We start from the raw sequence: 143,584 nt of genomic DNA, 5'->3' as shown, positions 1-143,584 counted from the left end.
TGTAACCCTTAATTCCCCTATTGGTTAAAAATCTATCTATCTTTGACTTGAAAACATTCAATGAGCTAGCCTCAACTGCTTCCTTGGGCAGAGAATTCCACAGATTCACAACCCTCTGGGAGAAGAAATTCTTTCTCAACTAGGTTTTAAATTGGCTCCTCCGTATTTTGAGGCTGTGCCCCCTAGTTCTAGTCTCCCCGACCAGTGGAAACAACCTCTCTGCCTCTATCTTGTCTATCCCTTTCATGATTTTAAATGTTTCTATAAGATCACCCCTCATCCTTCTGAACTCCAAGGAGTAAAGACCCAGTCTACTCAATCTATCATCATAAGGTAACCCCCTCATTTCTGGAATCAGCCTAGTGAAACGTCTCTGTATCCCCTCCAAGGCTAGTATATCCTTCCTTAAGTAAGGTGACCAAAACTGCACGCAGTACTCCAGGTGCGACCTTACCAATACCTTATACAGTTGCAACAAGACCTCCCTGCTTTTGTACTCCATCCCTCTCGCAATGAAGGCCAACATTTCATTTGCCTTCCTGATTACCTGCTGCACCTGCAAACTAACCTTTTGGGATTCATGCACAAGGACCCCCAGGTCCCTCTGCACCGCAGCATGTTGTAATTTCTCTCCATTCAAATAATATTCCCTTTTACTGTTTTTTTCCCCAAGGTGGATGACCTCACACTTTCCGACATTGTATTCCATCTGCCAAACCTTAGCCCATTCGCTTAACCTATCCAAATCTCCTTGCAGCCTCTCTGAGTCCTCTACACAACCCGCTTTCCCACTAATCTTTGTATCATCTGCAAATTTTGTTGCACTACACTCTGTCCCCTCTTCCAGGTCATCTATGTATATTGTAAACAGTTGTGGTCCCAGCACTGATCCCTGTGGCACACCACTAACCACCATCGTTTACATTTTGTTGCTGCCGCCTGCTCTCTACCTGATCATGCAGGTTGGGGTGAACCAACGAGAGTCTGGTTTTAAGTGTCCTTTTCATGAGTAGCTCAGCCGGGGCCCTGGAAAAAGCATCCACCACCACCAGGAACACTTTACCGAGAAACGGGCCCGCATAGTCGACATGGATCCTCGACCATGGTCTGGAGGGCCAGGACCACAAACTTAGTGGTGCCTCTCTGGGCACGTTGCTCAACTGAGCACATACACTGCATTGCCGTGCACAGGACTCTAAGTCAGAGTCGATTCCGGGCCATCACATGTGGGATCTGGCTATCGCTTTCATCATTACTATACCTGGGTGTGTGCTGTGGAGATCCGAGATGAACGTCTCCATGCCCTTTTTTGGTAGCAGTACGCGTTTACCCCACAACAGGCAGTCTGCCTGAATGGACAGCTCGTCCTTTCGCCACTGGAACGGCTTGATTGGCTCTTGCATTTCAATGGGGATGCTGGCCCAGCTCCCATAGAAACATAGAAAATAGGAGCAGTAGTAGGCCATTCGACCCTTCGAGCCTGCACCGCCATTCAATATGAACATGGCTGATCCTCTATCTCAACACCATATTCCCGCTTTCTCCCCATACCCCTTGATGCCTTTTGTGTCTAGAAATCTATCTCTCTCCCTCTTAAATATATTCAGTGACTTGGCCTCCACAGCCTTCTGTGGTAGAGAATTCCACAGGTTCACCACCCTCTGAGTGAAAACATTTCTCCTCATCTCGGTCCTAAATTTCCTACCCCGTATCCTGGGACTGTGACCCCTTGTTCTAGACTTCCCAGCCAGGGGAAACATCCTCCCCGCATCCAGTCTGTCCAACCCCGTCAGAATTTTATACATTTCAATGAGATCCTCTCTCATTCTTCTAAACTCTAGTGAATACAAGCCTAGTCGACCCAATCTCTCCTCAGTCCTGCCATCCCAGGAATCAGTCTGGTGATCCTTCGCTGCACTCTCTCTGTGGCAAGTATATCCTTCCTGAGGTAAGGAGACCCAAACTGCACACAACACTCCAGGTGCGGTCTCACCAGGGCCCTGTATAACTGTAATAAGACATCCTTACTCCTGTACTCAAATCCTCTTGCAATGAAGGCCAACATACCATTTACCTTCCTAACTGCTTGCTGCACCTGCATGTTTGCTTTCAATGACAGGTGTACAAGGACACCCAGATCCCTCTGTACATCGACATTTTGCAAGCTATCTTAATTTAAATAATACTTTGTCCTTATGTTTTTCCTACCAAAGTAGATAACTTCACATTTATCCACATTATACTGCATCTGCAATGTGTTTGCCCACTCACTCAACCTATCTCAACGTCCCAGGGCGCTTCAGACAAATTTGACACCGAGCCAGATAAGGGGATATTAGGGAAGATTTGGTCTAAGAGGTCGGTTTTAAGGAGTGTCTTAAAGGAGGAGAGGGAGAGAGGTTTAGGCAGGGAGTTCCAGAGCTTGGGGCCCAGGCAACTGAAGGCACGGCCACCAATGGTTGAGCGATTATAATCAGGAATGCTAAAGAGGGCAGAATTAGAGGAGCGCAGATATCTCGGGGGGTTGGTTGTGGGGCTGGAGGAGATTACAGAGATAGGGAGGGGGCGAGGCCATGGAGGGATTTGTAAACAAGGATGAGAATTTTGAAATCGAGGCATTACTTAACCGGGAGCCAATGTAGGTCAGTGAGCACAGGGGGTGATGGGTGAGCGGGACTGGGTGCGAGTTAGGACACGGGTCAGCGAGCACACGGGATGATGGGTGAGTGGGACTTGGTGCGAGTTAGGACACGGAGCAGCGAACACAGTGGGTGATGGGTGAGTGGGGCTTGGTGCAAGTTAGGACACGGGACAGCGAGCACAGGGGGTGATGGGTGAGCACGACTCGGTGCGAGTTAGGACACGGGGCAGCGAGCACAGGGGGGATGGGTGAGCGGGACTCGGTGCGAGTTAGGACACGGGGCAGCGAGCACAGGGGGCGATGGATGAGTGGGACTCGGTGCGAGTTAGGACACGGGGCAGCGAGCACAGGGGTGATTGGTGAGCACGACTCGGTGCGAGTTAGGACACGGGGCAGCGAGCACAGGGGGTGATGGGTGAGTGGGGCTTGGTGCAAGTTAGGACACGGGGCAGCGAGCACAGGGGGTGATGGGTGAGCACGACTCGGTGCGAGTTAGGACACGGGGCAGCGAGCACAGGGGGGATGGGTGAGCGGGACTCGGTGCGAGTTAGGACACGGGGCAGCGAGCACAGGGGGCGATGGATGAGTGGGACTCGGTGCGAGTTAGGACACGGGGCAGCGAGCACAGGGGTGATTGGTGAGCACGACTCGGTGCGAGTTAGGACACGGGGCAGCGAGCACAGAGGGTGATGGGTGAGCGGGACTCGGTGCGAGTTAGGACACGGGGCAGCCGTGTTTTGGATCACCTCTAGTTTACGTTGGGTAGAATGTGGGAGGCCGGCCAGGAGTGCGTTGGAATAGACATGTTTAACAACGGCATGGATGAGGGCTTCAGCAGCGGATGAGCTGAGGCAGGGGTGGAGACAGGCGATGTTACGGAGGTGGGAAATAGGCGGTCTTAGTTCTGCTGCGGATATGTGGCCGGAAGCTAATTTCAGGGTTAAATACGACACCAAGGTTGCGAACAGTCTGGTTCAGCCTCAGTCAGCAGTTTGGGAGAGGGATGGAGTCAGCGTCTAGGGAACGGAGTTTGTGGCGGGGACCGAAAACAATGGCTTCAGTCTTCCCAATATTCAATTGGAGAAAATTTCTGCTCATCCAGAACTGGATGTCGGATTAAATTGTCTGACAATTTAGAGATTGTGGAGGGGTCGAGAGAAGTGGTGAGAAGGTACAGCTGGGTATCGTCAGCGTACATAACATGTAGACTCTGTTCGTTGTTTGATGAGTAAATAGACCATGCAGTACACAGTTTTTTTTACTAGGGACAGCAGAGGATCTTGGCTGGTCCAAGTCCTAATCTGGCAGGCCATGACAGGTGATTTATCATTTTCAAACGCTTCCATAACCATCAACAAGTCTGAGGCCTGTGCCACCATCAACAAGTTTGCAGGCTGCGCCATTTCCATCCCCATGGTGGGCAATGGTAACCGACTGAGAGCATCCGCACAGTTCTCGGTGCCTGGCCTGTGGCGGATGGTATAGTTATATGCTAATAGCGCGAGTGCCCACCTTTGAATGTGGGCTGAGGCATTAGTATTTATCCCCTTGTTTTCAGCGAACAGGGATGTGAGGTGCATGTGATTGGTTTCCAGCTCAAATTTGAGGCCAAACAGGTACTGATGCATTTTCTTTACCCCGAATACACAAGCTAATGCCTCTTTCTCAATCATGCTGTAGGCCCTCTCGGCCTTAGACAAGCTCCTGGAAGCATAGGCGACAGGTTACAACTTCCCCGCAACGTTAGCTTGTTGTAATACACATTCGACTCCGTATGACGACGCATCACATGCTAGCACAAGTCTTTTACACGGGTTATACAATACAAGCAGCTTGTTGGAGCTTAAATTGTTTCTGGCTTTCTCAAAAGCAATTACTTGTTTTTTTCCCAATTCTCACCTTTGCGCAGTAACACATGTAGGGGCTCTAAAAGGGTGCTTAACCCCGGTAGGAAGTTACCAAATTGGTTGAGGAGTCCCAGGAACGACCGCAGTTCTGTGACGTTCTGTGGCCAGGGCGCGTTCCTGATAGCCTCTGTCTTGGCGTCTGTGGGCCGAATGCCGTCCGCCGCGATCTTTCTCCCCAAAAACTGCACTTCTGTTGCCATGAAGACGCATTTCGACCTCTTCGGCCGCAGCCCTACGCGATCCAGTCGCTGGAGGACCTCCTCCAGGTTTTGTAGGTGCTCGGCAGTGTCCCGACCCGTGACCAATATGTCGTCCTGAAAGACCACCGTGTGTGGTGCCGACTTGAGTAGGCTCTCCATGTTTCTCTGGAAGATCGCTGCAGCCGACCGAATTCCAAACGGGCATCTGTTGTAGATGAACAGTCCCTTGTGCGTGTTGATGCAGGTGAGGCCCTTCAGCTCCTGCGTCATGTAGGCCGAAGTCAGGTCGAGCTTGGTGAACGTCTTGCCTCCTGCCAGCATCGCAAATAGGTCGTCTGCCTTAGGTAGCGGGTATTGGTCCTGTAGCGAGAAACGATTAATAGTTACTTTATAATCGCCGCAAATCCTGACCGTGCCATCACTTTTGAGTACTGGAACAATCGGGCTGGCCCACTCGCTGAATTCCACTGGGGAGATGATGCCCTCGCGTTGCAGCTTGTCCAGCTTGATTTCCACTCTCTCCCTCATCATGTGAGGTACCGCTCGCGCCTTGTGGTGAATGGGTCGTGCCTCTGGGACCAAGTGGATCCACACCTTTGCCCTGGAAAAGTTTCCAATGCCTGGCTCAAAAAGGGAAGGAAATTTGTTAAGAACCTGGGTACATGAGGCCTCATCGACATGTGATAGCACTCGGATGTCATCCCAGGTCCAGCGGATTTTGCCCAGCCAGCTCCTTCCAAGCAATGTGGGGCCATTGCCCAGGACAGTCCAGAGTAGCAGTTCGTGCACCGTGCCCTCATAGGTGACCTTGACCATGGCGCTGCCCAGGACAGTGATAAGCTCTTTAGTGTACATTCTCAGTTTCGTGTGGATGGGGCTCAGGGCTGTCTGAATGCCTTGTTGCACCACAGCCTCTCAAACATCTTTTTACTCATGATGGATTGGCTAGCGCCAGTGTCCCGTTCCATGGCTACAGGTAAGCCATTCAATTTTACGTTTAGCATTATAGGTGGACATTTCGTCGAAAATGTGTGCACCCCGTGTACTTCAGCATCTGCCTCCTCTCTCTGAGGCTCGAAATTGCTTTGATCCACCATGGTCCGATCTTCTTCTGCCACGTGGTGGTTAGCAGGTTTTGCAGAGCTTGCAGCTCGTTGGAGGTGCCCCATTGTTCCACAGCTCTTGCAAACATACCCTTTGAAGCGGCATGAATAGGCTGAATGGAAGCCTCCACAATGCCAACAAGGTGTGAATTGCCTTGCATTCATCCTTTGTTGGGGACTCTGAGTCATCTGGGTCACCTGAGGCCTGCTGGCAGTTGCAGACTCGTGGGTTCTGCCCTGTACATTTCTGCTTGCAAACACAGTTCCAGTAAATTTATGAACATTGTGTGCTGAGAGATTTGTTTGGTGTTATCACTGGTGGACATAAACGCCTGTGCTATCGCAATGGCCTTACTGAGGGTCTGTGTCTCTACAGTCAAAAGTTTTTGTAGGATGGTCTCATGACCAATACCCAGTACAAAAAAGTCTCTGAGCATCTGCTCCAGGTAGCCATCAAACTCACATTGTCCTGCAAGTCGCCTTAGCTCGGCGACGTAGCTCGCCACTTCCTGACCTTCAGATCGCTGGCACGTGTAGAACCGATACCTCACCATCAGCACGCTCTCCCTCGGGTTAAAATGGTCCCGAACCAGTGTACATAGCTCCACATACGACTTATCTGTGGGTTTCACTGGAGCCACAAGATTCATCATGAGACTGTAAGTCGGTGCCCCGCAGACCGTGAGGAGGACCGCTCTCCTTTTTGCAGCGCTTCCTTCTCCGTCCAGCTCATTGGCTACAAAGTACTGGTCTAGCCGTTCGACATAGGCTTCCCAGGATGCCCACAGTTTGCTGCATTTTTGCGTTGGATTCGTATTCTCGTCACCAGAGTGAGGAACAGGCCTTCGGGGCGGCTTATATACAGTGCTCCCAAGGGATGCTGGGATCCCTTGGGACTTCAGGGGATGAGCTCCCTGGTGGCGGAACATGGGAGTGCATGCTTTACAGATACACAACAGCACGCATCCCTAATTTCTTGTTTGATGCTGTCCCCAACCTCACTACGACTATTTGGTGGTCTGTACACAACTCCCACTTGCGTTTTCTGCCCTTTGGTATTCCGCAGCTCTACCCATACAGATTCCACATCCAAGCTAATGTCCTTCCTTACTTTTGCATTAATTTCTTCTTTAACCAGCAACGCTACCCCACCTACTTTTCCTTTCTGTCTATCCTTCCTGAATGTTGAATACCCCTGGATGGTGAGTTCTCAGACTTGGTCACCCTGGAGCCATGTCTCCATAATCCCAATTATATCATATTCGTTAATAGCTGCCTGCACAGTTAATTCGTCCACCTTATTACGAATACTCCTTGCATTGAGGCATAGAGTCTTCAGGCTTGTCTTTTTAACACACTTTGTCCCTTTAGAATTTGGTGTAATGTGGCCCTTTTTGATTGTTGCCTTGGGTTTCTCTGCCCTCCACTTTTACTTTTTTTCTTTCTATCTTTTGCTTCTGCCCCCATTTTACTTCCCTCTGTCACCCTGCATAGGTTCCCATCCCCCTGCGATATGAGTTTAACCCCTCCCCAACGGCACTAGCAAACACTCCCCCGAGTACATTGGTTCCGGTCCTGCCCAGGTGCAGACCGTCTGGTTTGTACTGGTCCCACCTCCCCCAGAACTGGTTCCAAAGTCCCAGGAATTTGAATCCCTCCCTCCTGCACCACTCCTCAAGCCACGTATTCATCTTAGCCATCCTGCCATTCCTACTCTGACTAGCATGTGGCACTGGTAGCAATCCTGAAATTACTACCTTTGAGGTCCTACTTTTTAGTTTAACTCCTAGCTCCCTAAACTCAGCTTATAGGACCTCATCCCATTTTTTACCTATATCGTTGGTACCTATATGTACCACGACAGCCGGCTGTTCACCCTCCCCCTCCAGAATGCGCTGTAGCCGCTCTGAGACATCCTTGACCCTTGCACCAGGGAGGCAACATACGATCCTAGAGTCTCGTTTGCGGCCGCAGAAACGCCTATCTATTCCCCTTACAATAGAATCCCCTATCACTATAGCTCTCCCACTCTTTTTCCTGCCCTCCTGTGAAGCAGAGCCACCCCTGGTGCCATGGACTTGGCTGCTGCTGCCTTCCCCTGAGGAATCATCTCCCCCAACGATACCCAAGGTGTATTTCTATAGCGCTTTTCGTGACCAATGGACGTCCCAAAGCGCTTTACAGCCAATTAAGTACTTTTTTGGAAGTGTGGTCACTGTTGTAATGTAGGAAACCCGGCAGCCAATTTGCGCACAGCAAGCTCCCACAGAAATTTGATAATGACCAGATGATTTTTTGGTTGAAGGGATAAATATATGGAAATATAGAACTGTGCACTATCTTCTAAATATTATCTAACCAAGGTATATGGAGACCAGAACTGTGCACAGTACTCCAAGCTTGGTGTAACTTGGGTCTATGGAGACTGGAACTGTGCACAGTGCTCCAAGTGTGGTCAAACTTGGGTCTATGGAGACCAGAACTGTGCTCAAAGTATGGTCTAACCAAGGGATATGAAGACCAGAACTGTGCAGTGCTCCAGATTTGGTCTAACCAAGGACATGGAGACCAGAACTGTGCACGGTGCTTGAAATGTGGTTAACCAAGGTATATGGAGACCAAAACTGTGCACAGTACTCCAAGTGTGGTCTAACTCGGGTCTATGGAGACCAGAACTGTGCACAGTGCTCCAAGCATAGTCTAACCAAGGGATATGGAGACCAGAACTGTGCGCAGTGCTCCGAGTGTGGTCTAACCAGGGTTTATGGAGACCAGAACTGTGCACAGTGCTCCAAGTGTGGTTTAACCACAGTCTATGGAGACCAGAACTGTGCACAGTGCTCCAAGTGTGGTCTAACCAGGGTCTATGGAGACCAGAACTGTGCACAGTAGAAGGAGCACTGCCCAATCCTGCCCTAACGCTCCAGCTAGGATACACTTTGGGCTGGCTTACAATCCCCGGCCTCCTTTGTTTCAGCATAGATCGGATATTGATACCATTAATTATTCAGTTCAATGTCACTGTTACTAATGTTATTACAATCATTCACGTAACTATGTTGAGTCTCCACTCTATCTGTACGCCAGCCCTTTTCTGTCAAAGCAAGTGAGCGTGGGTTTATGTACGACAGTGGGTGCATGGTTTGTGCTTAGATTTTTAAAATTCATTCCTGGGATGTGGGCGTCGCTGGCCAGGCCGGCATTTATTTCCCACGCCCTAATTGCCCTGGAGGTGGTGGCGGTGAACCACCTTCTTGAACCGTTGCAGTCCGTGAGGCGAAGGTCTTTGTAGCGGTTTGGTACAACGGAGTGTCTCGCTGGGCCATTCCAGAGGGCAGTTAAGAGTTACCACATTGCTCTGGGTCTGGAGTCACATATTGGCCGGACCGGGTAAGGACGGCAGATTTTCTTCCTTAAAGGGCATTAGTGAACCAGATGGGTTTTTATAACTGACACTAGCTTTTTATTTGAACTCATGTCTCACAGATCATTAGTCCAGGCTTCTGGATTACTAGTCCAGTGTCAGCATCATAGGCAGTCCCTCGAAATCAAAGAAGACTTGCTTCCACTCTAAAAGTGAGTTCTTAGGTGACTGAACAGTCCAATTCAGGAATTACAGTCGTCTCTGTCACACGTGGTTGAAGGAAAGGGTGGGTGGGGAGTCTCCTTCCCCTGCCTGCGCTTGCTTTCTGCATGCTCTTGGCGACCAGCAACATAACCACTATGCTAACCCCACATGTGTCTAAATGTGTATGAGCATGTATGTATATGTGTGTATGTGATTGTGAGTGTATGTCTGTGTGATTGTGAGTGTGTATGTGTGAGCGAGCATGAATATGTGTGTTCAACCTTCGCCGCCTCCAGGCTAGGTCCAAGGTCGTCCCGTCCTCTGTCATCGAATTACAGTACGCAGACGACGCTTGCGTCTGCATACACTCAGAGGCCGAACTCCAAGCCAAGGTCAACACCTTCACTGAGGCGTACGAAAGCATGGGCGTTATGCTAAACATCCGTAAGACAATGGTCCTCTACCAACCTGACCCCGCCACACAGCACTGCCTCCCAGTCATCAAAATCCACGGGGTGGCCTCGGACAATGTGGACTTTCCTTACCTTGGGAACCTACTATCAGCAAGGGCAGACATCGCTGACGAGGTTCAACACCGCCTCCAGTGTGCCAGCGCAGCCTTCGGTCGCCTGAGGAAGAGAGTGTTTGAAGACCAGGACCTCAAATCTGGCACCAAGCTTATGGTCTACAGTCGTGATACCCACCCTCCTATATGGCTCAGAGATGTGTACCATATACAGCAGACATCTCAAAGCGCTGAAGAAGTACCATCAACGATGTATCCGCAAGATCCTGCAAATCCACTGGGAGAATAGACGCACCAATGTCAGTGTTCTCGCTTAACCAACTCCGTTGGGCGGCCCACATCGTCTGCATGCCTGACACTAGATTCCCTAAGCACGTGCTCTACTCGGAACTCCTACACACGGCAAGTGAGCCCCAGGTGGGCAGAGGAAACGTTTCAAGGACACCCTCAAAGCCTCTTTGATAAAGTGCAACATCCCCACCAGCACCTGCGAATCCCTGGACCAAAACCGCCCAAAATGGAGGAAGAGCATCTCGGAGGCCGCTGAGCACCTCGAGGCTTGTCGCTGAGAGCATGCAGAAGTCAACCGCAGGCAGCGGAAGGAGCGTGCGGCAAACCAAGCTCCCCACCCACCCTTTCCTCCAACCACTGTCTGTCCCACCTGTGACAGAGCCTGTAATTCCCGCATTGGACTGCTTATGATGTATGTGTGTGTGCACGCGTGTGTGGAGCGTGGATGTGTGTGTGTGTGATACGGAAGGGGAGGTGTGCTTTGGTTGATCACAGGCCGGAGACTTTGCGAAATGAGAGATGAACGATGGGGAGGAAAAATCAATCATAAGCAGTGGATTCCAGTACACGCAGAATTTCATGGTGCAGGTGGTGTGGGTTGGCCGATTTGGAGGACATAGGACATCGCAACAGATCACGTGATTGCATCAAGGATTAGATCTATTCTTATTCAGTATTTCGACTAAGAGATGTAGGAATTAAAAATAGATTCGCAATCTGATTCACGTGCGGTCCGGATCAGGAGGATAACTGAAATTTGGCCGTTTTAAAGCAAGACCTTGAATTTCTATAGCGCCTTTCATGACCTCAGGACGTCCCAAAGCGCTTTACAGCCAATGAAGTACTTTTTTTTAAAGTGTGGTCACTGTTGTAATGTGGGAAACGCGGCAGCCAATTTGCGCACAGCAAGCTCCCACAAACAGCAATGTGATAATGACCATCTGTTTTTAGTGATGTTGATTGAGGGATAAATATTGGCCCCAGGACACCGGAGAGAACTCCCCTGCTCTTCTCTTTGGACATTAAGGGAATCAAGGCGATCGGGCGGGAAAGTGGAGTTGAGGTAGAAGATCAGCCATGATCTTATTCAATGGCAGAGCAGGCTCAAGGGGCCGAATGGCTAACTCCTGCTCCTAATTCTTACGTTCTTATGTTATGTCCTCCGAAATAGTGGCTGTGGGATCTTTAATAATAAGTACACCCGAGAGAGCATATGGGGCCTCAGTTTAATGTCTCATCCGAAAGACGTTCTCCGCATTCTCTGGATAAGAGTTGTGTCCCATCATTAAATGAAGAGCGGGGCCCAATATGCAGCTGGAGCGAGCTGAGGGGCGTGGGTTTAAATCCGAGGTCACAGGAGATTTAGAAGACTTAAGCTCCATGTCCTTGTGCTGATGACATCTAAAGAGAGGGTGTCACGGGAACCAAGGGGCTTGTATCAGCCGCTTTCATCCCAGGAATTAAACTCAGAACTTTACAAATATATATTACCAGATAAGAATCAGAAAGCTGCTCGTGATGTGGCCCGTGGAACAGCTCAGTCTGAGAGTTAGCGCAAGAACATACATCACCATATGCGCTGTCCCTCACTGCTGCCAGTAACCTTAGCAACAGCAGGTGCCACACTGCCACTGTCATTTCTGATTGCTTCCATTTCTTTCTTTCATTTTCCGCCTCATATGTGGCGTTCTTCCAATTGAGGGAGGTTGGCACTGAGAATCCAACACTTGCCCATTTCAAGCCCCCAGTGTTACCACCAAACGCTCTCGGGGCACGTACAGCACGGGGTTAGATACAGAGTAAAGCTCCCTCTATACTGTCGCATCAAACACTCCCAGGGCAGGTACAGCACGGGGTTAGATACAGAGTAAAGCTCCCTCTACACTGTCCCATCAAACACTCCCAGGGCAGGTACAGCACGGGGTTAGATACAGAGTAAAGCTCCCTCTACACTGTTGCATCAAACACTCCCAGGGCAGGTACAGGGGGTCAGATACAGAGTAAAGCTCCCTCTACAATGTCCCTTCAAACACTCTCAAGACAGGTACAGCACGAGTCAGATACAAAGTAAAGCTCCCTCTACACTGTCCCATCAAACACTCCCAGGGCAGGTACAGGGGCTTAGATACAGAATAAAGCTCCCTCTACACTGTCCCATCAAATACTCCCAGGGCAGGTACAGCACGAGTCAGATACAGAGTAAAGGGTTGTGGGAATCTGAAACTCGCTGCCTGGAAGAGTGGTAGTTGCAGAAACGCTCACCACTTTTAAGAGATGGCTGGATGGGCACTTAATGTGCCGTAACCTGCAGGGTTACAGACCTAGAGCTGGTAATTGGAATTAGACTGGATGACCTTTTGTTAGACGGCGCGGATATAATGGTAAGTACTGCAGGGAATGGAATATGGCCAGGGTGATCTCCCGGACTAATTTCGATCACCTGGATGGGTCGGAGAGGAATTTCCCCAGATGTTTACTCCCTAAATTGGCCTGGGTTTTTATCTGGTTTTTGCCTCTCCCAGGAGATCACCTGGCTCCGGTTGGGGTGGAGTGTAGAATGTTTCAGTATAAGGGGTGTCGCAGTTGTGTGAGGCGGACTGGTTGGGCTGGGTGCTCATTCCTTTTCCGTCATTGTTCATGGGTTTATATGTAACCTTTAGAGCTGCTGACTCTTATGTATTAATGCTTGAGGGTCACCAGACACCAGAGGGCGCTGCGGTCGGAGGTCATCGGGCTGTACGCATGTGACGTGTGCTTGGTCACCTGTATAAGCTGGGTGTCTTTGTCACGCAGGCACTCTCAAGCTGGAATAAAGATGGATGAGTTTACCGTAACCAGAATCTTATAAGAACATAAGAATTAGGAACAGGAGTAGGCCATCTAGCACCTCGAGCCTGCTCCGGCATTCAAAAAGATCATGGCTGATCTGGCCGTGGACTCAGCTCCACTTACCCGCCCGTTCTCCATAACCCTTAATTCCCTTATTGGTTAAAAATCTATCTAGCTGTGATTTGAATACATTCAATAAGCTAGCCTCAACTTCTTCCTTGGGCAGAGAATTCCACAGATTCACAACCTTCTGGGAGAAGAAATTCCTTCTCAACTCGGTTTTAAATTGGCTCCCCCCTATTTTGAGGCTGTGCCCCCTAGTTCTAGTCTCCCCGACCAGTGGAAACAACCTCTCTGCCTCTATCTCGTCTATCCCTTTCATTATTTTAAGTGTTTCTATAAGATCACCCCTCATCCTTCTGAACTCCAATGAGTAAAGACCCAGTCTACTCAATTTATCATCATAAGGTAACCCCCTCATCTCCGGAATCAGCCTAGTGAATCGTCTCTGTACCCCCTCCAAGGCTAGTATATCCTTCCTTAAGTAAGGTGACCAAAACTGCACGCAGTACTCCAGGTGCAGCTTCACCAATACCCTATACAGTTGCAGCAGGACCTCCCTGCTTTTGTACTCCATCCCTCTCACAATGAAGGACAACGTTCCATTCGCCTTCCTGATTACCTGCTGCACCTGCAAACTAACTTTTGGGGATTCTTGGGGGAAAGTCTGGCGACCGGGGAGATGCCCCTCTCTTGGCGCAGGGCAGTCATCGTCCTGCTGCCTAAGAAGGGCGATCTCCGCCTCCTTAAGAACTGGCGCCCGGTCTCCCTCCTCAGCACGGACTACAAAATTTTCGCCAGGGCGATGTCTGCTCGCCTTGGTGCCGTGCTGGACCACATGATCCACCCCGACCAGTCCTACACGGTCCCGGGCCGGACAATCCACGATAACATCCATCTGGTCCGGGACCTCATCCATTGTTCCCAGGAGGCTGGTTTGTCGGTCGCATTCCTATCCCTCGACCAAGAGAAGGCGTTCGACAGGGTGGATCATGACTATCTGCTCGGAACTCTGCGCGCTTTCGGGTTCGGGACGCATTTCGTCGCCCGGATCCGACTTTTGTATGCCGCCGCGAAGTGTCTGATTAAGGTTAACGGGTCCTTGACGGCGCCCCTTCGCTTTAGGAGAGGGGTGCGCCAGGGATGCCCCATGTCCGGCCAGTTATACGCCGTTTGCGTGGAGCCTTTCCTGCGCCTCTTGCGGACGAGGTTGACGGGACTGCAAAGGCCGGGCGTGGAGGTCGTCCTCTCGGCTTATGACGATGACGTGCTCCTCGCGGTAGAGGATCCCGCTGACCTGCGGAGGATGCGTGAGTGCCAGGAGATTTACTCGGCCGCGTCCTCCGCCAGGATCAACTGGGAGAAATGTTCCGGACTCCTGGTGGGTCAGTGGCGGGTGGACTCCCTGCCGGAGGAGCTCAGGCCTTTTGCCTGGAGCACGACCCATCTCCTCTATCTGGGAGTCTACCTTAGCCCCGACGAGGAAGCCTGGCTGGCGAACTGGCAGGAGCTGGAGGCCAAGGTCGCTGCTCGCCTAGGGCGCTGGACAGGACTGCTCCGAGTGCTGTCCTACAGGGGTCGAGCGCTAGTCATAAACCAGCTGGTGGCCGCAATGTTGTGGTACCGGCTGGTCACTTTGACCCCTCCCCCTGCGTTTGTCGCCAAGATACAGAAGAAGCTGGTGGACTTCTTCTGGAACAACAGGAAGCACTGGGTCTCTGCTGCGGTCTTGAGTCTCCCGCTTGAGGAGGGCGGTCAGTCGTTGGTGTGCGTCAGCACCCAGCTCGCGACTTTCCGTCTTCATACCCTGCAGAGATACCTTTACGTCGAGCCCCCTCCTAGGTGGTGCGCTCTGGCGACGTATTTCTTCCGCCAGCAGCGCGACCTCAACTACGACACGCAGCTCCTGTTTGTGAACTTGGGGGGTGTCAGGACCGCCCTCCGGGAGCTGCCTGTCTTTTACAGGGACCTCATCAGGGTCTGGAACAAAGTCTCCACCAAGCGCAGCTCTCCGCCGGCTGGAGTGGCAGCTGTCCTGCAGGAGCCGCTGCTCGGGAATCCGTACCTCCACGACCGAGGTTTTATGTGGCGGTCGGAAGAGAGGGCTGTGGCTGGTGAGGTGACCAGGGTCAGGGACCTGCTCGATGGCGGAGGAGCGGGCTGGATGGCGCCAGAAACGCTGGCGCGGCGCCTAAATTCTGCCAACGTCCGCCACGCGGCCGATGCCATCGAGTCGCTAAAAACAGCTCTGGGCCCTGACTCCGTTAGGTGCATCGAGGAGGCTCAAGCACGTGGGGAGATCCCGTCCGAACTGACCCCCGTCCGGACGGAATTCCTCATCGGCGCCAAACCCCGGAACCTCCCTCGGGGGCCGGCGCCTCACAACTTGAGCCGCCTCGGGGAAATCCCCTCCGTGCCTTTCAGTTCCGCGCGGAGGGGTTTCTTGCACGGGCTGCTCCTGCACACTCTCAACTTTGCCATCCTCGCCTGCCGTCCGGACACGCCATGGCGTACCATCTTGCCGTCTGGAGGAGGCGGGGGTCCCCGATGGAGGGCACTCTACACAGGGGTCCTCCCACTATTCGTCGGGGACTTGGCCTGGAGGGTGGTGCACGGAGCAGTGCCTTGCAACAAATTTTTAAGCCGGTTCACGGACTCCCAGGCCGCCTGCAATTTCTGCGGTCTGGAGGAGTCCGTGTTCCATGTTTTTATTGAGTGCACGAGGTTGCAGCCCCTGTTCCATTATTTGAAGGGGCTGCTCCTGAAATTCTGGCTGCACTTCAGTCCCACTCTCCTGATCTTTGGGCACCCTGTGCGGAGGGGAGCGAGTAGGTCCGAAGGCCTCCTCGTAGGACTGCTCCTGGGCACGGCCAAGGGTGCCATCAGCCGGTCCAGGCAGCGGGCGGTCGAGGGGGTCGTTCAACCTGACTGCCTGCCTCTCTTCCGCTCTTACATCCGGTCCAGGGTGTCCTTGGAGATGGAGCACGCGGTGTCCACCGGTACGCTCGCGGCCTTCCGCGAGAGGTGGGCACCGGAGGGACTGGAGTGCATCATCACGCCCGGCAACCAAATTTTAATTTGATTTTACGTTTTAAAGTTTAATTTGTTTTAATTGCCGGTGCTTTTAGTGTCCCCTTCCCTTTTATAGGGGGCACTGGGGAAAAATTGTGATTTTAGTGCCCCAAAAAAAAAAAAAGAAAAACACAAAAAAAAAGAAAAAAAGAGCCTTGTAAATGTCTGGTGTGTCACCCAGGTCGGGTGGCACGGTTTAATGTTTTATGTTTTGCAGGTAGACTCTAAAAGAGTTTCTTGCACAAGGACCCCCAGGTCCCTCTGCACTGCAGCATATTGTAATTTCTCCCCATTCAAATAATATTCCCTTTTACTGTTTTTTTTTCCCAAGGTGGATGACCTCACATTTTCCGACATTGTATTCCATCTGCCAAATCTCTTTGCAACCTCTCTGTGGCCTCTACACAACCCGCTTTCCCACTAATCTTTGTGTCATCTGCAAATTTTGTTCCACTACACTCTGTCCCCTCTTCCAGGTCATCTATGTATATTGTAAACAGTTGTGGTCCCAGCACCGATCCCTGTGGCACACCACTAACCACCGATTTCCAACCCGAAAAGGACCCATTTATCCCGACTCTCTGCTTTCTGTTAGCCAGCCAATTCTCGATCCATGCTAATACATTTCCTCTGACTCCGCGTACCTTTATCTTCTGCAATAACCTTTTGTGTGGCACCTTATCGAATGTCTTTTGGAAATCTAAATACACCACATCCATCGGTATACCTCTATCCACCATGCTCGTTATATCCTCAAAGAATTCCAGTAAATTAGTTAAACATGATTTCCCCTTCATGAATCCATGTTGCGTCTGCTTGATTGCACTATTCCTATGTAGATGTCCCGCTATTTCTTCCTTAATGATAGCTTCAATCATTTTCCCCACTACAGATGTTAAACTAACCAGCCTATAGTTACCTGCCTTTTGTCTGCCCTCTTTTTTAAATAGAGGTATTACATTAGCTGCTTTCCAATCCGCTGGTACCTCCCCAGAGTCCAGAGAATTTTGGTAGATTATAACGAATGCATCTGCTATAACTTCCGCCATCTCTTTTAATACCCTGGGATGCATTTCATCAGGACCAGGGGACTTGTCTACCTTGAGTCCCATTAGCCTGTCCAGCACTTACCCCACTAGTGATAGTGATTGTCTCAAGGTCCTCCCTTCCCACATTCCCGTGACCAGCAATTTTTGGCATGGTTTTTGTGTCTTCCACTGTGAAGACCGAAGCAAAATAATTGTTTAAGGTCTCAGCCATTTCCACATTTCGCATTATTAAATCTCCCTTCTCATCTTCTAAGGGACCAACATTTACTTTAGTCACTCTTTTCCGTTTTATATATCGGTAAAAGCTTTTACTATCTGTTTTTATGTTTTGCGCAAGTTTACTTTCGTAATCTATCTTACCTTTCTTTATTGCTTTCTTAGTCATTCTTTGCTGTCGTTTAGAATTTTCCCAATCTTCTAGTTTCCCACTAACCTTGGCCACCTTATACGCATTGGTTTTTAATTTGATACTCTCCTTTATTTCCTTGGTTATCCACGGCTGGTTATCCCTTCTCTTACCGCCCTTCTTTTTCACTGAAATATATTTTTGTTGCGCACTATGAAAGAGCCCCTTAAAAGTCCTCCACTGTTCCTCAATTGTGCCACCGTTTAGCCTGTGTTCCCAGTCTTTAGCTAACTCCTGCCCTCATCCCACTTTAGTCCTCTTTGTTTAAGCAGTACAATTGGCGACGAGGCAATTTAAGAACCTCCGCATGCATAATGGGCATGGTTGGAATCCTGGAGAGATTTGTGGAGGGCGAGGATTGGGCGGATTTTGTCGACCGCCTGGATCAGTACTTTATGGCCAACGGCATGAAGGCAGAGGCCTCCTCACCGTTTGTGGTCCGAATATTTACGGCCTCATGAAGAAGCTTCTCCTGCCTGTACGTCCGACAGAAAAAGGGTACAAGAAATTGTGTACGTTGGTGGGTAACCATCTGAAGCCACAAGAGGGGATCATCATATCGTGTTACTGTTTCTACACGCATGTTCATGCTGAGGGCCAGGTCATGTCGGGATTTGTCGCCGACCTGCGACGTCTTGCTGAGCCCTGTAAGTTCGGGAACATGCTGAAAGACATGCTACGTGATGTCTTCGTGATAGGCATCAGCCATGATGAGATCCTAAGGAAGCTGTTGGCTGCAGAGACGCCGGATTTGAAAAAGGTTATCGCGACTGCCCAGGCATGCATGACGACAGATAATAATTGAGGCAGATATCATTGACGAGTCGGAGTTCCATGGCAGGTACTGTAAACAAGGTGGTGTCATTTTCGGGCAGAGCTGCTTACATGAAACCTGCCGCTGCTCAGAGCCCGCCAACTGGTTCGAACCAGATTTCACCCTGTTGGCGTTGTGGGGGCAATCATCAGCTTCATCAATGTCGATTTAGACAATACTCATGCAATGGATGTTCGAAAGTGGGGCATCTTCACAGAATGTGTCCACAACGGAGCCAGCGTGGTACGACTCACCACGTGGTTGATGAGGACCAGTTCAGTGATGGCCCGGATACGCAACCCGAGGAGGAAGTGAATGGGCTGTATTCATAGAAAATAGGTGCAGGAGCAGGCCATTCGGCCCTTCGAACCTGCACCACTATTCAATATGATCATGGCTGATCATGCAACTTCAGTACTCGGCTCCTGCCTTCTTTCCATACCTCCTGATCCCTTTAGCCTAAGGGCCACATCTAACTCCCTTTTGAATATATCTAACGAACTGGACTCAACAACTTTCTGTGGTGGAGAGTTCACAATTCCCTCATCTTGGTCGTATATGGCTTACCCCTTATCCTTAGACTGTGACCCTGGTTCTGGACTTCCCCAACATCGTTAACATTCTTCCTGCATCTAACCTGTCCAATCCCGTCAGAATTTTATATGCTTCTATGAGAACCCCTCTCATTCTTCTAAATTCCAGTGAATATAAGCCTAGTCGATCCAGTCTTTCTTCATATGTCAGACCTGCCATCCCGGAATCAGTCTGGTGAACCTTCGCTGCACTCCCTCAATAGCAAGAATGTCCTTCCTCAGATTAGGAGACCAAAACTGCACAAAATATTCAAGGTGTGGTCTTACCAAGGCCCTCTATAACTGCAGCAAGACCTCCCTGCTCCTACACTTAAATCCTCTCGCTATGAAGGCCAACATGCCATTTGCTTTCTTAACTGCCTGCTGTACCTGCATGCCTACCATGACTGATGTACCATAACACCCAGGTCTTGTTGCACCTCCCCTTTTACTAATCTGTCACCATTCAGATAATCATCTGCCTTCCTGTTTTTGCCACCAAAGTGGATAACCTCACACTTAGCCACATTATACTGCATCTGCCATGCATTTGCCCTAACCTGTCCAAGTCACCCTGCAGCCTCTTAGCACCCTCCTCACAGCTCACACTACCACCCAGCTTAGTATCATCTGCAAATTTAGAGATATTACATTTAATTCCTTTGTCTAAATCATTTATATTGTAAATATCTGGGGTCCTAGCACTGAGCCCTGCGGCACTCCACTAGTCACTGCCTGCCATTCTGAAAAGGACTCGTTTATTCCCACTCTTTGCTTCCTGTCTGCCAGCCAGTTCTCTATCCACGTCAAGACATTACCCCCAATCCCATGTGCCTTAATTTTGCACACTAATCTCTTGTATGGGATTTTGTCAAAAGCCTTTTGAAAGTCCAAATACACCACATCCACTGGTTCTCCCTTATCCACTCTACTAGTTACATCCTCAAAAATTTTTAGAAGATTTGTCAAGCATGATTTCCCTTTCATAAATCCATGCTGACTTGGACCAATCCTGTCACTGCTTTCCAAATGCGCTGCTATTACATCTTTAATAATTGATTCCAGCATTTACCCCACTACCGATGTCAGGCTAACCGGTCTATAATTCCCTGTTTTCTCTCTCCCTCCTTTTTTAAAAAGTGGGGTTACATTCGCTACCCTCCAATCCATAGGAACTGATCCAGAGTCCATGGAATGTTGGAAAATGACCACCAATGCATCTACTATTTCTAGGGACACTTCCTTAAGTACTCTGGGATGCAGACTATCAGGCCCTGGGGATCTATCGGCTTTCAATCAAGTCAATTTCCCTAACACCATTTCCTGACTAATAAGGATTTCCCTCAGTTCCTCCTTCTCTCTAGACCCTCGGTCCCCTAGTATTTTCGGGAGGTTATTTGTGTCTTCCTTAGTGAAGACAGAACCAAAGTATGTGTACAACTGGTCTGCCATTTTTTGTTCCCCATTATGAATTCACCTGATTCTGACTGCAAGGGACCTACATTCACTAATCTTTTTTTCTTCACATATCTATAGAAGCTTTTGCAGTCAGTTTTTCTGTTCCCTGCAAGCTTAGTCTCATACTCTATTTTCCCTCTCTTAATTAAATCCGTAGTCCTCCTCTGCTGAATTCTAAATTTCTTCCAATCCTCAGGTTTGCTGCCTTTTCTGGCCAATTTATATGCCTCTTCCTTGGAGTTAATACTATCCCTAATTTCCCTTGTTAGCCACCTTCCTCGTTTTATATTTACGCCAGACAGGGATGTACAATTGTTGTAGTTCATCCATGTGATCTTTAAATATCTGTCATTGCCTATCTACCGTCAACCCTTTAAGTATCATTCGCCAGTCTATCCTAGCCAATTCACGTCTCATACCATCGTTCCTGAACAAGAGCCAGCCGATAGTCGTTAATGTGAAGCTGAATGGCATGCCTGTATCAATGGACAGGGGTGCGAGCCAGTCGATAATGAGCCAAAGGACATTCAACAAGCTGTGGGACACTAAGGCTGCGAAACCGAAGCTGAGTCCAGTCAATGCAAGGTTGCGTACTTACACTAAGGAACTCATACCGGTGCTCGGCAGTGCAGCAATCAAGGTGTCATATGACAGTGTGGTTCACGAGCTACCATTTTGGATCGTCCCAGGTAATGGTCCAACGCTGTTCGGCAGGAACTGGCTCGAGAAAGTCAAACTGAACTGGAATGATGTCAAGATGTTGTCCTTGGTGTATGATACTTCGTGTGCTCAAGTATTGAAAAAATTTCCTTCTTTGTTTGAACCGGGCATTGGTAATTTTACGGGAGCCAAGGTGCAGATTCACGTGGACTCCAATGCAAGGCCTATCTATCACAAGCTCGGTCTGTTCTGTACATGATGAGGGAGAAGGTTAAAATTGAGCTGGACAGACTCCAGCGTGAAGGGATCATGTAACCAGTCGAGTTTAACGAGTGGGCTAGTCCCATTGTTCCTGTGTTGAAGAGTAATGGCACTGTCAGGATTTTTGGAGACTACAAGGTTACGATTAACCGATTTTCAAAATAGGATCAGTATCCGTTACCGAGGACTGATGACCTGTTCACTATGCTAGCTAGTGGAAAGTCGTTCACAAAACTGGATCTGACGTCAGCATATATGACCCAGGAGCTTGTCGACACTTCGAAGAAACTCACCTGCATCAACACCCATAAATGACTGTTCGTCTACAACAGGTGTCCTTTTGGGATTCGTTCGGCTATAGCCATATTTCAGAAGAATATGGAGAGTTTACTGAAGTCTGTTCCTAGAACTGTGGTGTTTCAAGATGACATTCTGGTCACAGGTCATGACACTGCTGAACATCTGAACAATCTTGAAGAAGTCTTCGAGCGTCTGGACAAAGTGGGACTCAGGCTGAAACGCTCGAAGTGTGTATTCATGGCACCTGAAGTCGAATTCCTCAGGAGGAAGATTGCTGCTGATGGCATGGCCCACTGATTCGAAAACCGAGGCCATCAAAAATGCACCCAGGCCTCAGAATGTGACGGAGCTGTGTTTGTTCCTTGGGCTACTCAACTACTTGGTAATTTCTTACCCAGATTGAGCACTTTACTGGAGCCACTGCATGTGTTACTAAGAAAAGGCGACAACTGGATCTGGGGTGCGTCTCAAAATTGAGCCTTTGAGAAAGCCAAGAATCTGCTATGTTCAAACAAGTTGCTTGTTCATTATGATCTGTGTAAGCATCTTGTATTGGCCTGTGATGCTTCATCATATGGGGTTGGCTGCGTATTCCAGCAAGCAAATGAATCAGGCAAGCTACAGCCTGTTGCGTATGTTTTGAGAAGTCTGTCCAAAGTGGAAAGAGCTTACAGTAGGGTAAAGAAAGAAGCTTTGGCCTGTGTGTATGGGGTTAAAAAGAAATGCACCAGTACCTGTTTGGTCTTTGTTTTAAACTAGGAACGTATCACAAGCCACTCATTTCATTGTTTGCGGAAAACAAAGGTATTAATACCAATGCATCGTCCTGCATTCAAAGGTGGGCGCTGACATTGTCTGCCTATGATTGCATCTTTCGTCATAGACCTGGTACTGAGAATTGTGCTGATGCACTAAGTCGTCTGCCCTTACCCACAACTGAGATGGAAACACCTCAACCTGCAGATCTACTGTTAGTAATGGATGCTTTTAAGAGTGAAGGAACCCCTGTCACTGCTCAACAAGTTAGGATCTGGACCAGCCATGACCGTATTTTATCAGTTGTAAAACGGTGTGTACTCAGTGGTGATTAGTCTGCCATACCTATGGAGATGCGTGAGGAGACCAAACCTTACAAACGGCGCAAGGATGAGCTTTCCATTCAATCAGACTGTTTACTATGGGGTAATCGTGTAATCATGCCTAAGAAAGGTCGAGAAAAATTTGTACGTGAACTTCATAGCACTCATAGTATTGTCATGATGAAATCCATTGCTAGGTCTCATGTTTGGTGGCCTGGAATTGATTCTGATCTGGAATCATGCGTGCATCAGTGCAATACTTGTATGCAGCTAAGGAAAGTACCAGTGGAATCTCCGCTGAGTCTTTGGTTTTGGCCATCCAAACCATGGTCGAGGATCCACATTGATTTTTGCGGGCTTGTTCCTAGGAAAGATGTTTTTTTGTCATAGTAGATGCATATTCTAAGTGGAGAGAGTGTGTTATTATGTCATCCAGCACGTCTAGTTACCATTGAGAGCCTTCGTATCATGTTTGCTACTCATGGTTTGCCTGACATTGATGTGAGGTACAACGGATCTTGCATCACAAGTCTTGAGTTCCAGGAATTCATGGAACTCAATGGCATCAGACATGTGAGATCAGCTCCATTCAAGCCTACTTCTAATGCTCAAGCAGAGCATGCCGTTCAAACGATCAAGCAAAGTATGAAACGTGTAACTCAGGGCTCACTGTAGAGATGATTGTCATGTGTATTGCTCAGTTACAGGTCAAGACCTCATACGCTTACTGGGGCTCCTCCTGCTGAACTATTGATGAAGAGAAATTTCAAGACCAGGCTTTCTCTTGTTCATCCTGATTTGAACGATCGTGTTGAAAATAGACATCAAAGTCAGCAATGGTGTCATGATCGTGTTGCCGTGTCATATGACATCTCGGTCAACAATCCGGTTTATGTACTGAACTATGGTCAAGGTCCAAAGTGGATCGCCAGCACTGTTACAGCCAAGGAGGGTAACAGAGTGTTTATTGTCATGCTTAAGAATGGGCAAACATGCCGGAAACACATTGACCAGGTTAAACTGCGGCCCATGGATGAACTGGAACCGAGCGAGGAAGATGCAGTCAGTGACCAACCAACCATTGTTCACTCATCAGAGGACTCTGCTGACATTACTAACTCTGAACCTTCAGTCTCTGATGTGCTACTCAGCCCTCAGTCTCAATGGACTCAGAACTCTTGCCCAGAGCCAAAGTTGAACTGAGACGATCAACTCGTGAGAGGAAAGCCCCAGACCGAATTAATTTGTAAAAAGACTGTTATTAAGATTTTAAAAGGGGGACGTTGTTATGTATTAATGCTTGGGGGGTCACCAGACACCAGAGGGCGCCACGGTCGGAGGTCATCGGGCTGTATGCATGTGGCATGTGTGCTTGGTCACCTGTATATAAGCTGGGTGTCTTGGTCACGCAGGCACTCTCGGGCTGGAATAAAGATGGATCAGGTTGCACCTGAGTGAGTTTACAGTAACCAGACTCTTGAGTCATTACACTGACCAAGGGCTATGCGGTTCTTTGTTGGCCGGCGTGGACACAATGGGCCAAAATGGCCTCCTTCTGCGCTGTAAATTTCTATGTTTCTTAAAGCTCCCTCTACATTGTCCCATCAAACAAGAGTTAGAGATTTTAGTTTCTATGGGCTCTGCTGTTTTCTGTAGCCGATTTGCTGAATTTCAAACAGACTCTATTTGTCGTGTAAGTTGAGTGAATCAGCATCTCTTAGCAATGAATGGGTTAGTTAGGAAGCCGTGTCCAAATTATTAATCCCAACTGATAAGAAAGAAAGCAATTCAAGGCTGGAGCAGAGGGGATTTAGACTGGTGGGGGAGAGAGAGAGATAGATAAAGGGAGGGAGAGAGAGAGACAGAGACAGCGAGAGAGATCGAGAGAGACACAGAGAGAGAGAGACAGAGAGAGGGATCGAGACGAAGAGGGATCGGGAGGAAGAGAGATCGAGAGAGTCAGAGAGAGAGAGCGAGAGAGACAGAGACAGAAAGAGAGAGACAGAAAGGGAGAAAAGGAGGGAGGTGCCTGTTCAAGAACGTGTCATGCCCTACGATGTCAAGTAACGGCTGGTGTTTATGATTAGAATCGGCGTTGCACAGATGGACAGTATGTCATTGTCTGAAAAGAGAATTAGGAATTGGAGCAGGAATCGGCCATTCGGCCCCTCGAGCCCGCTCCGCCATTCAATAAGATCATGGCTGATCTGATCTTGGTCTCAACTCCACTTCCCTGCCCGCTCCCCATAATCCATGACTCCCCTATAGTTCGATAAAAATCTATCTCCACCTTAAATATATTCAATGACCCAGCCTTCACAGCTCTCCAATGAGTACAGACCCAATCTGCTCAACCTTTCCTTATAGGACAACCCCTTCATCCCAGGAATCAATCAAGTGAACCTTCTCTGAACTACCTCCAATGCACGTATTTCCTTAGTGATATAAGGTGGCCAGGGTTAATTCTCTCGGTGTGGTAACCACCTGTTCAGCAACTCTGTGCAGTCCCACAAAACACTGCTGGGCTTCCCCTCCCCCAGTCCACGTCTCCATCAGCCCGTGAAGATCGCACTCAATAATTCATCCCACCAGACAATGGGAGAGAAAAATATGATAACAGAATGCCCAGATCCATTGGACTGCCTCACTGGTAACCAAGTACTCTCTGATGGATTATTCTCCCAAGTCTCTAATTACACATGAAAGATTGTTGTCAGAAATACTGAAACCAAATGGTGCCATTCATTGTTGGGTTTTGAAGAAGCATTCTGGGGGGGGGGGGGGAGGGGAGGGTGGGGGCATTACTGAGGGAGTGCCGCACTGTCGGAGGGGCAGTACTGAGGGAGCGTTGCACTGTTGGAGGGGCAGTACTGAGGGAGTACTGCACTGTCGGAGGGGCAGTATTGAGGGAGCGCCGCACTGTCGGAGAGGCAGTACTGAGGAAGCTCTACACTGTCGGAAGGGCAGTACTGAGGGAGTACTGCGGTGTCAGAGGTGCCGGCTTTCAGAAGAGATGGTCAACCGAGACCCCATCTGCCCTTTCAGATAAAAGATCCCGCGGTCACTATTTCGAAGAACAGCAGGGGAGTTATCGCGAGTGTCCTGGGCCAATATTCATCCCTCAACCAACATCACTAAAACATATGATCTGATCATAATCACATTACTGCTTGCTGTGCGCCAATTGGCTGCCGCGTTTCCGACATTACAACTGTGACCACACCTCAAAAAAAGTACTTCATTGGCATGTAAAGCGCTTTGGGACGTCCTGAGGTGGCGAAAGGTGCTGTAGAACATGCAAGTCTTGCTTTATTTCAGAATTGTGGCTGAAATGCTTTTGAGGAGTCTGAGCGAGAGAAGAAAATATTAAAATAAGGACATTTATATAAGAGCTCTCAGGAGACAAGAGAGTCATTCTGAAATCCACCAAAAAAGCCTTTTCACGAGACCTCGGCGGGCAAGAACTGGCAAGTTGGGACTTAATGGAACGTGTGAGGCCACCTATCCATGCACATCAACCCTTCCAACAACAGCTTTCATTCACAAGCTCCAATACCATGGCAGCAGATTATAAACCGGGACTTGTTTAATTAAATTGCTTACTCTTCAGGGCTTGTGTGCCAGCTTTCTATTGAAGCAGATTTGATGTTCTCTCCCCCTTATTGGTTGCATATTCCCATCCGATGAATACCACTTTCCGTTCAGATACAGCATGGTTCACCGACACACTCTGTCAGCAGTGGCTCATAAGAAATAGGAGCAGGAGTCGGCCATTCGACCCCTCGAGCCTGCTCCGCCATTCAATAAGGTCATGGCTGATCTGATCTTGGCCTCAACTCTACTTCCCTGCCCGCTCCCCATAACCTTCGACTCCCTTATCGCTGAAAAATCTGACTATCTCCACCTTAAATATATTCAATGACCCAGCCTCCACAGCTCTCTGGGGCAGAAAATTCCACAGATTCACGACCCTCTGAGAGCAGAAATTCCTCCTCATCTCCATTTTAAATGGACCATTCCTTACTCTGAGACTATTCCTCCGGTTCTAGATTCCCCCACGAGGGGAAACATCCTCTCTGCATCTACCCTGTCAAGCCCCCTCAGAATCTTATGTCTCAGTAAGATCACCTCTCATTCTTCTAAATTCCAATGAGTATAGGCCCAACCTGCTCAACCTTTCTTCAGAGAAGGATGTCACTAATGGGGGCGAAAATATTGGGTGGGCCGGCGGTGCGGTGGGGGGGAATAAATGATCAAAACAATGATTAGATCCATCCAGCGATAGCTTAAATCTTTGGCTTCACTATTCGAGAGGCAGAAGGAGGCACCCAGGCAGCTGTCAATCAACCGCACGCCACAGAAAATCATTTGAGGATTACATTAAGTCGGATCATAGAAATAAGCTATGATTCTGAATCTTTCCAAGAATACAGAGAGGGGGAACCTGATTTAAACTGTTGGCTTTCTGGATATTGAATACTGTCCCTCCCTCCCCTTGCACGATATAGGCCATCAGCTCAATAAATCAAGAGGCTTGTGTTTCTACAGTGCCTTTCACCCCCTCCGGACATCCCAAGGCATTTCACAGCCAATGAAGTACTTTATTTTGAAGTGTAGTCACTGTTGTATTATAGAAAAAGCGGTAGGCGATATGCGCATGGCGAAATCCCATAAACAGCGATATGACAATAATCAGATATAAACTGTTTTTTTTTAAATGATGTTGGTTGAGGTATAGACATTGGCCCCAGCACACCGGGGTGAACGAACTCCACTGCTCACCTTCGAAATAGTGGCCGCGTGATCTTTTACATCCACCTGAGGACAGAGGGAGCCTCAGTTTAAAGTCTCATCTGACAGTGCAGCGCTCCCTCAGTACCGCCCCTCCGACAGTGCGGCGCTCCCTCAGCACTGCCCCTCCGACAGTGCAGCGCTCCCTCAGTACTGCCCCTCCGACAGTGCGGCGCTCCCTCAGTACTGACTCTGCGGCAGTGCGGCGCTCCCTCAGTACTGCCCTTCATACAGTGCGGGGCTCCCTCAGTACTGCCCCTGCGACAGTGCGGCGCTTCCTCAGCACTGCCCCTCCGACAGTGCAGCGCTCCCTCAGTACTGCCCCTCCGACAGTGCGGTGCTCCCTCAGTACTGCCCCTCCGACAGTGCAGCGCTCCCTCAGTACTGCCCCTCCGACAGTGCGGTGCTCCCTCAGTACTGCCCCTCCGACAGTGGGGCGCTCCCTCAGCACTGCCCCTCCGACAGTGTGGTGCTCTCTCAGTACTGCCCCTCCAATAGTGCGGCTTTCCTTCAGTACTGCCCTTCCGACAGTGCGGCGCTCCCTCAGTACTGCCACTCCGACAGTGCGGCACTCCCTCAGTACTGCCCCTGCAGCAGTGCGGCGCTCCCTCAGTACTGCCTCTGCGACTGTGCGGCGCTTTCTCAGCACTGCCCCTCCAACAGTGCAGCGCTCCCTCAGTACTGTCCCTCCAACAGTGCGGGGCTCCCTCAGTACTGCCCCTCCGACAGTGCTGCGCTCCCTCAGTACTGCCCCGCCTCAGTACTACCCCTCCGACAGTGCAGTGCTCCCTCAGTACTGCCCCTCCGACAGTGCGGCGCTCCCTCAGTACTGCCCCTCCGCCAGTGCAGCTCTCCCTCAGTACTGCCCCTCCGACAGTGCGGGGCTCCCTCAGTACTGCCCCTCCGACAGTGCTGCGCTCCCTCAGTACTGCCCCGCCTCAGTACTACCCCTCCGACAGTGCGGTGCTCCCTCAGTACTGCCCCTCCGACAGTGCGGTGCTCCCTCAGTACTGCCCCTCCGACAGTGCGGCACTCCCTCAGTACTGCCCCTCCGACAGTGCGGCTCTCCCTCAGTACTGCCCTTCCGAGAGTGCAGGGCTCCCTCAGTACTGCCCCTCCGACAGTGCGGCGCTGCCTCAGTACCGCCCCTTCGACAGTGCGGCACTCCCTCAGTACTGCCCCTCCAGTGCTCTAATTATCATGCAAGAAGAGCATGGGAGTTATCCCCAGTGTCCGTGGGCCAATATTGATCCCTCAATCAACATAACAAAAAAAGATGATCTGGGTCATTATTACGTTGCTGTTTGTGGGAGCTTGCTGTGCGCAAATTGGCTGCCGTGTTTCCCACATTACAACAGTGACCACACTTCCAAAAGTACTTTATTGGCTGTATAAAGCGCTTTGAGGTGTCCGACAGACGTGAAAGGTGCTATATAAATGCAATTCCTTCTTTCTTTCGTACCGTACGGTGTCAGCAAGATTGCCACATTGAAAGGAATTTTAAGTTGGTGAACCTGGTCACAGCGTTGCTGTGGGTGAGAGTGAGAGAGTTAAAGACTTGTGACTGAATCTCTCCCTCCTGTCCTTCACATGTCCTTCAGGCTCTCCGTTGGCTGGGTGCAGTCGCGTTGCCCAGAGACTCCAGCTCTGAGCCCTCCTGTAATCCGCTCAGCCTAAAGCCAGCCTCTGATTAATTCCTCTACCCTCCGGGCTTAGGGTCGAATGCTCCAGCTGCCGCAGGCGCTATTCAATCGGCCGCAATGTTAAACAGCCTCAATCCGCCTAGCAGGGCTGCTGTTCACCCTCAGACTTGGTCCCTTTTAAAAAAAAAATCCCTGTCCCTGCGACAGACCCGCGACCTTCCGCAGGCTCATGTGTCCACTGATTCCTACCTCTGCCCCCCCTAATTCACCACGTGAGGCTCAACACAAGAGCTGACACATTAATTCAAGTGAAATCACGGCTTAAGCACCCGTCCCTCTTTCTGAGTCAGAGGACAAACATATTGTCCTTGGCAAAGGGTCGTTCCCGACCTCTGCAGTGACCTCACCAACACAGGAAAGATCTCATGTGCGTGAGTGAGGTGCGGACATAAGAATTAGGAGCAGGAGTGGTCCGTTCGGCCCCTCGAGCCTGCTCCGCCATTCAATAAGATCAGGGCTGATCTACCTCAATTCCACTTGCCGGCCTGATCCCTTGATTCCCCTTAGTATCCAAAAATCTAGCAATTTCAGCTTTAGTGTCAGCTGTGGCTCAGGGTAGCACTCGCCTGAGTCAGAACGTTGTGGGTTCAAGTCCCACTCCAGGGCCTTCAGCACATAAATCCAGGCTGACATTCCCTGTGCAGTACTGAGGGAGTTCTGCACTGTCGGAGGAGCAGTACTGACGGAGCACCGCACTGTCGGAGGTGCCGTCTTTCGGCTGAGACGTTAAACCGAGACTCCGTCTGCTCTCTAAGGTGGATATATAAGATCCTATGGCATTATTCGAAGGAGTTATCCCCAGTATCCTGGGACCAATATTTATCCCTCAATCAACATAACAAAAAAAAACATTATCTGGTCATTATCAAATTGCTGTTTGTGGGAGTTTGCTGTGCACAAGTTGGTTCCTACATTACACTCCATAAGTATTTCATTGGCTGTAAAGCGCTTTGAGATGTCCAGTGGTCGTGAAAGGCGCTATAAAATGCAAGTTTTTCTTTTTTCTTTTACAAAAACGACTTTTACACAGCCCTCTGAGGCAGAGAATTCCAAAGATTCACCACCCTCTGAGTGAAGAAATTCCTCCTCATCTCAGTCCTAAATGGCCGACCCCTTATCCTGAGACTGTGACCCCTGGTTCTAGACTCCCCAGCCAGGAGGAAACAATCTCTCAGCATCTATCCTGTCAGTCCCCCTCAGAATCTAGTATGTTTCAATGAGATCACTTCTGTCAAGCCCCTTAAGACAGGACAGGATTGGACTCAGCTTATAGTCTTCCTTCCTCTCCTCCACGCACCCGCCCCCCCCCCCCCCGCCCCCCAGCACGCGAATACCCTCCGACAGTCTGTGTTAGGGTCCAGGTACACAAATCATTTAAACCTAGTAGACAGGTGCAAAAAGCAGTATAAAGGCTAATGTTGGCCGTTATCTTTTGGATGAGATGTTAACCCGAGGCCCCCTGGTAGGACTGCTCCTGTGCTGGCAGCGGGCGGTCGAGCAGATCGTTCAGCCCAACTGCCTGCCTCTCTTCCGCGGCTACGTTCGCACCAAGGTGGACGCAAAAGATCTCACAGCCACTGTTTCAGAGAAGAGCAGGGGAGTTAGTCCTCAGTGTCCTGGGGCCAATATTTATTCTTCAATCAACATCACTGAAAAACAGATTATCTGGGACGTTATCACATTGCTGTTTGTGGCTATATTGTATTTGCTTCATGGGTCCTTTGCTTAAGAATTCATAGCAACACATTGCTATTAAGAACTAGTTGATTTATTAACAAAGGTTTAACAATCACACGACACATTACCGGTTCATCCACCAGGCTCACAGCTGCATACCTCACCGCAGATCTAACTGGCTGGTGTTTTATTAAGTCTTGTGAACATCACGTGACTGGCTAAGCCACTCACAATGCAACAGCTCTACAACTATTTTAATTGTAACTTTAAATCAAGTGGCCCCTTTAGCAAGGGCAGTAGAACCCATCAAATTAGAAATTAACTGATAACTTTGCCAATCAAATTAAAATTCTGTTCCCGGGGGTGATGATGCACATCAGTCCCACCTCTCGCGGAAGGCCACGAGCGTACCGGTGGACACTGCGAGCTCCATCTCCAGGGATACCCTGGTGCGAACGTAGCCGCGGAAGAGAGGCAGGCAGTCGGACTGAACGACCCCCTCAACCGCCCGCTGCCTGCACTGGTTAATGACCCCCTTGGCCAGGCCCAGGAGCAGTCCTACCAGGAGGCCCTCCGACCTGCCCACTCCCCTCCGCACCGGGTGCCCAAAGATCAGGAGCGTGGGACTTTGAAGTACAGCCAGAAGTCGAGGAGCAGCCCCTTCAAGTAGTGGAAGAGGGGCTGCAACCTTGCACATTGGACGGATACATGGAACATGGACTCCTCCAGACTGCAACAGTTCTACAACTATTTTAATTGTAACCGCCCCCTCGTTAAAGGGGGGGCGTCACACTCCAAAAACTTTCAATCAAGTACCCCCTTGTTTTTTTCTTGAGGGCACCAAAAACACAAATTAAACAAGTGCCCCCTGGCTAAAGGGGGGGACGGGGACACTGAAACCCGGCACAATAAACCAAATAAACGTTAGACAAAAAAACATCAAATTAAAATTTGGTTGCCGGGGTTGACGATGCACTCCAGTCCCTCCGGTGTCCACCTCTCGCGGAAGGCCACGAGCGTACCGGTGGACACCACGTGCTCCATCTCCAGGGACACCCTGGCTCGGATGTAACTGCGGAAGAGAGGCAGGCAGTCGGGCTGAACGAACCCCTCGACCGCCCGCTGCCTGGACCGGCCGATGGCACCCTTGGCCGTGCCCAGGAGCAGTCCTATGAGGAGGCCCTGGACCTACCTGCTCCCCTCTGCACTAGGTGCCGAAAGATCACCCAGAATTTGAGGAGCAGCCCCTTCAAATAGTGGAATAGGGGCTGCAGCCTCGCACATTCGATAAAAACATGGAACACGGACTTCTCCAGACCACAGAAATTGCAGGCGGTCTGGGAGCCTGTGAACCGACTTTAAAATTTATTGCACGGGACTGCTCCGTACACCACCCCCAATAAATAGTGGGAGGACTCCCGCGTAGTGTGTATTCCATCGAGGACACCCGCCTCCTCCGGATGGCAAGATGGTGTGCCATGGCGTGTCTGGATAAAACAGCTCTACAACTCTTTTGTTGTGAAAAAAATTAAACAGTTAGTTCAAGTGCCCCCTGATTAAAGGAAGGGGACACTCCAAACACTTTTCAAGTGCCCTTTTATGTTGTCGGTTTTTTTTGGGGCACTAAAACCACAAATTATACAAGTGCCCCCTGGCTAAAAGGGAGGGGACACTAAAACCTGGCAATAAAACAAATTAAACTTTAAAACATATAAAATCAAATTAAAATTTGGTTGCCGGGGGTGATGATGCACTCCAGTCCCTCTGGCGCTCACCTCTCGCAGAAGGCCGCGAGCGTACTGGTGGATACTGCGTGCTTCATCTCCAGGGACACCCTGGCTCGGATGTGACCGCGGAAGAGAGGCAGGCAGTCGGGCTGAACGACCCCCTCAACCGCCCGCTGCCAGGACCGGCTGGTGGCACCCTTGGCCGTGCCCAGTAGCAGTCCTACGAGTAGGCCCTCGGACCTGCCCGCTCCCCTCAGCACAGGGTGCCCAAAGATCAGGCGTGTGGGACTGAAGTGCAACAAGAAATTGAGGAGCAGCCCCTTCAAATAGTGGAATAGGGGCTGCAACCTCGCACATTCCATAGCAACATGGAACACGGACTCCTCCAGAACGCAGAAATTGCAGGCGGCCTGGGAGCCCGTGAACTGGTTTAAAAATTTATTGCACGGGACTGCTACGTGCACCACCCTCCAGGCCAAGTCCCCAATAAGTAGTGGGAGGACTCCTGCGTAGACTGCACTCCATCGGGGATCCCCGCCTCCTCTGGACGGCAAGATGGTGTGCCATGGCATATCCAGATAAAACAGCTCTGCAACTCTTTTGTTGCAAAACAAAATAAACATTAACTCAATTGCTCCCTTATTAAAAGGGGGGAGACACTCCAAACAGTTTTCAAGTGCCCTTTTTTTGTTTTTTTTTAAGGGCACTGAGAGGCAAATTATACAAGTGCCCCCTGACTGGGGGGACACTAAAACCCGGCATTAAAACAAATTAAACTTTAAAACATATAAAATCAAATTAAAATTTGGTTGCCGGGGGTGATGATGCACTCCAGTCCCTCTGGCGCCCTCCTCTCGTGGAAGGCCGCGAGCGTACTGGTGGACACTGCGTGCTCCATCTTCAGGGACACCCTGGCTTGGATGTAAGCGCGGAAGAAACATAGAAACATAGAAAATAGGTGCAGGAGTAGGCCATTCGGCCCTTCTAGCCTGCACCGCCATTCAATGAGTTCATGGCTGAACATTCAACTTCAGTACCCCATTCCTGCTTTCTCGCCATACCCCTTGATCCCCCTAGCAGTAAGGACCTCATCTAACTCCTTTTTGAATATATTTAGTGAATTGGCCTCAACAACTTTCTGTGGTAGAGAATTCCACAGGTTCACCACTCTCTGGGTGAAGAAGTTCCTCCGCATCTCGGTCCTAAATGGCTTACCCCTTATCCTTAGACTGTGACCCCTGGTTCTGGACTTCCCCAACATTGGGAACATTCTTCCTGCATCTAACCTGTCTAACCCCGTCAGAATTTTATATGTTTCTATGAGGTCCCCTCTCATTCTTCTGAACTCCAGTGAATACAAGCCCAGTTGATCCAGTCTTTCTTGATAGGTCAGTCCCGCCATCCCGGGAATCAGTCTGGTGAACCTTCGCTGCACTCCCTCAATAGCAAGAATGTCCTTCCTCAGGTTAGGAGACCAAAACTGTACACAATACTCCAGGTGTGGCCTCACCAATGCCCTGTACAACTGTAGCAACACCTCCCTGCCCCTGTACTCAAATCCCCTTGCTATGAAGGCCAACATGCCATTTGCTTTCTTAACCGCCTGCTGCACCTGCATGCCAACCTTCAATGACTGATGTACCATGACACCCAGGTCTCTTTGCACCTCCCCTTTTCCTAATCTGTCACCATTCAGATAATAGTCTGTCTCTCTGTTTTTACCACCAAAGTGGATAACCTCACATTTATCCACATTATACTTCATCTGCCATGCATTTGCCCACTCACCTAACCTATCCAAGTCGCTCTGCAGCCTCACAGCATCCTCCTCGCAGCTCACACTGCCACCCAACTTAGTGTCATCCGCAAATTTGGAGATACTACATTTAATCCCCTCATCTAAATCATTAATGTACAGTGTAAACAGCTGGGGCCCCAGCACAGAACCTTGCGGTACCCCACTAGTCACTGCCTGCCATTCTGAAAAGTACCCATTTACTCCTACTCTTTGCTTCCTGTCTGACAACCAGTTCTCAATCCATGTCAGTACACTACCCCCAATCCCATGTGCTCTAACTTTGCACATCAATCTCTTGTGTGGGACCTTGTCGAACGCCTTCTGAAAGTCCAAATATACCACATCAACTGGTTCTCCCTTATCCACTCTACTGGAAACATCCTCAAAAAATTCCAGAAGATTTGTCAAGCATGATTTCCCTTTCACAAATCCATGCTGACTTGGACCTATCATGTCACCTCTTTCCAAATGCACTGCTATGACATCCTTAATAATTGATTCCATCATTTTACCCACTATCGATGTCAGGCTGACCGGTCTATAATTCCCTGTTTTCTCTCTCCCTCCTTTTTTAAAAAGTGGGGTTACATTGGCTACCCTCCACTCCATAGGAACTGATCCAGAGTCAATGGAATGTTGGAAAATGACTGTCAACGCATCCACTATTTCCAAGGCCACCTCCTTAAGTACTCTGGGATGCAGTCCATCAGGCCCTGGGGATTTATCGGCCTTCAATCCCATCAATTTCCCCAACACAATTTCCCGGCTAATAAGGATTTCCCTCAGTTCCTCCTCCTTACTAGACCCCCCGACCCCTTTTATAACCGGAAGGTTGTTCGTGTCCTCCTTCGTGAATACCGAACCAAAGTACTTGTTCAATTGGTCCGCCATTTCTTTGTTCCCCGTTATGACTTCCCCTGATTCTGACTGCAGGGGACCTACATTTGTCTTTACTAACCTTTTTCTCTTTACATATCTATAGAAACTTTTGCAATCCGTCTTAATGTTCCCTGCAAGCTTCTTCTCATACTCCATTTTCCCTGCCCTAATCAAACCCTTTGTCCTCCTCTGCTGAGTTCTAAATTTCTCCCAGTCCCCAGGTTCGCTGCTATTTCTGGCCAATTTGTATGCCACTTCCTTGGCTTTAATACTATCCCTGATTTCCCTTGATAGCCACGGTTGAGCCACCTTCCCTTTTTTATTTCTATGCCAGACAGGAATGTACAATTGTTGTAGTTCATCCATGCGGTCTCTAAATGTCTGCCATTGCCCATCCACAGTCAACCCCTTAAGTATCATTCGCCAATCCATCTCAGCCAATTCACGCCTCATACCTTCAAAGTTAGCCTTCTTTAAGTTCTGGACCATGGTCTCTGAATTAACTGTTTCATTCTCCATCCTAATGCAGAATTCCACCATATTATGGTCACTCTTCCCCAAGGGGCCTCGCACAACGAGATTGCTAATTAATCCTTTCTCATTACATAACACCCAGTCTAAGATGGCCTCCCCCCTAGTTGGTTCCTCGACATATTGGTCTAAAAAACCATCCCTTATGCACTCCAGAAAATCCTCCTCCACCGTATTGCTTCCAGTTTGGTTAGCCCAATCTATGTGCATATTAAAGTCACCCATTATAACTGCTGCACCTTTATTGCACGCACCCCTAATTTCCTGTTTGATGCCCTCCCCAACATCACTACTACTGTTTGGAGGTCTGTACACAACTCCCACTAACGTTTTTTGCCCTTTGGTGTTCTGCAGCTCTACCCATATAGATTCCACATCATCCAAGCTAATGTCCTTCCTAACTATTGCCTTAATCTCCTCCTTAACCAGCAATGCTACCCCACCTCCTTTTCCTTTTATTCTATCCTTCCTGAATGTTGAATACCCCTGGATGTTGAGTTCCCAGCCCTGCTCATCCTGGAGCCACGTCTCCGTAATCCCAATCACATCATATTTGTTAACATCTATTTGCACAGTTAATTCATCCACCTTATTGCGGATACTCCTTGCATTAAGACACAAAGCCTTTAGGCTTGTTTTTTTAACACCCTCTGTCCTTTTAGAATTTTGCTGTACAATGGCCCTTTTTGTTCTTTGCCTTGGGTTTCTCTGCCCTCCACTTTTCCTCATCTCCTTTCTGTCTTTTGTTTTTGCCTCCTTTTTGTTTCCCTCTATCTCCCTGCATTGGTTCCCATCCCCCTGCCATATTAGTTTAACTCCTCCCCAACAGCACTAGCAAACACTCCCCCGAGGACATTGGTTCCGATTCTGCCCAGGTGCAGACCGTCCGGATTGTACTGGTCCCACCTCCCCCAGAACCGGTTCCAATGCCCCAGGAATTTGAATCCCTCCCTGCTGCACCATTGCTCAAGCCACGTATTCATCTGAGCTATCCTGCGATTCCTACTCTGACTAGCACGTGGCACTGGTAGCAATCCCGAGATTACTACTTTTGAGGTCCTACTTTTTAATTTAGCTCCTAGCTCCTTAAAGAGAGGCAGGCAGTCAGGCTGAACGGCCCCCTTGACCGCCCGCTGCCTGGACCGGCTGGTGGCACCCTTGGCCGTGCCCAGGAGCAGTCCTGCGAGGAGGCCCTCGGACCTACCCGCTCCCCTCCGCACAGGATGCCCAAAGATCAGGAGTGTGGGACTGAAGTGCAAACAAAATTTTAGGAGCAGCCCTTTTAAACAGTGGAATAGGGGCTGCAACCTCGTACATTCCATAAAAACATGGTATACGGACTCCTCCAGACTGCAGAAATTGCAGGCGGCCTGAGAGCCCGTGAACTGGCTTAAAAATTTAATGCACGTGACTGCTCCGTGCACCACCCTCCAGGCCAAGTCCCCAATAAATAGTGGGAGGACTCCCGTGTAGAGTGCACTCCATCGGGGACCCCCGCCTCCTCAGGACGGCAAGTTAGTGTGCCGTGGCGTGTCCGGATAAAACAGCTCTACAACTCTTTTGTTGCAAATAAATAAACAGTTAATCCATGTGCCCCCTCATTAAAGGGGGGGGACACTCCAAAAACTTTTCAGGTGCCCTTTTTTTTTGTTTGTTTTTTTAGGGCACTGAGATGCAAATTATACAAGTGCCCCCTGACTCGGGGAACACTAAAACCGGCAATAAAAACAAATTAAACTTTAAAACATATACAATCAAATTAAAATTTGGTTGCCGGGGTGACGATGCACTCCAGTCCCTCCGGCGCCCACCTCTCGCGGAAGACCGCAAGCCTACCGGTGGACACCGCGTGCTCCATCTCTAAGGACACTCTGGCTCGGATGTAGGCGCGGAAGAGAGGCAGGCAGTCGGGCTGAACGACCCCCTCAACCACCCGCTGCCTGGACCGGCTGATGGCACCCTTGGCCGTGCCCAGGAGCAGTCCTACAAGGAGGCCCTTGGACCTACCCGCTCCCCTCCGCACAGGGTGCCCAAAGATCAGGAGTGTGGGACTGAAGTGCAGCCAGAAATTGAGGAGCAGCCCCTTTAAGTAATGAAACAGGGGCTGCAACCTCGCACACTCCATAAAAACATGGAACACGGACTCTTCCAGACCGCAGAAATTGCAGGTGGCCTGGGAGCCCGTGAACCGGCTTAAAAATTTATTGCACGGGACTACTCCGTGCACCACCCTCCAGGCCAAGTCTCCGATAAATAGTGGGCGGACTCCCGCGTAGAGTGCCCTCCATCGGGGACCCCCGCCTCCTCTGGACGGCAAGATGTTGCGCCGTGGCGTGTCCGGATAAAACACCGCTACAAACCTGAGAGTATCCTCATAGGTGCATGCATTACAGTGGGAGCTTGCTGTGCGCAAATTAGCTGCCGCCTTTCCTACATTACAACAGTGACTCCACTTCAATGGCCTGTAAAGCTCTTTGGGACGTCCTGAGGTGGTGACAGGCGCTGTAGAAATGCAAGTCTTTCTTTCTATTCCACAAGATATCAAACACTGAATCTTTTACATCCACCAGAGAGGGCAGAGGGGGCTTCAGTCTGCTGGGATATCCCTTGTATTCTTGTCTTGCTTGTTTATTTTATGCGTGTCCACTCGCTCTGCGCTATCTTTTTGAAAGAGCTATCCATTTAGTCCCACTGCCCCCTCCTGCTCTCTCCCCCATAACCCTGCAAATTGACTCCACTTTCAAGTATTCATCCAATTCCCCATTTCATATTGAAACCGCTTCCACCGCCCTGTCTTCTCCCAACCTTTTCTCTAACGAACTGGCAGTCTTCTGACACTCACAAACACACCTGCACGGATTTAGGCTCGACAAGTGTTGGCAAACACGAGGCTGTGTTTACCTACGGTGAGCTCATTGAGGACAAACTGCAAGGGCAAACTCTCATCGGCTAATGAAAGTCATCTGAACCCCTGAAGTGAGAGAAAAAACTTGCAATTCCACAGCTCCATTCACCCGCTCAGGATGTCCCAAAGCGCTTTGCAGCCAAGGAAGTACTTTTCTTGAAATGCAGTAACTGTTGTAATGTAGGAAACGCGGCAGCCAATTTGCGCATAGCAAGCTCCCACAAACAGCAATGTGATAATGACCAGATAATTAATTTTTTTATGTTGGTTGAGGAACAAATAGTGGCCCCAAGACACCTGTTCATCTTCAATAGTTACATGGGAGCTTTTACGTCCACCTGCGAGGGCAGATGGGGCCTCAGCTTAACGTCTCATCTGAAAGACGGCACCTCTGACAGTGCAGTGCTCCCTCAATACTGCCCCTCCGACAGTGCTGCGCTCCCTCAGTACTGCCCCCCCTCAGTACTACCCCTCCGACAGTGCGGTGCTCCCTCAGTACTGCCCCTCCGACAGTGCGGCGCTCCCTCAGTACTGCCCCTCCGCCAGTGCGGCGCTCCCTCAGTACTGACCCTCCGACAGTGCAGCTCTCCCTCAGTACTGCCCCTCCGACAGTGCGACGCTCCCTCAGTACTGCCCCTCCGACAGTGCGGCGCTCCCTCAGTACTGCCCCTCCGACAATGCGGCGCTCCCTCAGTACTGCCCCTCCGACAGTGCGGCACTCCCTCAGTACTGCCCCTCCGACAGTGCGGCGCTCCCTCAGCACTGCCCCTCTGACAGTGCAGTGCTCCCTTGGTACTGCCCCTCCGACAGTGTGGCACTCCGTCAGTACTTGTATTGGGAGTGGCGGTCTGGATTATGTGCTCAAGTCTGGGACTTTCGGACTCAGTGGCGAGAGAGTGTTACCCTCTGAGCCACAGCTGACATCAGGTTGATGGCTCGGCTCAAGCCCAGGACCTCTGGGTTAGAATCGAGGCCAGGTTCACTCTAGTTTTCATCCTTCTCAGGTGGTAAAGCACGCCCTGTCTCAGGATGTAGGGAGAAAGGCAGGGCCACAGCCCTAGCGCCTCCCGATCCAGTAACGGGAATGAATATCAGTCGGCGGCACTCAATCGCCGCTTCCCGCTAGCTGGCAAACCAATCTCGAAGGTTAATCTGTCCCTCTCTCTCCACAAAGTGAAACATCATAGTTCCCTAACTTGCACCGAGTCCCGTGTCCTAATTCGCACCAGGTCCCGCTCACCTATCACCCCGTGCTCGCTGTCCCGTGTTCTAACTCGCACCGAGTCCTGCTCACCCATCACCCCCTGTGCTTACTGCCCCGTGTCCTAACTCGCACTGAGTCCCACTCACCCATCACCCCCTGTGCTTACTGCCCCATGTCCTAACTCGCACCGAGTCCCGCTCACCCATCACCCCATGTGCTTGCTGCCCCGTGTCCTAACTCGCATCGAGTCCCGCTCACCCATCACCCCCTGTGCTCGCTGCCCCGTGTCCTAACTCGCACCGAGTCCCGCTCACCCATCACCCACCCCATGTGCTCGCTGCCCCGTGTCCTAACTCGCACCAGGTCCCGCTCACCCATCACCCCATGTGCTCGCTGACCTACATTGGTTCCCAGTCCGGCAACGACTCGATTTCAAAATTCTCATCTTTGTGTTCAAATCTCTCCGTAGGCCTCAACCCCCCCGCCCCTCCCCTATCTCTGTAACTTCCTCATGCTCCTACAGCCACCTCCACCCCTCGAGATCTGCGCTCATCCAATTCTAGCCTCGTGAGCACCTGATTATAATCGCTCGACCATTGGTGGCCGTGCCTTCAGCTGCGTAGGCCCTAAGCTCTAGAATTCCTTCCCTAAACCTCTCCACCTCTCTCTTCCTTCAAGATGCTTCTTAAAACCTACCTCTTTGAACGAGCTTTTGGTCGCCTGTCCCTAATATCTCATGTGGTCAAATTTTGTTTGACAACGCTCCTGTGAAGCACCTTGGGACGTTTTACTATGTTAAAGATGCTGAACATTACAGAAGAAATGTTCCATGGGCAGCTATACTGGCATGAATAAGGAGAGATTGAGTAGACTAGGCATCTATTCTCTAGAGTTTAGAAGAATGAGTGATGATCTCATTGAAACATACAATTCTTACAGGGTTTGACAGGGTAAACATAGAAAATAGGTGCAGGAGTAGGCCATTCGGCCCTTTGAACCTGTACCACCATTCAATAAGATCATGGCTGATCATTCACCTCAGTACCCCTTTCCTGCTTTCTCTCCATACCCCTTGATCCCTTTAGCCGTCAGGGCCATAGCTAACTCCCTCTTGAATATATCTAACGAACTGGCATCAACAACTCTCTGCGGCAGAGAATTCCACAGGTTAACAACTCTCTGAGTGAAGTTTCTCCTCATCTCGGTCCTAAATGGCTTACCCCTTATCCTTAGACTGTGACCCCTGGTTCTGGACTTCCCCAACATTGGGAACGTTCTTCCTGCATCTAACCTATCGAGTCCCGTCAGAATTTTATATATTTCTATGAGAACCCATCTCATTCTTCTAAACTCCAGTGAATACAGGCCCAGTCGATCCATTCTCTCCTCAGGTCAGTCCTGTCATCCCGGGAATCAATCTGGTGAACCTTCGCTGCACTCCCTCAATAATAGCAAGAACGTCCTTCCTCAGATTAGGAGACCAAAACTGAACACAATACTCCAGGTGAGGCCTCACCAATGCCCTGTACAACTGCAGTAAGGCATCCCTGCTCCTATACTCAAATTCCCTAGATATGAAGGCCAACATGCCATTTGCGTGCCATTTGGGTAGATGCAGGGAGAATGTTTCCTCCTGGCTGGGGAGTCTAGAACCAGGGGTCACAGTCTCAGGATAAGGGATCAGCCATTTAGGATTGAGATGAGGAGAAATATCTTCACTCAGAGGGTGGTGAATCTTTGGAATTCTCTGCCCCAGTGGGCTGTGGAGGCTCGGTTGTTGAGTATATTCAAGACAGAGATCGACAGATTTTGGTATATTAAGGGAATCGAGAGATATGGGGATAGTGCAGGAAAGTGGAGTTGAGGTAGATCAGCCCTGATCTCATTGAATGGCGGAGCCGGTTAGAGGGGCCGAATGACCGACTACTGCTCCTAATTCTTATGTTTTTCTGAATGAGTGCGCCAAAGATGAGGAGCCGAAACCAATCTGATTGATCATTCTCCAAACCTTAGATCATAAACGTGTCAGCTGTGGCTCAGTGGGTAGCATACGTGTCTCTGAGTCAGAAGGTTGTGGGTTAGGGACTTGGGCACATAAATCTAGGCTGGCACTCCAATGCAGTGTTGAGGGGGTGCTGCACTGTAGGAGGTGCCGTCTTTCGTACGAGATGTTAAACTGAGGCCCCGTCTGCTCTCTAAGGTGGACATAAAAGATCCCACGGCACTATTTTGAAGAAGAGCAGGCAAGTTATCCCCTGGCCAATATTTATCTCTCAATCAACATAACATCTGGTCATTATCACATTGCTGTGTGTGGGAGCTTGCTGTGCGCAAATTGGCTGCCGCGTTTCCCACATTACAACAGTGATGACACTCCAAAAAGTACTTCATTGGCTGTAAAGTGTTTTGGGAAGTCCGGTGGTTGTGGAGGGCGCTATATTAATGCATGTCTTTCTTTCAAATCGTCCTGGTTAATCAAACGTGTCACATGGCCCGTTCCCCTGATTGAAGGCAATAATATCAACACTTTGAGAACTGGCCCTCCTGAATATTGAAAAAGCAGAGCTTGGCGATTGTTTTGGGAGAAACATTTGATGGAAAACACATCTGTTTCCCCCAACACTAAAGGGCTGACTGGAGCAGATGGCAATAACTGAAAACAGATCGTCTCGCTTTCGAATTAGGTACATTGCTGCCATCTGATGTCCGAGCTCCTAACTACACGAGGACACAGTCAAACCTCCCTTCTTCTCCTCCGCCATCCCTTCCTCTCCTGAAGGTGTGGACTCCTTGCTGGGGTACAGTTCTGCCGGCTCCAGGGATCCTTCTGTATTCCTTGCCCGTTCTTCGTGTGCCAATGATTGCCAATCACTGATTGGGCAAACTGATAAAATGAACATCGGATTTACAGCACAGAAACAGGCCATTCGGCCCAGCTGGTCTAAGGAGAAAAGAAAGACTTGAATTTATATAGCGTCCTTTACCACCACCGGAGGTCTCGAAAAGCGCTTTACAGCCAATTAAGCACTTTACAGCCAATTAAGCACTTTTGAAGTGGAGTCACTGTTGTAATGTGGAAAACGCAGCAACCAATTTGCGCCCGGCAAGCTCACACAAACAGCAATTTGATGATGATCAGATTATCTGTTTTTGTAATGCTGATTGAGGGATAAATATTGGCCCAAGGACACCGTTGATAACTCCTATGCCCTTCTTCGAAATAGTGCCGTGGGATCTTTTACGTCCACTTGAGAGCAGACAGGGCCTCGGTTTAACGTCTCATCCGAGGAGTGGAGCAGGTGTAAGCCATATGGCCCCTCGAGCCTGCTCCGCCATCCAGTAAGATCATGGCTGATCTTCAACCTTAACTCCACTTTCCCGCACTATCCCCATAACCCTCGATTTCCTTCGTGCCCAAAAATCTCAGCCTTGAATATACTCAATGACTAAGCATCCACAGCACTCTGGGGTAGAGAATTCCAAAGATTCACTACTCTGAGTGAGGAAATCCCTCCTCATCTCAGTCCTAAATGGCCTTCCCCTTATCCTGAGACTGTGACCCCTGGTTCTAGACTCCCTAGCCAGGGGAAACAGCACTCAGCATCAAACTGGTGTTTATGCTCCACACGAGCCTCCTCCCACTCCTCTTCAAGTCATTCTATCAGCATATCCCGTTCTCCTCCATGTGTTTATCTAGCTTCCCCTTAAATGCCTCTATTCAGGGATGATCTTGAGTGTGACAATCTCTGCAAAAGTGGTCCCTTGTAGTCACTGTTGTAATGTAGGAAATGCGGCAGCCAATTTGCACACAGCAAGCTCCCACAAACAGCACTGTGATAATGATCGGATAATTTGTTTTTTGTTATGTTGATTGAGGGATATTTTCGGTTTAATGACTCATTCAACATACAGTACCTCACAGTGCAGCACTCCCTCAGTACTGCCACTCCGACAGTGCGGCGCTCCCTCAGTACTGCCCCTCAGACAGTGCGGCGCTCCCTCAGTACTGCCCCTCAGACAGTGCAGCGCTCCCTCAGTACTGCCCCTCCAACTGTGCGGCGCTCCCTCAGTACTGCCCCTCCGACAGTGCGACGCTCCCTCAGTACTGCTCCTCCGACAGTCCAGCGCTCCCTCAGTAAAGTGCCTGATCGAAAGCTGAGGCGCTTTGTTGGAACAGCGTCGGAGGCCGAGGACAGAGACGTCATAGCGAGCGATATGTTGAACAGACGGTCCCTGTGTTAGTGCACCCTACCTGGATCTGCTTTTTGTCACATTAATCCCGAGTGCAAAGACGGAGTGGATGTGAAAGAAGTGGGCGGCAGGAAGTGCAGGCGGTTGCTCTATTGCCTGTATGGTTGGATTTCTGCAAAAGTGAAATGATAGGAGTTAAGCAGACTTTTTTTGTGTTTAATTAAAAGAATCTTTATTCCTTTGTATCTCGTTAATTTGCCTTCAGGACAAGGGGGAGAAAATAATCGACTAAACTAAAATCAATTTATTGATCTTTAAGCATGTTTGATCACTGCATTGCCTTCCGAATCTTGCGTGAAGAGTAAGTCCGCTCGTGGAGAGAACGTGTTGTCGTATTTGGATTGCAGCAGGCTGGACGATGCACAGAGAAGAGGCAGCTTTGCATTCGGAGGGAGACTGCAGCCGGAGCCCCCGTCGATGGCACTGGTGCAGCGGCTGGGCGCGAGTCTCCTGTTCTGGGGGCAAGAAGTATCCGTGCGCCGGTGGGAGATGACCCGGTTTCCCTGCGAATCTTGGCTGAATAAAAGCGACAGCGTGCTCTGCTCATCGCGGGGCTTTGTTGACCGTTTGAAAGCCGGCGATTCAGCGTGGCGGGGGGCATTCGAACGCCGCGGAAGCGAGGAGGTTCCCGCTGGCAGCAGGAAGCATTTCCAGGCCGTTGGATTCAGATTCATCTCTTTACGAATGGGCCAGAAGACATTTTCCTTATCCTCTGCAAACAGACCTCCGCCCCAGTCGGAGTTTAGTTTCCTGGGCGAACGCATCACCTTCCTTTCCGTTGACCCTCTCTCTCCATTTGTGGCTCGCAGGGTCGAGGCGAAATGTCTGTCTAACCCAGCTCCGAAACGCTCCGTGCACAGGATTTCCGACTTGCCTGCCTTCGTGCCCGCACCGGGCGTTCCCTGGTCCGGGGAGCGATTCAGGGCAGGCGAGCTTGGCGACTTCCTGTGTGACATAACGCGGTTCCTCTGAGAATCCTGGGTAAAATCCAGCTGGGGCAAGCGGTCAGGGGGTGTGTGGGGAGAGGTGCTGCCCGTGGGCGGCGGCTCGCGCGCAACAGTACCGTCACCCGCCCTGCTTTCTCCGCGGAAACGCCGCCCATGCTCTGAGGCCCGGTGTCTCTGATCGTTCAATGCTGGCGTAGTGTCGGCGCGCCTGGTGCCAGCTGGAGGGCCTCTCTCCTCCTGGCTACAGCCGGCCGCTCCCCTCGTTGCTGCCGATCGCTCCCCTCGGCCCGCCAGGCGGCCGCGGCCAAAGCCGTCTACGCGGGAATCCTTGTCGCCAATCAGCCCGGGCTGATCGTTGTGCGTTTCCCCTTCAGTGACATTATTACCAGAAACAAGTGAGGCAGCATCCACTGCCCCCGGGGTAGATTTCTGTGGGAGGTTCGCAGGCTTACCTGTGAAGAAATTAATGGTAAAGAGAAACTGGGGTTGGACAACAATTATGGCCGGATCACCATCAAGTGACAAAATAGAATGACATCGAGTGTGCGGCACAGAAAGAGGCCATTGGGCCCCACCGCTCCGTGTCGGTGTTTATGGTCCACACCAGCCTCCTCTCACCCCTCTCCATCTCACCCCATCACCATATCCTTCAATTCCTTTCTCCCTCATGTGTCCCCTGAAATCTGTAATCGATGATATAAAAATCATTGATTAAAGAAGCTGGGGTTGTCCTCCTTGGAGCAGAGGAAGTTAAGAGGAGATTTAATAGAGACGTTCAAAATCATCAGGGGTTTCGATGGAGTAAATAAGGAGAGACTGTTCCCGGGGCAGGAGGGTGGGTAACCAGGGGGACACAGATTGACGATAATCAGCGATGGAACCAGAGGGGGAGATGGGGAGAATGTTTTTACGCAGCGAGTTATTGTGATCGGGAACGTGCTGCCTGAAAGGGCGGTGGGAGCAGATTCAATAATAACTTTCAAACCGGGAATTGGATAAATACCTGAAGGGGAAACATTCACCGGGCTGTGGGGAATGAGCAGGGGGAGTGGGACTGATTGGATCCGGCACAGGCTCGATGGGCCGAATGGCCTCCTCCTGGGCTGTGAGATTCTGTGATAAAGGGTGATCTAATAAATTAATTAGATCACCCCTTAACCGTCGATCGGATTACTTTCCCCACACAGAGTAGACTTGGTGGCCTGAGAGACACTGGTCAGGTTAAAGACAGCTCCTCCACCTCAGCATTTCTGGATGCAGCATGAATGAATGTTGTTCCGCGGCTGTGTAAATGACTCAGAATGAAGGAAAGCTGCTGTACCTTTGGACTGTGGGAAGAAGAAGGAAGGGACGGTTGTCTGTATGACGCACGGTTGAGGAACCCTCGTCTGTGTGAAGTTGAGAGCCACTTCAACGCTGTACTTGCTTCGGGACAGAGGGTTGAGCAGCTTCGAAATGGGACGGGGCTGAAAAGAAAGTTTTCAAAAATCAAGGTTCGGAAAAACATTTTCACCGGCATGGATTGAAAGCAATAGTCAATGAGAGAATGTTTCACATCAGCGGTAAGGTGCCAGCTGGGGTATTGTGGACGTGAGCATGACTGCCCTCGACTTCAAGGCTGCATCTGACCGAGTGTGGCATCAAGGAACCCTGGTAAAACTGAAGTCAATGGGAATCAGGGGGAAAACTCTCCACTGGCTGGAGTCATACCGAGCACAAGGGAAGATGGTTGGAGGTCAATCATCACAGCCCCAGGACATCGCTGCTTCATCAATGACCTTCCCTCCATCATAAGGTCAGAAGTGGGGATGTTTGCTGATGATTGCAGTGTTCAGTGCCATTTGCAACTCCCCAGATAATGGAGCAGTCCGTGCCCACGTGCAGACCTGGACAACATTCAGGCTTGGGCTGCTAAGTGGCAAGTAACATCGGTGCCACACAAGTGCCATCTCCAACAAGTGAGAGTCTAACCACCGCTCAAAGAGCCACTACAGGCACGGCGGGCCGAATGGCCTCCTTGTGTGCTTTAAGTTTCTATGATTCTATGAAGAGGCGCAGACAGCAGGTGGATAAGGCAGGAAGATTTCCTGCTTACTCTCTGTAATGAAATCGTCAATTTGATCTTTATATGCAAATTCACAACGCATAGAAACTTGAAATAAATTGCCCCCCCAAATGAATCGAGATCACAAGGGGCTTATACAAGGTGTAAGTAGATGCCAGGTTGGGCCTAGACTCCAAATTTGGGCTGTATTTACCATTTTGTGTCAATGCAGAAGTGTAATCAGACATAAATTTGACACTGAGCTACATAAGGAGATATTAGGGACAGATGGTCAAAAGCTTGGTCAAAGAGGTAGGTTTTAAGGAGTGTCTTAAAGGAGGGGAGAGAGGTGGAGAGGTTAAGGGAGAGAATTCCAGAGCTTGGGGCCCAGGCAGCTGAAGGCACGGCTGCCGATGGTGGAGCAATGGAAATCGGGGGATGCGCAAGAGGCCAGAATTGGAGGCACGCAGAGATCTCGGAGGAGATTAGTGAAAGTCAGGGGCGAGGCCGTGGAGGGATATGAACACAAGAATGAGAATATTGAAATAGAGGCGTTGCCGGACCGGGAGCCAATGTAGGTCAGCGAGCACAGGTGGGGGTGGGGTGGGGGTGTGATGGGTGAACAGGACGACAACCATTCTCTTGCTGGTCACTGCTGGGGATTGTCATGAAGAATGGTCACTCAAACAAAATATAAGAGGGTGACCAGAGCTTGTGAAACTGCACTCCAGCAAGAGTCAGTGCCTTCAGGGCGGAGGGGAGAAAAACTAGTCTTGGGTTATGGAGTTTTTAAAACAAGCTAAACCAGTCCCAAGAATACGAACCTCCATTTTCCTCCTCTTTAGCACCGCTGTGTCCAACCAAATCCCACACTCCTCCACCTTGTGGTTTGCAAGTTTCTTCTTATGTTTCATTGTCAGGAGTAGGGTGATTAGTGTTATCAATGGGCACTCTAAGAAAAATCACAAATAAGACAATACGCTTACACCCGTGCAATGACTTGCTTATGCGCTAATACTTCCTTCCCCAAAGACATCGATTCTGAGCACATGCCCTACATCGTGAGCATCAACAGCCTATTCAACTATAAAGACTTGCATTTCGACAGCGCCTTTCACCACCTCAGGATGTCCCAAAGCGCTTTACAATCTATTTTTTGAAGTGTAGTCACTGTTGTAATGCAGGAAACGTGGCCGCCTATTTGCGCACAGCAAGCTCCCACAAATGTGATAATGAGCAGATAATCTGTTTTTTTTTTAGTGATGTTGGTTGAGGAATAAATATTGGCCCCAAGACACCGGGGATAACTTAGCGAAATAGTGGCCGTGGGATCTCAAAGGAGGGGAGAGAAGAGGTTTAGGGAGGGAGTTCCAGAGCTCGGAGCCCAGGCAGCAGAAGGCACGACCGCCAATGGTGGAGCGATGGAAATCGGGGGATGTGCAAGAGGTCAGAATTGGAGGAACGCAGAGATCTCACGGGGTTGTAGGGGCAGGAGGAGGTTACAGAGATAGAGAGGGAAGGGAGAGGGCCATGGAGGGATTTGAACACAAGAATGAGAATCAGGAGCCAATGTAGACCAGCGAGCACAGGGGGTGATTAGAACATAAGAATTAGGAGCAGTAGGCCATTTTGCCCCTTGAGCCTGCTCCGATAATCTTCGACCTCAACCCCGCTTGCCTGCACTATCCCCATATCCCTTAATATTCAAAAATCTATTGATTTGTCGATTTCAGTCTCCACAGCCCTCTGGGATAAAGAATTCCAAAGATTCACCACACCGAGTGAAGAAATTTCTCCTTCTCTCAGTCCTAAATGGCCGACCCTTTATTCTGAGACTGTGACCCCTGGTTCTAGACTCCCCAGTTCAACCTGTATATCCTTTCTTAAATAAGGAGACCAAAACTGTACACAGTACTCCAGGTGTGGTCTCACCAATACCCTGTACAGCTGTAGCAGGACTTCTCTGCTTTTATACTCTATCCCCCTTGCAATAAAGGCCAACATTCCATTTGCCTTCCTGATCACTTGCTGTACCTGCATACTAACTTCTTGTGTTTCATGTACAAGGACCCCCAGATCCCTCTGTACCGCATTTTGTAGTCTCTCCCCATTTAAATAATAATTTGCTTTTTTATTCTTCCTATTAAAGTGGATAACCTCACATTTTCCCACTTTATACCTTAACTGCCAAATCTTTGCCCACTCCCTTAATCCCTTTGCAGAATCTTTGTGTCCTCTTCAATACTTGCTTTCCCACCTATCTTTGTATTAGCAAACTTGGCTACATTACACTCAGTCTCGTCATCCAAGACATTAATATAGATTGTAAATAGTTGGGGTCCCAGCACTGATCCCTGCGGCACCCCACTAGTTACTGATTGCCAGCCGGAAAATGACCCATTTATCCTGACTCTGTTTTCTGTTAGTTAGCCAATCCTCTATCCACGCTAATATATTATCCCAGCTCCATGAGCTCTTATCTTGTGCAGGAACCTTTTACGTGGCATGTTATCAAATGCCTTCTGGAAATCCAAATGTACCACATCCACTAGTTCCCCCTTATCCAACCTGCTCCTTACATCCTCAAAGAATTCCAGCAAATTTGTCGAACATGATTTCCCTTTCATAAAACCATGCTAACTCTGCTTGACTGCATTATGATTTTCCAAATGACCCACTACACCTTCCGTAACAATGGACCTTACTATCCAGGGATCGGGCGGGAAAGTGGAGTTGAGGTAGAAGATCAGCCGCGATCTTTGTTGAATGGTGGAGAAGGCGCGAGGGGCTCCTATTCCTTATGATGTTGCGGAGGTGGGCGGTCTTGGCGATGGAGCGGCGGGTTCGGTGTGGGGGTCGTGTGGTCACGTGGGGGGTCGCGCAGAACGGCCAAGGTGGCGGGCGGTCCGTGAGCCTCGGCGAGCGGGATGGAGACGGCGACCAGCGGGGGAGGGGGAGACGGAGAGGGCGACGGGAAGCGATGGGGGGGTGGCAACTGGCGGGGGAGGGTTCGGAGATGGCGACCGGCCAGGGGAGGGGGACCGAAGGCGACAGCTTCGCCCTGTCCCGATATTCGCAGCGCAACCCATTGGCTGGCGAGGAGGGGAGCCACGGTGGGCCGAGCGGACTCTTGCTGTGCGCACCGCGATTTGACGGTTTCGGGATCCTCAGTCGCTGCCAAAAAACAAAATTCGTCAGTCGCCAAAACATCTGGAAAGAGCGCAGGAAGAAGAAACATTAATTATTGTTTCACAAGATTTGATGCTTACACAAAATTCTGAGGTAAAAGAAAAACTTTAAAAGTGCGGGCCTGGGGCGGGCAGTGAGTGGCGGGACAACGGTAGCTCCCTTCCCGCCCGCCTGCCCGCCTCTCGCGCTCTCCCCAACTGCCGCCCAGCTCTCGCGCTCTCCCCAGCCGCCGCTCACTGCCTGCCGCGCGCTGCCTCCCGCACTCCCGCGCGGCGTGCGCGCCCGCCCCGAATGCGTCAGCGTGCACGCTCAGCGCTGCTTCCAACGGGCCGTACGCGCTCCCACTCCCCACACACAGAGTGCGTGCCCGCTCCCGCCGCTCGGCTGCCAGACATCATTGGACACGGATGACAGGGAGAGAGGGAGGTAGGACAGAGAGCGAGAGAGAGAAACATAGAAAATAGGAATAGTGTCGGAAGATCTTTTATGTCCTCCCTCTGTTCCGCCCCTCCGACAGTGCGGCGCTCCCTCAGCACCGTCCCTCCGACAGTGCGGCGCTCCCTCAGCACCGTCCCTCCGACAGTGCGGCGCTCCCTCAGTACCGACCCTCCGACAGTGCGGCTCTCCCTCATTACCGCCCCTCCGACAGTGCGGCGCTCCCTCAGTACCGCCCCTCCGACAGTGCGGCGTTCCCTCAGTACCGACCCTCTGACAGTGCGGCGCCCCCTCAGTACCGCCCCTCCGACAGTGCGGCGCTCCCTCAGTACTGCCCCTCCGACAGTGCGGCGCTCCCTCAGTACTGCCCCTCCGACAGTGCGGCTCTCCCTCATTACTGCCCCTCCGACAGTGCGGCTCTCCCTCAGTACTGCCCCTCCGACAGTGCGGCGCTCCCTCAGTACTGCCCCTCCGACAGTGCGGCGCTCCCTCAGTACTGCCCCTCCGACAGTGCGGCTCTCCCTCATTACTGCCCCTCCGACAGTGCGGCTCTCCCTCAGTACTGCCCCTCCGACAGTGCGGCACTCCCTCAGTACTACACTGTGTCGACTTAGATTTTATTTGTGCTCAAGTCCCTGGAGTGGGACTTGAACCCATAACCTTCTGACTCAGAAGCGAGAGAGAGAGTCGCTCATCCCATCATCATAATAGGCGGTCCCTCGAACGAGGATGACTTGCTTCCACATGAGTTCACAGATGTTTCGATGAAGGACCCGATGTTCCAGTGCTGAACTCCAGTTGAGGGGGTGGAAGATGCCTGTGCATGGATTTTTTTAACGTGGGGTGGCCGTTGCACACCAGCCACCACACGGGCTTGACAGAGCTAGGTCTTGGTCCAGTGGCAAGGGTTGGACCAGGATGGCTGGAGACCAGCTGTGCTGCACGGACCTAGTGCGCACACATATCGCCCCTGGGCCCCGTACCCCGTACCGCACCTTCGCCCACAATGTTCCAGGGCCCAGCGCTCCAGCTCTATTTATAGCCCCGACCTGCGGTGGTGTTCTCACACGGGTCGGGCCGGCCCGCGACTCACAACTTCTCATCGGTACCTCCGACAGGTCAGCACTCCATCAGTGGTGCACCGGATTAGCTAGGATGAGAACAGTTCCAATTCTCAACCAGGAAGCCAGAATTTACCTCCTAATCTCAAGTGTGGGACCTTGGGAAAAGATTTTGCCGGGAGGGAGGGAGGGAGGGAAATGGAGAAAAGTGAGAGTTGCAATCCTCTACCCACAATTGGTCAGTGCATCTGGCAGACAAACTACAGCGCATCTGGAGGATGTTATAATAGTAAAGGGGCAAAGGCACTTATTCTCTAAATACTGCTGTGCAGCATAGCTTTGAAGCAATTAAAAACTTGATTAACAAAAGTAACGTTCACATAGGTCACACAGTTTTCCTACTGCACAGCACAATTTACTACACAAAGGGCTGACACAGGTTTGCAGCACACAAGGAGGCATTTGGTGCATTGTGCCTGTGCTTTATGAAGGAGCGATCCAATCAGTCCGGCTCCCCCTGATCTTTTCCCATAGCCCGGTGTAAATTTAGTATTTATCCAATTCCCCTGTTTGAAAGTTACTATTGAATCTGCTTCCACCGCCCTTTCAGGCAGCGCGTTCCCGATCACAACAACTCGCTGCATGAATAATAAAATGCCTTCTGATCTCCCCTTCTAGTTCTTTTGCTAATAAACCCAATGGGGAATTCAGGAGAAACTTCTTCACCCAGAGAGCGGTGGGAATGTGGAACTCGCTGCCACAGGGAGTGGTTGAGATGAATAGTGTCAATGCATTTCAGGGGAAGCTAGATAAACACATGAGGGAGAAAGGAATAGAAGGATATGGTGATGGGGTGAGATGAAGAGGGGTGGGAGGGAGCTGGTGAGGAGCATAAACACCGGCACGGAGCGGTGGGGCCCAATGGCCTCTTTCTGTGCTGTAAATGAGAACATAAGAATTAGGAACAGGAGTCGGCCATTCGGCCCCTCGAGCCTGTTACGCCATTCAATGAGATCATGGCTGATCTTCGACCTAAACTCCACTTTCCCGCCCAATCCCCGTATCCCTCGATTCCCTTAATATCCAAAAATCTATCTACCTCAGCCTTGAATATACTCAACGACTGAGCCTCCACAGCCCTCTGGGGCAGAGAATTCCAAAGATTCACCACCCTCTGAGTGAAGAAATTCCTCCTCATCTCCGTCCTAAATGGCTGACCCCTTATCCTGAGACTGTGACCTCTGGTTCTCGACTCCAGCCCGGGGGAAACATCCTCCCTGCAGCTACCCTGTCAAGCCCTGTAAGAATTTTGTATGTTTCAATGAGATTGTAAATTCCTGGATTCTTTTACCTCAATCTGGTTCAGTAAAATTACTGAGTCGAATACCTCTTGTGCTTTGAACAAAGCAGTCTTTATTACCGGCCAGTAAGACCTATCAGACAGAAGATATACCCTCTGGATAGAGCGTACACACTCCCTACGGATAGGTGAAGTTACATCGTAAAGCGTCAACAGTTATACAGTTTTGAAATCAGATAACAAAATACAATTGGATTGACAGTCTAACTCAGTCACTCATTAGTCAATCTATATGAGATGTTTTTTCTTGAAAGCTCAAGTATTGCCTCTAAATGTTTCAATCTAGTGGTGTGACTATTAACTGAGACCTTGCAATTCTGCAGATTTATTTCATGTTACAATTAGATGTTATTGGCAGGATTTAGTGACTTGAAACCTTGAGAAAGACTGTTAGCTATGCTGATGTTGCACTATTTGCAATCTGACATTCTCCCAGCTATTCTTCCATGGCTTATACATTTTCATATATCCCGTTTACTTTACTGTCCTTAATTCCATATATTCCGTTCAGATATCCACAAGATCACCTCTCATTCTTCTAAACTCTCGAGAGTATAGGCCCAGTCTACTCAATCTCTCGGTGTCACTTTGAGTGTGCAGTTGTCTTACTGTCTCTTACTGTTTGCTGGAGTGCCCCTCCATGAATGCTCGCAGCCTTCAGAACTTTGTACAACTGCCCATTCTACGAGCGGAGGGATGTTGGCAAGCAATTCTACCGTGCAGAATCGCGCTGTTATCATCCTCGCCCAACTTTCCACCTATGCACACTTTCCATAGCGATCAGGAGCAAGCTTTGTGGCTGCTTTCCCCCCCTCTCACGGCCAGTTGTAGCTCCCCCACCCTAGTGCACCCCGTTAAGATCAGTTTACATTTGCCTGTAACACGATTGCAGCCAAATCCTGTGTGGGTGCAATGCTGCATTTCTGGAGTGCACCCACAGGGTGGCCTCAGTGAGCCACAGGGTGTTGAAGCTCCCCTGAGCGGCCATAAATAGTTCCGTTCACTATACTACAGCAACAACTTGCATTTATACAGCGCCATTAACATAGTAAAACGTCCCAAGGTGCTTCACAGGAGCAATTATTAAACAACATTTTACACTGAGCCACAGAGATATTAGGGCAGGTGACCAAAAGCTTGGTCGAAGAGTTATTTTAGGAGAGAATAAATGACCGACTTGGATTTCTATATGGCCTTTCGAGTTCGCCCGACATCTCTACTTGCTTCACAGTACTTTTTGGAGTGTAGTCACTGCTATAATGTGGGAAATGCGGCAGCCAATTTGTGCACAGCAAGCTCCCACAAACAGCAATGCGATAATGACCCAGTTAATCTGTTTTTTTGTTATGTTGATTGAGGGATAAATATTGACCCCAGGACACCGGGGATAACTCCCCTGCTCTTCTTCGAAATAGTGAGATCTTTTACATCCACCTTAGCGGGCAGACGGAGCCCCGGTTTAACATCTCATCCGAAATACGGTACCTCTGACAGTGCAATGTTCCCTCAGCACTGCCCCTCCGACAGTGCGGCGCTCTCTCAGTACTGCCCCTCCGACAGTGCGGCGCTCCCTCAGTACTGCACTGGGAGTGTCAGCCTAGATTTTGTGCTCGAGTCTCTGGTGTGGGACTTGACCCCATGAGCTTCTGACTCAGAGGAGAGAGTGCTGCCCACTGAGCAATACTTTGTATTTCACGTTGTATAATACTCCTTTCATTATAAAATAGCACATCATCTAATTACCAGACAAGGCAGAGCTGCTCGGGTACAAAAATATCGCCATGTGGTGCAAGCTGGGTATAGTATTAGGCAGTCCCTTGTATCGAGGATGACCCGCTTCCACACCGAAAAGGGATGAGTTCACAGGTGTTTCAATGAGGGATCTGACATTCTAGGTCCCGAACTACATACTGAAGGGTGGAAGATGCCTGTGCATGGATTCTTTTAACGTGGGGTGGCCGTTGCACACCAGCCACCACAAGCTGTGACATCTCCACTCACCGACTTCCAACATTTCATCAAAGTTACATGTTTGCTTACAGATATTGGAATGCCCTTCACTGCAAGGATGCTCTCAATCACCAGCATCTTGTTTTCCATTCCCTGCTAACTCCAGCCTGAATGTCCGCTGTAAGTTAATGAGAGACTATCTGCACAGGGTCAAGCCAAGGGCTTGGGAAAATAAAATAGGAATAGACCCCTCCGCATTTCGAGAGAGTTGTGGTGGGAAAGGGAGTCTCACAGATTTGGAGAAATTCCCCCAAAATGTCCCGCTGTGTTTACGAAACCTCACCCAACCCGTCTAATTTTACACTGGTGGATTCCAGAACAGTGGGGCTTGAACAGAATCGGCACTAACAGATTGGACACAACAGAACTAATTAATGTCACCACATTACAGGAAAGATGTGATTGCACTGGAGAGGGTACAGAGGAGATTTACCAGGATGTTGCCTGGACTGGAGAATTTTAGCTCTGAGGAAAGATTGGATAGTCTGGACTTGTTTTCTTTGGAACAGAGGAGGCAGAGGGGATACCTGATTGAGGTGTATAAAATGATGACGGGCCTAGATTGAGCGGATAGGAAGGACCTTTTTCCTTTAGCAGAGAGATCAATAACCAGGGGGCATAGATTTAAAGTAATTGGGGAGAAGTTTAGAGGGGATTTGAAGGGGAATTTCTTGATGGGGTTCTGGAACTCACTGCCTGAAAGGGTGGCAGAGGTAGAAACCCTCACCACATTTAAAAAGTACTTGGATATGCACTTGAAGTGCCGTAACCTACAGTACTGAGGGAGCGCTGCACTGTCGGAGGGGCAGTACTGAGTGAGTGCTGCACCATCGGAGGGGCAGTATTGAGGGAGTGCCGCACTGTCAGAGGGGCAGTACTGAGGGAGCGGTGCACTGTTGGAGGGGCAGTACTGAGGGAGTGCCGCACTGTCAGAGGGGCAGTACTGAGGGAGCGCCGCATTGTCGGCGGGGCAGTACTGAGGGAGCGCTGCACTGTCGGAGGGCAGTACTGAGGGAGTGTCGCACTGTCAGAAGGGAAGTACTGAGGGAACGCCGCAGTGTTGGAGGAGCAGTATTGAGGGAGCGCCGCACTGTCGGAGGGGCAGTACTGAGGGAGTGCTGCACTATTGGAGGTGCCGTCTTTCAGAAGAGATGTTAAACCGAGGTCCCGTCTGCCCTCTCAGGTGGATGTAAAAGATCCCAGGGCACTATTTTACAGAAGGGCAAGGGAGTTCTCCCTGGTGTCCTGGGGCCAGTATTTATCCCTCAACTAACATCACTAAAACAGATGATATGGGCCGTTATCACATTGCTGTTTGTGGGAAATGTGCGTAAATTGGCTGCCGCGTTTCCCATACTACAACAGTGACGACACTCCAAAAGTACTTCATTGGCTATAAAGCGCTTTGAGATGTCCGATGGTCATGAAAGGTGCTGGAGAAATGCAAGTCATTTTAAGGCCACCTTTTCCAGTGCAAAGACTGCGTGCAGCACCACAGGGGAGGAAACAGGGGAAATTGAAAATGAGTCTTTGCTGGAGCAGGATGAGGTGATGTAACACATTTATAGCAGGGCTGCACTGACTGGTAAGCACCTCTTGCAAATACATTTCAGCACCGAGAACCAAAATTCAAACCACTTTCCATCTCGCTCTTTCGAAATGTCATTACTGTCGAGGGGGTGGAAAGCTTCTGAGAAATGAGCGGCAAGATTCTAAATATGGTGGTACAAAGGTCTGTATTGTGGATTAATGTTCTCAATCAGATTGGCAAATTACAAATCCACTCTCCACACATCCAAATTGCATCACCAAATACTTGAGAATAATCTTTTGTGTTAATTTCTCCCTTTCCTCCCCTGACGGCTTGACTCAGTATATGCACTTTATTTACGTCTCTGTCTATTTGTCGGATATATTAAAATCAGATTATATCGGACTGCATGTCCAGACTGCAACCAAGATCATACGATTTTTTTTTGCCAATTTAAAGAAGGATGTGCATTTGACAACCTCACCACATCCCAAAGTGCTTCACAGCCTATTTTTGAAATGTAGTCAGTGTGCAGTGCTCCCTTAGTACTGTCCCTCCGACAGTGCGGCACTCCCTCAGAACTGTCCCTCCGACAATGCGGCGCTCCTTCAGTACTGCTACTTCCGACAGTGCGGCACTCCCTCAGTACTGACCCTCCGACAGTGCGGCACTCCCTCAGTACTGCCTCTCCGACAGTGCGGCGCTCCCTCAGTACTGCCCCTCCAACAGTGCGGCACTCCCTCAGTACTGCCCCTCCGACAGTACTGTGCTCCCTCAGTACTGCGCCTCTGACAGTGCGGCACTCCCTCAGTACTGCCCCTCCGACAGTGCGGCGCTCCCTCAGTCCTGCCCCTCCGACAGTGCCGCACTCCCTCAGTACTGCCCCTCGAACAGTGCAGTGCTCCCTGAGTACTCCCCCTCCAACACTGCAACACTCCCTCAGTACTGCCTCTCCGACAGTGCAGCACTCCCTTAGTATTGCCCCTCCGACGGTGCGGCGCTCCCTCAGTACTGCCCCTCCGACACTGCAGCGCTCTCTTAGTACTGCCCCACTGACAGTGCGGCGCTCCCTCCATTGTCCCACCGACAGTGCGGCGCTCCCTCAATACTGCCCCACCGACAGTGCGGCGCTCCCTCAGTACTGCCCCTCCGATAGTGCAGCGCTCCCTCAGTACTGCCCCTCCGATAGTGCAGCGCTCCCTCAGTACCGCCCTTCCGACAATGCGCCGCTCCCTCAGTACTGCCCCTCCGACGGTGCAGCACTCCCTCAGTACTGTCCCTCCGACAGTGCAGCGCTCTCTTAGTACTGCACTGGAATGCCAGCCTAGATTTATTGGATGGTGCGTGTGTGATTTGGAGGGGAACTGGAATACGCCTGCCGCCTGTAACGGGTTCTTTGCTTAAGAATTCATAGCAGCACATCGCTAGTTAGTTTATTATCAAAGATTTAACAATCACACTACACATTACCAGTTAGGGGATTAAATGTAGTATCTCCAAATTTGCGGATGACACTAAGTTGGGTGGCAGTGTGAGCTGCGAGGAGGATGCTATGAGGCTGAAGAGTGACTTGGATAGGTTAGGTGAGTGGGCAAATGCGTGGCAGATGAAGTATAATGTGGATAAATGTGAGGTTATCCACTTTGGTGGTAAAAACAGAGAGACAGACTATTATCTGAATGGTGACAGATTAGGAAGGGGGAAGGTGCAGCGAGACCTGGGTGTCATGGTACATCAGTCATTGAAGGTTGGCATGCAGGTACAGCAGGCGGTTAAGAAAGCAAATGGCATGTTGGCCTTCATAGCGAGGGGATTTGAGTACAGGAGCAGGGAGGTGTTGCTACAGTTGTATAGGGCCTTGGTGAGGCCACACCTGGAGTATTGCGTACAGTTTTGGTCTCCTAACTTGAGGAAGGACGTTCTTGCTATTGAGGGAGTGCAGCGAAGATTCACCAGACTGATTCCCGGGATGGTGGGACTGACCTATCAAGAAAGACTGGATCAACTGGGCTTGTATTCACTGGAGTTCAGAAGAGTGAGAGGGGACCTCATAGAAACGTTTAAAATTCTGACGGGTTTGGACAGGTTGGATGCAGGAAGAATGTTCCCAATGTTGGGGAAGTCCAGAACCAGGGGTCACAGTCTAAGGATAAGGGGTAAGCCATTTAGGACCGAGATGAGGAGAAACTTCTTCACCCAGAGAGTGGTGAACCTGTGGAATTCTCTACCACAGAAAGTAGTTGAGGCCAATTCACTAAATATATTCAAAAGGGAGTTAGATGAAGTTCTTACTACTCGGGGGATCAAGGGGTATGGCGAGAAAGCAGGAATGGGGTACTGAAGTTTCATGTTCAGCCATGAACTCATTGAATGGCGGTGCAGGCTAGAAGGGCTGAATGGCCTGCTCCTGCACCTATTTTCTATGTTTCTATCCACCAGGCTCACAACTGCATACCTCATCGTGGATGACCTAGTCAACTGACTGCAGTTTTATTGAGTCTTGTGAACATCACGTGACTGGCTAAGCCACTAACAATGCAACAGCTATTTTAATTCAACTTATTAAAGGGACACTAGAACCGACAAATTAACAAATAAAACTTTGTGAACCTCAAACGGTCAAATTAAAATTCTGTTCCCGAGGGGTGATGACGCATTCCAGTCCCTCCGGCGCCCACCTCTCGCGGAAGACCATGAGCGTACCGGTGGACACCGTGTGCTCCATCTCCAGGGACACCCTCGTGCGAACGTAGCCGCGGAATAGAGGCAGGCAGTCGGGCCGAACAACCGCCTGGACCGGTTAATGGCCACCTTGGCCAGGCCCAGGAGCAGTCCCATGAGGAGGCCCTCTCACCAGCTCTACAACTATTTTGTTATATATCAATAATCAAGTGCCCCCTGATTAAAGGTGGGGGGGGCACACTCCAAAAACTTTTCAGGTACCCCCTTGTCTTTTTTTCCGAGGTCTCCAAAACACAAATTATACAAGTACCCCCTGGCTAAAAGAGCGGCGGGGGGGCGGGGGGCACTAAAACCGACAAACATAGACAATTTAAACTTTCAACAATAATAAACCTGTGAGCATACTCACAGGTGCCTACGTCACACTACCCTTCGAGGTGGGGGAGGTGGCTGCTGCCTTCTCTCTGCACAAAATGAGGAAGGAGACGGGGCGAATATCCGGAGGAGTTGACGGAGAAAACGGACCAATTCCCATTTCCAGAACGGGTGGCCATCGGGCAAAGCACAAAGAAATGTTTTTGCATCTTTGCACCTTCATGCGTTGCAGTGCTACTTCTCATATCGACAGTAATCCGGTACTTGCGGAATCGCTCAAAACCGATCTCTTACCCCCACCCTCCCAGCAAAATATTGCAATTTGAAGCCACATTTTTCTTTGTCAGAAGTTTTTCGCTCATCAAACTGACAACTGAGTACTGGATCATCTTGAGCGCTCATTCTCAGTCACATCAAAGTCAGATAGAACATGGCTTGGTGCAGAGAGATACTGGGGTTTCCACAAGGTGTTGGCCATACCATGGGAACCGGTGGTTTCCAGAGACACCGACACTGTCGAGAAGAAGACCGGACAGAGCCCTTTTTAATGGCCGCTACACCCACCCCCAAGCCTTCAACATGGCGGACAGGAAGCGCTGCTCATTACGAGCCAGAAGTGCACCTCCTTGGTAAAGGCAACAAAAATGCCCGAGACAGGCCTCAGACTCTTCGCCTCGGCCTGTTTGAGGCACCCGCCCTCACTGCAAGATTGGTTTGTCCTAAGGGCGAGAGTGCTGTCTACACTCAGGACACCCAGGTTTCTGTCAGCCGTGGCTCAGTGGGCAGCACTCTTGTCTCTGAGTCAGAAGGTCATTCAAGTCCCACTCCAGAGACCCAAGCACAAATTCCAGGCTGATATTCCCGGTGCAGTGCTGAGGGAGCGCCGCACTGTCGGAGGGGCAGTACTGAGGGAGCACCGCACTGTCGGAGGGGCAATGCTGAGGGAGCGCCGCACTGTTGATGGGGCAGTACTGAGGGAGCGCCGCACTGTCAGAGGGGCGGTACTGAGGGAGTGCCACACTGTCGGAGGGGCAATACCGAGGGAGCGCCGCACTGCGCTGACGGAGGGGCAGTACTGAGGGAGTGCCGCACTGTCGGAGGGGCAGTGCTGAGGGAGCGCCGCATTGTCGGAGGGGCGGTACTGAGAGAGCACCGCACTGTTGGCGGGGCGGTACTGAGGGAGCGCTGCACTGTCAGAGGGGCAGATAAGACTGGAACCCGGTGAGTGCAGTCCCACCCAGCTGGACGATGGTGGAGAGGCATTGGAGGAGGATGGAGTGGTCAACTGTGTCAAAGGGTGCCGACAGATCTAGAAGGACGAGGAGGGATAGTTTGCCAGTCACAAAGGATGTCATTTGTGACTTTGATGAGGGCCGTTTCGGTACTGTGGCAGGGGCGGAAACTGGATTGGGATTCAAACAGGGAATTGCGGGAAAGACCGGCACGGATTTGGGAGGCGACATCAAGTGCAAGGACTTTGTAGAGGAAAGAGAGGTTGGAGATGGGGCGGTAGTTTGCAAGGACAGAGGGATCGAGGGTTGTGATTTTGAGAAGGGGGTGATGACGGCAGATTTGAGGGAGATAGTGACAGTACCTGAGGACAGAGAACTGTTAATAACAGTCTAAATAAAAATGCTCACAATACTCGGCCACCAAGTCAGACATCTCTGATAAGCTGCGATGGAAAAGCTGAGATCCTTCTGCAATCTGCCTCGCGGTGCTTGGTGTAGCTCGAGAAACTGGGGCTGGGATTGCGAAGGGAAATGTAGCTTTCTCCACAGTTGCCTCCGTAAGGCTTTGATACTGTCAAGTCACAACTTTTAACAAAGAAACCTCGAATCTGCAGATGCAATCTGCACAAAAGGGGTGGGTGGGTATCTCGGCCCAAGCCGATTCTAAATTCACGCTAACAACCTGTTTGATTCAGATTACGCATTTTCCAGGTCCCTCTGCCCACAGTGCAGTCTCGATCTGATTCATCGCCTTGACACGGTTTAAGACGTGCTTCGGGTTGGAGTGCACCAGATTAAAACAAGAAATGATTTGAAATGCTTGCATTTATATAGCACCATTCACAACCACTGGACATGCCGAAGCGCTTTATGACCAATGAAGTACTATTTTTGAAATGTGATCACCATTGTAGGAAACGCAACAGCCAATTAGCGCACAGCAAGCACCCACAAACAGCAATGAGATAAAGAGCAGATCATCAGTTTTTAGTGATGTTGGTTAAGGGATAAATATTGGCCCCAGGACACCGGGAAGAACACCCCTGCGCTTCTTCGCAATAGTGCCGTGGGATCTTTTACGTCCCACTGAGAGGGCAGACGGGACCTCGGTTTAACGTCTCATCCGAAAAACGGCACCTCGGACGGTGCAGCACTCCCTCAGTACTGCCCCTCCGACAGTGCGGCGCTCCCTCAATACTGCCCCTCCGACAGTGCGCCGCTCTCTCAGTACTGGCACTGGGAGTGTTGGCCTGGATTATAGGGCTCAAGTCTCTGGAGTGGGGCTTGAACTCATGACCTTCTGATTCAGAGGCGTGAATGCTCCTTTCCTCCCGGGTCTCTGGTCTGAGATTAAATTCGAAAGTCAGTGTCTGATCCACTGCACCAGCTCTCTCTAACTGAATTAAATCAATGGTGCAGCTTTTTGAAGCTTGGGCACAAAAATTCAGTGCAGTACTGAGGGAGCGCTGCACTGTCCCTCAGTACTGCACTGGAGGGGCAGTACTGAGGGAGCGCCGCACTGTTAGAGGGGCAGTACTGAGGGAGCGCCGCACTGTTGGAGGGGCAGTACTGAGGGAGCACCGCACTGTCGGGGCAGTACTGAGGGAGCGTCGCATTGTCGGAGGGGCAGTACTGAGGGAGCGTCGCATTGTCGGAGGGGCAATGCTGAGGGAGCGCTGCACTGTCGGGGCAGTACTACTGAGGGAGCGCCGCACTGTCGGAGGGGCAGTACTGAGGGAGCGCCGCACTATTGGAGGGGCGGTACTGAGGGAGTGCCGCACTGTCGGAGGGGCAGGACTGAACATAAGAATTAGGAACAGGAGTAGGCCATCAAGCCCCTCGAGCCTGCTCCGCCACTCAACAAGATCATGGCTGATCTGGCCGTGGACTCAGCTCCACTTACCCGCCCGCTCCCCATAACCCTTAATTCCCTTATTGGTTAAAAATCTATCTATCTGTGATTTGAATACATTCAATGAGCTAGCCTCAACTGCTTCCCTGGGCAGAGAATTCCACAGATTCACAACCCTCTGGGAGAAGAAATTCCTTCTCAACTTGGTTTTAAATTGGCTCCCCTGTATTTTGAGGCTGTGCCCCCTAGATCTAGTCTCCCCGACCAGTGGAAACAACCTCTCTGCCTCTATCTTGTCTATCCCTTTCATTATTTTAAATGTTTCTATAAGATCACCCCTCATCCTTCTGAACTCCAACGAGTAAAGACCCAGTCTACTCAATCTATCATCATAAGGTAACTTCCTCATCTCCGGAATCAGCCTAGTGAATCGTCTCTGTACCCCCTCCAAAGCTAGTATATCCTTCCTTAAGTAAGGTGACCAAAACTACACGCAGTACTCCAGGTGCAGCCTCACCAATACCCTGTACAGTTGCAGCAGGACCTCCCCGCTTTTGTACTCCATCCCTCTCGCAATGAAGGCCAACATTCCATTCGCCTTCCTGATTACCTGCTGCACCTGCAAACTAACATTTTGGGATTCATGCACAAGGACTCTAAAAGAGTTTCATGCACAAGGATCCCCAGGACCCTCTGCACCGCAGCATGTTGTAATTTCTCCCCATTCAAATAATATTCCCTATTACTGTTTTTTTTTCCAAGGTGGATGACCTTACATTTTCTGACATTGTATTCCATCTGCCAAACCTTAGCCCATTCGCTTAACCTATCTAAATCTCTTTGCAGCCTCTCTGTGTCCTCTACACAACCCGCTTTCCCACTAATCTTTGTGTCATCTGCAAATTTTGTTACACTACACTCTGTCCCCTCTTCCAGGTCATCTATGTATATTGTAAACAGTTGTGGTCCCAGCACCGATCCCTGTGGCACACCACTAACCACCGGTTTCCAAACCGAAATGGACCCATTTATCCCGACTCTCTGCTTTCTGTTAGCCAGCCAATTCTCTATACATGCTAATACATTTCCTCTGACTCCGCGTACCTTTATCTTCTGCAGTAACCTTTTGTGTGGCACCTCATCGAATGCCTTTTGGAAATCTAAATACACCACATCCATCGGTACACCTCTATCCACCATGCTCATTATTTCCTCAAAGAATTCCAGTAAATTAGTTAAAACTGTTAGAGGTGCCATTTTTCAGATGAGACGTTAAACCGAGGCCCCGTCTGCCCTCTCAACTAGATGTAAAAGATCCATGGCACTATTTGGAAGAAGAGCACGGAAGTTATCCCCAGTGTCCTGGGGCCAATATTTATCCTTCAATCAATAGAACAAAAAAACATATTATCTGGGTCATTATCACATTGCTGTTTGTGGGAGCTTGCTGTGCACAAATTGGCTGCCGCGTTTCCCACATTACAACAATAACTACACTTCAAAAAGTACTTAATTGGCTGTAAAGCGCTTTTGGGCGTCCGGTGGTCGTGAAAGGCGCTATATAAATGCAAGTTTTTTTTCTTTGGGAAACAAGCCACACGGTGTGCTGGTGAGTCGGTGAAAGAGTTAATTTCTAAAGTCTTGAACTTGCTGCATTGTGGTTAAGCAGAGAGCGGAAACATCGTGTGTGTGTGTGAGAGAAAAAGCTCGGTTAGCAGACAGGCAGCAGGGGAAGGAGAGGCTTGTTTGAGTTTGGAGGGAGTTCCAATCTCCGGGAGTCCGTCACTGTTATGTTGAAGGAGACTCCGGAACGTATCTGAGCCGGGCTAGAGGATGAACGACTCGGGGAATGGCACCGCAGCGGAGGAGATGCTGATCGAAGTCCGTGTCTTCGCCTCCGTCACCTCCTTTGTCCTCCTGGCCTTCTTCAACCTGGTTATCGACTTCACTATCCTGAGCGAGGACCGGCTGCGCTCCCAGGCTCGCTTCGTGCTGCTCTTCCACCTGCTACTCGCCGGCCTGGTCTACTTCGGCCTCAGCAGCACCTTCTACCTGCTCATCTACCTGGGGGTGGCCATGTCGGCCTCCTCCTGCCTCGCCCTCCTGCTGGCGCTGATGACCAGTGGCTCCGCCATCCTGCTGACCCTGACCGCCATGGCCGTCGACCGCTACCTGGCCATCTGCCACCCGCTCAAGTACAGCTCCCAGTGCACCGGCCGCAAGGTCTGGCTGCTGGGCCTGCTGACCTGGCTGGTGTCCTCCCTGATCCCGCTGGTGCTGGTGTTCCAGCAGGTGGGGCTGGAGACCCGACGGGGCCGCAGCCAGCGCTGCTCGGCTGCCAACCTGCGCACCGACTACCAGACCAAGCAGACCTCCAAGATCCTGCTCATCTGCCTCTGCACCGTGCTCATCCTCTACAGCTATGCCAAGATCCTGGCGGAGGGGCGGCGCATTGGCGTGTTGAACCGGCGCAACAAGCGGGCGCGCAGCACCATCCTGATGCACGGCGCTCAGCTGGCTGTCTACATCGTGCCCACCTTCATCAACTTCGTGCTGCAGCTGGTGGCCCGGGGTGGCAGGTTGGAGCAGGGCACCAAGGCCCTGTTCGAGGTGCTCAACTTCGCCTTCTTCAGCCTGGCCCAGTGCGTCAGCCCTGTGGTCTACGGGCTGCGCAAGGAGGAGCTGTGGGAGACGACCTCGCGCCGGTTCCCCTGCTTCCTCTGGGACTTCAAGGGCGCCCTGGAGTGGCTGGTGCGCACCACCCTGCTCCTGCCCACCAAGGCCAGCGCTGTGCCGCCGCAGGGCGACTACGCCGGCCCCGAGGGACACAGCCTGGTGAGCGAGGGGGAACACGGGAACCAGCACGCTGTGACCCCATCTAACTGAACTCCTTGCTGGGTGTGCTTTGGGATTTACTGGGGGCTCGAGCACCTCTCACCGACCCTTGGCCTGATCGGCACCTACTCGGCCTGCTGGATTTTTTCGCTCGCTGTGAGTAAACGCCGTGACTGAATCTTGATGACAGTTTGTTTTTGAAACCCCCTCTGCCTCACCTCCCCAAACCTCAAATTGTTCCCTTAACTCTTGGCTCAAACACTTCCCCAAATACAGGAAATACAGTCCAGCAAGGAGATTGGTGGGGGAAAAAAACACTTTAACTACATCTCTTGCAGAAGAGCCGGAACAGGCACAATGGGCCGAATGGCCCCCTTCTGTGCCGTAAGATTTTGACCTTTCGAAAGAAAATGAAAACCCTTGGAGGAAATGGAATAAGGATTTACAAATCTGAACGAGACAGTTCGGTTTTCCGCTCGGGAAACGTTGGATTGGGAAACCGGGCATGGTTACAGGGAGAAAGCTGTGAGTTTGGGGACCAGCTGTGCTGAGGGACATGGTGAGATAATATGGGGCATTATGTCAATGCTTAGGCAAAGCTGAAAATAAACACTGGGTCTCACCCGGCCTAAAATATACCCAAAACCCCGCCTCAAGGCAAAATGTGAAAACTAATACTGCTGTTGGAAACCGTTGGATTCCAGGGAAGAATTGTGCAATGACGACAAGTAGGAGATATCTGTATAGAGGGCTGATGAGGAAACCAGAGATAATATTCAAACTGAAACCACCCCCCTATCCCCTTCCGGGAGAAACTTGAGATTTTTTGCTGACGTTCCAGAAAGGCGAAGATGAAATGTCGCGCGATCCAGTGCCGCCATCTGATCACCCTTAAAGTTGTCCATTTGCCCGAAGACGCGTCAGAAATGGACTGGATCGGCATTTGGGGATACCAAAATGGCCACCCGGACAACCAAAATGGCCGCCCGGACAACCAAAATGGCCACCAGGACAACCAAAATGGGTCAGTGCAGTTTCGCCTCAGTTTCTATTTTTCTGGATCATTCTATGCCGAAGTTTTGGAGGCACCTGACTCTTCCTCTTCGCTTTGAGGCAGCAATAGATACTTTCAGTTATCTTTGGGCGATCAGCTCAAAAACTGCCGAATAGGAAAGGAAAAAAACTGATGGGACTGCCGGCGGGGACATCGGAAAAGCGCGGCATGGAACCGCGACTGAATTAATTACGCGAGAGTTTTGTGTGGGTTTTTCTTAGTAAATTGCCGATCCCAAACACTGCTGTGGGTTGGCTCCTGTAAAATAAGGTTTGTGCGTTCAGTGTATGATTATGTTTTTTTCAGAGACTGATTAAAGTAATCTGTGAATTGGAACTATTTCATGCTGCGTGCCTGGTTGAATACGGTTGCGTATTTTCTTCAAGGGACTGTGGCAGAGGAACTGCTGTATCACTTGGTTTGAGGGGCCCTTCCCACGTTAAAGGCTCTGCATTTATACAGAGCCTTTAACGTGGGAACCTCCCCCCCCTAAGGTGCTGCCTAGGGAGCGATTAGCGAACATGTTTTGACACTGAGCCATGTAAAGATATGATAGGACAGGTGGCCAAAAGTCTGGTCAAAGAGGTAGGTATTAAAAAAAGAAAGACTTTCATTTATATAGCGCCTTTCACGACCACTGAATGTCTCAAAGCGCTCTACAATCAATGAAGTACTTTTGAAGAGTAGTCACTGTTGTAAGGAGCGTATTAAAGGAGGAAAGAGAGGTGGAGAGGTTTAGGGAGGGATTTCCAGAGCTTAGAGTCCAGGCAGCTGAAGGCACGGCCACCGATAAGTAGGCTAGGCCTATATTCCCTAGAGTTTAGAAGGATGAGAGGTGATCTAATTGAAACATGTAAAATTCTTAAGGGGCTTGACAGGGTTAATGCTGAGAAAATGTTTCCTCTGGCTGGGAAGTCTAGAACACGGGATCACAGTCTCAGAATAAAGGGCCATTTAGGACTGAGATGAGGAGGAATTTATTCACTCAGAGGGTGGTGAATCTTTGGAATTCTCTGCCCCAGAGGGCTGTGGAGGCTCAGTCGTTGAGTATATTCAAGACAGAGATCGATAATTTTGTGGGGAACTGAGAGAATCAAGGGATATGAGGATCAGGCGGGAAAGTGGAGTTGAGGTCGAAGATCAGCTGTGATCACATTGAATGGCGGAGCAGGCTCGAGGGGCCGAATGGCCGACTTCTGCTCTTATTTCTTGTGTTCAATGGCGGAACAATGGAAATCGGGGATGTTTAAGAGTCCAGAATTGCACTCTCTGATTGAGGTGAGAAGGAGCCCAAGAGGAGACCAGATATCTCCCCATGGGATACCTGCTCCCAGCCCCTCCCCCATCCCAGCCTGCATACCCACATCCTCCAAGACATGCTGGGGTTAATTTCCACAGGTGTTGGTGTTCTCCTGTAACCTACCTAAATGCCCATTCTATACATGCAATCCTGGGCAGCAATGTCACAGAATCACACCACGCAGGAGGAGGCCATTGGGCCCATCGAGCCTGTGCCGGCTCTGTGAGTGAGCGATCCCATCAGTCCCACTCCCCCTGCTCTTTCCCCACAGCCCGGTGAATGTTTCCCCTTCAAGTATTTATCCGGTTCCCGGTTTGAAAGTTACTATTGAATCTGCTCCCACCGCCCTTTCAGGCAGCGCGTACCCGATCACAACAACTCGCTGCATAAAAACATTCTCCCAATCTCCCCCTCTGGTTTCATCGCCGATTATCGTCAATCTGTGTCCTCTGGTTACTGACCCTCCTGCCCCGGGAACAGTCTCTCCTTATTTACTCGATCAAAACCCCTCGTGATTTTGAACAACCTCGATTAAATCTCCCCTCTGCTCTAAGGAGAACAACCCCAGCTTCTCCAGTCTCTCCACATCACTGACGTCCCTCATCCCTGGAACCATTCTGGTCAATCTCCTCCGCACCCTCTCCAAGGCCGTGACATCCTTCCTAAAGTGCGCTGCCCAGAATTGGACACAATACTCCAGCTGGGGCTGAACCAGGGATTTATAAAAGGTTTAGCAATAACGTCCTTTTCTACTCTATGCCTTAATTGATAAAGCCCAGGATCCTGCATGCTCTGTTAACAGCCTTCTCACCTTGACCAGCCAACGATTGCACAGGCAGGTTGTTCAATAGTGGAGTTTATAAACCCGACCCAATCCCAATCTCTTCCCATAGCTTCACGTGTACTCTCCATCTCTGACCTGGCATCAGACAGGGAGACTTGCATTTATTGCAGAAGCTGTTTACATCTTTCAAAAACATCCCAAAGGGCTTCACAAACACTGAATTACTGTGAGGTGCAGAGACTCTTGTTATGCGGGCAAGCACAGTGGCTATTTTGCGTACAACCGATCTTAGAGATGGCACACAACACTGAGATTAATGAGTTGGTCAACCTTTAGTGAGGTTGGTTGAGCAAGGAATGTGGGCCAGCACACAGGGACTTCATCCATCAGAACCCACAGGACCTCAGGACTTGAGCCCCATAATCCAGACCGACGCTCCCGGTGCCTATACTGAGGGAGCACCGCACTGTCGGAGGGGCAGTACTGAGGGGGGGCAGTACTGAGGGAGCGCCGAACTGTCGGAGGGGCAGCACTGAGGGAGCGCCGCACTGTCAGAGGAGCAGCACTGAGGGAGCGCCGCACTGTCGGAGGAGCAGCACTGAGGGAGCGCCGCACTGTCGGAGGGGCAGTACTGAGGGAGCGCTGCACTGTCGGAGGGGCAGTACTGAGGGAGCGCCGCACTGTCGGAGGAGCAGCACTGAGGGAGCGCCGCACTGTCGGAGGGGCAGTACTGAGGGAGCGCTGCACTGTCGGAGGGGCAGTACTGAGGGAGCGCTGCACTGTCGGAGGTGCCGTCTTTTGGATGAGACATTAAACCTAGACATCTATTTGGATGAAGAGCAGAGGAGTTCCCTCGGTGTGATCACTGAGTCACAGATGGGGCTGGTTTCCAATTGTATTTAATCTAAAGTGGAATTGCCAGTATGAGGCAGCTCCAGTGGGGCTAGAGCAGGGGGAGTGGGACAGATTGGATCGCTTGTTCACAGAGCCGGCACAGGCTCGATGGGCCCAATGGCCTTCTCCTGTGCTGTGTGATCCTGTGACTAATCCAATGAAGGGACTTGAATATATACTCAGAGAATCACAGAAATAGTACCGCACAGAGGGAGGCCATTTGGCCCATTGTGCCTGTGCATTGATTTCCTGGCTTTTATTCTGTGAATCTATTTATAAAACCCTTTGTACTCGAAGGCAAAAAATTCACAGGATTGTGGGGAAAGAGCAGGGGGAGTAGGACTGATTGGATCACTTGCTCACAGAGCTGGCACAGGCTCGATGGGCCCAATGGCAGCCTCCTGTGCTGTCGTTCGATGAAAATGTGCATTTTGTAGCTTTTTGCACCAGAATCTGTGAAGCTTTGAAACTCGTTTTGAAGGAAATATAAAACAGATGCGAATCTGTCTATTTTTACCAGACTCTATATATACATTTTACACTTCCTCTGGGCTGTTTATTGGTCTGCGAATTAACTCAGAGTGGCATTGGCTGCATGAATTCCCAGAACATTTTTCCTCTTTTAGCCTGCAGTGTTCCATTAACCCTTGCAGAGCTGGTTAAACAAAAAAAACAGAAAGTAAGACTTGCAATTATATAGCTCCTTTCAGCACCTCCCAAAGCACTTCACAGCCAATTAAGTACTCTGAAGTGTAGTCAATGTTGTAAGAATGAGAGGTGATCTCATTGAAACAAGATTCTGAAGGGGATTGACAGGGTAGATGCAGGGAGGATGTTTCCCCCTGGCTGGAGTGTCTGGAACCAGGGGGCACAGACTCAGGAAAAGGGGTCGGCTATTTAGGACTGAGATGAGGAGGAATTTCTTCACTCAGAGGTTGGTGAATCTTGGGAATTCTCTGCCATAGAGGGATGTGGAGGCTCAATCGTTGAGTATATTGAAGGCTGAGATCGATAGACTTTTGGACTCTCGAGGGATCGGGCGAAAGTGGAGTTGAGGTCGAAGATCAGCCATGATTTTATTGAATGACGGAGCAGGCTCGAGGGCCAAATGACCGACTCCTGCTCCTGATTCTTATGTTCTTATGTAATGTAGGAAACGCGGCAGCCAATTTGCTCACAGCAAGCTCCTATAAACAACAAAGTGATAATGACCTGTTTTTTTTTGTGATGTTGGTCAAGGGATAAATATTGGCCCGATCGAGGGCTTGTCAACCTTATTGGGTTGTATCCTGGAATTAAAGAATATTATGCCCTGTAACGTTCTATGTAAACCCCCTGCGCTCTCAGGGGTACAGTATTGTAGTGATTATGGTGCTGGGTCAATAATCCAGAGAAGCCCTGTTCAAATCCCGCCGTGGGGCAATTTGAGAATTTGAATTCAGTTTCAAAGAAATCTGGAAATAAAAAGCTGGAATCAGTAAATGTCGGATTGTCACAACAACCCAACTGGTTTGCTAATGACCTTGAGGGAAGGAAATATATGTGACTCCAGTCCACATGAACACCTCATTACCCAGAATGTGGAACTCGCTGCCACAGGGAGTGGTTGAGGCGAATAGCAGAGATGCATTTAAGGGGAAAGCTGGATAAACACATGAGGGAGAAAGGAATAGAAGGAGATGGTGATGGGGTGAGATGGAGAGGGGGGCTGGTGTGGAGCATAAACACTGGCACGGAGTGGTGGGGCCCAATGGCCTCTTTCTGTGCTGTAAATGAGAACATAAGAATTAGGAGCAGGAGTCGGCCATTCGGCCCCTCGAGCCTGCTCTGCCATTCAATGAGATCATGGCTGATCTTCGACGTAAACTCCACTTTCCCGCCCATTCCCCGTATCCCTCGATTCCCTTAATATCCAAAAATCTATCGACCTCAGCCTTGAATATACTCAACGACTGAGCCTCCACAGCCCTCTGGGGCAGAGAATTCCAAAGATTATAATAAATGCCAGCCTTGCAAAGATCCTTCATGATATTTGTCTCCTGGATTTTATATTAATTCTCGGGACGTGGGGGCCGCTGGATGTAATGTATGCAGCTGTGAGTATGCTCACAGGAGTTGGGAGTGGTTTAGCCAGTCACATGATGTCACAAGACTCAATAAAACCCCGGCCAGTTGGGTTCGGGGGAGCCACAATGGGGCAGGTGGTTGTGAGCCTGTTGGATGAATCGGTAATGTGTAGTGTGATTGTTAAACCTTTGCTAATAAACCAACTGGTTCTTAATAGCAATGTGTTGCTATAAATTCTTCAGCAAAGAACCCATGAAGCAAATACATTACACTGGCCAGGCCGGCATTTATTTCCCATCCCTAATCATCCCTTGAGAAGGTGGTGGTGAGCCGCCTTCTTGAATCGCTGCAGCCCGTGTGGTGAAGGTGCTCCCACAGTGCTGTTAGGGAGGGAGTTCCAGGAGGAGGTTGTATGGATTCTCAGGAGCAGAGTATGCAACGACAGCGGTATTCAGTGCCGTGTTCCTCCCTATTAATGCAGGTTCACTGTAAGTTTAGGTGTAACCATCGGCTCCCGGTTCAGCAGCGTCTCAATTTAAAAATTCTCATCCTTGTTTTCAAATCCCTCCGTGGCTTCCTCGCCACTCCCTATCTCTGTAATCTCCTCAAGCCCCTACACCGCTCCCTATCTCTAACCTCCTCCAGCCCCCACATCCCTCCCTATCTCTGTAACCTCCTCCAGCCCCACACCCCTCCCTATCTCTGTAATCTCCTCAAGCCCCTACACCGCTCCCTATCTCTGTAATCTCCTCAAGCCCCTACACCGCTCCCTATCTCTAACCTCCTCCAGCCCCCACATCCCTCCCTATCCCTGTAACCCCCTCCAGCCCTACACCCCTCCCTATCTCTGTAACCTCCTCCAGCCCCTACACCCCTCCCTGTCTCTGTAACCCACTCCAGCCCTACACCCCTCCCTATCTCTGTAACCTCCTTCAGCCCCCACACCCCTCCCTATCTCTGTAACCTCCTCCAGCCCCTACAATCCCCCCAAGATCTCTGTGCTCCTCCATTTCTGGCCTCTTGCGCATTCCCTGATTTCCACCGCTCCACCATTGGTGGCCGTGCCTTCAGCTGCTTGAGACTGAAGCTCTGGAACTCCCTCCCTAAACCTCTCCGCCTCTCTCTCTCCTCCTTCAAGACGCTCCTTAAAACCTCCCTCTTTGACCAAGCTTTTGGTCGCCTGCCCTGATATCTCCCGATGTGACTCGGTGTCATATTGTGTCTGATAATCACTCCCTGTGAAGCACCTTGGGACGTATTACTGCACTAAAGGTGCTGTATAACAAGCTGTGACTGAGAATGTAATTTTGCATACTGCAGATTAATCGGCCAGTGAAGTCTGCTTGCTGACATACAACTGATATTTCAAGGGCTGATGCAGATGCAGCTCACAACGTCTGTAAAATGTCACACGTTGAAAAGTTCAAAATAATTCCAATAGTTTCAGTTGACAGCAACTCAGCGTCAACGTTGAAGATCTCATTGTCTCATAAAAGAAAGATTTGCATTTCTACAGCGCCTCTCACAACTTCAGAGCGTCCCCAAAGCGCTTTACAGCCAATGAAGTACTTTTTTTTGAAGTGTAGTCACTGTTGTAATGTGGGAAACACAGCCTGCAGCCCTGCAATAAACACTTGAATTGGAGAAAATTCACAGGGCTGTGGGGGAAAGATCAGGGGGGAGTGGGACTGATTGGATTGCTCGCTCACAGAGCCGGCACAGGCTCGATGGGCCCAATGGCCCCTTCCTGTGCTGTATCGGTCTACCTCCAGCAGAGAAGGAGAGAAAAATGGAAGGAAAAAATAACGACAACTTGTCCGAGAGCTGAAGTCCAATCTGATAAAAGAAAGTAAGAAAGAGAGAGAGAAAGATTTGCATTTATATAGCGCCTTTCACGACCAGCGGACGTCCCAAAGCGCTTTAAAGCCAATGAAACACTTTTGGAGTGTAGTCACTGTTGTAATGTAGGACACGCGGCAGCCAATTTGCGCACAGCAAGCTCCCACACACAGCAATGTGATAATGACCCAGATCATCTGCTATAGATAGATATATGAAATTATAATAGATATAAAGGACCTCTTAATAAATCTGGGAACGATCTTTAAAATAAAATTGCAGTTTGTGTTGCAAAAATTCTCAGAGTTTCGATCTCTAGTCCCTTTCACCACCTCCGGACGCCCAAAGCACTTTAACAGCTTTGAAGTGTAGTTACTGTTGTAATGCAGGAAACGATCTCTCTCTCTCAAGCAGTTCCCCGGAGTCAGGGATGACTTGCTTCCACGCCAAAATGAATTCTAAGGTGACTGATGAGCCCAATGTGGGCCAGGTCCCGAACTTTATTTTAAAGGGTGGAAGATGTCCGTGCGTGAATTCTTTCAACGTGTGGTGGCCGTTGCACACCAGCCACCACACGGGCTTGACCGAGCAAGGTTTTGGTCCAGTGGCAAGGAGGATCCAAGATGTTGGAGACCGCAATGGGCCCAGATACGTTACACTCGGCCCTCCTCATCCAAGTCATTCATACAGATTGTGAATAGCTGGGGCCCCAGCACCCATCCCTGCGGCACCCCACTAGTTACAGCCTGTCGACCCGAAAATGACCTATTTATTCATAGAATCATAGAAATTTACAGCACGGTAGGAGGCCATTTCGGCCCAACGTGTCCGTGCCAGCCGACCAAGAGCTACCCAGCTTAATTCCACTTTCCAGCTCTAGGTCCATAGCCCTGTAGGTTACAGAAATTCAAGTACACATCCAAGTACTTTTTAAATGTGGTGAGGGTTTCTGCCTCTACCACCCTTTCAGGCAGTGGGCTCCACCACCCTCTGGATGAAAACATTTCCCCTCAAATCCCTTCTAAACCAATCCCCTCTGTTCCTACTCTCTGTTTTCTGTCTGTTAACCAATCCTCAATCCATGTGATATATTACCCCCAATCCCATGGATCCTAACTTTGTGTCTCTCTGCCCAACTCTCTCTGTCCCCCTCTCTCTCTCTGCCCAACTCTCTCTGTTCCCCTCTCTCTCTCTGCCCCCCCATCTCTCTCTGCCTAACTCTCTCTGCCTCCCTCTCTCTCTCTGCCCAACTCTCTCTGCCCCCCTCTCTCTCTCTGCCCCCCTCTCTCTCTGCACCCCTCTCTCTGCCCAACTCTCTCTGCCCCCCCCTCTCTCTCTGCCCAACTCTCTCTGCCCCCCTCCTCTCTCTCTGCCCAACTCTCTCTGTCCCCTTCTCTCTCTCTGCCCCCTCTCTCTCTCTGCCCAATCTCTCTGTCCCCTTCTCTCTCTCTGCCCCCCTCTCTCTCTGCCCCCCTCTCTCTGTCCCCCCCTCTCTCTCTGCCCCCCCTCTCTCTGTCCCCCTCTCTCTCTCTGCCCCCTCCCTCTCTCTGCCTAACTCTCTCTGTCACCCTCTCTCTTGCTCAATAATCTGACACATTCGTGCATCCGTGAGTTATACATTAACCGTTAAATGGTAACGTGGCCTGTTAAGAAGCCGTGACCTCGAGGCCTTTTCCTTCAGAAGCTAAAGGGAGCTTCAGTCTAAAGCGACGAGTCCCGTGGGGACCCAGATAAACAATCCTAACAGCGGCTCAGAGCCTGAACCCTATAATCTCCTTCTATTTTCCAATTGTGGCTGGAGCCCAGGCCTCCCGGGGTTTGTGAGGCTCTGGGATTGGCTGGCCTCCAGCCATCACGTGACCTGGCTCTGGTTAGGTGAAGCTGCTGATTATGGCCATTATCCCAAGCCGGCGCAAGAGAGAGTGCGAGAGGGAGATCAGCCAACCCTGGGAAAAATCCCGGCCTGTAATTGCTTGCGGTCCAGCAATGCTCAACGCTGTGGGTTTTATTATTTTACGATGTGTGTGTGCGTGTTTTTTGTTAATTCTAGTTCTGCTTCCTGGGAAATTGGCCGGCGTGGTCGCAGGGACTCAGACTGCGGGAAACTGTTTACTGAATTCCACCAATCATCACAGTCTGATCGTGTTGTTTTTCTTGGTGCTTTCAGTCCCCAGCTCACACGCTTTTTCTCCGGCCTCCCCTCTTTATTTCTCTCTCTCTTTCTCACTCTTTGTGGCCGAAATTCCCCGGGGGGGGGCACTAACGGGGCGCGTAAGGGTTTTTGCCCGGGGGGGAGTTAGCGGAGACACGGATCCAGTACCGGCGCACCGCGCCCCACTGATAACGTCCAGGGCTGCTGCGTCTCCAGCCATTATGTCATCGCCGTGTGCGCCGACTCCTATTCGCCCCTCAGCGGAAATCTTGCAGCACCCCCGCGAGGCTGCCGTGGGTGATGCCAGCGCCAGCCTTGCGGGTCACCGACCAGGCCGTGCACCGACCGCGGGGCGGAAAGTAAAGGGGGAGGAGCGCCGTGCATCACACCGCCATCTTTTTTTTAAAACCCATATACCGTTGTCCGATGCGTTGTCTCAGTGCCGGGCAGTGGCCACGGCAACCCCGCACCCCCCCCCCCCGGTGGCCCAGTGCAGCGCTCGCAGCGGTCCCCCCCCCCTTCAACGGAAGGTGATGGGTGTTCAAACGCGGCAGCGCTCCGCGTATCGCCTCCCGATCCCGCCCCGACAGGAAGTGCAGAGCGCAACATTGAACTCCACTTCCTACCAGGGACAGTAACCCCAATTTCGCTCCCGGGGCGGGACTTCCCCGCCGGGCACAGAATATCCGGCCCCGGAAAGGTTACCGCCCCCCAACTGGGCCGACTGCCAATTTTGGCCTCTTTATCTGCACTCCTCCAATTCTGGCCTCTTGCGCATCCCCCGATTTCCATCGCTCCACCATTGGTGGCCATGCCTTCAGCTGCCTGAGCCCCGAGCTCTGGAATTCCCTCCCTAAACCTCTCTATCTCTCTTTCCTCCTTTAAGATGCTCCTTAAAACCAACCTCTGTGATTTTGGTCACCTGCCCTGATATCTCTTTATGCGGCTCGGTGTCAAATTCTGTTTGATAATCGCTCCTGTAAAGCGTCTTGGGACATTTCACGATGTTGCAGGCGCTGTAGAAATACAAGTTGTTGTTGTTCTCGCCCTCCCGCGACACTCTGTCCAGCGCCGGGCACGGTCCGGGAGTGGAACCAGGAGTTATCTCCTGGCCTGGGCTGGCCCACTGAGGCAGGAGGGAGCCGCTTCCAACCGCTTTATCACCAAGATCCCTGGCGGCCGAAATTGCCCTCCGCCCCAAGTGGTGCGCACCGACCGATTTCGATGTGTTCGGTCCAATGCATGGGGTGGAAGTGCCGTCACAACGTCCCTCCCCTTCAGTTAAAGGGGAGGACCGCTGCGAACTCTGCAGCCACTTTAGTGGCACGCACTGGGCCACCAGGGAGGGTTTCAGTTGGGCCAGCCAAGAGAGGGGAGGTTCCAGGCAGCCCGGCCAAACCTGGGGGAATAATTGTCGGCCCGACAAAATAACATAAAATGGAGCCGCCGGCAATGCGACCTCCCATTTAAGGGTGGCCGGGCCTCCTTGCCACAGAGAGGGTACTGACAGCAAAAGGTGTCGGGGGCAGCGAGCAGCGGCCAATGCGCTCCCGCGGGGCAATTTCCCATGGGGTCTTTGAGGCGACCACGGCTCTTACAGAAAGGGCCAATATCCCCAGCATCGAAGCACTGACCACACTCGATCAGCTCCGCTGGGCAGGCCACACTGTCTGCATGCCCGACACAAGACTCCCAAAGCAAGCGCTCTACTCGCAACACCGACACGGCAAGCAAGCCCCAGGTGGGCAGAGGAAACGTTACAAGGACACTCTCAAAGCCTCCCTGATAAAGTGCAACATCCCCAACGTCACCTGGGAGTCCCTGGGCCAAAGACCACCCTAAGTGGAGGAAGTGCATCCGGGAGGGCGCTGAGCACCTCGAGTCTTGTCGCCGAGAGCATGCAGAAACCAAGCGCAGGTAGCAGAAGGAGCGTGCGGCAAACCAGTCCCGCCCATCCTTTCCTTTAACCACTGTCTGTCCCACCTGTGACAGGGACTGTGGCTCTCGTATTGGACTGTTCAACCACCTGAGGACTCACTTTTAGGGTGGAAGCAAGTCTTCCTCGATTCCGAGGGACTGCCTACGATGATGATGACAAAGGGGCAATTCCTTTCTCTAGTTTTCTTGAAAAACGGAACAGAAGTGTAGATCAGCACAGCTGTAAAAACCCTGGCGTTCCAGGTTCTAAAAACAAAATCTGACTCATTCTGCCCCCAGCAGCCAGGATCTTTACAGTCCTTATTTTTTAGCTGACAATTTAGAAACTTGGGTGTTTTCCAGAGTCTATTTTTACAGAGTCGAACATCAGGATGAGAAAAACCAAAAAAGTAAATTCAGGATTTATTTCCAATAAGGAGACAAGCAGCGGGTGCAAGGGATTGGGCCGCGAGCGAGATAAAGAGGGGACCCCCGACCCCCCACAAGCTCAGTCTATCGTGGTGCTGTCGCTGGGAAACATCGCAGAATGTCGGAGCCTGTTTCTGTAATTTGTTCCATATTGCAAATTCCCTCACCCTGACACACGCACATTCACAGACACACACTCTCACACAGAGGTCTCGGTATAACATCTCTTCCAAAAGGTGGCAACTCCGACAGTGCGGCGTTTCCTCAGTACTGCCCCTCCGACAGTGCGGCACTCTCTCAGTACTGACCCTCCGACAGTGCGGCGCTCCTTCAGCACTGCCCCTCCGACAGTGTGACGCTCCCTCAGTACTGCCCCTCCAACAGTGCAGCGCTTCCTCAGTACTGCCCCTCCGATCTTGCGGCGCTCCCTAAGCACTGCCCCTCTGACAGTGCAGCACTCCCTCAGTACTGCCCCTCCGACAGTGCAGCACTCCCTCAGAACCAGTGGGAACCTGTTCAACTTTCGCCGTCTCCAGGCTAGGTCCAAGATCTCCCCAACCTCTGTCATCGAGCTACAGTACGCGGACGACGCCTGCGTCTGCGCACACACAGAGGCTGAACTCCAGGACATAATCGACGTAATTACTGAGGCATACGAAAGCATGGGCCTTATGCTAAACATCTGTAAGACAAAGGTCCTCCACCAGCCTGACCTCGTCGCACAGCACTGTCTCCCAGTCATCAAGATCCACGGCCCGGCCCTGGACAACGTGGACCATTTCCCATACCTTGGGAGCCTCTTATCAACAAGAGCAGACATTGTTGATGAGATTCAACACCACCACCAGTGCAGCCTTCGGCCGCCTGAGGAAAAGAGTGTTCGAAGACCAGGCCCTCAAAGCTGCCACCAAGCTCATGGTCTACAGGGCTGTAGTAATACCCGCCCTCCTGTATGGCTGAGACATGGACCATGTAGAAACATAAAAAATAGGTGCAGGAGTAGGCCATTCGGCCCTTCAAGCCTGCACCACCATTCGATAAGATCATGGCTGATCATTCCCTCAGCACCCCTTTCCTGCTTTCTCTCCATACCCCTTGATCCCCTTAACCGTAAGGGCCATATCTAACTCCCTCTTGAATATATCCAATGAACTGGCATCAACAACTCTCTGCGGCAGGGAATTCCACAGGTTAACAACTCTCTGAGTAAAGAAGTTTCTCATCTCAGTCCTAAATGATGTAACCCTTATCCTAAGACTGTGTCCCCTGGTTCTGGACATCCCCACATCGGGAACAATCTACCCGCATCTAACTTGTCCCGTCCCGTCAGAATCTTTTATGTTTCTATGAGATCACCTCTCATCCTTCTAAACTCCAATTTATAAAGGCCCAGTTGATCCAGTCTCTCCTCATATGTCAGTCCAGCCAATCCAGGAATCAGTACAGTAGACACCTCAAGTCGCTGGACACCATCAACGGTGTCTCCACAAGATCCTACAAATCCCCTGGGAGGACAGACGCACCAACATTAGCATCCTCGACCAGGCCAACATCCCCAGCATTGAAGCACTGACCACACTCAATCAGCTTCGCTGGGCAGGCCACATTGTCCGCATGCCAGACACGAGACTCCCAAAGCAAGTGCTCTATTCGGAACTCCTTCACGGCAAACGAGCCAAAGGTGGGCAGAGGAAACGTTACAGGGACACCCTCAAAGCCTCCCTGATAAAGTGCAACATCCCCACCGACACCTGGGAGTCCCTGGCCAAAGACTGCCCTAAGCTGAGCACCTCGGGTCTCATCGCCTAGAGCATGCAGAAATCAAGCGCAGGCAGCGGAAAGAGCGTGCGGCAAACCAATCCCACTCTCCTTTACCCTCAACGACTATCTGTCCCACCTGTGACAGGGACTGTGGTTTTCGGATTGGAATGTTCAGCTACCTCAGTACCGCCTCTCCGACAGTGCGGCGCTCCCTCAGTACTTCCCCTCCGACTGTGCGCCGCTCCATCAGTACTGCCCCCCAACAGTCGACGCTCCCTCAGTACTGCCCCTCCCCCTCAGTACCGCCCCTCCAACAATGCGGCGCTCCATCAGTACTGCCCCTCCAACAGTGTGGCGCTCCCTCAGTACTGCCCCTCCGACAGTGCAGCGCTCCCTCAGTACTGCCCCTCCGACAGTGCGGTGCTCCCTCAGTACTGCCCCTCCGACAGTGCGGCGCTCCCTCAGTAAGGCCCCTCCAACAGTGTGGTGCTCCCTCAGTACTGCCCCTCCGACAGTGCGGCACTCCCTCAGTACTGCCCCTCCGACAGTGCAGCGCTCCCTCAGTACTGCCCCTCCGACAGTGCGGCGCTCCCTCAGTACTGCCCCTCCGACAGTGCGGCGCTCCCTCAGTACTTGCTCTCCGACAGTGCGGCGCTCCCTCAGTACTGCCCCTCCGACAGTGCGGCGCTCCCTCAGTACTGCCCCTCCGACAGTGCGGGGCTCCCTCAATACTGCCCCTCCGACAGTGCGGGGCTCCCTCAGTACTGCCCCTCCGACAGTGCGGCGCTCCCTCAGTACTGCCCCTCCAACAGTGCGGCGCTCCCTCAGTACTGACCCTCCGACAGTGCGGCACTCCCTCAGTACTGCCCCTCCGACAGTGCGGCGCCCCCTCTGTACTGCCCCTCCGACAGTGCGGGGCTCCCTCAGTACTGTCCCTCCGACAGTGCGGGGCTCCCTCAGTACTGTCCCTCCGACAGTTCCGGTACTCCCTCAGTACTGCCCCTCTGACAGTGCGGGGCTCCCTCAGTACTGCCCCTCCGACAGTGCGGGGCTCCGTCAGTACCGCCCCTCCGACAGTGCGGTGCTCCCTCAGTACTGCCCCTCCGACAGTGCACCGCTCCCTCAGTACCGCCCCTCCGACAGTGCGGGGCTCCGTCAGTACTGCCCCTCCGACAGTGCGGGGCTCCCTCAGTACTGCCCCTCCGACAGTGCAGCACTCCCTCGGTACTGCACTGGGAATGTGGGCTTGGATTTTGCGCTTGAGTCTCTGAAGTGGGACTTGAACCCACGACCTTCTGACTCAGAGATGAGAGTGAGTGCTGCCCACTGAGCCGCGGCTGACACCTTGACTGATGCCTGGAGTCACACGTTTAACGATCAGCATCCAGCTCAAATGCTGACATCACGAATGTGATGTGTGTACACCTTTGTACATGATTTTAGGTAAGCAACTAAAACGTAATTCCTGGACAAAATTGGATTTTCACAACCCCCCCCAAAAAATACTGCAGATTTATGTGGAAAATCGTTTTGAAGCAAATAAGTTTTAGCAATGCTTAACCACACCCAGTAATATATTGTACACAGTTCGCACTGCCGCGAAGATACTATGGTTGGGCTGTGATGGTGGTTGATACACAGTTGGAGGAGGTGCTGATAGACAACACAAACAACAACTTGCATTTATACAGCGCCTTTAACGTCCCAAGGTGCTTCACAGGAGCGTTATTAAACACAATTTTGACATTGAACCACTTAAGGAGATATTAAGAGAATCAAGGGATATGGGGATCGAGCGGGAACGTTGAGTTGAAGTAGAAGATCAGCCATGATCTAACTGAATGGCAGAGCAGGCTCAAGGGGCCAAATGGCTTCCTCTTGCTCCTATTTCTTATGTTCTTATTAGGACAAGTGACCAAAAGCTTGGTCAGAGAGGTCGGTTTTAAGGAGCGTCTTAAAAAAGAGGAAGGCGGAGAGGTTTCGGGAGGAAATTCCAGAGCTTGGAGCCCAGGCAACAGAAGGCACGGCCGGCAATGGTTGAGCGATTATCATCAGGGATGTTCAAGAGGGTAGAAGTAGAGGAGCACAGACATCTCGGGGGGTTGTGGGGCTGGAGGAGATTACAGAGATAGGGAGGGGCAAGGACCATGGGAGGGATTTATAAACAAGGATGAGAATTTTGAAATCGAGGCGTTGCTTAACCGGGAGCCAATGTAGGTCAGCGAGCACAGGGGGCGATGGGTGAGTGGGACTTGGTGCGAGTTAGGACACGGGGCAGTGAGCACAGGGGGTGATGGGTGAGTGGGACTTGGTGCGAGTTAGGACACGGGGCAGTGAGCACAGGGGGTGATGGGTGAGTGGGACTTGGTGCGAGTTACGACACGGGGCAGTGAGCACAGGGGGTGATGGGTGAGTGGGACTTGGTGCGAGTTACGACACGGGGCAGTGAGCACAGGGGGTGATGGGTGAGTGGGACTTGGTGCGAGTTACGACACGGGGCAGTGAGCACAGGGGGTGATGGGTGAGGGGGACTCGGTGCGAGTTAGGACACGGTGCAGCGAGCACGGGGTGATGGGTGAGCGGGACTCGGTGCGAGTTAGGACACGGGGCAGTGAGCATAGGGGGTGATGGGTGAGCGGCACTCGGTGCGAGTTAGGACACGGTGCAGCGAGCACAGGGTGATGGATGAGCGGGACTCGGTGCGAGTTAGGACACGGGGCAGTGAGCATAGGGGGTGATGGGTGAGCGGCACTCGGTGCGAGTTAGGACACGGTGCAGCGAGCACGGGGTGATGGATGAGCGGGACTCGGTGTGAATTAGGACACGGGGCAGCTGAGTTTAGGATGAGCTGAAGTTTACGGAGCGTGGAGGGTGGGAGGCCGGCCAGAGTACAGCGACAGTCACACAGTCTTCAGGAGAGGGGGAGGAGAGAGACGGTGAGCGAAGTTTGAACCTGCCAGCTAGAAATGTAAAGAAATATGTGATGATATCAAATATTGAGAAAGGCGCTTTGAATATTTGCCAAACAGGATATGAGATTAGCTAAATAAGCATTTGTTAATTTTTTTTGCCTATCAGGGACATCTCTTGGTTTTTAGTGTCATATTTTCTCAGCCGAAGAGAGGCTGAGCTGCTTCCAGGAAACGAGGCAGCAGCTTCACATTCCCGTCTCAGCGGAAGCTCGCTTTACATTTAAAACCCCCCATCGGGCTCCTTCTCACCTCGTGCACCCATCACCTCTGTGCTCACTGACCCACATTGGCTCACTGTAGCGCAACGCCTCCATTTCAACATTTCTCACACTCGTGGTCAAATCCCTCCATGGCCTCCTCCCTATCTCTGTAATGTCCTCCAGCCCCACAACCCCCCCCGAGATAAGAACATAAGAAATAGGAGCAGGAGTCGGCCATTCGGCCCCTCGAGCCTGCTCCACCATCCAATAAGACCATGGCTGATCTGATCTTGGGCTCAACTCCACTTCCCCGCCCGCTCCCCATAACCCTTGACTCCTTTATAGTTCAAAAATTTGTCCATCTCCACCTTAAATATATTCAATGATCCAGCCTCCACAGCTCTTTGGGGCAGAGAATTCCAGATTCACAACCCTCTAAGAGAAGAAATTCCTCCTCATCTCCATCTTAAATGGGCGACCCCTTATTCTGAAACTATAGCCCCTAGTTCTAGATTCCCCCATGAGGGGAAACATCCTCTCTGCATCTACCCTGTCAAGCCTCCTCAGAATCTTATACGTTTCAGTAAGATCACCTCTCATTCTTCTAAACTCCAATGAGTACAGGCCCAACCTGCTCAACCTTTCCTCATAAGACAACCCCTTCATCTCAGGAATCAACCTCGCGAACCTTCTCACAACTGCCTTCAGTGCAAGTATATCCTTCCTTAAATACGGAGAACAAAACTCTGCGTTCCTCCAATACTGGCCTCTTGCTCATCCCCAGATTTCCATCACTCCACCATTGGTGGCCGTGCCTTCAGCTGCCTGGGCCCCAAGTTCTGGAATTCCCTCCATAAACCTCTCCGCCTCTCTTTCCTCCTTTAAGACACTCCTTAAAACTTACCTCTTTAACCCAGCTTTTAGTCACTTGCCCTAATATCTTCTTACGTGGCTCGGTGTCAAATTTTATCTGATAATTGCTCCTGTGGAAGCGTCTTGGGACATTAAAAAATTCTTACAGAGCTCGACAGGGTAGATGCAGAGAGGATGTTTCCCCCTGGGCTGGGGAGTCTAGAACCAGGGGTCACAGTCTCAGGATAAGGGGCCGGCCATTTAAGACTGAGATGAGAAATTTCTTCACTCAGAGGGTGGTGAATCTTTGGAATTCTCTACCCCAGAGTGCTGTGGAGGCTCAATCGTTGAGTATATTCAAGGCTGAGATCGTTAGATTTTTGGAGATTAAGGGAATCGAGGGATATGGGAATCGGGCGGGAAAGTGGAGTTGAGGTCGAAGATCAGCCTTGATCTCATTGAATGGCAGAGCAGACTCAAGGGGCCGAATGGCCGACTCCTGCTCCTAATTCTCGTGTTTTACTCGGCTAAAGGTGCTGTATAAAGGCAAGTTATTGCTGAAACATTAGCTGCACAGCCAGATGCACGATGTATAATTCCGCCTTCTCTCGCTGTTTCCCCATTTGCAAGTGACTGAGAAATAAGCGTGAGGAACTGAGAATGACCATGCCACAATCCATGGGACAGGCAGTCAGTGACTAAGTACAAAACAGGAAGCTGGGGACTGAAAGTGTCGAGCGAAGAGAGACTAGATTAAGTTCACCAAATTCCAATCCGGCTGCACTCTCAATAGGGCGAGAGGAAAAGAAAGACTTGCATTTGTATAGCGCCTTTCATCACCACCGGACGTCCCAAAGTGCTTCACAGCCAATGAAGTACTGCTTGGCGTGTAGTCACTGTTGTAATGCGGGAAACACGACAACTAACATGCACACAGTGATAGAGAATTCAAACTGGCTGCATTTAAACAGGCTGTGAAAATTCACAGACAACAAGTCAGAGATGCTACGTGAGTGGTAGCATGTTGCATTAAGCCATTAATCAACTTGACATTTTCGGACCTTGGGTAGTGAGCCAATAAGGTCAAAGAAGGCGAGTTCTTTTCTGTAAATTGATCCAGGTATAAATACAGCCATTTTGGCCATGTGGTTTCAGTAAGACAAAGGAACTGGTAATCAGCCAGCAGCTTGTTACTCTCTGCCAAGATTAAAAAATTAAAACTACCATCGGAGTTCGTATTTCATTGCTCCAACACACAGCAATGTGATAATGACCCAGATCATCTGTTTAAATGATGTTGGTTGAGGGATAAATGTTTACCAGGACACCGGGGAGAACTCCGTTGCTCATCTTCAAAATAGTGGCCGTGGGAACTTTTACGCTTCTTCGTTAGTGCAGCGCTTCATCAGCGCCACCCCTCTGACAGTGCGGCGCTCCCTCGGTACTGCCCCTCCGACAATGCGGCGCTCCCTCAGCACTGCCCCTCCGACAGGGCGGCGCTCCCTCAGCACTGCCCCTCCGACAGTGCGGCGCTCCCTCAGCACTGCCCCTCCGACAGTGCAGCACTCCCTCAGAACTGCATTGGGAGTGCAGCCTAGGTTTTTGTGCTCAAGTCCCTGGAGTGGGACTCAAATCCACAACCTTCCAACTCAGAGGCGAGAGTGCTGCCCCCTGAGCCACAGCTGACACTGGGAGGGGAGAGTTGGGTCACTCTATGTCATGACTGTGTCCTGCTGCGATCTGTTCCTTTGTGTGCGACCTCTGCTCAGAGGCAGATTGAAATGAAGAAGGGTGACGCCCTCTCTTTCTCCCCTGAGGCTCCTTGGGTCAGGAGCAGCAACTGATAGCACCTTTGAAACATCCCAATCCACTTCCCACATACTGAGATAGTTTGAAGTGCGGTCACTTCGTAAGGTATCAGATTCTCAGGGGGCGTGACAGGGTGGATGCAGAGAGGATGTTTCCCCTGGTGGGGAAATCTTGAACTAGGGGGTATAGTTTCAGAATAAGTGGTCATCCATTCAGTACTGAGATGAGGAGGAATTTCTTCCCTCAGAGGGTCGTGAGTCTGTGGAATTCTCTGCCCCAGAGAGCTGTGGAGTCTGGGTCATTGAATATATTTACGGTGGAGATAGACAGGTTTTTGAGCGATAAGGGAGTGAAGGATAATGGGGAGTGGGCAGGGAAGTGGACCTGAGTCCATGATCAGATCAGTTGTGATCTTATTAAATGGCGGAGCAGGCTTGAGGGGCCAAATGTTCGACTCCTGCTCCTATTTCTTATGTTCTGATGTCACTGTTGCTGATCATGCAAGCAGCCCTTTAGAACTCAAAACCCCAAAATAACAATCGAGATGACGGTTAATCCACACCAGGACTGCTGTCTGAATAGCACCATGGGATCGTGTTGAGCAGACAGACGGGGCCTCGGTTTAATGTGCGTTAGCCTCAGCTCAGTGGGAGCACCCTCACAGTCGACAGGGTAGATGCAGGGAGGATGTTTCCCCCCGGGCTGGGAAGTGTAGAACCAGGGATCACAGTCTCAGGATAAGGGGTCGGACATTTAGGACTGAGATGAGGAGAAACCTCTTCACTCAGAGGGTGGTGAATCTTTGGAATTCTGTGCCCCAGAAGGCTGTGGATGCTGAGTCTCTGAATATATTCAAGGCTGAGATCGATAGATTTTGAGAGTCTGGGGGAATCAAGGGATATGGGGATTGAGCGGAAAAGTGGAGTTGAGGTCGAAGATCAGCCGTGATCTCACTGAATGGCGGAGCAGGCTCGAGGGGTTGAATGGCCTACTCCTGCTCCTAATTCTTATGTTCTTAACACGATGACTGATGGCTGTACCCTCCAATGTGCGCGTCCCCTGAGGACTATATGGTTTCAGCCTCGTGCAAGACAACAGTAAATCAGCTATATTTAAATAAATGAAAACCAGAAACACACAAAGCTTGGTCGTGATTTCTAAGGTCACGCTTTCTAAATGTTAGATGTTAATCAATCTCACATCTTTCGCTGCCTCACCCACTTCCTAGAAGCGATGGGTCGGAGCAGACTGATTTACACTTTAAATGTTTAGAACAAAATGCAGCAAAAAGAGATTTAAAATTATATCTATACACTTTTATCATACAATCATAGAAATTTACAACACGGAAGGAGGCCATTTCGGCCCATCGTGTCCGTGCCGGCCGACCAAGAGTATACAGCCTAATCCCACTTTCCAGCTCTCGATCCGTAGCCCTGTAGGTTACGACACTTCAAGTGCACATCCAAGTACTTTTTAAATGTGGTGAAGGTTTCTGCCTCTACCACCCTTTCAGACAGTGAATTCCAAACCCCAACCACCCTCTGGGTGAAGAAATTTCCCTTCAAATCCCCTCTAAACCTCCGCCCAATTACTTTAATTGTATCTACTTGGCAAATCGTTAAATCGAATCAGAACATCAGTGACCCTGTGAGTAAAGAGGGACTATGAGGAGCCCAGCACTTTGCATCTCAGAACTACTACCCATTGAACCTACCGATCACGAGCGTATCTGATTGTCAGCAGCAATACCTGCTGCTTTCCCAGCCACCGACTCCATCCCTCTCCCCAACTTATGTCTTTGAGGCTGAATCAGACTGTTTGCAACCTTGGTGTCATATTTGACCCTGAAATGAGCTTCCGACCACATATCCACAGCATAACTAAACCCGCCTATTTCCCCCTCCGTAACATCGCCCGTCTCCGCCCCTGCCTCAGCTCATCCGCTGTTGAAGCCCTCATCCATCTCCAGACTTGACTATTCCAACGCACTCCAGGCTGGCCTTCCACATTCTACCCTACGTAAACTGGAGGTGATCCAAAACTCGGCTGCCCCGTCTCCTAACTTGCACTGAGTCCCGCTCACCCATCACCCCCTGTGCTCGCTGCCCCGTGTCCTAACTCGCACCGAGTCCCGCTCACCCATCACCCCCTGTGCTCGCTGACCGACATCGGCTCCTGGTTAAGCAACGCTCAGTTTCAAAATTCTAATCCTTGTTTACAAATCCCTCCATGGTCCTCGCCCCTTCCTATCTCTGTAATCTCCTCCCGCCCCACAACCCCCGAGATATCTGCGCTCCTCTAATTCTGCCCTCCTGAGCATCCCTGATTATAATCGCTCCACCATCGGTGGCCGTGCCTTCTGTTGCCTGGGCCCCAAGCTCTGGAACTCCCTCCCTAAACCTCGCCGCCTCTCTACCTCTCTTTCGTCCTTCAAGAGGCTCCTTAAAACCTACCTCCTTGACCAAGCTTTTGGTCACCTGCCCCTAATTTCTCTTTATGCGGCTCGGAGTCCAATATTTTGTCTCATAACACTGCTGTGAAGCGCCTTGGGACGTTTTAGTACGTTAAAGGCGCTATATAAATACAAGTAGATGACGACGAAGGTTGTTGCAATATACTTAGTGCGGGCACCTGACAAAATGGCTTGCAAGCCACTTCAATGAGTTGGTAGGTTCCCCCCCCTTCCTCTCCCTGACGGTGCTGACTCATTCTGGACTGCCCTGTCCCTCACCGTCACCAATACCAAATCTTCGCCCTCCCACACTGTTTTTATAATCTTAGATAACCAAAGTCAAAATGGATTCTGAAATGGCTTGTATTTCTCCAGCGCCTTTCACCAGCTCAGGGCATCCCAAAGCGCTTACAGCCAATGAAGTACTTTTTTTAAAGGCATAGCCACTGTTGTAAGGTAGAAAACACGACAGTCAATTTTGCACTCTCGCCTCCGAGTCAGAAGGTCGTGGGTTCGAGCCCCACTCCAGAGACTCGAGCACATAATCCACACTGACACTCCAAGTACCAGTACTGAGGGAGAGCCGCACTGTCGGACGGGCAGTACTGAGGGAGCGCCGCGCTGTCGGAGGGGCAGTACTGAGAGAGCCCGCACTGTCGGAGGGGCAGTACTGAGGGAGCGCCAAACTGTCGGAGTGGCTGTACTGACGGAGAGCCGCATTGTCGGAGGGGCAGTACTGAGGAAGCGCCGCACTGTCGGAGGGGCAGTACTGAGGTAGCGCTGCACTGTTGGAGGGGCAGTACTGAGGGCGCGCCGCACTGTCGGAGGGGCAGTACTGAGGGCGCGCCGCACTGTCGGAGGGGCAGTACTGAGAGAGTGCCGCACTGTCGGAGGGGCAGTACTGAGGGCGCGCCGCACTGTCGGAGGGGCAGTACTGAGGGCGCGCCGCACTGAGGAAGGGGCAGTACTGAGAGAGTGCCGCACTGTCGGAGGGACAGTACTGATGGAGCGCCACACTGTCGGAGGGGCAATACTGAGGGTGCGCCGCACTGTCGGAGGGGCAGTACTGATGGAGCGCCACACTGTTGGAGGAGCAGTGCTGAGGGAGTGCCGCACTGTCGGAGGGGACAGTACTGAGGGAGCGCCGCACTGTTGGAAGGGAATAGAAGAATATGCTGATGTGATGAGATGAAGAGAGGTGGGAGGAAGCTTGTGTGGAGCATAAACGCCGGCATAGACCTGTGGGGCCAAATGACCTGTTCTATGTAATTCTATATACTTTGAATAATCTTTAGTGAATTGTAAGAGTCATGTACGATGTGATTTTTAACAATTTTTTTGCCCAGTTTTTTGTTAATATATATCTCTCGCATGCATTTTGAAACCATTGCATTTGTGTTGGGGAAGTTGAGAACAAGCTATAGCTGAGTCTGCATGTTACCATCGCCCCCTCACTCACTCGCCAACTATAAACTGCAACAGGATATCTGAACTATTTCGAAGCACTTCAACTCTGTACAGGTGGAGGAAATGTGACTTTGAGACAGAGTGCCGTACACACACAGTCCCCACAGAGGCAGTTACGCAGAACTCTGCGAGATTGCTATTTCCCACCCAACCCCCTTCCCTCAGCCGCTCCGATGACAAAGGGTCGAGTCACCAGGGATTTGATCAGGTTTTAGGAGAAAGTCCTCCGAAATTAAAATTGAAAAGAGACTTCTCTCTCTCTCTCTCCCATCTTCTCAGAATGTCCCAAAGGGCTTTTCAGTCAATGAAGTACTTTTTTTGAAGTATGGTCACTGTTGTAATGTCGGAAATACAGCAGCAAATTCTGCACACAGCAAGCTCCCACAAACAGCAATGTGATAATGACCCAGATCATCTGTTTTTAGTTGAGAGATAAATATTAACCCCAGGATTCTGGGGAGAACTGTCCCTGATCTTCTTTGAAATAAGTGGCTGTGGGATCTTTACGTCCACCAAAGTGGGCAGACGGGGCCTCGGTTTAATTTCTCGTCCAAAAGATGACACCTCCGACAGTGCGGTGCACCCTAAGTACTGCCTTGCCGACAGTGCGGCTCTCCCTCAGTACTGCCCCTCCGACAGTGCGGCGCTCCCTCAGTACTGCCCCTCCGACAGTGCGGCGCTCCCTCAGTACTGCCCCTCAGACAGTGTGGAGCTCCCTCAGTACTGCCCCACCGACAGTGTGGAGCTCCCTCAGTACTGCCCCTCCGACAGTGCGGCTCTCCCTCAATACTGCCCCTCCGACAGTGTGGAGCTCCCTCAGTACTGCCCCTCCGACAGTGCGGCACTCCCTCAGTACTGCACTAGGAATGTGGGCCTGGATTATGCAATCAAGTTTCAGGAAGGGGACCTTTTGTGGTCAGGTGGCCATTTCACTGACTGACGGTTAAACAACAATTTCCCAGAGCCAGCACTGTACAACAATGCACAATATTTGACGGTTGCAAAATATTCATTGACTGGGAGTGTGTTTTGAACCACAACAGTTTCCTGTGGAGACCACAGCGAGAGTGGTGTCAAAACAACAGAAACTATCTCAGGCTGCCGATCTCGGCAGTGTCAGGATGAAGACCTGAATAAACCGCCATTGCATTCTCCCACTGGTTTCATGGCTGCACCGTCAACCGTTTCGCTGTCTCCCTGGTAGAAGTGCTGAAGCCGATGGAGACGGGTTTCCCGGTTGTCTGTTGATTGGGAAATGTAGGTTCCATTGCATCGAGTCTCGGTTTCAACTCCATAAACCAGCTCGTCCCAAACTCGGCTGCCCCGTGTCCTAACCCACACCGAGTCCCACTCACCCATCACCCCTGTGCTCACTGCCCCGTGTCCGCACCCAGTCCCGCTCACCCATCACCCCCTCTGCTCCCAGTTAAGCAACACCTCGATTTCAAAATTCCCATCCTCGTTTATAAATCCCTCCATGGCCCTTGCCCCTCCTGATCTCTGTAATCCCCTCCAGCCCCACAACCCCGCAAGATGTCTGCGCTCCTGCAATTTTTTTTTTTTGCATCTCCGATTTTAATCGCTCCACCATCGGTGGCCGTGCTTTCTGTTGCCTGGGCTCCAAGCTCTGGAAGTCTCTGCCGAAACCTCTCCGCCTCTGTAACTCTCTTTCTTCCTTTAAGACGCTCCTTAAAACCTACCACTTTATATCTCCTTACATGGAGCAGTGTCAAATTTTTATTTCAGAACACTCCTGTGAAGCGCCTTGGGACATTTCACTACGTTAAAGGCGCTATATGAATAAAAGTTTTTGTTGTTGAATGTGAAATGGATTGGAGGACGGGGGTGGGCTGTGATCTTGGAGCTGGGTGGCCCGGGTGAGAGGCGGTCTCTGGAAAGGGGCCAAAGCCTCCCAAGTTGGTCAACATCGTGTGTACCTGGGCTGATGAGTTCCACATCAGGGCCAAGTGTGATTTCCTGGACCAGACGAAAGGGGGTTGGTGAGGAATTCTCCACATTGTTTCTCCCCTTTGGAATGATGGCAAGTGTGACATCTTCACAGAGCACAGCACACACAGCTCCTAACATGGCAGGCAGCTCTCTTGGAAGCCTCCAGAAATCTGCCTGTTTCTGTTTATTATTAACCCTGCACTTGCAGTACACAATACGTCCACATCCACAGGTGGAGCTACAAACATTACAAGCTTACAGACATTACACTTCTCCCTCCTTAATGAAGATGATAATATAACAAACATCATACATAACTTTCATGTTTATACATAACACAAGATATAAACTTTTTTTCCATATTTACAAATTTAACTTTACCACTTGTGTTCTGTTTCAAAGAGGATACCTTCGCTCTCGAACAGAACCTTCCAAACATGATCTCGAATCTAAACTCATTCGAGGCTCATCCTGAGGAACGTTTTCCTCCACGGAATTTCCTTGATTTTCATTTGAACTCACTCTAACTTCAGGCTCTTTGTTTTCCTGACTCGGACTCAGACTTTCATTCTGATTCTCTCCTGGATTTGTTTCCAGTACATTGGATTTAGGATTTGCTACTGGTGTATCAAAACTATCTGATGAGTCAGAAATAATTGAATCATTCCCACCTTCAACTCCTTCCATGTCTGTAGGTAAAATATCAATATGAACAAACCTAACCTGTCCATTATCAAACATCTTTACCAAATATGTGAGAGGACCACATATCTTCACCACTCTTCCTGGTAACCACTTTAACCATTTATGGTGATGGTTCTTCACTCTCACCTTCTGGTTTAATTTCACACTTCTCTCTTTTACTCTACCTCTATCATGATTCTCTTTCTGTCTCTTCTACGGACTGTGCCAAATTTGGCTTTAACAATGAGAATCTGATTCGTGGCTGTCATTTGAGAAACAACTCTGCTGGTGTTCTACCAGTAGTTGTATGAGGAGTATTTCGATATGTAATCAAAAAATTAGCCAATTTGTGATCCAATGACAACTGTCATTTCCTTGGATTTGGATCTAACATTTGTTTTATGAGGGCACGTTTTACAATTTGTACAGTGCGCTCTGCTGCACCATTCGAAGCAGGATGGTATGGTGGAACCTTGGTATGTTTCACATCATTTTTGCTTGTGAATTGTGCAAATTCTTCTAAATGAAATTGTGGTCCATTATCCAAAACAAGCTCTTCAGGGAGGCCAAATGAAGAAAATAATTTTCGTAAAATGTCCAATGTTTTACTTGTTATTTTCCATTTTGAAAATACCTCAACCCACTTCGAATGGCTATCAATCACAATGAACAATTGCTGTCCTTCTAACTCAGCAAAATCAATATGTAGCCTTTGCCACACCCTGGGAGGACATTTCCATGGCTGTAATGGTATGGGTGGTGGTTGCTTGCTTACCGACCGATTGACATGTCGTACACTGACTCACGATGTACTCTATATCTTTATCAAGATCTGGCCACCATAAATAACTGCGTGCAAAACTCTTGGTCAAGCACATTCCCAGGTGCTGGTCATGGAGGTCTCCTAATAATTTGGACCTGAATTTATTTGGTATAACCACTCTTGCACCCCACATGATACAATCTTTATCGACTGATAATTCATTCCTACAAATGAAGAATGGATGTGTACACATCTTTGTCTGTTATCTGGTTTGGCCATCCATTTGCAATATGCTCACACATCTTTGACATCACTGGGTCACGTTTGGTTGCTCTACCAATCTCTTCAGCTGTGACTGGCAGTTCATCAATGTATGAAAAATAAAACACTTCTTCCCTATCGGGTGTAACTTGTGATGGAGAAGGCAATCTAGACATTGCATCAGCATTACTGTGATCAGTTGATCGCCTGTATTCAATATCATATGTATATGCTGACAAAATCAACGCCCATCTCTGCATTCAGGCTGCAGCTAATGTTGGAACTGGGGACTTTGGATGGAGGATATCTGTTAGGGGCTTATGGTCCGTAACGATGGTAAACTTGCGACCATACAAGTATTTATGAAACTTCTTGACCCCCACAATTTATGCCAAAGCTTACCTTTCAATTTGCACATAATTACTCTCACTGGCACTGAGAGTGCATGAAACAAAAGCAATTGGTCTCTCCTCCCCACTACTTAATACATGAGCGATTACTGCCCCAACTCCATATGAAGAGGCATCACATGCTAGCTTAAATCTCCTTAGATATGTCATAGTGAACTAACATGGTGCTCTCTACCAATTTGCTTTTACACTCCTTGAATGCTGTATCGCATTCTTTTGACCACTTCCAATGGACCTGTTTTTTCAAAAGTTCATTCAGTGGATGTGATACTGTAGCCAAATTGGGTGGGAACTTCCCATAATAGTTCAAAAGACCCAAGAATGAACGAAGTTCAGTGACATTCCTGGGAGTGGGTGCATTTCTGATCGCATCCAATTTTTCCATGGTTGGATGTAAACCATCTTTGTCTACTCTGTACCCTAAATACTCTGAGTTTTTAAATAACTCACACTTACGAGCAGACACTCGTAGTCTGTGCTTCTCTAGTTGTTTGAGGACTTCATTCAATATGTTATTATGAATTTGCCTATTTGGTGCTGAAATTAGTATGTCATCCAAATAACATACTACCCCTTCAATACCTTTCAAAATCTGGTTCATCACCCTTTGGAATATGGCAGGGGTGGGAGACACTCCAAACGGTAGCCTATTAAATTGATATAGGCCTAGATGAGTATTTATAGTCAAACATGACTTGGACTTCTCATCTAGTTCAAGCTGTAAGTAGGCATTCGTAAGATCCAGTTTTGAGAAGATCTGACCACCTGTCAGTGTTGTGAACAAATCTTCTATATTCGGCAATGTATTGGGGACATTACCCTCTAGAACCTGGTTTACGGTAACTTTATAATCACCACACAATCTTACCGTACCATCGGACTTATGTACAACAACAATGGGTGTAGCCCAATTACATCGATCTATCTTACAAATAATGTTCTCAGTCTCGTCTTTTGAGTTCTTGCTCAACTTTCTCCTTGAATGCATATGGTACGGAACGTGGCTTGTAGTAAACCGATCTAGCGTCCTTCTGTACCCTGATACTCGCCTTGAAGCCTTGGATCGGACTGCCTGTTTCACAGAACACCTTCGGATACATCTTGATAACCTCATCCGTTGATGAAAATCTCACTTCCACACAGAAAATCTTACTCCAATCCAGCTTCAGTGAGTTCAACCAATTTCTTCCTAGTAAGGCAGACTTGTCTCCTTTCACTACTATTAGAGGCAAGTTCTGAAATTGATCTTTATATTTCACCGGTATGGTGATACGGCCTATCACAGGAATTTTCTCTCCCGGGTAGCCTCGCAGCTCTATTTTGGATTTCTACAGTTGGAAATCACGCAATTTGTCGAGGTACAGTGACTCCGGTACTACACTCACGGATGCACCCATGTCAATTTCCATTGGTATCTTGAATCCCGCAACATCCATGTGAATTTGATACTTTCCGAATCGCTGTCCGTTAACCTGATGACGTGTAACTCTAACATCTCCTCGTCCTGTTGTTGTTCTTCCATGCTATGTAGTCTCTTGGGATTTCTACTCATAGCTTTGAACGCTGGACTCATAGCTTTGGAAGCTGGTTTACCCTTCAGTCGGCATGCCTTCGCAAGATGCCCAGTCTTCCTGCAGAAGAAACACTCTGCCTTCGCGTATGGACAACTTTAAGCAATGTGTTGTCCCAGGCACCTATAGCACAACTTCGACGCTCTGTTAGAATTTCCAGTTTCTGAGACTTTGGGCTCCTACAGTATTTTACTTTGAACCTGCAGGTGATTTAGCTTGGTTGACTAACTACCATAATCATTATTTAATTCTCGGGAATATTGTTCAGCCATGCCCATCGTCCTCGCTGTCTGACAAGACAAGCAATCTCAAAAGTCAAGTCATCCGTCGTCAATAACTTCCTTCTGATCGCATCATTTCTCACCCCACAAACAAAACTATCCCGTAATGCTCGGTTTTGAAAGTTTCCAAAATTACAGTGCATCAATAGCTTTTTTAATGCTATGATGTAATCACTGATACTTTCATCAGCCTTTTGATTCCGAATCCTGAAACGATAGCTTTCAGCAATTTCTAACGGTTTGGGGTTAAAGTGCTGCTCCAGCTCCGTTAAAATCTTTTTAAGCGTTATGTCCTTTGGCTCGTCAGGCACAAGCAGATTTACAACAGTGTCATATAATGTCGGACCTGCCTCCGATAAGATGATCGCTTTCTTATGTTCCATCACAGCCCAGTTCTAGACTGCATTGTCTGGAACTTCGATTGTTATTTGCAATGAAATACATTTCTAGCCGATCCACATACACTTTAAAACATTCCCGGTCGTGTCTATATTCCCCCAAATGTCCGATTACACCTGCCATTTTAATCTCTAGCTGTTCACACCATGTGCTGTATTTTACCTCGGATTTTGTAGCTTTTTCCAAAGACAGAAACTTCCAAAGTCTCTCTGTTTCCTGGCTGAATCTTTCACCAACAAAATTTAAGCTTTAAATCATCCGAAAAAAATCCCATTTCAATCACCAAATGTGTTATATTCACAGAGCACAAGCACACACAGCTCCTAACATGGCAGGCAGCTCTCTTGGAAGCCTCCGGAAATCTGCCCGGTTCTGTTTATTATTAACCCTGCACTTGCAGTGCACAATATGTCCACATCCAGAGTGTGGAGCTACAAACATTACAAGCTTAGACATTACAGCAAGAAAGATGTGCATTTATATAGCATCTTTCACGACCACCAGGCGTCCCAAAGCACTTTAAAGCCAATGAAGTACTTTTGGAGTGTAGTCACTGTTGTAATGTGGGAAACGCGGTAGCCAATTTTCGCACAGCAAGCTCCGACAAACAGCAATGTGATAATGCGAGGTGATCTCATTGAAACGTGTAAAACTCTCCGAGGGCTCACCAGGGTAGATGCAGGGAGGATGTTTCCCCCTGGGCTGGGGAGTCTAGAACCAGGGGTCATAGTCTCAGCATAAGGAGTCGGCCATTTAGGACTGAGATGAGGTGAATCTTTGGAATTCTGTGCCCCAGAGGGCTGTGGAGGCTCAGTCAGAGTATATTCAAGGCTGAGATCAATAGATTTTTGGATACTAAGGGAATCAAGGGATATGGGGATCGAGAGGGAAAGTGGAGTTGAGGTCGAAGATCAGCCATGATCTGACTGAATGGCAGAGCGGGGCCGAATGGCCGACTCCTGCTCCTATTTCTTATGTTCTGAACTATCATGAAAGAAAGTGAATTCTGAACAGTACACAGGCGTACAAGGCTTGGAGAGAAAGCAGTTTTATTTCAGCCATTTTCTTGGAAAAAAAATCATGAGTCCAAAATTAATATCGAATGCAAGGAAATAACAGGCACACAGTACTGAGGGAGAGAGCGCGGGGAGTGGTGAGGTTTCTGCGGTTTCCCCGGCATCCCCTCACACACAGTGCAGCTCACACACACACAGTGCAGCTCACACACACACACAGACACACAGTGCAGCTCACACACACACACAGACACACAGTGCAGCTCACTCACACACACAGACACACAGTGCAGCTCAGTGCAGGAGCTCAGTGTGGACGCACAGTAATGGCAGCATCACCTCAGGCTGACGGGAAGGTGTAGTGTAAATATGGAGCCGGCCTCACTGCAGAGCAAAGTGAATTTAGACTCCCTCCCTGTCGGGAGGCCCCAGCTCCAGGTATCTGACCACAAGGGCTCAGTGCCGGTGACTGCTTTACCCAGAGGTCACCGTCGTGGTGTGAATGCGGCCCAGCACTCCGCGGTCATAGCACCACACGGCACAGGAGGAGGCCATTGCGCCTGCCGTATCTGTGCCGGCTCTGTGGGAGCAATCCAATCAGTCCCACGCCCCCCTGCCCTTTCCCCACAGCCCTGCAAAGGGTCGGTGTGCGTGAGGAGTGGGGTGATGTCGGGGAGAATACGTCTGATGACAGCGATATTCTGCTGCTTGGTCCAACGAGTTACCTGTAACAGTGTGGGGAGGGGGGCCGGGAGACTCAAAACCCTCCCTCTCCCCGCCACCCCTCACAAAGGGCCACACGGACTGGCGTATTGGCCACCCCTGTATATAGGATGCACCCTCAAAGTGAAACACATTCTTTATGCTGTGTGAAAGTATGGCTTAAGAGTTGATAGTGCACTTGTGATTTTATAAAACACTGGGGTTCCAGCGCTCTGTCGCAAGGGTACGAGAAGTATGTGACGAACAGGGGCGGACATGATTGGGGACTTGCCGGATTTAACCTTCCTCCAGCAATGGTTCTGATCAGGGGCTTTTGGCGGGGTGGGGGCATTGACAATCTCCTTCAGGGTTGGAGGTGCGCTCCCCGGAGAGGACCAGCCCCTCCCCCCACCGTGCACGGTCGGAGCACTGGGAGGACGTTACTGGCCCCTCCCCCCCGCCCTGAGGCTGGGACTGCTGGTGAGGAGCCCCCCTCGGGGAGAATGAGGCTCACGGGGCGGTGCGAGCGACTGTCAGAAACACTGCAAGGGAAACCGAGGAGGAGGTGGAATCGACCAGGCACTTTCGGGGGACTGGGGCTAACGTTCATCCCTCAGTCTCCCCCTCAAATCACACAGGCACTGCAGGCAGACTTGCAAAGCGGGAAGTGTTAGGAACCATTCGCCAATTTCAAACCTTCGACTTGCTGCCATGACAAATTTCCAGCTCACGTGTCATCTGTTTATGGGTTGAAAACTAGCAAATACTAAAGGTGCACCACTGCGCTGAGAAGCTGCAGAATGTTCGGGTCATTTGGTCAATTTAGATTAAACACTGCCGAATTCCGGCACTGGCTGCGAGCCTCTGTGGGGACTCTGCATTGAGATGGAAGCATTAGATAGCGGTCACACTTCCTGCGGGTCCCAGCTCCAATTAAAGCGTTACAGGAGAGCAGCAGGTCAAACAACACACAGGACAGGAACCTTCGCAGCTCCAACAGAAACTCATTGATCATTTCTTAGTGTCAATTGTTGCGAGGGACATTTACTCATTTCTGGCACCACCATCAAACACTCCCAGGACAGGTACAGCACAGGGTTAGATATAGCGTAAAGCTCTCCCTACACTGTCCCATCAAAGACTCCCAGGGCAGGTACAGCATGGGCTAGATACAGAATAAAGCTCCCTCTATACTGTCCCCATCAAATACTCCCAGGGCAGGTACAGCACGGGATTAGATACAGAGTAAACCTCCCTCTACACTGTCCCATCAAACACTCCCAGGGCCGGTACAGCATGGGGTTAGATACAGAGTAAAGCTCCCTCTACACTGTCCCCATCAAATATTCCCAGGGCAGGTACAGCACGGGATTAGATACAGAGTAAAGCTCCCTCTACACTGTCCCATCAAACACTCCCGGGGCAGTGTACCCACCATTACCCCACCTCACTGTTAAGCGACAGACGTGATATTATAGCACCGGTGTCGACAAGTGCATGAATTATCTTGATTCAAGTTGGATGGCGTTAATTAACTCTTTGCAGGAATCAAAACTGCAACAGGCCCAATCAGGGCGCTGGCGATTGACACTGAGTCTGGGCGGGGGGCCCAGCTCTGTGATTCAAGCTCCCGATGAACGATGGGCCAGGCGGCAAGGTTTGGGTAACTGCGCCCGCCGCTGTCAACTGTAGTCCGGCAAGGCAGGGCGGTTTCTCAGAACCCCAAGGGGTGAGGGGTCACAGTGCCACCGTTGCTGACCACTGCCGCAGAGATGGCCCGCATGTTCTTGAAGGCCAGCTTGGCAGAGGAGGAGCTGAGGGCGTTCAGACTGTCCATGATACGAGCGTAAGCCTGAAAATACAACATATAAATCCTCGTCAACAATACAGCCACCTGGTTCAATCCCATTCTGCACAGAGTACAACAGCCCCACACTGTATTCCCTCGAGTGTAGAAGATTAAGGGGTGATCTAATCAAGGAGTTTAAGATGATTCAAGGTAATAATGGGGTAGATCGAGAGAAACTATTTACTTTGGTGGGTGTAACCTTAAAATTAGAGCCAGGCCGTTCAGGGGTGATGTCAGGAAGCACTTCTTCACACAAAGGGCAGTGGGAATCTGGAACTCTCTCCCCCAAAAAGCTGTTGTAACAGGAAGATGCCATTCAGCTCCTCGAGCCTATTGCACAGGAACAGGAGGATGCCATTCAGCCCCTCGAGCCTGTTACACAGGAACAGGAGGATGCCATTCAGTCCCTCGAGCTTGTTACACAGGAACAGGAGGCGGCCCATTCAGCCTCTCGAGCCTGTTACACAGGAACAGGAAGAGGCCCATTAAGCCCCTCGAGCCTGTTACGCAGGAACACGAGGAGGCCCATTCAGCCCCTCGAGCCTATTACAAAGGAACAGGAGGAGGCCCATTCAGCCCCTTGAGCCTGTTCCATCACTCAATTAGATCACAGCGGAGAAAACACAGGCTTGAAGCCCGGCCCAAATCTCCAGACAATGCCTCGCCTTTTGTGTTCCTACAACAAGTAAGTTCAAATATTGTGATTATAATATTCAAAATACACATTAAAGTACAACTGTGGTCAGTAACCAGAGGACACAGATAGACGATAATCGGCGATGGAACCAGAGGGGGAGATGGGGAGAATGTTTTTACGCAGCGAGTTGTTGTGATCAGGAACGTGCTGCCTGAAAGGGCGGTGGGAGCAGATTCAATAGTAACTTTCAAACCGGGAATTGGATAAATACTTGACGGGGAAACAGCAGGGAGAGTGGGACTGATTGGATCTCTCACTCACAGGGCCCAATGGTCTCTTCTTGCGCTGTGTCGTTCTGTGATTCTATCTGGAAAAAAACGCTATGGTTTCTGTTGCAACGGCTCCCTGGTGTAAAATATCCCGCTCTTAAAGATAAACACTGGTCAGGGTTGCTGCCACACTTAAGAGCTGCAAAAGCCCCTTCCTCGGAATGACTGAAATAAAATGGAGGGGGTGGGGCAGTGCTGGGGTGCAAACATTAAACAACAACTTGCATTTATATAGCGCCTTTAACGCAATAAAACGTCCCAAGCCGCTTCACAGGAGCCATTATCAAACACAATCTGACACCGGGCCACATAAGGAGATATTAGGACAGGTGACCAAAATCTGGGACAAAGAGGTCGGTTATAAAGGAGAGAGAGGCGGAGAAGTTTAGGGAGGAAGTTCCAGAGTTTGGGGCACAGGCAGCTGAAGGCACGGCCGCCAATGGTGGAGCGCTGGAAATCGGGGGATGGGTGAGAGGGCAGAATTGGAGGAGCGCAGAGATTTCTGGGGGGTGGGGGGTTATGGGGCTACAGAGATAGGGAGGGGTGTAGGGGCTGGAGGTGGTTACAGAGATGGGGAGGGATGTTGGGCTGGAGGAGGTAACAGATAGCAAGGGGTGTAGGGGCTGGAGGGAGATAGGGAAGGGTGTAAGGGCCGGAGGAGGTTACAGAGATAGGGAGGGGTGTAGGGCTGGAGGAGTTTACAGAGATGGGGAGGGGTGTAGGGGCTGGAGGAGCTTACAGAGATAGGGAGGGGTGTAAGGGCTGGAGGAGGTTACAGAGATAGTTAGGGGCTGGAGGGGGCTACAGAGATAGGGAGGGGTGTAGGGGCTGGAGGGGTTCACAGAGATAGGGAGGGGTGTGGGGGCTGGAGAAGGTTACAGAGATAGGGATGATTTTGAAATCGAGGCGTTGCGGGACCAGGCGGCGATGTAGGTCAGCAAGCACAGGGTGAGCAGGACTGGGTGCGAGTTAGGGCACAGGGCAGCCGAGTTTTGGAGAATAGAAGATGGGAGGGCTGGCCAGGAGAGCGCTGGAATAGTGGAGTGTGGAGGTGACATAGGCAGGGGTGAGGGTTTCAGCAGCGGATGGAGAAGTGCGAGAAGTTTGTGGACGGACAGTGAAAACACCAACCTCAATGCACCAGGTTTCACTCAGTAGCTTCTCATGTTGAGCGGTCGCATGCCCCTGGCTCAGGGAACGGGAAGCCCTGTAGGTCACCAAATGGACAACAGTTTTAGACCAATGTGTCGCACAACCGAGCTGGAGAGAATCTGCAAAATACTGAAATATAAACATACACAAAGCTGGATAGAGAAAAGGCCGGTTAGTATGTTAGCTGGACATTCTTCACAGGAACAGGATCCACATGGGGAGCAGACGCTCCAACCCTCCGTACGGCAGCACTCCCTGGTGTACTCTACAGTGGAGTACTGCTCTCCCGCATGGCTATCCAGTCCGCATGTCAAATCCGTGGATGTTCAGCTGAATTCTATCTGAGAATTATCCCCGGTACGCTTTGATCAACACCAACACCTTGGCTGCCCGTGCAAATATCGCACCATCACACCCACGCCGCAAATATGCCGTCTCCAGAGAATACAACCGCTACACCAGCCAAGACATACCGATCCAGGCCGACTTAAACAAACTACCACCAATTCGTCTCAAATCTAGACGGCCATTCTGGACTGTCGCCAAAGCCCTTCAGCGATCTCCCCTCAGCCTCGATGACCGATGGCGAAATACTTGGAAGAACTGCGACATACGGAATGGATTCCTTACAGAGGAGCCCACAGTACAACCTGAAGGATCAAATCTTCCCCACAAACAGAGGACAACCATCCACCGCCTCAGAACCGGTCACGGTCGATGTTGCCACCTTCTCCATAGGTGGAAGATTAAAGCCACCCCATCATGCGACTGCGGAGCTCCTAATCAGACCCTGGAGCACATCGAGCACTGCCCTCAGAGGGAATTCGCAGGCAGCCTACAAGATATCCACGCTGTTACACCAGAAACTTTGGCCTGGATATCTGACTTAGATATTGGCGTTTGATTTGCTACTACCATATGACAGAAGATGACAGGAATAGGAGGAGCCCATTCAGTCCCTCGAGCCTGTTACACAGGAACAGGAAGCCATTCAGCCCCATGGGCCTGTTATACAGGAACAGGAGGAGACCCATTCAGCCCCTTGAGCCTGTTATACAGGAACACGAGGAGGCCATTCAGCCCCTCGAACCTGTTACATTGGAACAGGAGGAGGCCCATTCAGCCCCTCGAGCCTGTTCCGTCATTCAATGAGATCAGGGCTGGTCTGTACCATGATTCCATCTACCCGCCTTCATTCCGTAACCCTCAATACCCTTACCCAACAAAAATCGATCAATCTCAGTGTTGAAAGCTCCAATTGACCCCCAGCTCAGCAGCTTTTTGGGGGAGAGAGTTCCAGATTCTCACTGCCCTGACATGACCCCTGAACCTAATTTTAAGGTTCTGCCCCCTTGTTCTGGACTCTCCCCACCAGAGGAATAGTTTCTCTTTATCTACCTTGTTAACTCGTTTAACAACAACTTGTATTTATATCGCGCCTTTAACTTAGTAAAAAGTCCCAAGGCACTTCATAGCAGTGTTATTAGACAAAAAACACCAAGCCACACAAGAAGAAATTACGGCAGGTGACAAAAAGCTTGGTCAATGAGGTTGGTTTTAAGGAGCGTCTTGAAGAAGGAAAGAGAGGTAGAGTGGTTTAGGCAGGGAGTTCCAGAGCTTGGGGCCCAGGCAACAAAAGGCTGAGCGATTATAATCAGGGATGCTCAAGATGGCAGAATTAGAGGAGCGCAGATATATCTGGGGAGGTTGTGGGGCTGGGGGAGATGACAGAGATAGGGAAGGGCGAGGGCCATGGAGAGATTTGTAAACAAGGATGAGAATTTTAATCATCAGACTCTAATCATCTTGAACACCTTGATTAGATCACCCCTTAATCTTAAATCACAAGCCGAGTCTGTGCAATCTGTCCTCATCATTTAACTCTTTTAGCTCGGATATCAGTCTGGGGAATCTGCGCTGCACCCTCTCCGAGGCCGATATATCCTCCCTAAGTTGTGGTGCCCAGAGCTGAACGCAGTTTAACTAATCCGGTAGCTCAGAATTCTGCCAAAAATTTAACATTAACCAGTTTACTCTCTGTTCAGCTGCTGACCGATCAGGCGTGTATATCCAGCACCTTCCCTCTTTATATAAAGCCAAGGTTTTCTGACGGGAGTCCGCGAGCAGACCCCGGGTATCCACGTCTCTCAGGCCGGGCGCAGTGATTGTCATCAGTGCAACTTCCTCAGGATCTGGCACTAACACGACTTCTGGTTTGACAGCTTCACCATTTTGTGCCGAGATATCGCAGGCAGGATGTGATAACAGCAACATGTACACCGCTGACTTCAACTCAGCTTTGATATTATTTTGATGCCTCAGTTTGCTGCTGGGCCATAAACCATGGAACCAGAAAGAGAGAACCTGCTCTCTCCACAGACCTGCACAGACAGTCCTGTCGTGGATTCTACCCGTGTCCTTGCACAACTTGGCCAACCGACTAACCCATTCCCTCGGTAACCACCCCACTAACCGGCTGTTCTCTGAGCAATTCTCCCAGTTAAGCCGATCCTTGCCCTTCCACACTCTCCCAATGTACACAGCGCTGCCCCACTGTACTCCACCCTCCCAGGATGAATCTCGAGGCTGTGAAAGTGGCGACGGGAACGTGATCACTTTACACTCAACGTTGTGATAATAGAATCACACCGCACAGGAGGAGGCCATTGGGCCCATCGAGCCTGTGCCGGCTCTGTGAGCGAGCGATCCCATCAGTCCCACTCCCCCTGCTCTTTCCCCACAGCCCTGTGAATGTTTCCCCGTCAAGTATTTATCCAATTCCCAGTTTGAAAGTTACTATTGAATCTGCTCCCACCGCCCTTTCAGGCAGCGCGTTCCCGATCACAACAACTCGCTGCATAAAAACATTCTCCCCATCTCCCCCTCTGGTTCCATCGCCGATTATCGTCAATCTGTGTCTCTCTGGTTACCAACCCTCCTGCCCCGGGAACAGTCTCTCCTTATTTACTCCATCAAAACCCCTCGTGATTCCGAACACCTCGATTAAATCTCCCCTTAACCTTCTCTGCTCCAAGAAGAACAACCCCAGCTTCTCCAGTCTCTCCACCTCACTGTCGTCCCTCACCCCTGGGACCATTCTGGTCAATCTCCTCTCCGAGGCTTTCACATCATAATGTGGCCAGATGTTAAAGGTTATTTAAAAAAAAATTCATTCCTGGGATGTGGGCGTCGCTGGCAAGGCCGGCATTTATTGCCCATCCCTAATTGCCCCTCGAGAAGGTGATGGTGAGGCGCCTTCTTGAACCGCTGCAGTCCGTGTGGTGAAGGTGCTCCCACAGTGCTGTTAGGGAGGGAGTTCCAGGATTGTGAGCCAGCGACAATGAAGGAACGGCCGATATATTTCCAAGTTAGGATGGTGTGTGACTGGGAGGGGAACGTGGAGGTGGTGGTGTTCCCATGCGCCTGCTGCCCTTGTCCTTCTAGGTGGTAGAGGTTGTGGGTTTGGGAGGTGCTGCCGAAGAAGCCTTGGCGAGTTGTTGCAGTGCATCTTGTAGATGGTACACACTGCAGCCACAGTGCGCCGGTGGTGGAGGGAGTGAATGTTGAAGGTGGTGGGTAGCGTGTCGATCAAGCAGGCTGCTTTGTCCTGGATGGCGTCGAGCTTCTCGAGTGTTGTTGGAGCTGCACTCATCCAGGCAAGTGGAGTGTGTTCCATCACACTCCTGACTTGTGCCTTGTAGATGGCGGAAAGGCTTTGGGGAGTCAGGAGGTGAGACACTCGCCGCAGAATACCCAGCCTCTGACCTGCTCTTGTAGACACAGTATTTCTGTGGCTGGCCCAATTAAGTTTCTGGTCAATAGTGATCCCCAGAATCCCCGTGGTGGGGGATTGGGCGATGGTAATGCCATGGAATGTCAAGTGGCGGTGGTTAGACTCTCGCTTGTTGGAGATAGTCATTGCCTGGCACTTGTGTGGCGCGAAGGTAACCTGCCACTTATAGACCAAGCCTGAATGTTTAAACCATAGAAACAGTTCAGACACAACTGATGGAAACATTCAGTGGAGAAAGCAGCTCGACAAGGGGTGAGCGGTTTTGTGAAGTTGATCTACGCTGCATTGTCTTCAAAAAAAGATTCCATTCAGCAGGCCGCGAGCCGCAGATAGACTAGTGCTGCGTGGGAGGCAGAGCTGTGGAGGGAACACTGTGGTGTGGAGGAGGTGGATGGAAAGGAAATAAAGGCCCATTCACAATGAGGGTGTGTTCACACTGCAAACCGGTTTAATCCCACCGTCGGAGCGATTCCAGCATAAAGATAGAAAGGACTTGCATTTAGATAGCACCTTTCACGACCACCGGATGTCCCAAAATGCTTCACAGCCAATGAAGTACTTCTGAAGTGTGGTCACTGTTGTAATGTAGGAAATGTGGCGGCCAATTTTCGCACAGCAAGCTCCCACACACAGCAATGCCCCAGATAATCTGGATTTTAGTGATGTTGGTTGAGGGATAAATATTGGCCACAGGACACCGGGGAGAACTCCCCTGCTCTCCAAAATGGTGGCGATGAGATCTTTTCTGTCCACCTGAGAGGGCAGATGGGGCCTTGGTTTAACCGACAGTGCGGCGCTCTCTCAGTACTGCCCACCGACAGTGCGGAACTCCCTCAGTACTGCCCCCTCCGACAGTGCGGCGCTCCCTCAGTACTGCCCACCGACAGTGCGGAGCTCCCTCAGTACTGCCCCTTCGACAGTGTGGCGCTCCCTCAGTACTGCCCCTCCGACAGTGCGGCGCTCCCTCAGTACTGCACCTCCGACAGTGCGGCGCTCCCTCAGTACTGCACCTCCGACAGTGCGGCGCTCCCTCAGTACTGCACCTCCGACAGTGCGGCGCTCCCTCAGTACTGCCCATGCGACTGTGCGGCGCTCCCTCAGTACTGTCCTACCGACAGTGCGGCGCTCCCTCAGTACTGCTCCTCCAATAGTGCGGCGCTCCCTCAGTACTGCCCATGCGACTGTGCGGCGCTCCCTCAGTACTGTCCTACCGACAGTGCGGCGCTCCCTCAGTACTTCACCTCCGACAGTGCGGCGCTCCCTCAGTACTGCCCATGCGACTGTGCGGCGCTCCCTCAGTACTGTCCTACCGACAGTGCGGCGCTCCCTCAGTACTGCTCCTCCAATAGTGCGGCACTCCCTCAGCACTGCCCCTCCGACTAAAGCATTCTCTCAGTACTGCTCCTCCGACAGTGCGGCGCTCCCTCAGTACTGCCCATGCGACTGTGCGGCGCTCCCTCAGTACTGTCCTACCGACAGTGCGGCGCTCCCTCAGTACTGCTCCTCCAATAGTGCGGCACTCCCTCAGCACTGCCCCTCCGACTAAAGCATTCTCTCAGTACTGCTCCTCCGACAGTGCAGCGCTCCCTCAGCACTGCCCCTGACAGTGCAGCGCTCTCTCAGCACTGCCCCTCCGACAGTGCGGCGCTCCCTCAATACTGCCCCTCCGACAGTGCGGCACTCCAGCAGTACTGCCCCTCCGACAGTGCGGCACTCCAGCAGTACTGCCCCTCCGACAGTGCGGCACTCCAGCAGGTACTGCCCCTCCGACAGTGCGGCACTCCAGCAGGTACTGCACTGCAGTGTCAGCTTAGATTTTCTTGCGCCGAAGTTGGAGATGGTATGTGAAGCTGTACCCCTATATAAGACGACACCTTCAAAGAGTAGGTAAAACTTGCAAAAGGAATGGCTCCCATTGCCGAATCCTTACCGTGATAGAACAACCACCATGGCATACAGATCAATGGCACTGTCTGCCACCCTCTTCAGCAGGAACTGTTCATCTGCAAAAACACACAAAGCAACAGGGTGTTAGGAGCTGTGAGGTTCCTGGAAGTGCATCAACCCTTGCCTCTGGAGAAGGTGGTGCCAACCTTGATCAGTTGGTGAATTTCTGCTGCTGAACCAGAAGGTCGTGGGTTCGAGTCCCACTCGAGACTTGAGCACATAATCCAGGCTGTCACTCCCAGTGCAGTACTGAGGGAGCGTCGCACTGTCGGAGGGGCAGTACTGAGGGAGCGCCGCACTGTCGGAGGGGCAGTACTGAGAGAGCGCCGCACTGTCGGAGGGGCAGTACTGAGAGAGCGCCGCACTGTCGGAGGGGCAGTACTGAGAGAGCGCCGCACTGTCGGAGGGGCAGTACTGAGAGAGCGCCGCACTGTCGGAGGGGCAGTACTGAGAGAGCGCCGCACTGTCGGAGGGGCAGTACTGAGAGAGCGCCGCACTGTCGGAGGGGCAGTACTGAGAGAGCGCCGCACTGTCGGAGGGGCAGTACTGAGAGAGCGCCGCACTGTCGGAGGGGCAGTACTGAGAGAGCGCCGCACTGTCGGAGGGGCAGTACTGAGAGAGCGCCGCACTGTCGGAGGGGCAGTACTGAGAGAGCGCCGCACTGTCGGAGGGGCAGTACTGAGAGAGCGCCGCACTGTCGGAGGGGCAGTACTGAGAGAGCGCCGCACTGTCGGAGGGGCAGTACTGAGAGAGCGCCGCACTGTCGGAGGGGCAGTACTGAGAGAGCGCCGCACTGTCGGAGGGGCAGTACTGAGAGAGCGCCGCACTGTCGGAGGGGCAGTACTGAGAGAGCGCCGCACTGTCGGAGGGGCAGTACTGAGAGAGCGCCGCACTGTCGGAGGGGCAGTACTGAGAGAGCGCCGCACTGTCGGAGGGGCAGTACTGAGAGAGCGCCGCACTGTCGGAGGGGCAGTACTGAGAGAGCGCCGCACTGTCGGAGGGGCAGTACTGAGAGAGCGCCGCACTGTCGGAGGGGCAGTACTGAGAGAGCGCCGCACTGTCGGAGGGGCAGTACTGAGAGAGCGCCGCACTGTCGGAGGGGCAGTACTGAGAGAGCGCCGCACTGTCGGAGGGGCAGTACTGAGAGAGCGCCGCACTGTCGGAGGGGCAGTACTGAGAGAGCGCCGCACTGTCGGAGGGGCAGTACTGAGAGAGCGCCGCACTGTCGGAGGGGCAGTACTGAGAGAGCGCCGCACTGTCGGAGGGGCAGTACTGAGAGAGCGCCGCACTGTCGGAGGGGCAGTACTGAGAGAGCGCCGCACTGTCGGAGGGGCAGTACTGAGAGAGCGCCGCACTGTCGGAGGGGCAGTACTGAGAGAGCGCCGCACTGTCGGAGGGGCAGTACTGAGAGAGCGCCGCACTGTCGGAGGGGCAGTACTGAGAGAGCGCCGCACTGTCGGAGGGGCAGTACTGAGAGAGCGCCGCACTGTCGGAGGGGCAGTACTGAGAGAGCACCGCACTGTCACAGGGGCAGTCATTCGGAGGAGACGGCAAACCGAGGCCCCGCCTGCTCTCTCAGGTGGACATCAAAGATCCCACGGCACTATTGCAAAGAAGAACAGGGGTGTTCTCCCGGGTATACCTCAATCAACGTAACAAAAACAAATGATCTGGGTCATTATCACATTGCTGTGTGTGGGAGCTTGCTCTGTGCAAATTGGCTGCCGCGTTTCCCAATCAATACAAGTGACTATACTCCAAAAGTACTTCATTGGCTGTAAAGCGCTTTGGGACGTCCGGTGGCGCTATATAAATGCAAGTCTGTCTTTCCTTTTGTTACTACGGTGACGGCCTGCATTGAGGGGCTGACGACTCGGAAGCGAAGATAAAAAGGAAACCTCACGGAAGGACCTCCAGCCACAAGATTAACCCGTCTTTGACTCTGAAATTCACACAGAATGGCCCTGCAATCCAACCTTTTCCGTTAACTCACCAACAATTCCCTTCCCGTACTTCAGGAGCAGGTCTTCTGTGCATGCACCAAACTTTTCAATCGCTTTCACCGTCTGAAAAGCAAACACAGCCATGGTCACCCTAAAGGACACATTTTTGTAATTTCAAGTTAATCAAGAGCGCGTCGGAACAGGAGGAGGCCATTCAGCCCCTCGAGCCTGTTACACAGGAACAGGAGGAGGCCCATTCAGCCACTCGAGCCTGTTACACAGCAACAGGAGGAGGCCCATTCAGCCCCTCGAGCCTGTTACACAGGAACAGGAGGAGGCCCATTCAGCCACTCGAGCCTGTTACACAGCAACAGGAGGAGGCCCATTCAGCCCCTCGAGCCTGTTACACAGGAACAGGAGGCCCATTCAGCCCCTCGAGCCTGTTACACAGGAACAGGAGGAGGCCCATTCAGCCCCTCGAGCCTGTTAGAAACATAGAAAATAGGAGCAGTAGTAGGCCATTCGGCCCTTCGAGCCTGCACCGCGATTCAATATGATCATGGCTGATCCTCTATCTCAACAACATATTCCCGCTTCTTCCCCATACCCCTTGATGTCTTTTGTTTCTAGAAATCTATCTCCCTCTTTATATTCAGTGACTTGACCTCCACAGCCTTCTGTGGTAGAGAATTCCACAGGTTCACCACCCTCTGAGTGAAAACATTTCTCTTCATCTCGGTCCTAAATTTCCTACCCCGTTTCCTGAGACTGTGACCCCTTGTTCTGGACTTTCCAGCCAGGGAAACATCCTCCCCACATCCAGTCTGTCCAACCCCGTCAGAATTTTATACGTTTCAATGAGATCCCCTCTCATTTTTCTAAACTCTAGTGAATACAGGCCTAGTTGACCCAATCTCTCCTCATACGACAGTCCTGCCATCCCAAGAATCAGTCTGGTGAACCTTCGCTGCACTCCCTCTATGGCAAGTATATCCTTCCTTAGGTAAGGAGACCAAAACTGCACACTATACTCCATTTGCCTTCCTAACTGCTTGCTGCAACTGCATGTTTGCTTTCAATGACTGGTGTACAAGGACACCCAGGTCCCTCGACACTTCCCAAGCCATCACCATTTAAAATAATACTTTGTCCTTATGTTTTTCCTACCAAAATGGATAACTTCACATTTATCCACGTTATACTGCATCTGCCATGTGTTTGCCCACTCACTCAACCTATCTAAATCGCCTTGCAGCGTCTTTGCATCCTCCTCACAGCTCACAATCCCACCTAGTTTTGTGTCGTCAGCAAACTTGGAAATATTACATTTGGTTCCTTCATCCAAATTATTTATTTATACTGTGGATAGCTGGGGCCCAAGCACTGATCCCTGTGGTACTCCACTAGTCACTGTCCGCCACTCCAAAAAAGACCCGTTTATTCCTACTCTTTGTTTCCTGTCAGTTAACCAATTTTCAATCCATGCTAATACATTACCCCCAATCCTACGTGCTTTAATTTTGCACACTAACCTCTTATGTGGGACTTGATCAAAGGCCCTACTGAAAATCCAAATACACTACATCCACTGGTTCTCCCTTATCTATTCTATCAGTTACATCCTCAAAAAGCTCCAGTAGGTTTGTCAAACATGATTTTCCTTTCACAAATCCATGTTGATTTTGTTTAATCCTGTTGATATTATCTAAGTGTGCCGTTATCATATCCTTTATAATAGACTCTAGCATTTTCCCTACTACTGATGTCAGGCAAACCGGTTTGTAGTTCCCCGTTTTCTCTCTCTCCCTCCCTTTTTAAATAGTGGGGTTACATTTGCCACCCTCCAATCTGCAGGAACTGTTCCATAATCTATAGAATTTTGGAAGATGACAACCAATGCATCTACTAAATGTTACACAGGAACAGGAGGAGGCCATTCAGCCCCTCGAGCCTGTTCCGTCATTCAATGAGATCAGGGCCCCAGATCCCCCTGGCTGGAGTAACTGCGTCCAGTCCTGTGCCCCGCCCCTCAGGGAGGGTATATTGGCCTCAGAGGGGGAGCGGTGCAGATTCCCCAGACTGATACCCGGTGCTGAAAGGGTTAAATGACGAGGGCAGGTTGCACAGACTGGGCTTGTATTCCCTCGAATGTAGAAGATTAAGGGGTGATCTAATCGAGGGGTTTAAAGGTGTCGACGGGGTAGAGAGAGGGAAACTATTCCCTCTGGTGGAGGTGTGTGGGAGCGAAAGTCCAGAATACCTCACTTTCAGCGCAGTCTGAGATGTCACGCACTGGGTTAGAAATTCAAGCAGCTTTTCTGATGAGCATGGATTGTAAATTGAAGTTTAGATCAAAGCAGAGAATGTCGCCGCAGGAAAGGAGACGCGAGAAGGCGTGAGAACTATTCAGCCATATTCAAATGTGCCAATTTGGTCACCTGTGTGTTTACAGTAATAACATTCACGGCAAGAGTCGCTTGGGGCAATAAACCAATTTCAGGACGTTGAGTGATTGGTAGTTTAATTTCCATTGTCAGTTTGTTAGCATTTGTAGGTACTTTTGATGTAACATATTTATTGATAGTATGCATGGGACACAGAGTTCAAAGACCTGATTTTGTATAAGAGTTGTGAGCGTACACGGTTTTAGCAGAGGCACTAGAATTGGAGTGTATGTCTCAAGAGCAGACACTGGAAAACAGAACATGTGCATCTCAAGAGCAGGGAGCACGCAGTAGTTTTGTGAAGTGTGTGTCTCAGTAACTTTCAGACTGGTTTTTGTGTAGTACAAAGTTTCAATAACTACCTGATCCAGCCATTATACTCAGTTGTAGTGTTATTTGACGTTTAAAGCACCAGAACGGAAAAGATCAAGAAAGGAGCCCAACAGGGGGAGTCCAGAACAAGGGGGCAAACCCTTACAATGAGAGCCAGGCCAGTGAGGGACGAGGTCAGGAAACAGGCCATCAGTCACTTTGGGACCTTGATGCTCCTCGCACACCATCTGCCGTAAAGAAGACACCAGCTGAGTCAGATTAAAATAGCACTTTTTATGTTTCTTGAAAAGTCCACTGGGTTGCAGACAATGGGCGGATCGGTCCCCTTCCCAGACCCCAGTAACCTCATCAATGAGTTAAACTAAGGCGTACTGTGTTACTTTGAGGGTGAGTCAGTTACTGAATTTAGCTCAAGGTGGGCCAAGAGGGTCGGAATCAAGTAATGTGCCGGTATCAGAAGTTAGCAGCAATAAACTCTGACCTATATTATCGTCAACAGTGGAACGAGTTCAACAAAGTTATCACCAGGCTTTGTTTCACTGGAGAGTTTTGCTTCTAAAGAGGAAACTTTGGTGTGTTATATTAAGAATTTGCTACTCATTTCAGAATGTATTTAAACTCACCTCTCCACTGCAAAAAGCCACATTTAAATTTTTAAGCAACCACCATTTCACAAGAGTAATTCAGAAAGCAATTTAGCTGTGGGTGGGACTCTCGTCTGAGTCAGAACGTTGTGGGTTTGAGTCCTGAAAGAGTGCTGCACTGTCGGAGGGGCAGTACTGAGGGAGCGCTACACTGTCGGAGGGGCAGTACTGAGGGAGCGCCGCACTGTCGGAGGGGCAGTACTGAGGGAGCGCCGCACTGTCGGAGGGGCAGTACTGAGGGAGCGCCGGCCGCACTGTCGGAGGGGCAGTACTGAGGGAGCGCCGCACTGTCCAAGGTGCTGTCTTTCGGATGAGGCGTTAAACCGAGACCCCGTCTGCCCTCTCAGGTGGCTGCAAAAGATCCAATGGCACTATTTCGAGAGCAGGGGAGTTCTCCCCGGTGTCCTGGGGCCAATATTTATCCGCCAACCAACATAACTACAACAGATAATCTGGTCATAGTCACATTGCTTATTATGGGAGCTTGCTGTGCGCAAATTGGCTACATTGCATCAGTGACTACACTTGAAAAGTACTTCATTGGCTGTGAAGCACTTTGGGACTTCCTGAGGTTGTGAAAGGCGCTATAGAAATGCAAGTTTTTTCTCTCTGTGACACAACAGTACTGTCTAACACTGCTCTTACCAACCCTTGAGGATAAGATCCGATATAAAAGTTTGTGTTGTTCCCAGATCGAGGCCCCCTGTTGGTCAGTGTGTGTGAGTGAGCTGTGTGCGAGGCCTCCCCCCGCCCCCTCTCCCCCATCCCGCGGCCTCACTCCTCCCGCACTCAGTGTCACAGAGGCGGTAACGTACTCACCAGCTCCCCGCTCTGCTGCAACTCTGGATGGACGACGTTGCTCAGCGTGATGCCTGTACTCAGACCCGCCTTCCTGCAACAACACCGGACACAAAGGCAGGTCGGCTTAGAACATAAGAAATAGGAGCAGGAGTCGGCCATTCGGCCCCTCGAGCCTGCTCCGCCATTCAATGACATCACAGCTGATCTTCGACCTCAACACTTTCCCGCCCGATCCCCATATCCCTCGATTCCCTTAATATCCAAAAATCGATTAATCTCTGTCTTGAATATACTCAACAACTGAGCCTCCACAGCCCTCTGAGGCAGAGAATTCCAAAGATTCACCACCCTCTGAGTGAAGAAATTACTCCTCATCTCAGTCCTAAATGGCCGACCCCTTATCCTGAGACTGTGACCCCTGGTTCTAGACTCCCCAGCCCGGGGGAGAAACATCCTCCCTGCATCTACCCTGCAAGAATTTTGTATGTCTCAATGAGATCACCTCTCATTCATCTAAACTCGAGAGAATATCGGCCCGGTCTCCTCAATCTTTCCTAATAGCACAATTCCCCCCATCCCAGGAATCAGTCTGGTGAACCTTTGTTGCACTCTCTCTAATGCAAACATATCCTTCCTTAGGTAAGGAGACCAAAACTGTGCACAATACTCCAGCTGTGGTCTCCCCAGGGCCCCATATAATTGTAGTAAAACTTCTTTACTCTTTAGGAAGGAACACAGAATTGTGCAGATCCTGCAGGACTCACACTCACATGGAGAAAGAGCATCCGGGAGAGCGCTGAGCACCTCGAGTCTTGTCGCCGAGGGCATGCAGAAAGCAAGCGCAGGCAGCGGAAGGAGCGTGCGGCAAACCAGGCTCCCCATCCACCCTTTCCTCCAACCACTGTCTGCCCCACCTGTGACAGAGACTGTAATTCCCGTATCAGACTGTACAGTCACCTGAGAACTCATTTTCAGAGTGGAAGCAAGTCTTCCTCGATTCCGAGGGACTGCCGATGATGATGATCACCCCAGAATGCTAACATCTGAGTTGCGTCCGGTGCACTGCCCAGTGCGTGTCTGTCTAACTTTCCCTCCTCCTCCTCTGCTGAAGCACTGAGCCACGGAAGACACCAGTCACACTCCAGCCCCGCTCAGCAGGGTCCGGGGACCTCAGAGCCAAACCACATCCATCTTTGCCGAACAGTGTGTGCTTTCCAGCATGCTGGGGGAGGAGGAGGGGCACTGAGTAACAATCCTGCATGGGGATCCTGGCCGATTTCTTTCCCACCCTTAACCCATATGCATTGAAGGCAACTCGAGTTGAAAGTTCAAAAGGACGAATTGGTGCCGAGCTTGGACCGGGCAGTGATGCTGACAGGGGGGTGGGGGGGATGGAGTCACCAACCTTCGTGCCCGCTTGCCGATTTCACTCATCAGCAGAGTGGCATTCCCAACGGGATTCTTCAGCGCTCTCTGCAGTCCCTTCAGGTGATTCCCAGCGGTCTGCGTGCATTAAAAAGAGGCTATTAATCCAACTCTGTGAGTCACCTTCATACTAACATCTTTAGAACAAGACAGACTTGCATTTATATAACGCCGTTCACGACCACCGGATGACGTACAGCCAATGAAGTACTTCTGGAGTGTGGTCACCGTTGTAATGTAGGAAAACGGAGGCCAATTTACGCACAGCAAGCTCCCACATCAGCAATGTAATGACCAGATAATCTGTTTGTGATGTTGATTGAGGTATAAATATTGGCCCCAGGACACCGGGGATAACTCCCCTGCTCTTCTTTGAAATAGTAGCCGTGGGATCTTTTACGTCCACCTGAGAGAGCAGACGGGGCCTCGGTTTAATGTTTCATCTGAAAGATGGCATCTCCGTCAGTGCGGCACTCCCTCAGCACTGCCTCTCCGACAGTGCGGCGCTCCCTCAGTACTGCCCCTCCGACAGTGCGGCGCTCCCTCAGTACTGCCCCTCCGACAGTGCGGCGCTCCCTCAGTACTGCCCCTCCGACAGTGCGGCGCTCCCTCAGTACTGCCCCTCCGACAGTGCGGCGCTCCCTCAGTACTGCCCCTCCGACAGTGCGGCGCTCCCTCAGTACTGCCCCTCCGACAGTGCGGCGCTCCCTCAGTACTGCCCCTCCGACAGTGCGGCGCTCCCTCAGTACTGCCCCTCCGACAGTGCAAGTATTTATCCAATTCCCCATTTGAAAGTTACTATTGAATCTGCTTCCACCGCCCTTTCAGGCAGAGCGTTCCATATCTCGCCAGGTAAAATAAATTCTCCTCTGGGGCTGAATAGTAGTTGATTACAGGGACCTTGGCACAAATAAAGCACCGGCCCGCCCAGGACCCCCGCACCAATCGAGCGAGGCCACGGCGCTCCACACGGTCAAACAGCACAGAAACACGCACCACCGTAGCTCACCCGAGCAAGAATGGGCTGGGCAGCGGAGGCAGAGTAATGCACATGGAGCCCCAGCCCGCGCGGACCAACGCCGCTGCAAGATGCGGAAACCAGAGAATGAAACACGTACCTGAATACCATTGAGCGCAACGAAAAGCCGAAGAATATCATTCGTTCCCTCAAAGATGCGGAAGATCCGAAGATCCCTCATCACCCGCTCGACCCCGGCGTCCTAACAGATAAACCACGTTAGAATCCATCGCTAATCATGGCAACGCCTCCATTTTAAAATTAACATCCTCGGCTTCAAATCCCTCCATGGCCCTCGCCCCCCCTATCGCTGTAACCTCCTCCAGCCCCTACACCCCTCCCCCTATCTCTGTAACCTCCTCCAGCCCCTACACCCCTCCCCCTATCTCTGTAACCCCCTCCAGCCCTATGCCCCTCCCTGTCTGTAACCTCCTCCAGCCACTACACCCCTCCCTAACTCTGTAACCTCCTCCAGCCCCTATACCCCCTCCCTATTTCTGTAACCTCCTCCAGCCCCTACACCACTCCCTATCTCTGTAACCTCCTCCAACCCCTACACCCCTCCCCATCTCTGTAACCTCCTCCAGCCCCTATACCCCCTCCCTATTTCTGTAACTTCCTCCAGCCCCTACACCCCTTCCTATCTCTATAACCTCCTCCAGCCCCTACACCTCTCCCTATCTCTGTAACCTCCTCCAGCCTTACAACCCCCACCCCTGCCCCTCACCGAGATCTCTGCGCTTCTCCAATTCTGGCCTCATGCACATCCCCCGATTCCCATCGCTCCACCATTGACGGCCGTACCTTCAGCTGCCTGGGACCTAAGCTCTGGAATTACCTCCCTAAACCTCTGCGCCTCTCTTTCCTCCTTTAAGACGCTTCTTAAAACCGACCTCTTTGACCCAGCTTGTGGTCACCTGCTCTAATTTCTCCTTATGTGGCTTGGTGTCAAATTTTGCCTGGTGATGCTTCTGTGAAGCGCCTTGGGACGTTTTATTTAGTTACAGGCACGGCGTAAAGGCAAGCTGTTGTTGCTGTAAATAAAATATTTTTGAATAATTCAGCGACGGAGATGAGGTGCGAGATAACGCTGTTTCTCCTGAGTACACAATTTGTTTAACCAAGATTAGAATCACCAGTGTCAGTATACTGAGGGAGGATCCTGCAATTTTTTAGCATCATTCATAACACCACACTGCGTCTGCCCCAATCACTGTCTCAGTTCTCACAGTATCACAGAAATTTACAGCACGGAAGGAGGCCATTTGGCCCATCGTGTCCGTGCCGGCCGACCAAGAGCTACCCGGCCTAATCCCACTTTCCAGCTCTCGGTCCGTAGCCCTGCAGATTACGTCACTTCAGGTGCACATCCAAGTATTTTTTAAATGTGGTGAGGGTTTCTGCCTCTACCACCCTTTCAGGCAGTGAGTTCCAGACCCCCACCACCCTCTGGGTGAAGAAATTTCCCTTCAAATCCCCTCTACACCTCCCCCCAATTACTTTAAATCGATGCCCCTGGTTGTTGACCTCTCTGCCAAGGGAAACATGTCCTTCCTATCCACTCCCCTCATAATTGTATACAACTCAATAAGGTCTCCCCTCAGCCTTCTCTGTTCCAAAGAAAACAACCCCAGATTGTCCAATCTTTCCTCATAACCAAAATTCTCCAGTCCAGGCAACATCCTTGTAAATCTCCTCTGTACCCTCTCCAGTGCAATCACATCTTTCCTGTAATGTGGTGACCAGAACTGCAGACAGTACTCCAGCTGTGGCCTAACCAGTGTTTTATACAGTTCAAGCATAACCTCCCTGCTCTTGTATTCGATGCCTCAACTAATAAAGGCAAGTATTCCGTATGCCTTCTTAACCATCTTATCTACCTGGCCTGCTACCTTCAGGGATCTGTGGACCTACACTACCAGGTCCCTTTGTTCCTCTACACTTCTCAGTGTCCTACCATTTAATGTGTATTCTCTTCCCCTCCTCTCAACAATAACCACCATGCATCACGCACCCAGTCTACCCGTTCTGAACCAGACTGTTCACAACCTTGGTGGCATATTTGACCCTGAAATGAGCTTCTGACCACATGTCCACAGCATAACTAAGATCGCCTATTTCCACCTCCATAACATCGCCCGTCTCCGCCCCTACTTCAGCTCATTCGCTGCTGAAGTCCTCATCCACACCTTTGTTACGTCTAGATTTGACTATTCCAACGTACTCCTGGCTGGCCTCCCACATTCTACCCCACATAAACTCGAGGTGATCCAAAACTCGGCTGCTCCGTGTCCTAACTCGCATTAAGTCCCACTCACCCATCACCCCCTATGCTCGCTGATCTACATTGGCTTCCGGTTAAGCAACATCTCGATTTCAAAATTCTCATCCTTGTTTTCAAATCCCTCCATGGCCTCGCCCCTCCCTATCTCTAACCTCCACCAGCCCCAACACCCCTCCCTATCTCTGTAACCTCCTCCAGCCCCTACATCCTTCCCTACATCTGTATCCTCCTTCAGCCCTACACCCCTCCCCATCCCTGTAACAACCTCCAGCCCTAACCCCTCCCTATCTCTGTATCCTCCTCCAGCCCTACACCCCTCCCCATCTCTAGCCTCCTCCAGCCCTTACACCCCTCCCTATCTCTGTAACCTCCTCCAGCCCCTACACCCCTCCCTATCTCTGTAACCTCCTCCAGCCCCTACATCCCTCCCTATCTCTGTAACCTCCTCCAGCCCCTACATCCCTCCCTATCTCTGTAACCTCCTCCAGCCCCTACATCCCTCCCTATTTCTGAACTCCTCCAATTCTGCCCTCTTGCGTATCCTCCGATTTCCATCGCTCTACCCTTGGTGGCCGTGCCTTCAGCTGCCTGGGGTCCAAGCTCTGGAATTCCTTCCCTAGATCTCTCCGCCTCTCTCTCCTCCTTTGAGACGCTTTTTAAAACCTCCCTAATATCTCCTTCTGTGGTTTGGTAGCAACTTTTGTTTTGATTCCGCTCCTGTGAAGCGCCCTGGGACATTTTACAACGTTAAAGACGCTGTATCAGTTAATCAGACACTGACCTTCATGAAGCCCATTCCGCCCATGAGCTGAATACATTCGTCAGTCACAGTCCAGGCAGCTTCCTGTGGAGAGATTGGGAGTAGAGTCAGCGTGACTGGAACGGGGAATTTCACTTTGCCTCCGTTGGATCATTCCTGTCTCAGGAGAGTGACCCCGTCTCCTGCAGTCCCCCCGTCTTAATCGCGTCGTCTCCCAACCACCGACGGGGTGGGGTTTGAAAACTCGGGTAACCGCGCACTTACTGTCCCGCAACTGGAGGCCTTAACTCAAGGGCTGGTGCGGAGCCTCGCACTTTCTTTAATCCCTTTCCCCAAACTGCTGGCCAAATGCAAACAGCAGCAACAGAATCACAAGCCCCTTTTGTGTAAAGGTGCAATAGTATGTCACAGTTTGACACAAGAGAGGTGTCAGCTTGGCTCAGGGGGCAGCACTCTCGCCTCTGAATCAGAAGGTCGTGGGTTCAAATCCCAGAGACTTGAGTGCAACATCCAGGCTGACATTCCCAGTGCAGTACTGAGGGAGCGCCGCACTGTCGGAGGGGCGGTGCTGAGGGAGCGCCGCACTATCGGAGGGGCGGTGCTGAGGGAGCGCCGCACTGTCGGAGGGGCGGTGCTGAGGGAGCGCCGCACTGTCGGAGGTGCCATCTTTTGGATGAGACGTTAAACTGAGATCCTGTCTGCACCCTCAGGGGGACGTAAAAAAAAATCTGTGGCCCCTATTTTGAAAAAGAACAGGGGAGTTATCCCCGGTGTCCTGGGTCCAATATTTGTCCCTCAAGCAATATAACAAAAAAAACAGATTATCTGGGTCATTATCACATTGCTATGTGTGGGAGCTTGCTGTGCGCAAATTGGCTGCCACATTTCCCACATTACAACAGTGACTAATCTTCAAAGTACTTCATTGGCTGTAAAGCGCTTTGGGACGTCCTGAGGTGGTGAAAGGTGCTATAGAAATGCAAGGTCTTTCTCTCCAATTTGTGAAAACGCGAGTTGTACCAGCACGTGGGTGGCGGCGTGTGAGTGCACCACTTGGTGTTAGAAACTGGGTCACAAAATCTCAGTCTCAGCCTCCGTATGGGGCGGGATGAGGAGCTAGGGAGGACTCCCTCCTGCTGCAAAAACCCAGGGGGTGCCTTTAAAAATAAATTAATTAATGCAGAAGACAAAATCCCTCGAAAAGGCTCGGAAAGTTTAACTGGGAAAGGTGACAGGTTCAATCAGCAGTCCGAGCACTGCCGGCGAGTGGGGGGAAGGGGGTGGGCGGGGAAGCGGAAGGCTACCACCGAGCTCAGAACCACACCGAAGCAGCAATCCGCCATGGCCCATACCAGTTAACCGTGCACCTGTCCCGTTTCAAATGTAAAGCACCGCGATCGTTCGGGCCACGGACGCTGGAGTTTGGGTTGGTAAAACCCGACACGCATCTCAGTGCAGGAGATACAGGGTCAGTGACACTGTGCTCACACCAGATTACGCGACAGACAGTCCCACTCCGAACATGCATAGACAAAGCAAACCCACGGCAACAATTACCGACGCGAAGATCTTGCTGATGGCTGCTTCGATCTGGAAGTCGGTGGCTCCGGAGTCCATGTTAGCGCTGATCATGTATGCCATGGACTGCAAGGGGGAAGAGAAGAAATCACCATTAGTGTTCGCGGACACGACTCGTCGCTGCTCTTCCCGCTCCTGAAGTGCATGGAACTCTCGCCTCTCAGGGTCACATTAGAAGGTCGTGGGTTCGTGCCCCACTCCAGAGACCTGAGCACAATATCTGGTCCAACACTCCCAGTTCCAGTACTGAGGGAGCGCCGCACTGTCGGAGGGGCGGTACTGAGGGAGCGCCGCACTGTTGGAGCGGCGGTACTCGGGGAGCGCCGCACTGTCGGAGGGGCGGTACTGAGGGAGCGCCGCACTGTCGGTACTGAGGGAGCGCCGCACTGTCAGTACTGAGGGAGCGCCGCACTGTCGGAGGGGCGGTACTGAGGGAGCGCCGCACTGTCGGAGGGGCGGTACTGAGGGAGCGCCGCACTGTCGGAGGGGCGGTACTGAGGGAGCGCCGCACTGTCGGAGGGGCGGTACTGAGGGAGCGCCGCACTGTCGGAGGGGCGGTACTGAGGGAGCGCCGCACTGTTGGAGGTCCATCTTTTGGTGGAGACATTAAACCTCTCGGGTGGACGTAAATGATCCCATGGCACTATTTCAAAGAACATGGAAGGTATGCCCAGTGCCCTGGAGCCAATATGTATCCCTCAACATCACTTAAAAAACAGATTGTATGTTTATTATCACATTGCTGTCTGTGGGAGCTTGCTTTGCGCAAATTGGCTGCCGTGTTTCCCACATTACAAGAGCGACTCCACTCCAAAAGTGCTTCATTGGCGATAAAGCGCTTTGGGACGTCCGGTGGTCGTGAAAGTTGCTGGAGAAATGCAAGTTTTTCATTCTCGGGGAGGGCTCTGGATCATAACAGATGACGGGAATGTAAAGTGCAAGTCGCCAGGCGTGATATTGCGAAGAAGAGGCGTTCCCCGGCCTCCCAGGGGGCTGAGCACACTCGCTGGTCACTGCGAAGGGCCACTGGCCGGCCAGCTCTCCTTACCTCGGTCACGTAGTGCAGCACCGCCATATGAGCGACCTTCTCCTGGATGGCGCCAAAGTTGTGGATCTTGGCGCCGAACTGCGTGCGGTTCGCAGCGTGGTCAACCTGTCCCGGGGAGACAACCCAGCGTGAGAATCGCACACACAACCCATAGGCTCAGCTTTATGGCCAGTCACACCCGAGCGAGACCTTGAACATTATCAAGCGGCTTGGTAGACAGAGAAGATGTTTCCAGTTGTGGGGGAGACTAGAACTAGGGACAGTCACTAATAAATCCAATGGGGAATTCAGGACTTTCAAAATCGAGGCGTTGCTGGACCGGGAGCCCATGTTGGTCGGCGAGCACAGGGGGCGATGGGTGAACGGGACGCGGTGCGAATTAGGACAGGGGGTTTTGGAGGAGCTGAAGTTTAAAGAGGACGGGAGGGCCTCAGATTTGCCCATATCCCCAATTCTAGGCCTCAGCCAGTGCTTGAAGATCCAATTGGCCGTTTTCTCAGCAGGAGAGGGCGCGTCGGCGGGGAGGGGGAGAATAGATCCATAAATCACTAGATCCTGCAAATCCCCTGGGAGGACAGGCGCACCAACATCAGTGTCCTCGTCCAGGCCAACATCCCCAGCATTGAAGCACTGACCACACTCGATCAGCTTCGCTGGGCAGGCCACATAGTTCGCATGCCAGATAAGAGACTCCCTGAGCAAATGCTTTATGCGGAGCTCCTTCATGGTAAACAAGCCAAAGGTGGGCAGCGGAAGCGTTACTGGGACACCCTCAAAGCCTCCCTGGTAAAGTGCAACATTACCACTGACACCTGTGAGTCCCTGGCCAAAGACCGCCCGAGGTGGAGAAAGTGCATCCGGGAAGGCGTTGAGTTCTTCGAATCTCAACGCAAAGAACATGAAGAGGTCAAGCGCAGGCAGCAGAAGGAGCATGTGGCAAACCCACTCCTTCCCTCGATGAATGTCTGTCCCACCTGTAACAGGGACTGTGGCTCTCGAATTGGACTGTTCGGCCACCAAAGAACTCACTTTGGGAGTGGAAGCAAGTCTTCCTCGATTCCAAGGGACTGCCTATGATGATGATGAAATCACTAGAAGTAGCGACACAGGTTAGCAAGGCCATAAAAAAAGCAAATCAAGCACTCTGGTTTATTTCTAGCGGTAAAGAATTGAAAAGTAGGGAAGTTATGCTAAACCTGTATTGAACCTTGGTTAGACCACACTTGGGAGTATTGCGTACAGTTCTGGTTGCCTTATTATAAAAAGGATAAAGAGGCACTGGAGAGGGTGCAGAGAAGATTGATACCAGAAATGCGAGGGTGTACATATCAGAAACAGATGAACAGGCTGGGTCTCTTTTCTCTTGCAAAAAAAGAAGACTGAGGGGTGACCAAATAGAGGTCTTTAAAATGATGAAAGGTTTTGATAGAGTGGATACAGAGAGGATGTTTCCACTTGTGGGGAAGAGCAGAACTAGAGGCCATTGATATGTTAGTCACCAAGAAATCAAAAAGGGAATTCAGAAAAAAAGGCTTTACCCAGAGAGCGGTGAGAATGTGGAAACATAGAAAGTAGGTGCAGGAGTAGGCCATTCGAGCCTGCACCACCATTCAATAAGATCATGGCTGATCATTCCCTCAGTACCGTTTTCCTGTTTTCTCTCATACCCCTTCATCCCTTTAGCTATAAGGGCCATATCTAACTCCCTCGTGAATATATCCAATGAACTGGCCTCAACAATTCCCTGCAGCAGGGAATTCCACAGGTTAACAATTCTCTGAGTGAAGAAGTTTCTCCTCATCTCAGTCCTAAATGGCCTACCCCTTATCCTTAGACTGTGTCCCCTGGTTCTGGACTTCCCCAACATCGGGAATATTCTTCCCGCATCTAACCTGTCCAGTCCCGTCAGAATCTTATATGTTTCTATGAGATCCCCTCTCATCCTTCTAAACTCCAATGTATAAAGGCCCAGTCAATCCAGTCTCTCCTCATATGACAGTCCAGCCATCCCAGGAATCAGTCCGGTGAACCTTCGCTGCACTCCCTCAATAGCAAGAACGTCCTTCCTCAGATTAGGAGACCAAAACTGAACACAACATTCCAGGTGAGGCCTCACCAAGGCCCTGTACAGCTGCAGTAAGACCTCCCTGCTCCTATACTCAAATCCCCTAGCTATGAAGGCCAATATACCATTTGCCTTCTTCACCGCCTGCTGTACCTGCATGCCAACTTTCAATGGCTGATGAACCATGACACCCAGGTCTCGTTGCACCACCCCTTTTCCTAATTTACCGCCATTCAGATAATATTCTGCCTTCTTGTTTTTGCCCCCAAAGTGGATAACCTCACATTTATCGACATTATACTGCATCTGCCATGCATTTGCCCACTCACCTAACCTGTCGAAGTCACCCTGCAGCCTCTTGGCGTACGTAGACAAACGTAGGTACTCTGCAGTCAGAATCAGGGGAAGTCATAACAGGGAACAAAGAAATGGCAGACCAATTGAACAAGTACTTTGGTTCGGTATTCACTAAGGAGGACACAAACAACCTTCCGGATATAAAAGGGGTCAGAGGGTCTAGTAAGAAGGAGAAACTGAGGGAAATCCTTATTAGTCGGGAAATTGTGTTGGGGAAATTGATGGGATTGAAGGCCGATAAATCCCCAGGGCCTGATGGACTGCATCCCAGAGTACTTAAGGAGGTGGCCTTGGAAATAGCAGATGCATTGACAGTCATTTTCCAACATTCCATAGACTCTGGATCAGTTCCTATGGAGTGGAGGGTAGCCAATGTAACCCCACTTTTTAAAAAAGGAGGGAGAGAAAACAGGGAATTATAGACCGGTCAGCCTGACATCGGTAGTGGGTAAAATGATGGAATCAATTATTAAGGATGTCATAGCAGTGCATTTGGAAAGAGGTGACATGATAAATCCATGCTGACTTGGACCTGTGAAAGGGAAATCATGCTTGACAAATTTTCTGGAATTTTTTGAAGATGTTTCCAGTAGAGTGGACAAGGGAGAACCGGTTGATGTGGTGTATTTGGACTTTCAGAAGGCTTTCGACAAGGTCCCACACAAGAGATTAATGTGCAAAGTTAAAGCACATGGGATTGGGGGTAGTGTGCTGACGTGGATTGAGAACTGGTTGGCAGACAGGAAGCAAAGAGTAGGAGTAAATGGGTACTTTTCAGAATGGCAGGCAGTGACTAGTGGGGTACCGCAAGGTTCTGTGCTGGGGCCCCAGCTGTTTACATTGTACATTAATGATTTAGACGAGGGGATTAAATGTAGTATCTCCAAAGTTGCGGATGACACTGAGTTGGGTGGCAGTGTGAGCTGCGAGGAGGATGCTATGAGGCTGCAGAGTGACTTGGATAGGTTAGGTGAGTGGGCAAATGCATGGTAGATGAAGTATAATGTAGTTAAATGTGAGATTATCCACTTTGGTGGTAAAAACAGAGAGACAGACTATTATCTGAATGGTGACAGATTAGGAAAAGGGGAGGTGCAACGAGACCTGGGTGTCATGGTACATCAGTCATTGAAGGTTGGCATGCAGGTACAGCAGGCGGTTAAGAAAGCAAATGGCATGTTGGCCTTCATAGCAAGGGGATTTGAGTACAGGGGCAAGGAGGTGTTACTACAGTTGTACAGGGCCTTGGTGAGGCCACACCTGGAATATTGTGTACAGTTTTGGTCTCCTAACTTGAGGAAGGACATTCTTGCTATTGAGGGAGTGCAGCAAAGGTTCACCAGACTGATTCCCGGGATGGCGGGACTGACATATCAAGAAAGACTGGATCAACTGGGCTTGTATTCACTGGAGTTTAGAAGAATGAGAGGGGATCTCATAGAAACGTTTAAAATTCTGATGGGTTCAGACAGGTTAGATGCAGGAAGAATGTTCCCAATGTTGGGGAAGTCCAGAACCAGGGGTCACAGTCTAAGGATAAGGGGTAAGCCATTTAGGACTGAGATGAGGAGAAACTTCTTCACCCAGAGAGTGGTGAACCTGTGGAATTCTCGACCACAGAAAGTTGTTGAGGCCAATTCACTAAATATATTCAAAAAGGAGTTCGATGTAGTCCTTAGTACTAGGGGAATCAAGGGGTATGACGAGAAAGCAGGAATGGGGTACTGAAGTTGCATGTTCAGCCATGAACTCATTGAATGGCGGTGCAGGCTCGAAGGGCCGAATGGCCTGCTCCTGCACCTATTTTCTATGTTTCTATGTTTTTCCTCACAGCTCACACCGCCACCCAGTTTAGCGTCATCTGCAAACTTGGAGATATTACATTAATGATTTAGATGAAGGAATTGAGTGTATGTTGCAAAGAGCTGGGGTCCGAGCACTGAGCCCTGCGGCACCCCATTAGTCACTGCCTGCCATTCTGAAAAGGACCCGTTTATCCCAACTATCATATTTACTGTCTGCCAACCAGTTCTCTATCCATGTCAGTACATTACCCCCAATACCTTGTGCTTTGATTTTGCACACCAACACTTGTGTGGGACCTTGTCAAAAGTCTTTTGAAAGTCCAAATATACAACATCCACTGGTTCACCCTTGTCCATTCTACTAGTTACATCCTCAAAAAATTCCGAAAGATTTGTCAAGCATGATTTCCCTTTCATAAATCCATGCTGACTTGGACCGATCCGGTCACTGCTTTCCAAATGCGCTGTTATTTCATCTTTAATAATTGATCCCAACATTTTCCCCACTACTGATGTCAGGCTAACCGGTCTATAATTACCCATTTTCTCTCTCCCTCCTTTTTAAAAAAGTGGTGTTATATTAGCTACCTTCCAGTCCAAAGGAACTGATCCAGAGTCGATAGACTGTTGGAAAATGATCACCAATGCATCCACTATTTTAAGGGCCACTTCCTTAAGTATTCTGGGATGCAGACTATCAGGCCCCAGGGATTTATCGGCCTTCAATCCCATCAATTTCCCTAACACAATTTCCCACCTAATGAGGATATCCTTCAGTTCCTCCTTCTCGCTAGACCCTCGGATCCCTAGTACTTCCGGAAGGTTATTTGTGTCTTCCTTCATGAAGACAGAACAAAAGTATTTGTTCAACTGGTCTGCCATTTCTTTGTTCCCCATTAGAAATTCACCTGAATCTGACTGCAAGGGATCTATGTTTGTCTTCACTAATCTTTTTCTCTTCACATATCTATTGAAGCTTTTGCAGTCAGTTTTTATGTTCCCAGCAAGCTTCCTCTCATACTCTATTTCCCCCCTCCTACTCTATTTCCCCCCTCCTAATTAAACCCTTTGTCCTCCTCTGCTGAATTCTAAATTTCTCCCAGTCCTCAGGTTTGCTGCTTTTTCTGGCCAATTTATATGCCTCTTCCTTGGATTTAACACTATCCTTAATTTCCCTTGTTAGCCACGGTTGGGCCATCTTCCCCGTTTTATTTTTACTCCAGACAGGGATGTATAATTGTTGAAGTTCATCCATGTGATCTTTAAATGTTTGCCATTGCCTATCTACTGTCAACCCTTTAAGTATCATTCGCCAGTCTATTCCAGCCAATTCACGTCTCATACCATCGAAGTTACCTTTCCTTTAGTTCAGGACCCTAGTCTCTGAATTAACTGTGTCACTCTCCATCTTAATAAAGAATTCTACCATATTATGGTCACTCTTCCCCAAAGGCCCTCGCATAACAAGATTGCTAATTAGTCCTTTCTCATTACACATCACCCAGTCTAGGATGGCCAGCTCCCTCGTTGGTTCCTCAACATATTGGTCTAGAAAACCATCCCTAATACACTCCAGGAAATCCTCCTCCACCGTATTGCTACCAGTTTGGTTAGTCCAATCAATATGTAGAACTTGCTGCCACAGGCAGTGGTTGAGGCGAATAGCAGAGATGCATTTAAGGGGAAGTTGGCTAAACACATGAGGGAGAAAGGAATAGAAGGAAATGGTGATGGGATGAGACGAAGAGGGGTGGGAGGAGGCTGGTGTGGAGCATAAACACCGGCACAGAGCGGTGGGGCCCAATGGTCTGTTTCTGTGCTGTAAACAGAATTTTACTTTTAGGACTGAGATGAGGAGGAATTTCTTCACTCGGAGGGTGGTGAATCTTTGGAATTCTCTACCCCAGAGGGCTGTGGAGGCTCAGTCGTTGAGTATATTCAAGACAGAGATCAATAGATTTTTGGATATTCAGGGAATCAAGGGATATGGGGATCGGGCGGGAAAGTGGAGTTGAGGTCGATGATCAGCCATGATCTTATATAATGGCGGGGAGCAGGCTCAAGGGGCTGAATGGCCAACTCCTGCTCCTAATTCTTATGTTGTTCGAAGGTGGACATTCGAGCCATTGTGCCTGTGCATCATTGAAAGAGCGATCCACTTAGTCCGACTGCCCTGCTCGTTCCCCACAGCTCTGAAAACACAGCCTTTTTTCATGTGTTTCTATTTCTTTTTGAAAGTTTCCACTGAATCTGTGTCTACCGTCCTTTCAGGCTCAGCTGTGGGAGTTTGCTGTGCGCAGGTTGGCTGCAACGTTTCCTACATTACAACAGTGACTATGCTTCATAAACTACTTTATTGGCTGTGAAGCGCTTTGGGACTTGCTGAGGTGGTTGAAAGGCGCGGTTGAAGTGCAAGGGGCGGGGGGCAGGGCGAGGGGAACGTGGAGGAGAAAGCAAAAGATGTCCAAGTTCGATCAGCCAAGATTTGTTCAAAAATGGGCAACTCTTTCTGCCCGATATTCTGCGATGGGAAGTGTGGAGAGAGGAAAATCAGGTCAGGTCGAAGCGTTACGCAAGCTGGGGAGAGCACGTGGGGTCGAGCGGGGCGGCAGAAGCACAAACAAGCAGCTTCCAAAAATAACTGCAAGCCCCGCGCATCCTGTCACACGACCCAGCTCCCCACCGCAGCTACCCGACCGGCACTGCTGAGACAAGCAGAAAGAAAAACACACAGGAACTCACAGGAGGGCTGCGCTGGGCTGGGAAACTCCCCACCCACAGGAGGGCGCGCGGGGCTGTGGGAGAAAAAGCAAACACCGTGGCCCCCCTGCACCACCCTCCCTTTGCCAATCTTCTCTGCGGAAAGTGCTGAGTCACGTTGGGCGGACAGTTCCCCCGGGACAATGGCTGCCCATCCGCCACCTTAAACAGTCGCTCCCTCCACCATGTCTACTGTGGCATAAGAACATCAGAAATAGGAGCAGTAGGCCATATGGCCCCTCGAGCCTGCTCCGCCATTTAATACGATCATGGCTGATCCGATCATGGACTCAGCTCCACTTCCCCGCTCACTCCCCTTATTCCCTTATCGGTTAAGAAACTGTCTTACATTTATTCCATGTCCCAGCTTCCACAACTCTCTGAGGCAGCGAATTCCACAGATTTACAACCTTCTGAGGGAAGAAATTCCTCCTCATCTCAGTTTTAAATGGGCGGCCCCTTATTCATCATGCCCTCTAGTTCTAGTCTCCCCTATCAGTGGAAAGATCCTCTCTGCATCCATCTTGTCAAGCCCCCTCATAATCTTATACGTTTTGATAAGATCACTTCTCATTCTTCTGAATTCCAATGAGTAGAGGCCCAACCTCCTCAACCTTTCCTCATAAGTCAACCCCCTCATCTTCGGAATCAAGAGCGGGTCAGAGGCTGGGTATTCTGCGGCGAGTGTCTCACCTCCTGACTCCCCAAAGCCTTTCCACCATCTACAAGGCACAAGTCTAGAGTGTGATGGAACACTCTCCACTTGCCTGGCTGAGTGCAGCTCCAATAACACTCGACCGCCGCACCGTCGGAGGTGCCGTCTTTTGGACGAGACCTTAAACCGAGGCCCCGTCTGCTCTCTCAGGTGCATGTAAAAGATCCTATCGTGCTATTTCGAAGAAGAGCAGGGGGAGTTATCCCCGGTGTTCTGGGGCCAATATTTATCCCTCAATCAACATAACCAAAAAAACAGATTAACTGGTCATTATCACATTGCTGTGTGTGGGAGCTTGCTGTGTGCAAATTGGCTGCCGCGTTTCCCGCATTACAACAGTGACTACACTCCAATAGTATTTCATTGGCTGTAAAGCGCTTTGAGATATCCGGTGGTCGTGAAAGGCGCTATATAAATCTTTCTTTTCTTTCTTTATTCAGTCACAGTGGTGGGGGGGGGCGCAGGCGGGTTGGGGGGCAAGGAAGCAATCACAGCCATCACCCATCATCAACGTTCCTGCACCTTCCAGCAGAAGTCCCTGGACGGAGTTCGGGAGCAGGAAAACATGGACTGCTTTTTCTTCCCCAACCTCAGGGAAGCGCAGGACAGCTGCTCGCCATCCCCAGTTGAGATAGAAACATTGAAAATAGGTGCAGGAATAGGCAATTCGGCCCTTCGAGCCTGCACCACCATTCAATATGATCATGGCTGATCATACAACTTCAGTACCCCATTCCTGCCTTCTCTCCATACCCCTTGATCCCTTTAGCCATGAGGGCCACATCAGAGATGGAGAATGGTCTTGGGACTTCCCTGATCTCTCTGGCCCAGCAACCCTTCTGGTTAAACTCATTGAGCCCCAGGCCCTGCTTTGATCAAATCCAAATTACTTTGCGTGAAGAAAGTACTGGCATTTCTCCAGCGCCTTTCAGGACGCCCCAAAGCGCTTTACAGCCAAATTAAGTACTTTTTGAAGTGTAGTCGCTGTTGTAATGTGGGAAACGCAGCAGCCAGTTTGCGCACAGCAAGCTCCCACACACAGCAACGTGATAATGCCGTTGGTTGAGTGCCCTGGGGCCAATATGTATCCCTCAACCAGCATCACTTAAACATATAAAAACTGAAAATGCTGGAAACACTAAGCAGGTCGGGCAGCATCTGTGGAGAGAGAGTTGATGTTTCAGGTCTGTGACACGTCGTCAGAATTGAAAAATGCTTTAGAGTTGTAACAGATTCTTAAGGAAGTGTAGGGGCAGTGAAAGGGGATGGGGAGGAAAGAACAAATGGGAAGGTCTGTGATAGGGTGGAAGGCAGGAGAGATTAGAGGGACAACAGGGGATGGTAATATGGCAAGTAAAAAAACAAAAGGTGGGTCTAGAGGAGAAAAATTTAAAGAATTGGATTTCGATAGCGCCTTTCACGACCACTGGACGTCCCAAAGCACTTTACAACCAATGAAGTACTTTTGGAGTGTAGTCACTGTTGTAATGTGGGGAACATGGCAGCCAATTTGCGCACAGCAAGCTCCCACACACAGCAATGTGATAATGACCCGGATAATCTGTTTTAGTGACGTTGATTGAGGGATAAATATTGGCCCCAGGACAACGGGGAGAACGCCCCTGCTCTTCTTCGAAACAGTGCCATGAGATCTTTCACAGCCACCCGAGAGGTGTCAGCCTGAATTTTTGTGCTCAAGCCCCTGCAGCGGGACTTGAACCCACGGCCCGCTGACTGAGAGCCGAGGGTGCTACCCGCTGAGCCACAGCTGACCACTCCAATAATAACTGATGTCTCTGGAACAAGTTAAGAAACAAAAGATGAGTCTAGCTAGGGTGTGAATGGCGGAATCATCACCAGTTGCCGTGGGTAAAGAGAAAAAAAAATTAGCACTAAAACAGATTATCTGGTCATTATCACATTGCTGTGTGTGGGAGCTTGCTGTGTGCAAATTGGCTGCCCGTTTCCCACATTACAACAGTGACTACACTTCAAAAAAGTACTTCATTGGCTGTGAAGCGCTTTGAGATGTTCGTTTGGTGGTCGAGAAAGGCGCTATAGAAATGTAAGTTCCTTCATTCAAATTGGATACAGGTTTAATAAAGAAAAAGATAAACTGTGTCACTGAGCGAGCGACTGCGTGCGTTAGCTGAAGCTGGCCCTCTCTCGCAGGTGGGAACGATTTGGGAGACACTTACGGCCGTGGCGATGACTCCTTTCATGGTGCCAGACAGTGCGGCGGCCATGCCGAACCGGCCATTGTTCAGGATATTCATGGCCACCTTGAATCCGCCGCCGATCTCGCCCACAATATTCTCCACCGGCACCTTGACATTGTCGAAGTGAACCTCCGCTGTGTTCGACGCCTTGATCCCCATCTTCTTCTCCGGCGGCCCGCTGAAACGCAAGCGCGAGAGGGCGGTGAGCTCTCGGTGGAGGTTGACAACGCTTGTGGAGGCAGAGAGTACAACAGCAAAGGGACTTGCACTAAGTGGCTCAGTGGGCAACACTCTCGCCTGAGTCAGAAGGTTGTGGGTTCACTTCCCACTCCAGAGACTTGAGCACAAAAATCTAGGCTGACACTCCCAGTGCAGTACTGAGGGGGCGCCGCACTGTCGGAGGGGCGGTACTGAGGGGGCGCCGCACTGTCGGAGGGGCGGTACTGAGGGGGCGCCGCACTGTCGGAGGGGCGGTACTGAGGGGGCGCCGCACTGTCGGAGGGGCGGTACTGAGGGGGCGCCGCACTGTCGGAGGGGCGGTACTGAGGGGGCGCCGCACTGTCGGAGGGGCGGTACTGAGGGGGCGCCGCACTGTCGGAGGGGCGGTACTGAGGGGGCGCCGCACTGTCGGAGGGGCGGTACTGAGGGGGCGCCGCACTGTCGGAGGGGCGGTACTGAGGGGGCGCCGCACTGTCGGAGGGGCGGTACTGAGGGAGCGCCGCACTGTCGGAGGGGCGGTACTGAGGGAGCGCCGCACTGTCGGAGGGGCGGTACTGAGGGAGCGCCGCACTGTCGGAGGGGCGGTACTGAGGGAGCGCCGCACTGTCGGAGATACCATCTTTTGGATGAGACGTTAAATCGAGGCCCCGCCCACCCACTCGGTTGGACATAAAAGATCCCATGGGCACTATTTCGAAGAAGAGCAGGGGAGTTCTTCCCAGTGTGCAATGCGCAAATTGTCTGCCGCGTTTCCTACAATACAACAGTGACTACACTTCAAAAAGTATTTAATTGGCTGTAATGCGGTTTGGAACTTCCTGAGGTGGTGAAAGGTGCTGCCAAAAAGGCAAACTTTCTTTACGGTCAATGAATCACGAGTTAATCTCCCATGGGCCTTGACTGAACAATGTACAATGCCAAGTAGCAGGCTTGGGGAGGATTGATGAGTAAAACTGGGAAGTACATATATAATTCAGTCTATATTTCCTTTATAAAGTTGTCACACAGTAATTGTGCCCTGCTGCCAGAGGGGGCGCTGAAACTTTTCACAGGCGGAGGGTGCTGTGTCAACGTGACTCGTTTACATAGGAAGTTTGCACTATAAATGTTGACATAGGAATTTGGAATGGAACATGCTGGAAGTGTGCGCAGAGTCACGATATTTCACACCCACACACATTAAACACGTTACACCACTAACCTCGTCACTCCGCCGAAACCTCTCTCCACAATGAACGTGGTGATTTTGTTCTTCAGTTCACCGGTGGTTTCATCTTTCACCGGCATCTTCGCGAAGACAGTGAAGATATCTGCAAGGCCACCGTTACTGCCAAAACACACAGACATGATTACAGGGCTCCCCCTGGGTGTGTGTACACAAGAACAGCTGCATCTATTAGCTTCAGCAACTTGCCAAGGCTTCTTCGGCAGCACCTCCAAATCTGCGACCTCCACCGCCTACAAGGACAAGGGCAGCAGGCGCACGGGAACACCGCCACCACTGTAATGTATTTGCTGCATGGGTTCCTCAAGAATTCATTACCAGTTCATCCGCTAGGCTCACAACCCCCTGCCTCATCGTGGATCCCATGAACCCAACTGGCTGGCGTTTTATTGAGTCTTGTGAATGTCACGTGGCTGGCTAAGCCACTTCCAACTCAACAGCTCTACAAACCTGTGAGCATACTCACAGGGGCATACGTTACAGCCGCCACCCCTCCAAGTCACACACCATCCCGACTTGGAAATATATTGGCCGTTCCTTCATCGGCGCTGGGCCAAAATCCTGGAACTCCCTCACGAACAGCGCTGTGGGGGGTACCTTCACTGCCACGGGACTGCAGCGGTTCAAGGCGACGGCTCACCACCGTCTTCTCAAGAGCAATAGCGCCCATATCCCATGAACGAATAAAAAAAGAAAAGATGATGGCCCCGGGATATGGCAGCCTTCGGTTACAGTACTGGAGGCTGGGAGAGTTCAAATCCCACCGCGGCAAGCTGTGAGACGGAGATTCAATGGCCCAAATCTTGCTGGTAACATAGCGAAGAGTTTGTGACGCACGCTGTTATTAATGCACAAATCGACCAGTCAGTTTAGGCGAAGGGGAAACAAGCAGCGAGTTGCGTGATGCCAGAATGAGCTGGACGGTTTGCGCAGCTCGCCCTCAACCTCCCCGTGAGTTTTGGGAGCGCGCTGGACATACGCATTCCATGCCAATTAAACTCGCCACAGAAAGTCAGAGCTTGTACGCAACAGCGCAAGTACCCTATTAACACCACGATAATGCAACGCCAATCAATGTTCCCTCCAACATGTTTTTTGGGCGGCCCATTCAAATTTCCGTGCACACACGTTTTTCCCTTGAGGCGGGCAGGCAGCCTATGCGGAACCTCCAGTCAGGAACTGTGACGCCAATCAACCCGCTCCGGCCCAGAGAGGGAGCAATGCAAACTGTTCAATCTCATTCCGGCAGGTAGTAAATTCTTCTTAGAGATTGGAAAAAAATGTGAATTTTAAATTTGAATTTTCTTACTTTTTCTCAATCTTTAAATCTCGCTGGTTGGGGAAACTGACTGTTGGAGCCATCGCTCACCATAGTCCCAGATACCCCGATGCCCTCGCCGCCCCGTTATCAGCTCTTACTCCCAGCAAGTTACAGGGCAAATTATTTTCCAGTGAGGGGAAAAATTTTAACTAACGGGGCTCGCACAAAATGCCCTGCTCCGGCATACATCTCTTCTCACTACTCCCATTCGTTACTCGAGGGCTGATCCTCAGTCTGCATTCCAACCGGTGGAAACAATCTTTCACTGTTTACCCTTTCATCATCGTCTGTATTCACGTCCATAGCAACAGGAGGAGGCCGTTCAGCCCCTCGAGCCTGTTTCCCCCATTCAATGAGATCACGGCTCATAACTCCACCCAATCTCAGATTTAAAGTTATTAACTGAGCGAGCGTCTACTGCTTTTTGCAGGGAAACACTTCTTCACGCATATAATAGAGCGCCCGAGTGGACTACTGCTCAACCTAGTGGACTACTGTGGTAATGCGACTACTGATAAATAATCATCATCATAGGCAGTCCCTCTAAGCAAGGATGACTTGCTTCCACGCCAAAAAAGGATGAGTTGACAGGTATTTCAATGAAGGACCTAATATTCCAGATCCCGAACTACATCCTGAAGGGTGGAAGATGCCCATGCGTGGATTTTTTTTTAACGTGGGGTGGCCATTGCACACGAGCCACCACACAGGCTTGACAGAGCGAGGTCTTGGTCCAGTGGCAAAGGTTATCCAAGACACCAGGTCGGGGCCATAAAAGGAGCAGAGATGCAGCAGCCCGGGAGCAGCGTGGACCCACTTCAGGAAGCAGCGCAAGCTTGGTGCAGGAGGGCGACGGCAGCCAAGAGTGACGTCATCAAGGTCCAGGTCGGTGATTGGAGTGTGGGTGGATACAGCAGGAGCGGCAAGAGACTGTGGAGGAATGCAATCGGGGCCCAGGAGAGGCTCGAGTTCGGGGCCCAGGAGAGACATGAGTTCGGGGCCAGGTGCCCAGGGGCAGCATGGGCCAGCCCACACTGCGATGTGTGCGCGCACTAGGTCCGTGCAGCAGAGCAGGTGAATAATAAACGGGTCATGTGGCAGTCATATGATGACAGGTTTTCCTGTTTTGGTGCCATCTTGTACAGTGTGTTTGTTAATGATGTCGTAAGGATATATCACATTGGCGACGAGGACAGGATTTCTGGATTCCCTAGTCCAGCCAATTGAGAGTTTTTGAGAGATTCTTTGTTTTCGCCGAGTGGAATGGAGTGCATTAGTTAGAATATGTCACAAAGCAAAAAGGCGGTAGAAGTGTGGGAGTGTTTCTGAGCTTCATTACAACTCCCGACTCCGCCAGTTGACCCCGTACCTGATCCAGGTTTTGCCTCCGTTCAGGATGTAATATTTTCCGCAGTCACTCTTGACGGCGGTGGTCTTGATGGATGCGGCGTCGGACCCGCTCGTGGGCTCAGTCAGGCAGAAGGCAGCAATCGTCTCACCTGGGCAAAAAGAACTTGCATTTCTACAGCACCTTTCACCACCTCGGGCTGTCACAGCATTACCCAGTGCTACAGGTAGGACAATGACTCCTGCCATTGGGTTCCTCACGTGCAAAAAGATGGAAGTGGCCAGATATCTGCACCCAGAGCTATCAGCATTAATCAGCTCTAACTCGGGTACAGCACGGGTTAAATACAGAGTAAAGCTCCCTCTACACTGTCCCATCAAACACTCCCAGGGCAGGTACAGCATGGAGTTAGATATAGAGTAAAGCTCCCTCTACACTGTCTCATCAAACACTCCCAAGGCAGGTACAATTACAGGAAAGATGTGATTGCACTAGAGAGAGTAGAGCAGATTTACCAGGATGTTGCCTAGACTGCAGAATTTTAGCTATGAGAAAAGATTGGATAGGCTGGGGTTGTTTTCTTTGGAACAGAGGCTGAGGGGAGACCTTATTGAGGTGTATAAAATTATGAGGGGCCGAGATAGAGTGGATAGGAAGGATCTATTTCCCTTAGCAGAAGGTTCAACTACCAGGGGGCAGAGGTTTAAAGTAATTGGGGGGAGGTTTAGAGGGGATTTGAGGAGAAACCTCTTCACCCAGAGGTTTATGGGGGTCTGGAACTCACTCTCACCATATTTAAAAAGCACTCGAAGTGCTGTAACCTACAGGGCTACGGACCAAGAGCTGGAAATTGTGATTAGGCTGGGTAGCTCTTGGTCGGCCGGTGCGGACACGATGGGCCAAAATGGCCTTCTTCCGTGCCGCAAATATCTGTGATTCTAACGGGTTAGATAGCGAGTAAAGCAGCGATGATGAAAGGCCAGGGTCCTCCCTCTCCCCACCCCGCTGCTCAATGCTGCCTACCTGCAGACAGGATCGCCCCTCCTCCCCATCCCACCACCCCCACCTGTAGGCGGGGTCTGCCCCCGCCTCCCCATTGCCTACCTGTGGCCAGCTTTGGGAGGTACTTCTGTTTCTGGGCATCGGTCCCGAACAAGAGGATTCCTTTGAAGCCGATGGACTGGTGAGCGCCCAGAGTGATGCCCACACCCAGGTCGTGCATGCCAACGATCTCCACCAGCCGAGCGTACTGCCAAACAAACACAGTGTCCATTTGCTCTCCGTGCAAGGTGACCCCTGGGCTAACTTCAGCCCCCCCGCACGTTCAACATCCCCCACCCCTTCCCCTACCCGTGCAGCGCTGCGTTCTCCTGCACACTCCCCCCTCCCCGCCACTGTGCAAGTCCCCACCTCTGTCAGCAAGTTCAGACGCCGATCTCGGAACTGACCAGGGGTACGCAGGATCTCCGAAACAAGAATGGGAGCTGTGCCCTCCAACAGCGCAGCACGCGGAACCTTACGGTGCAGAAGGAGGCCATTTGGCCCATCGTGCCTTTGCCGGCTCTCTTCCCCCCCCCCCCCCGCGCTCTTTCGCCCCTCTTCTCACTCTCATCACGGTAATATATTCGCTTCTTGGGTTCTTTGCTATCAAGAACTAATTGGTTTATTAGCAAAGGTTTAACTATCACACTGCAAATTACCAGTTCATCCACCAGGCTCACAACCACCTGCCCCATCGTGGATCCCCCGAACCCAACTGGCCGGGGTTTTATTGAGTCTTGTGAACATCATGTAACTGGCTAAGCCACTCCCAACTCAACAGCTCTACAACTATTTTAAGTTGTGATTAGTAAACAACAGCTCTACTACTATTTTAGTTGAAGACAATAATCAAGTGCCCCCTGATTAAAGGGGGAGCGGCACACTCCAAAAACTTTTCAGGTACCCTCTTGTTTTTTTTGCGTTTTCTTTTTGAGAGCACCAACACACAAATTATACAAGTGCACCCTGGCTAAATGGGGGGCGGGGACTAAAACCGGCACAATAAACAAATTAAACTTAAACCTGCGAGCATACTACAGGTACGTACTTCACAATCAGCATAACCCTCTATTCCTTTCTCCCTCCTGTACTTCTCTGCTTCCTCTTCAATGCATCTGTGCTATTCGCATCAACCCCTCCCTGTGGTAGCAAGTTCCACATTCTCACCACTCTCTGGGTAAAGAAGTTTCTCCTGAATTCCATATTTATAGAATGATACAGCGCAGGAGGCCATTGGGCCCATCGAGCCTGTGCCGGCTGTGAGCGAGCGATCCCATCAGTCCCACTCCCCCTGCTCTTTCCCCACAGCCCTGTGAATGTTTCCCCGTCAAGTATTTATCCAATTCCCCGTTTGAAAGTTACTATTGAATCTGCTCCCACCGCCCTTTCAGGCAGCGCGTTCCCGATCACAACAACTCGCTGCGTAAAAACATTCTCCCCATCTCCCCCTCTGGTTCTTTTGCCGATTATCGTCAATCTGTGTCCCTCTGGTTACCGACCCTCCTGCCCAGGGAACAATCTCTCCTTATTTACTTGATTAAAACTCATGATTTTGAACGCCTCTATTAAATCTCCCCTTAACCTTCTCTGCTCCAGAGAACAACCCCAACTTCTTTAATCAATGATTTTTGTATCATCGATTAAGGATTTCAGGGAACACATGAGGGAGAAAGGAATAGAAGGAGATGGCGATGGGGTGAGATGGAGAGGGGTGAGAGGAGGCTGGTATGGAGCATAAACACCGGCACGGAGCGGTGGGGCCCAATGGCCTCTTTCTGTGCCGCACACTCGATGTCATTCTATTTTGTCACTTGATGGTGATCCAGCCATAATTGTTGTCCAACCCCAGTTTCTCTTTACCATTAATTTCTTCACAGGTAAGCCTGCGAACCTCCCACAGAAATCTACCCTGGGGGCAGTGGGTGCTGCCTCACTTGTTTCTGGTAATAATGTCACTGAAGGGGAAACGCACAACGATCAGCCCGGGCTGATTGGCGACGAGGATTACCCTGGCTTTTATGCCAATTATCTTCAATCTGTGTCCTTCTGGTTACCGACCCTCCTGTCCCGGGAACAGTCTCTCCTTATTTACTCAATCCAAACCCCTGGTGATTCCGAACACCTCGATTAAATCTCCCCTTAACCTTCTTTGCTCCAAGGAGAACAACCCCAGCTTCTCCAGTCTCTCCACCTCACTGACGTCCCTCATCCCTGGGACCATTCTGGTCAATCTCCTCCGCACCCTCTCCAAGGCCGTGACATCCTTCCTAAAGTGTGGTGCCCAGAATTGGACACAATACTCCAGCTGGGCCCTAACCAGGGATTTATACAGGGTTTAGCACTTCATCCTTGCTATTGTCCTTCACGTCTCAATTTATAAAGCCCAGACTCGGCTGTTGTGAGCATCCGCAGGTTCTCCAGATCACTGAACACCCTCTCCCTGGTACGATTCTCCAAATTCTTATGTTATTATGTTCAATTAGATCGTGGCTGTATTAACTCCACCCGCCCGCCTTGATTCCGTATTCCTTAATACCCTTACCCAACAAAAATCGATCAATCTTAGTTTTGACATTTTCAATTGACCCCCGGCCTCGACAGCTTTTTGGGGGAAGAGTTCCATATTTCCTCTCCACTTTGTGTGAAGAAGTGCTTACGCGGGGAGATTAAGATCGGGTTTGCTGCCCACGCGCCCCTCCGCCCGCGTTACCTGAGTGTTGCTGAGTCCCAGGCCCCCGAGCTCAGAGGGCACCTGCAGACCGAAGGCCCCCATCTCCTTCAGGCCTTCCATCGTACTGTCCTCCACCTTCTCCAGAGAGTCGTTGGCCGCTGGGTCGTTGACCTCCTGCGGGGGGGGGGGGGGGGGGGGCAGGAAGAGAAAGGTCAGGATCCAGGTGGGGAACGCTCGGTCGCACCCTGCCTCCGGCAGGCAACATGTGCAGGAAGGCCACCGGAACCTGATAACGTCACCGCAGTAACGTATTCGCTTCGTGGGTTCGTTGCTTAAGAATCACTACCGCCCCTCCGACAGTGCGGCGCTCCCTCAGTACTGCCCCTCCGACAATGCGACGCTCCCTCAGTACTGCCCCTCCGACAGTGCGGCGCTCCCTCAGTACTGCCCCTCCGACAGTGTGGCGCTCCCTCAGTACTGCCCCTCCCTCAGCACTGCAGTGGAAGTGTCAGCCTAGATTTATGTGCTCAAGTTCCTGGAGTGGCACTTGAACCCTTGACCTTTTGACTCAGAGGTGAGCCACTGGAGATAAATCAGGAAGTGCTGGTTAAGTGGCGCTGGGGGATTAACAGCCTGTGGATGGTAAGAGTTAGTAAAGATTTAGAGGCGCGAGGAGTTGTATAGCTTTGAAGACCAGGGAAGGATAGTTAACAGTAGCGGGCATGGCTGGTTTCAACACAGGGAGCAGGCAGAATGCGTAGTGCACAGACTGGAACATAGGGGGAGCAAGAGAGCAAACTTCAAGTAAACGATAGTACTGTATCGATAAAACAGTTGGGTGCGAATGTGTGGGGCAGAGTTTGGAGTCGATCAATAATGAGGAAGCAAGGACGGAGGATTAGCATGCAAGAGGGCCGGCTGGCTCTTCTATATCAGGGTGTGTGAGCTTTGTGCACTGGATGTTTAGTGCAAATTGCACACCCAGAGTGTGACCCTGGGGTTCCAAGCTCTAGAACTCCCTGCCTCTCTCTCCCCTTTTAAGATCCACCTTAAAACCGCCCTCTTTGACTAAGCTTTTGGGCACCTGTCCTAAACTCTCTTTTCAAAGCTCAAATCAAACACAATTTGACCCCCTGTGAAGCGCCTTGGGACGTTTTATTACATTAAAGGTGCTGTATAAATGTAAGTTGTTGTTGTTGCTGTAGGGTTCCCTCAGTCAAGGCAGCGAACGCCACTGCAATCTGTCCCACCGGATCTCCTGACTAGGGGGGCTCAAGTGCTGATAGTGCCGGTAGAGAACCTTCCCCAGCAGCTGATTTCCGTCCTCCAGGGCTCAGAACAGAACTCCAATCCACGGGGCGCAAAATCCGGCGAAATTTCAGTGGGGGTGCATGTAGTGTGGTCAGCGGGGCGGAAGTGCGGGCGGTCCGGACTGGCCGTCACTCCGCGTTACAACAGGGAGGGCCGCTGCGAACTCTGCAACGTTTTTAGTTTTAGCCGGGCCAAGGGGGATGGGGGGTGCCCAGGTTGCCTGTTGGCGGCCAGAGGGGGGGTGGGCACAATTGTCCGCCCGACCTGGCAAACCTCCCTTTTAAGGGCAGGAGAGCTGTAAATGGCACTGACCGGCAGCGGAGTCGCTCCCGCTGGACAATAGTGCACCAGGGGTAGAAAGGGGGCCGCCGCCGGGCGGCATGGGCCCGCCGTGGCAGGGAAACGGGCTGAGCGGAAAGCCGTTCTCGCTGATTCCGCCCCGGGGACACTTTCGGACAGGTCGGATGTGTCCACCTCTGGTCGGTAAGGACTCTTAGAAGCGGCAGTGCAGCTAATGGAAATCTCGGTCCCCAGTCTCTGAAAAGGGCAAAATGTCTCCTGGTGCATTCAGAGACCCCCCCGACCCCATCGGAACTGGAACTGGGAACTTCAGCCCAAACCACTAAACGTCTCTGCTCGCTCTCCTGTCAGTTGCTCAACGACAGCAGTTTAATCTCCTGCAGCTTCCCATTAATTTCAGATGTCGAGTAGTCAGACTTTTTAATTTGTCTCAATAGATAGAGAATGCACCCGGCACCAGGAGAGGGTGAGCGCCCTCCACTGGGGGACGATAGACCGGCAGTCGTCAGGCACCAGTGTGTGTTTGCAAGTGAGAGAAAAGACGGCTTTGCACTTCGATAGCGCCTTTCACCACCTTAGGACGTCCCAAAGCGCTTCACAGCCAATGAAGGCCTTTTCAATTGTTACTGTTGTATTGTGGGAAACGCACAGCAAGCTCCCATAAACAGCAATGTGATAATGACCCAGATCATCTGTTTTTAGTGATGTGGGGTTGAGGCATAAATATTGGCCCCAGGACGCCAGGGAGAACTCCCCTGCTCTTCTTCGAAATGATGCCATGGGAACTTCTACGTCTACCTGAGAGAGCAAATGGGACCTCGGTTTAATGTCTCATCCGAAAGATGGCACCTCAAAGTACAGCGCTGCCTCAGTACTGCCCCTCCGACAGTGCGGTGCTCCCTCAGTACTGCCCTTCCGACAGTGCAGCGTTCCTCAGTATTGCCCCTCCGACAGCGCTGCACTCCCTCAGAACAGACCCTACGACAGTGCTGCACTCCCTCAGTACTGCCCCCTTTGACAGTGCGGAGCTCCCTCAGTACTGCCACTCCGACAGTGCGGAGCTCCCTCAAGCTCCCTCAGTACTGCCCCTCCGACAGTGCAGAGCTCCCTCAGTAATGCACTGGGAGTGTCGACCTTGATTGTATGCTCAAGTCTCTGGAGTGGGACTTGAACCCACGACCTTCTGACTCAGCAAGAGAATGCGTGCCGTGACGGAGAGAAGGGGGAGGGGAAAAGAGAGAGAGAGTGAGAAAGAGAGAGACAGAGAAAGTGATAGAGATAAAGAGAGAAGGAGACAGAGAGCAAGCGGGAGGAGGGAGGGAGAGCGAGCGGGAGGAGGGAGGGAGGGAGGGCGGGAGGGAGGGAGGGAGGGCGGGAGAAGGGAGGGAGGGAGGGAGGGCGGGCGAGCGGGGAGGAGGGAGGGAGGGAGGGAGGGAGGGAGGGGAGGGCGGGCGGGCGGGAGGAGGGAGGGCGGGCGGGGGGAGGGAGGGCGGGCGAGCGGGAGGAGGGCGGGCGGGCGAGCGGGAGGAGGGAGGGCGGGCGAGCGGGAGGAGGGAGGGCGGGCGGGCGAGCGGGAGGAGGGAGGGAGGGCGGGCGAGCGGGAGGGAGGGCGAGCGGGAGGGAGGGCGGGCGGGAGGAGGGAGGGAGGGAGGGAGGGAGGGAGGGAGGGCGAGCGGGAGGAGGGAGGGAGGGAGGGAGGGCGAGCGGGAGGAGGGAGGGAGGAGGGAGGGCGGGAGGGAGGGAGGGCGCGCGGGGGAGGGAGAGAGCGCGGGGGGAGGGAGAGAGCGCGGGGGGAGGGAGAGAGCGCGGGGGGAGGGAGAGAGCGCGGGGGGGAGGGAGAGAGCGCGGGGGGAGGGAGAGAGCGCGGGGGGGAGGGAGAGAGCGCGGGGGGGAGGGAGAGAGCGCGGGGGGGAGGGAGAGAGCGCGGGGGGAGGGAGAGAGCGCGGGGGGAGGGAGGGAGCGCGGGGGGGAGGGAGGGAGCGCGGGGGGGAGGAGGGAGCGCGGGGGGAGGGAGGAGCGCGGGGGGGAGGGAGGGAGCGCGGGGGGGAGGGAGGGAGCGCGGGGGGGAGGGAGGGAGCGCGGGGGGGAGGGAGGGAGCGCGGGGGGGAGGGAGGGAGCGCGGGGGGGAGGGAGGGAGCGCGGGGGGGAGGGAGGGAGCGCGGGGGGGAGGGAGGGAGCGCGGGGGGGAGGGAGGGAGAGCGGGGGGAGGGAGGGAGAGCGGGGGGGAGGGGAGGGAGAGCGGGGGGGAGGGAGGGAGAGCGGGGGGGAGGGAGGGAGAGCGGGGGGGAGGGAGGGAGAGCGGGGGAGGGAGGGAGAGCGGGGGGAGGGAGGGAGAGCGGGGGGAGGGAGGGAGAGCGGGGGGGAGGGAGGGAGAGCGGGGGGGAGGGAGGGAGAGCGGGGGGGAGGGAGGGAGAGCGGGGGGAGGGAGGGAGAGCGGG

General features: G+C 50.9%; 3 protein-coding genes across 4 annotated transcripts in view; 1 reads left to right on the top strand and 2 right to left on the bottom strand.

The window, feature by feature from the left end:
• LOC139232700 (solute carrier family 35 member G3-like) overlaps positions 1 to 50,695 on the bottom strand; it is a 261,262-nt gene extending 210,567 nt beyond the window's left edge. Inside the window, exons 1-4 of one of the 2 annotated variants that reach the window (XM_070863179.1) lie at positions 50,523 to 50,695; positions 48,078 to 48,205; positions 46,531 to 46,675; positions 44,408 to 45,661 (exon numbers count right to left, since the gene is read on the bottom strand). In XM_070863179.1, coding sequence (XP_070719280.1) covers positions 44,517 to 45,661; positions 46,531 to 46,675; positions 48,078 to 48,167 — 1,380 coding nt within the window. In that variant the 5' untranslated portion in view covers positions 48,168 to 48,205; positions 50,523 to 50,695 and the 3' untranslated portion in view covers positions 44,408 to 44,516. Of the gene's footprint in view, positions 1 to 44,407; positions 45,662 to 46,530; positions 46,676 to 48,077; positions 48,206 to 50,522 lie in introns of those variants that run through there. The other variant, XM_070863178.1, reaches the window with a different exon arrangement.
• A 14,052-nt stretch (positions 50,696 to 64,747) lies between these two features.
• LOC139232834 (probable G-protein coupled receptor 148) lies at positions 64,748 to 65,866 on the top strand. The gene has a single exon (XM_070863327.1). It carries the CDS (start codon positions 64,814 to 64,816, stop codon positions 65,864 to 65,866), a length of 1,053 nt encoding a protein of 350 aa, XP_070719428.1. The 5' UTR covers positions 64,748 to 64,813.
• Positions 65,867 to 97,118: 31,252 nt separating this feature from the next.
• On the bottom strand, positions 97,119 to 139,706 carry acadvl (acyl-CoA dehydrogenase very long chain). The gene is made up of 15 exons (XM_070863175.1): positions 139,575 to 139,706; positions 136,928 to 137,072; positions 135,845 to 135,974; positions 133,131 to 133,256; positions 131,690 to 131,888; positions 121,790 to 121,894; positions 120,721 to 120,807; positions 119,185 to 119,247; positions 116,220 to 116,321; positions 115,082 to 115,179; positions 113,695 to 113,767; positions 109,505 to 109,577; positions 107,495 to 107,567; positions 101,751 to 101,826; positions 97,119 to 99,656 (listed from the first exon to the last, which is right to left on the bottom strand). Exons 1-15 carry the CDS (start codon positions 139,653 to 139,655, stop codon positions 99,519 to 99,521), a joined length of 1,569 nt encoding a protein of 522 aa, XP_070719276.1. The 5' UTR covers positions 139,656 to 139,706; the 3' UTR covers positions 97,119 to 99,518.
• Positions 139,707 to 143,584: the final 3,878 nt, after the last annotated feature.

This window comes from Pristiophorus japonicus, chromosome 20, assembly GCF_044704955.1.
Source record: "Pristiophorus japonicus isolate sPriJap1 chromosome 20, sPriJap1.hap1, whole genome shotgun sequence".
In the NCBI taxonomy this organism is placed as follows: Eukaryota; Metazoa; Chordata; class Chondrichthyes; family Pristiophoridae; genus Pristiophorus; species Pristiophorus japonicus.
This window is presented reverse-complemented; position numbering and strand designations above follow the sequence as displayed.

Excerpts from the sequence above, each read along its gene's own strand:
- LOC139232834 (XM_070863327.1), top strand. The coding sequence starts at position 64,814 with ATGAACGACTCGGGGAATGGCACCGCAGCGGAGGAGATGCTGATCGAA.
- acadvl (XM_070863175.1), bottom strand. The coding sequence starts at position 139,655 with ATGGAAGGCCTGAAGGAGATGGGGGCCTTCGGTCTGCAGGTGCCCTCT. Across the intron at positions 137,073-139,574 it reads TGGGACTCAGCAACACTCAG|TACGCTCGGCTGGTGGAGAT; the intron begins GTAACGCGGGCG and ends TTTGTTTGGCAG. Across the intron at positions 116,322-119,184 it reads GCGGAATGGGCTTCATGAAG|GACGCCGGGGTCGAGCGGGT; the intron begins GTCAGTGTCTGA and ends TTTATCTGTTAG.